Source organism: Spermophilus citellus, assembly GCF_964194105.1.
Source record: "Spermophilus citellus genome assembly, chromosome: 2".
In the NCBI taxonomy this organism is placed as follows: domain Eukaryota; kingdom Metazoa; phylum Chordata; class Mammalia; order Rodentia; family Sciuridae; genus Spermophilus; species Spermophilus citellus.
The window spans coordinates 139,819,236-139,963,414 of record NC_138183.1 but is presented as its reverse complement, the minus strand read 5'-3'; the positions used below and the strand labels follow the sequence as shown (position 1 = coordinate 139,963,414).

Below are 144,179 nucleotides of genomic sequence, written 5' to 3'. Positions count from 1 at the left end.
CAGTAAAGTGTGGTCATCTGGGAGGGCATTAGTGTCTATTCATTTATCTGACCAATTAGTTTACACTTTAGAAACTGATTGTGCACAGCAAAGGTGATTTCATTAGGAGAAAGTTTTGTAGCCATGTGTCTGAGTCCTGGGGAAAAGGGTGAATGAAGGAAAGACTGTAATAGCAGTAAGAAAAGGATGGCAATGTGGCACTTTGGACAGAAACCTAGTAGACAGCAGTACCAGGAGGCTAGAGAAAGCAAAAAAGGGAAAGTAATTTTATCTGCTTCGAAGTATGAAGTGGAGCTATTCCTGGGTGTTTCTCAGACATGGTTTCTGTTGTAGTAGCCTCAGATTTCTATTTAGGAAAGAAAGCATAGCAATGAGGGGCTAGTACAAACTAAGCAGTTTCTATTGAAGCTATACCTGCATGACAAAATGCAGACTCTATTTATTTGGTGTTGGGGTAGGAGTTGTTGGTAAACACTGAACAAAGTCAAGAATATTTTCCAAGGAAACCCTGGACTCTGCCTCCTGTAATCTCTGCTTTGTATTTCCTCTTAAAGATAATGTCAAGTCTTCATTGATGTATATTTTTTTTCAAGTGAATCAAACAAGCTTCTGTCTGACTCCATTTCTCATTTTGTCTTGTATGTATTATTCTTTTTCTAAAATGAAAAATAAATTCAACATTGGTTGTCAAACATCTTCATTAATCATCAACCTCTCATTGCAATGCAGTATAGAAAGCATGGTTATCTATTTTCAAAAGCAAACTCAACTTTCAAGATTTTTTAAACAAAAGTTTGATGGACATTCTTTGATTTATTGCCTTATCTGGGTAAATTTAATTTAAAATTTAGGTATAATAAACACTGAAAATCTTTTTTAATATACAGCTCTTCATCATGAAGATGAAGTTTAATCAGATTACATGTTCGTCCTATTAGCGGAAGACAATGGAGATAAATAAATCAAGCCAACAAAACTCTAGAACACATAACATAAATATCATCTTACTTTGATGGATGAATAGAATCGGGAAGAGAGCTTCTTGCCAGGTTAGCACAGCAATTGAGAAACCGAAAAACTTTCTCCTTCAAAAACACCCTGTAGCCAGATGGGGTGGTGCACTCCTGTAATCCCAGTGACTCAGGAGGCTGAGACAGGAGGATCCTGAATTCAAAGCCAGTCTCAGCAAAAACGAGGTATTAAGCAATCAGTGAGACCCTGTCTCAGGGAACCCTAAGAACCTCATTAGGGCACAAGGATAATTATTCTAGCACATTTTCTCAGTGTGATTCTTTTTCTAATCCTCTTCTTCTTATTATTATTATTAGGCATTTATTTCCTATGGTACTGATTTTTCTCTATGTCTCATTTATTTGTCAAAATTGTTCCTTCCTAAGCTTTTAATATCTGTAATGTTCTGGTAAACACGGCTTTCTCACATTGTTTTAGCTTATGTAATTTCAAATTGTATCATTTTTTGTACTAATTCATAGACAAGAATCAATCCATACACATGCATTTTCTCTCCAGGCCACTTGGAACACTAGCCAGGCTATGGATTGCCTACTCTTGAATTAGGTATCCATCCATGATCAAATCAGTTATGGTCAGAAACTGTGTCCCAAAATGATGTGGAAATCATCCATGGACACCTGGTTTCACAGCAGCTTCAGTGGTAGCTCAAGGGGCGGGGTAGTGGTGGTATGACACAACAGTGTGGTTTCTCAACATAAACAGAATTTTCTCTGAGCCCTCGATCATCTCACATTCAGTCATAGAACAAAAGAGAAATGGTTTCCTGTTTCCAAAATTTCAGTGGCATATATTTTCAGTAAATAAAAACATCTCACATTTTGCAAAGAAAAGTAAGGGCCAGAGAGGATAAGTGACGCATTTATTTTTATGTAACTACTTAGCATAGTTGAGACTAATATCTAAGAGTTCTGTTTTTTTTGTAGCATAATAAGATATTTTCTTTACTTGAGACTGAACAAAAACAGGTTTTTTTTTGTTTGTTTGTTTGTTTTTTTTTTTTTTTGCTTATGAATGAGCAATCTCTGCACTAAGCCTGCTTACCCTAATTCTGTAGATTGTGGCTGAGGGCAGTTCTGGAAAAGGTATTCATGGATAGACTTAATGCTTCTGAATAGCCTGTAACTCGTTTGGTTTTCAAGATATTGACATTTCCATAACAGATTTCTTGCTAATGTCTTTCCCCCCGCCCTTCTAAATGTGGCCTTTGAAAACAAAAATAGAAAATTTATCTGGAGCCAAATACTAGCCACTTTCATTACCTGAGATATGTTATATGCAGGATCCTATTTATAAACTATAGTTACCAAATACACTACTATTTAGAAAGTAATTCATAGTATTCAAGTAAGAGAATAAGAACATCTTTCTGTAAGTAAAGTCCTTGGATTTGAGAAAGTAATTAGAATAAGTACTAAGGGAGAACAGCTTGATTAGAGATGACGATCATGATGATGATGATGCACAGAGGAAGTAAGGAACAATGGAATGAAACCCCAGACTGAGTCCTAATGTCCTTCCTTGCTCCTTCATACACTACCTAAGGGCAGGATGTTCAAATGTATACACGTGAGACGTCATTTTGTATGTACTAGGGTGGTTTCTGGAAGAAGAAATCGAGTCAGAAGTGGAGAGCAGGGCTTTTAAGGATTGACTAAATATAGAAGAAAGATAAGGGAGAAAAATATCTTATGGCAGAAGTGAAAAGTAAGGGAGGGGAAGAGGAGTGGAGGAAGGGAGGCAAAAGTTTGTTTTAGACAGTTTCAATAAATAAAATTAATACAAGATTTGTACACTTCTTAGTACTTAACAGAAGAGTTTCTGCTTAAATTTGTTATTTTTAGAAATAGCTATCTTCTCAATTATCATTGAGTGTCAGAAGATGTAAGACAAAAATATTATTGCAATACATTTCAAAAGAAATAGTAACTACCTAACTTATGTTTGTACTGATCACTATGTACAATGTCGTGTTAAAGCACCACAGAGTAGACCTTCCCATGGAGAACAAGCCAGAAAAATCATGTTGTGATCCTGGGTACTAGCGCTATAGGACAAGGCCCAACACTTAAAAGCTGTATAGTTACTTCTTACATTAAAACTGGAATGAAAACTCTGCAGCTAAAAAACCCAAATTATAGCTTCAAGTGATTTAAAAATTCAGAATGTGAAGACCTTAATAATACTCCACACAGGGACTCAAAAACAAGGCATGAACTGAAGAGTAGTTTACCTTTAAGCTAAATTTAGAACCTGATGCAAATACTGAAAATATTTACTTAAAACAAAAGTTAAAGGATCCGTTGATTCTGACTATTACCTGGCTCCCGCTGACCTGTCTCATAGCATCATTTCAAGATTTTCCCTATACATCATGGGAAGGAGTTAAAGCCTTAGAGTCACTTGTTCAACATTTAAAATGGGTGCAATATTCCCTCAGGACAATCAAACAGTATAAAAAAGCATGGATCATGCAATCCAATGCTAATGACAGACAACTTGCTGTTATTTAAAACAGTATATCCAAATATATTTAACTATCTCATTTAGCTTCTATATGTATAATGTCATGTTAAAGCACGACAGGGTAGACCTTCTGTTACTAATATAATAAAATTAATTTTCTTTGTCATTGCTTTTAATAGAAGTAAAACGAGTGTAAACAATTTGTTAGAAATAACAGTGAGTAGAAATAAGAATAGTGAGATAATTTGCCGTGCATTGCAGCTTCATCCTTGTTATTATGTAAACATGCTTCATAATCAGCTATATAAATTTATATACAGTGCCACAAAATTCACTTATGTAACTTGGCTATATTCCCTTTTCCATGTCTGATTTCATTTTTTCCATCCTCCTCTACCCTGTATTATTTCCCTTCCCTTTTCCTTTCATCTTGCTCCTCTTCCTCCTCTTCTTCTTTCAAATTTAGATACTGGTGGCATTGGACTTATAAAGTACCCATGGAAAACATTTATTAATAGCTTATCATTACCCTATCTCATACTAGATATTTATACTTTTGTATTATTAATATAATAAGAGAAAATAATATTATTACAAAATAGAATTTTCAATCAACAAATTTCCTTCATTCTATTGATTGATAGATGTAGGCTAAAATTAAAATTCCGTCTTTCAGAAGAATTTTTGAATCAGAGCATAATATTTCATTCATGAATGAACAATTCACTTATAAATTATTGAAAAGTGAATCAAGAGTTAAAGTTGCAAATGTAGAACATCTCAGTCATCTATAATTACTTTTCAATGTTTTCAGAGTGAAACTGTATGGCTTTCAAAACTTAGAAAGCCTAGATGGAAATAATTTAAAATTCAGTTTTCATTATCTCAGGTTGCCGAATGAACAAGATGGTTTGATGAATTAAAAGGTTAAGAATTCTGTATAAGTCTTGTGTGTGTTTTGAATTTTTGTTTCTTTCCTGTAAATTATCAAACTCTCCTTTTCAAATGGACCATGATGTTTGCCCTTTTGAATTTATGATGGATGCTATACAATTAAAATTATCATGACAACTGAAATGTGAAAGTAATGGGCCTACAAAAAGTAATTGCAATAAAATAATCCTGGCATTTCTCAGGTTCAGAAGTATAAAGCACTTTATCTCAGTATCTAATCTTTGTTTTTAAACTTCACTTACATTTACCTTTACTATTAAACAAGTTTCTTTTTTCTTTTTTTTTTATTCAAAATCTATACAACTGCATTACTCTGGATGAATTTTTGTTTCTTTCCTCTGTGAGATCAAGTTAAAATAACTTCATAAAATTAAGGTCAGCAAATATTAATTTACTTGTTATATTTCATTTACACTAATTCATGATTTTTTTGTTGTTTTCTTTTTAGTTGTAGATGGACCCAATACCTTTATTTTATTTATTTATTGTTATGTATTGCTGAGGATTAAACCCAGTGCCTCACACATACTCAGCAAAGGTGCTACCACTGAGCCACAACTCTAACCCCAATTGTTTTTTTCCTTTAAATTAAATGTTTCATCCGGTTATCAAATGGGAGCAACAGTTAAATATTTAGAATTATTCATATTATCTCTATATACTTGGGGAGACACTCAAAATAGATTGTATGAAGTATTCTTTTGTATTTATATGTGCATATATCTTATTGAGCATACAGACATTTTTCAGTTAAGTTTTAGTTCTCCTAAATAATTTTTGGAATTTTCTTTTCCCTGTAAAGTCTAATAGTTACTCATACTATCAGTTATACTTTGAAGGAAGAGAGTAGAATAACCTTAGATATTTTTTTCTGTTTTTAAAATAACAATAGTAAAATTCATGTTCAAAGTTTTAGAAGTTAATTTGTTTTGAATAACAATTTTCATATTGTCTAATTTAATCCATGTTTTGATCATTTAGATCATTGAGAAGATTCAATAAGATAAATATGATCTAGCTTTATTCAGTAAAATTATCTGACATATCATAAATGAGTGAAAAAGGAATTTGAGGCATGCTTTGGAATTAAGCAATAATGAAAATATGGAAAAATCTCCAAGTGTGGTTAGACTTTCAGGGTTCCAACTCTAACTTTGTTACTATCCATTATCTAGCTTGTAAATGTGATCCACTGTGCAGCTAATTTGAATATAACTTCTCATCCTATATATTTTAAATAATTCATGTTATTATGATTTCAGTGAATGTTTAAAATAAAGCTTTGTTCAATCAAAAGAACTCTGCTGATATGTAGTTATCTTATTGTTATAATTTGCATTGGTAAACAATATGCAAAAAGTAAAGAAAACTAGATATAAAAATAGAAAAATATGTTCAACCAATACATTTCCAAAGAGAACACTCCGGGAATAAAAATGGGTCACTTGTTATTATCACTAAGAGGTACTCTTGATATTATGAGGATTCACATTAGATTCCTATTCATTAAATACTGATGAAGAATTTGAGTTAATTTTAGCTTGCATATAGAGTAGTAAGATAAGAGTATCTTTTTTCTACTGTTAAATAACTAATATTTCTGGTAATCTCATATTTACACACATGCACAAAAACATGATGTTTTAGATGTTTTACTTCATGGATAAGTCTTTCCAGGAACAAAATAAAGACAAATTTCTAAAAACTCTAGTGATTCTAGTAAGTTAAGAACATGAATTTGATTTTTCCACATCTGTCAATGATGACTATATGTTACCATTTATCAGATGGTGAAGTTTAACCATGCCTTCATATTTTTTGAAAATTTTCAAAATAATAGTTGATACAATTAATTTCAAATAGGTTTGAAAGTAGAATTCACAAAGTTTTCTTTCTTTTCTATGTGGACAAATATGCAGATTTTAGTTAAGAGTAAAAATCTTGTGCTTATTACTCTACAGAAATTCCCATACTCGTAAAACTTGTCCAGACCATAAGGTTTCGATTGCTCTTGTAGGAGCCTCCAATCAAAGCATGTTCTATATTTACACCTTAACTTGTGTTTTAAAATTTAACAAAGGGAGAACCTAAACTTCCAAGGAGGGGAGACACATGGGATTAATAGGTAAAACAGAACTTTCAAGAATATCCAGCTGGAAGCCTAGGTAATAGCACTGGCAGTCTGTGTAAGGAAATTTTTTCTGCACTGCTGAGTAGCTGCCATTTCATGGGTAGAATATCCATAATAAGCTTGGGGACCTAAGGGGGGATAGTAACACTGATTAATTCACTCATTCTTATTCTCTGCATGCTAGAAGCTACTTTCCTATACTTCATTCCAGTAAACACTTAATATTAAGACTTGGAGTGCTTCATTGTTGAAATAAGGGGAAACTGGCCTTGGGCCACATTTGTAAATCTACATTCAAGTACACCATCAATCAAATCTTACCCAAATGCCAGTGTGCAGCTGGGTATTACAGATGTTCACTAGACTCATTCCTTTACTTTCCACAAAAACAGATCTAGGGGACAAATTGAAAAACAGGAGAATTAAATTTTATATTAGGAGTCCTTTTTCTACCTTCTAAACATTCTTACTGTTAATTGGCATCTGAGTCTGCATTACTTACAAATTGATTATTTTGTATGTATTTAAGTGTATTCAGAGTTTGCTTCTTTACATTTTTATTTCATTACTTTTTCATTTATTCTAAATATTCACATGACTAACCCTAGGGTAGTTGTTACTTTGGAGCTACTCTGCTGCAGTGCAACTACATTGCCTTTTATTTCGGTGACTGTTTCTTGCTTAAATGGGCTAGAATATTTGGAGCACTGGTTTTAATGTATTGGTATGACATGAAGCGACACTGAAATGATATCCCCAAGGCCTTATGTTCATTCAACCAAGTTAAATAAGTTTCTTGTTCTTAAAAGGAAGAAAATGTAGATATCTGCAATATTCTCTGGAGCTTATTCAGAACCATTAAGGCACTTTAGGTAGTACATATGTTCTTTGAATTTTATTCTATATTTTCCTACTAATTGACATATATAAATATTTTTAAATTGCCATCTTTCAGTCCAGGACAGAATGGCAAGTACTTTCATTTTTCTTTTCAAAGTATTTTCCCATCTATTACATTTTTCATATTAGTTGAGCTATAATATACTTTACAATACTATAGATCTTTCAAAAATTATTATAGAGTAAATAGTGGAATTGGCTGAAAGTACATATATTTTCACTCTTACATGCCTGAATACAAAAATAAACAAAAGATAAAAGTATTTACAAATAGTTGAGCCACAGTATTAAATCACATATAGCCATGCTTATTTTAAAAGAAAATACAGATTACTTAGATTAAGAAGAGAGATTTTAAAAAGTGGTTGAGGTAATCAAAGAAAAGTTTTAATTTTGAAATATTTTGTAAAGATATTTATTATTCTAGCTTCCTGCCATTTTTGTTCAATTACCAATCTCCTTACCTGTCAATTCATAACAGGGTCAAGGATACATCACTTCTTACAAATTAACCTACTAATTTGCATAGACATTTTAGAAACTAGAAACATGAATGGAAGAATAAAGGAAGGAAGGAGAGAGGGAGAAAGGGGGAGAGAAAAAAGAAAGAAAGAAAGAGAGAAAAAGAAAGAAAGAAAGAAAGAAAGAAAGAAAGAAAGAAAGAAAGAAAGAAAGAGTCATTCTTAGGAGTATTTTTAAAGTTAATGCCCTTTGCTATGAGTATTTTTTAAACTTAGAGACCAGAGAATTTTCGAGGTAATAGAAACACAATGAATGCATTCCTGTTTGCTTTAAAGTGGTGACTACCTAGACAATGTCTTCTATCCACTTGGGTCTACCCAAATTTCACATATAATTATTTGTTTTTCACATTTTGTTTTAAGTGAAGCATTATTGTTAGCAATGTCCTGTGTTTCATTTTCTAAGAGTTCAAAAGCCAGCTGTTTGAATGGCAGATTCACCAGTCAGAAGCTGGCTCCGAACATTTCAGATAAACTGGCACAAGCAGACTTTAGGTGCTGCCAGACTTCCAGGCCAGCAAGCTAGAAGCCAGCTGAGAGCTGGAGCCAGAGCCAGGAGTCACAGGGGAACCATCAAGCATCAGGAGCACTCATCTCAACAGGCAGCGTTGGGGTCAGACCGGGAGGCACCATCAATGCTCAGTCACAGGCACACACCATAGGCAATGAGAAACATAAAGCAAGGGGTCAAATGTGAGCTCTGAGTGGTTTCTTTTCTCCATAAACACCAATCAATTATAGAAAACAAGATGTGGAGTTTGTGAACAATGCCTATAATTAATCAAGTGACATTCAATAACAATTGCTTTCAGATTTAGGAACACTAAAAATTCTTAGTGTCACACAGACTCATGTCTATGTGATTTAAAAATTGGGTATTGTTGTGCATATTTAAGCATATGAAGAATTGTTTCTGTACACGTTTCCATTTCATTACTTTTTACAATTAAAAGACATTTTTGTAATTCCATAGTTTATTTTTCACTTTTATTCTAGTCATATTCTCTGATTTTATACTATTTTATTGAATAAGTTTAAAATTAAAGTTTACACTTTAATTTTCTACTTGAATTTGGATTTCTTTCCTGTCTTGGTACTTTATACCCTATTTTAATTTCACTCACAGTTCTTGCATTATTATATTGTGTATGTTCTGAATATGGATTAAAGACCCACTCTAATATGCAGATTGGCTCTTTTTATTGCTCACTTTAATTTCAGAATATCTAACGTATTAATTTAAATATGGTTTATTATAAATTTATTGTATTTTATTTTATTTATACTTTTATTTTGCTTATTTATTTTTATGTGATGCTGAGAATCGAACCCAGTGCCTCACACATGTAAGGCAAGCACTCTACTGCTAAACCTCAGCCCCAGCCCCTAAATTTATTTTTAACTGATACATAGAATAAAAACAATAATTATTGGCATGTATCAATTTAACACCCCTTCACATTGTGGAAGATTTAAATCAAGTTAACCTTGTCTATCTCCTCAAACATTTATTATTCTGTATAATGAAAACTTTTAAAATCCTTTCTGTTGGGCTTTTGAAACATACTATATATCATCACTGTTATCTGTCGTCACCCTACTATGCAATAGGGTCACAACTTCTTGCTCCTGTTTAACTGTATCTTAGTACAGTACATCAACTTTTCCCAGACCCTCCCAGTTCACTACCTTCCTCACCCCTGGTAACAACCATTCTGCTCTCAACTTCTATGACATCAACTTTTTTAGATTCCACAGGAGTGAGATCATGTGGTACTTGTCTCCCTGTGCCCATCTTACATCACTTAATGTAATCATCTCTAGTTCTATCAGGTTGTTGCAAATGACAGACTTTCATTTTTAATTTTTTTTTAATGGATGAATAATATCGTACTACATTTTCTTCATCCATTCATCAGTTGGTGTTTTTTTTTTTTTTTTCTATTTCTTGGCTATTACGAATAGAACTGCAGTCATAGAGGCCCAAACTCCCTGATGAGGGGGACAGCCTAAAGGCTCCCTCTGCACATCAGGACTTCAGTTCCTGTGGGATGCTAGGTCTCACAGCAATAGGCCTGGCACTGTGCTCCCACAAAAAGCTCTGTGCTAGCCTTCAGGCACTTCTCCCCAGCAGGTGAAGTTCATTCTGCACTCTGCAAATGGGAGTTGTTAGCTGCCTATTCTAATCCCTGTTCTAGCAGCTCAGACCTTCAGACATTAAGCTGGTAGTAGGGATAGTGGAGCTTTGCTCAGCAGTGACTTCCAATAATGTGGGCCTGGAGCTGGGTTTCAAGTATACGGCCTAGACTTAAGGGTTGCCCCCTCACCTAAGCAGGAGGCAGCTCTCTCCAAGCTGGTCTGCTTGGGGTTGGGGGAGGGATCATGTAGGCAACTTTTTCTTTCCTGTGTTCTTCAACACATCTTCTCATTTTATGATATGAAAAGCAGGCATTGTGGCCTTTTGCCTGATTTCCCCTGACTTCCATGGCTCCTGTGAATGAAGTTTTGCATGTGAACAGCTATTTAGCTTGCCATGTCTATGGAGAGATGATCTCTTGAGCTTCTTAGCCACCCTCTTGTTCTACCCTGCTCAAAAGACCAAGATGCTTTATTTTAACTTTGGGAAGTTTAAACTACATTAAATAATTAAAAGGTAAAGTGGGGCATGGTGGTATGCACTTGTAGTCCTGGATACACAGGGGGCTGAGGCAGGATTCCTTGAGCCCCAGGCCAGTCTGAGAAACATGGTGTATTAGGGTTCTCTAAAGGAACAGAATCAACAGGAAGTAAAATTATAAAAAGGGGGTTTATTAGGTTGCTTCACATGACCAGAAGCTGGATATTCAACAATGGCCATCTGCAGGCTGGAGAGATGGAAGAACCAGTAGCTGCCCGGGTCAAGAGGCTGAAGCCGCGGGACAAGAGGCCGAAGCCGCGGGACAAGAGGCCGAAGCCGCGGAACAAGAGGGATCAAGGGTGCTACCCAAGTCAAAGACCAAAGCCTTCTGGAGAATCACTGGCAGAGTCTGCTTTGGAAAAGTGAAGAAGTAAGAGTCCAATATCCTCAGAGGATTTCAGTAGCAAACAAGAAGCCCTTCAAGAATCAAGCTTGCATCTGCTGCTGTTTCCCTGTTCTTCCAACTTTCATTCCATCCAAGCCAATATCCTATTGGATGATGTGGCCCATACTTGATGGGGGTGGGGGGGTGTCTCCATTTCAGTTACCTATCCCACATGTCAATCATCAGTAGGCATACCCTCATTGACACACCCATAAGCCTCTTAATAATTGGCACCTCTTAATCAAATCAAGTTGACAATTCAGATTGACCACTACATATGATAAGATCCTGCCTAAAGCAACAACAACAAAAGAGTAAAAAGGTAATTCCAGATCCAGAAGTGTATCAGTACCTGAAGTGTTTTATATTCAATCATATCAGATGATTATTTTTTAAAGTCTCCATTTTATTAAGTATATACTAGAAATTCATCATAATAATAGAGAATTCAATTTTATAGCACAATTTTAGAAGTGGAAACTGTCTTCAGAAGAATATCTTTTTTTTGTTGTCAGTAATGAAATTCACTTGAAAAGCATTTAAGATCATTTCACTGCACCTAAAATTTTATTTTTTTAGGGTTTGATTTTATTGAAGTTCAAGTTTCTTGCTATAAAATTATTTAGTTTTTAAGTCTGAACTGTCTGTGTACAGTGGTTTTCTTCTTTTTGGTGTTTTTTTGACATAATTCTCTATGTTAATCATTAAATTTCTGAAATATAGAGAAAAGAACATCACCTACATAAAGAATGTCATGTCCTAAAAAGTATAATAAAGTCATTCCAAGCCAAGCAATTTCTAAGTTCCAAATGTAAAAACTAACTAGCAAGACAGTAGAAATCAACTTATAGAAATAAAATACATGTGTTCAGAAAATTATCTATGTTCTTATATATCCTATTTCATATTAAAATACATATGTGTGCCTTAGCAAATAAGGGTAGAATTACATTTAAGTTTATGTTATAATTTTCTAATAAATTACATGTCCGGTGAACAATACTCAATAGTTACTAAAGACGTCTAGGTTTATTTGAATACTTGCTTTAAAAGTAGCCTAAAGGGAAAATAAGAACTGTTAAATAAAAGAAAAGAAGTATCAAAATTCCTTTCTTGAAAGGGTACAATTGAATTTTTTTAATATTCTGTTTGTTCCCTAGCACTGTGTGAAACTACTGATTTTTTTTTAATAGAAATGTAAAGGAGATTTAGACAAACTGGTATTGAGAAAAGAGATTTAAAATGTCATCAGGTCAACTAGTTGAGGCAAATAAAAAGAAATTTATGCATGTACTTTTCTCAGGAGCTCTGCTAGACAATTTTCAGGTTTTTAAAACTGTTGGCTATTATGAACAGTACTGCAATCATAGAGGCTCAACCTCACTGATGACAGGGACAGCCTAAAGGCTCCCTCTGCACATCAGGACTTCAGTTGCTACAGGATGCTGGGTCTCACATTATTCCCATTTTTCAGACTTCTGAGTTCTAGGAAGAGTAAAAAAAAAAAAAAAAAAAACAAACAGTTTAATAATATAATTTATAATAAAGATTTGTCTTTTCTCTCCTTCTACCTCAAAATGTCCCAGGATAGTAAATTTTATCATGTCGAGTTTGATCAATCAATAGTATTTATGCCTCTGGTTTCCTATCTTGTGGTTGATTTCATTTATTCCTTATCAATAGTACAAGCTGCTGAACCTGAAATTAATAATCTGGCCATGCACATACTAATGGGTTGAAGTAGATAAGGGGATCTGTCTTATCGAGTGCTGACTTAACTAAGATTTATGTCATATTGTACCAGTGCTAATATACCAATAAGAAGCCGATGGTTATTAATATACCTTTTTCCCTTTGAGGTTGCTGTAAGACTTTCCTGTCAAATTACAAGTGAAACAAGTGGGGAAAGGTGTGATGATATCAATTTCTCTCACACAACAGAGGTTACTCTCAACCCTGATTTCCATTCAGTAGGAGGTTCCAGTTGACAAATAGAATAACTATTACAAAAACTGTATTACAAATTACTGGTTCCAATGTATTTTAACTTATTCCATATGGATACTCCTTTTCTTTTTTTTCCTTTTTAGTTACACATGACAGTATAATGTATTTTGACATATCAAATGCATATGGGTATAATTTCTCATTCTTGTAGTTGTACATGATGTGGAGTTTCACTGATCATGTATTCATACATGAACATAGGAAAGTTATGTCCATTTCATTCTACTGTCTTTCTGATTCCAATCCCCTCATTTGCCTTCGTCCCAATACAGTTAACCTCCATTCCCCACACCTGCTGCCCTGCCTTTTCAGAGTCAGCATCCACATAGTAGAGAGAACATTCAGCCTTTGGTGTTTGGGGATTGGCTTATTTCACTTAGCATGATAGTCTTCAGTTTCATCCATTTACCAGTAAATTCCATAATTTCATTCTTCTTTATGACTGAGTAATACCCCATTGTGTATATGTACATTTTCTTTCTCCATTCATATATTGAAGGGCACCTAGGTTAGTTCCATAGATTAGCCATTGTGAATTGAGCTGCTATAAATACTGATGTGGCTGCATTACTATAGTATGCTGATTTTAAGTCCTTTGGGTATAGGATATACTCAAAGAAGTAGGATAACTGGGTCAAATAGTGGTTCCATTCCAAGCTTTCCGAGAAATCCCTGCATCTTCACCAACAGTTAAAGTTACTTATATTCTTGAGAGTTGCCATTCTGACAGGAGTGAGATGAAATCTTAGAGTGGTTTTGATTGGAATTTCTCTAATTGCTAAAAATGCTTATTTTTTGAATATTTGTTGATAGATTGCATTTATTTTTCTGTGAAGTGTTTGTTCAGTTCATTTGCCCATTTATTGATTGGATTATTTGTTTCTTGGTGTTAAGTTTTGTTTTGTTTTTGAGTTCTTTATATATCCTGGAGATTAATGCTCTATATGAGGTTCAGGTGGCAAAGATTTTCTCCCATTTTGTACACTCTCTCTTCATGATCTTGATTGGTTCCTTTATTATGAAGAAGCTTTTTAATTTGATATAATCCCATTTACTGATTCTTGATTTTACTTCTTTAGCTTTAGGAGTCTTGTTGAGGAATTTGGTTCCTAAGCCAACATGATACAGATTTGGGCCTACATTTACTTCTGTTAGGCACATGGTCTATGGTCTAATGTATAAGTCTTTGATCCACATTGAGTTGAGTTTTGTGCAGGGTGAGAGATGGGGGTTAAATTTTATGTTGCTACATATATATTTCCAGTTTTCTGACTCTTTTGTTTCTCCAGTGTAGATTTATGGCAACTTTGTTTAGAGTGAGATTTATGTGGGTTTATCTCTGAATTTTCTATTCTGTCCCATTGATGTGTGTTTTTGGTAACTATGCCTTTTTTTGTTGTTACTGTAGCTCTATAATATAATATAAGGTCTGGTATTGTGATGCCTCCTACTTTACTTTTATTGCTGAGGATTGCTTTGGCTATACTGGGTCTCTTATTTTTCAAATGAATTTCATGACCACCTTTTCTAATTCTGTGAAGAATGTCATTGGAATTTTACTAACATTTGCATTGAATTTGTATAATGCTTTTGGTAATATAGCCATTTTGACAATATTAATTTGGCCTATCCAAGAACGTGGGAAATCTTTCTATGTTCTAAATTTTTCTTCTATGTCTTTCTTTAGTGTTATGTAGTTTTAATTGTAGAAGTCTTTCACCTCTTTTGTTAGATTGATTGTCAAATATTTTATTTTCTTTGAGGCTATTGTGAATGGGATACTTTTCCTAATTTCTCTTTCAGTGGATTCATTACTGATATATAGGAATGCAATTGATTTACAGATATTAATTTTATATCCTGCTACTTTGCTGAATTCATTTATGAGTTCTAGAAGTTGTCTGGTGGATATTTTGGGGTCTCCTAAATATAGAATCATGTCAACAACAAATAAGGATATTTTGAGTTCTTCTTTTCCTATTTGTATTTCTTTAATGTCTTTCTTCAATCTGATTTGCTCTGGCTAGATTTTACAGGACTATGTTGAATAGAAGTGGTAAAAGAGGGAATCCTGGTCTTGTTCCAGTTTGTAGAGGAAATGCTTTCAATGTTTCTCCATTTAGAATGATGTTGGCCTTGGATAGTTGGCCTACTATCTGTAGTTTTTCTGGTGTTTTGAACTGAAAGAGGTATTGTATTTTGTCAAATACTTTTTCTGCATCTATTGAGGTAATCATGTGATTCTTATCTTTAAGTCTATTGATGTGCTGAATCATGTTTATTGATTTCCATATTTTGAGCCAACCTTGCATCTCTGGAATGAGCCACACTTGACCATGGTGCACCATCTTTTAAATGTGATTTTGTATATGATTTTCCAGTATTTTGTTAAGAATTTAATAAATGGCATCTATGTACATCAGGGATATTGGTCTGAAGTTTTCTTTCTTTGATTTGTCTGTCTGGTTTTGGTATTAGAATGATGCTAGCTTCATAGAATGAGTTTGTAAGGATTCCCTCCTTTTCTATTTCATGGAATAATTTGAGGATAATTGGTGTTAGTTCTTTTTTGAAGGTCTGGTAGAACTCAGCTGAGAATCAATCTGGTCATGGGTTTTTATTTCTTGGTAGGTTTTTGATAGTGTTTTTATTTTCATTGCTTAAAATTGATCTGTTTAAATTTTCCATATCCTTCTGATTCAATTTGGTCATTTGTCTTCAGAAATTTGTTGATGTCTTCAAGACTTTCTATTTTATTGGAATTACATTTTCAAAATAGGTTCTGATTATGGTCTATTTCAGTAGTGTCCATTGTGATATTTTGTTTTTCATCATGCATTTTGGTAATTTGAGTTTTCTCTCTATTTCTCTGTTTACTTGGCTAAGTGTTTATCAATTTTATTTAATTTTTTTAAAGACTCAACTTTTTTATTTTGTCAATTTATTGAATTGTCTCTTTTGTTTCAAGTTTATTTATTTCAGCTTTGATTTTAATTATTTCTTGTCTTTTTCTTTTCATTTTTTAAAGAGAGAGAAGAGAGAAAGAGAGAGAAATAAATTTTTTAATATTTATTTTTCAGTTTTTGGTGGACACAACATCTTTTTATTTTATTTTTATGTGGTGCTGAGGATTGAACCCAGTACCCCACGCATGCCAGGCAAGCGCATTACTGCTTGAGCCACATCCCCAGCCCTTGTCTTTTGCTTTTCTTGTTGGTTGGTTTTTCTATTTCTACAGCTTTATAATGTAATATTAGATTATTTATTTGTTGAATTTCTATTAATTTAATAAATGAGCTCAATGCAATGAATTTTCCTCTTAGCACTGCCTTCATAGTATCCCTGATATTTTCATATGTTGTATTGTTATTTTCATTTTCTTCTAAATATTTTTTTTTAATTTCATCCCTGATTTTGTCTTCTATCCAGTGGTCATTCAATAGCATATTTAGTCTCCAGGTGTTAAAGTAGGTTCTATTTTTTTATTTTATCATTTATTTCTAATTGTATTTACTAAGAATTGCTTTGTGGCTTAAGATGTGGCCAGTTTTAGAAAAGAATCCATGTGCTACTGAAAAGAAATTGTATTTAGTTGTTGATGGCAGAAATATTCTATATATGTCTAGTAAGTCTAAATTATTAATTGTATTTTTTAGTCTATAGCTTATTTATTTAGTTTTTGTTTGGAGGAACTATGTAGTCATGCAATAGGTGTGTTAAAGTCATCCAGTATTACTGTGTTGTAGTCTATTTGATTCTTGAAATTGAAAAGGGTTTGATGTATGTAGATGCTCCATTGTTTGGGGCATAAATATTTATGAATGCTGTGTCTCATTGATGTATAATTCCTCTAAGAAGTATGAAATGTCCTTTTTTGTTCCTTCTGATTAACTTTGAAGTCCACTTTATCTGATATGAACACAGAAACCCCTGCTTGTTTATAAGTTTGATGTGAAGGATATATTTATTTCACATCCTTTTACACTCAGTCCGTGGATTTCTATGCCCGTGAGGTGAGTCTATTGGAGACAGCATATTGTTGGGTCTTCTTTTCTAATTGAATGTGTCAGTCTATGTCTTTTGATTGATGAGTTTCAGCCATTTACATTCAATGTTATTATTGAGATATGATTTGTATTTCCTATCATTTTGGTTTATTTATGGTTTTTAATTTGAATTAGTTTCTCCATTGATTCACTGTTTTTATAGTGTAGTTTCTTCCTGATTTGTTTTCACTTTTATTTCTTCTTCATGAAATATATTATTGAGTATTGCAGGCTTTTTATTTGCAAATTCTTTTAACTATTGTTTATTATGGAAGGTGTTTATTTCATCATCAATTCTAAAACCTAATTTTGTTCAGTATAGTATTCTTGGCTGGCATACATTTTCTTTCAGAGCCTGGTGTATATTATTCCAAGACTTACTACCTTGATGATCTGGGTTGAGAGATCAGCTAAGATCTGGATTTGATTCCCTCTAAATGTTACCTGTCATTTTTCTCTGGAAGCCTTTAAAAATCTGTTGTTATTCTATATGTTCAGCATTTTCATAATATTGTGCCTTCATGTATGTCTGTTTTAATTTTGTATATTTGGGGTCTTGTAAGCCTCCTGTATTTGATTTTCAACTTCATATTTTAGGTTTGGGAAATTTTCTGATATGATTTCATTGAAAACTTTGTGTATTTCTTTTGTTTTTATCTCAGAGATTTTATCTATTCCAATAAATCTTAATTGGGTCTATTTATATTTTCTCATTTTCCTTGCAATTTCTGCACATGGTCTGTTAACATTTTTTCTCCACTGTCAACTTTGTTTTGAAGATTATATATATTGTCCTCATTGCATGAAACTGTCTTCCAACTGATCTAGTCTGTTAGTGATGCTTTCAATTGAATTTTTAATTTGGTGTTGATTCCTTCATTTCTTGAATTTCTGGTTGTTGTTTTTGTAGTTTCCCAGAATCTCTATCTCTATTGAAGTTATCTTCCTGTTTCTCTGATTTCATTCCTTTAATAGTCCTTTATTTTACAGATCAGTTTACCTATGTGCATTCTAAACTCTATCAATGACATTTTTTCCATTGTGTTGTCAATGGAATCTGTTACTGGGGTGTCTTGATTTGGTTGGGGTGATTTGTTCCTTTTATTTTTCATGTATGTGTGTTTACTGATCTAACAGTATGGATCTGAGGCAGTGGAGTTTCCACCTGTGGAATTATAGTGTCCTGGAAGGCTTCTAGTGCCTCAGTGCTTAGGAGGAGACAAATAATAACAAGAACCAATGCAAACAATATACAGCATTAAACCAAATAGTTCCTACTATGAGATTTACAATGTTAATTACTACAGTAAGCATAAACAATATAATCAATTATTGTCTACAATAAAAACAGCAAGTTTACAAAAGGTTTTACAGTTTCAAATGGTGGACGGGCAGAGAACAGAAGTGATATAGAATGAGATGAGTATAAGAGAAGAGAAAAAATAGAATTAAAAAGTTAAAGGAAGAGTGAAAGAAAAATAGAGATTGGTTCTTAGCAGAAGAAAAGAGAAAAAGAGAATCTTGGTAAACAAGTAAGAGAAAAAATATAATTTAAAAAAAAACTTAAAAAGTAAAAAGAAAACAAAAGAATACAAAATAAAGTCCACTAACAAAAAATCTAGATCCTCAAAAAACTGATCCATGAAAAATAACTGTCTTAAAAAATGCTAGAAATTAGGAAAAAAAATATGAGTATTTATAAATATTTATAAATATTCATATATCATTAAGGTAACAAACAGTAAGATAAAAAAATCTCAATGAAAAGTTAAAGAAAACTTTTTGCTGGAGTTCAAAATATTCTCAGCAGTTTTAGGTGGTGTTGTCTGAAGCATGATGCTCTTCCATCCAAATTGCTGGTGTGAGAGATGTAATTCCTGAGGCAGAATTACTACCGGCAAGGTTTAGTCTTAGGCTCCAGGCTCTTTGCTGAATGCCAATTGGTCTTGAGATTTTAAATCAGAGCACCCCCAGGCCCCAGTAATTGCTATTCTGAAAGACTGTATCCCAGGAGTCTTCTCTGGGTTCCACTCATGTGATGGAGGAGCCAGTTCTTAGTCCCGTATGTCACTTGCAGACCCCATGTTTCCAAGTCTTGGATTCAGTTTCCAAACTCAATCTCTCCCACCCATGCCCTCCTGAATTTTCAGCAAAATTTGTCTCTCCCAGCTGCTCCTGTAAGCCACTATATTGGAGGGGGAAGGGTAGTGCTGGATGTGTTTCCATGACCAGTTGTCCCCTGTGTAAACCTCTCTCCCATGTTTGATTGGTCACTTAAGTTCTTTCAGCTTTCTACTCTAGGCTCCTCCATTGTATGTTTACTATCCCTCCACATCCCCTGTGCACCACTTCTTTCCCACTCCACGTGCCATAGTACTAATCTTCTGAGTCCAGTTCAGGTCCCCACCTCCTATTCCAGGAAGCTCCTCTATCTTCTTCCATACACAGATCTCTGGCCTTCACACAACTCACTGCCTAGATCACATAACTCCATATAAGGGTGTTATTTTCTTTCACATGTGCACTGCTAATCTCCCTAGTCTGTAAATTTCTTGAGTATAGACTTATTTCCTTTAGGAAGGGAAAAGATACAATACATTCTCTAGAAAAACCTCACAAAATTAATGTGGATGCAGGCAAAAGCCCACTTGGGAACTTGCACTTCTCATAAACTGCAGGTTACAATATTCCACTATCCCCTTCTAGCTAAAGAAAGTTCAGCCAAAGATAGAAACACCAGAGTTGTTTCATTAAGTGAAGTAGCAGGCATGCTTTTTTGATTTGTGTGACTTCAGTGCCTTTGGTCCTTTGACATTGCTAAGAGAATTTTCCACAATCATGCAAGGCTGTGGAGATTCCATCTGTCTTTTCTCTTAGGTTGGACTTATTAGCAAGACTGATTACTGACCTTTACTAAATAAAGAGATTTAAAAAAAATAGTGGTAAAATACTAAGGATATAAAATTTACCATTTTAACCATTTTTAAGTGTATAGTTCAGTGGTACTAAGTTCATTCACAATGTTCTGCCACCACCACAATCATCATAGCCAGAACTTTCATCTTGCAAAACTGAAACTCTGTACCCACTGGACAATAGTTCCCCACTGCCCCTTATCCTCAGTCCCTAATAATCCCCATTCTAACGTCTGTTTCTATGAATTAGACTACTCTAGATGTCTCAGAAGAGTGGAAACATACACTAGTTGTCCTTTTGTGAACTGGCTTATTTTTACTTAGCATAATATCATCAAGGTTTATGTTGTAGCATGTCCATATACCAATGTTTTCTTCATCCTTTTCTTTGGAAGTACCAGGGATTGAACCCAGATATGCTCTATTACTGAGCTACATATCCAACCCTTTATTTTTTATTTTGAGTGCCATAGCCCCAGTTGGCCTTAAACTTATAATCTTCCTGCCTCAGTCCTCTGAGTAGCTAGGATTACAGGGGTGTGCCACCAAGCCTGGTGACAATTTCTTTTCTTTAAAGGCTGAATAATATTCTATTGCATGTAAATATCACATTTTGTTTATACATTCATCTACTGGTGAATATGTGGGTTGCTTTTCAAATGAGATTACAGGATACTGGGTATTGAACCCAGGGGCACTTATCCATTCCCAACATCCTCTTTTTTTTTTTTTTTTTTTTTTTTTTTTTTTTTTTTTAATTTTGAGGCAGGGTCCCAGTGAGGCTAGCCTCAAATTTGCCATCCTCCTATCTCAGCCTCCCATGTTTCTGGGATTACAGGAGTCCGTGCACAGCTCAAATGAAGAGTTATGATCAAATGTTAGTCACAAAAAGCTCAGGAGAATGGCACAGGGTTAAAGTAATCTCTTTAACGTGTGAACACAATCAAGGAGTCAGTCCAGAGATTAGGACCACAGAACAGAAAGCTGCTAAAAGAAATTTCCATTTGTTTATCTGTACCAGGAATTGATACCAGATGGTCTACAAACAACTTCAAACACACTCTGGTTTCTGAAGACCTCCCTCTGACTCTCTTATCAATCCGGGTGTTCTTACCAGCTTTAGAGCCCACTCCTCCTGTCAACCTGCTGATGGCCCAGTCAACTCCAAATGGTTTTTATAGGGACCTCTTTTATAAAGGCACTAATTTCATCTGTGAGAACTCTAACCTCATGACCTAGTCACTTCCCAAAGGCCCAATGCCCTCACATCATAACTTTGAGATTAGGATAACAACATCTGAATTTGGGGGAGGGAGGTAGACAAAAAACCTTAATCCATTGCAATCAGGTTACTCATTAAAATTTCTAAAACTTAGAAAAATTAGTAAATTTTAAAAGTCTGCTCATCATAAGAAAATCTGGACATTATAAAGGTATAAATAAAAATTACCTATAATTCCATTATAGGTAATTAATTAACATTGAATGTTAATTTAATGGAGAATGTGAAGATAAAAATATAATTTAGTTCAATAATTTATCAAATAATCATGTATCTAGTACCCAAGTTCTGGGACTACAAGAAAGAAAAATAAAACACGTAATGGAAAGGTGGCCTCTGACTAAAAAGAAATAAGCCAAAAGAGGAAGGCTTTCCAGGCAAAGGAAGCATTAAGTGGAGGCTAGGTGGCAAGGACCTATACAGTGTGTGCAGAGACATTAAAAATGGTTTGTAAGCCAGGTATGTGGTGCATGCCTGTAATCCCAGTGACTTGGGAGACCAAGGTAGGAGGATTACAAGTTTGAGGCCAGCAACTTAGTGAGATCCTGCCTCAAAATAAAAAATAAAAAGGGCTGGAGGGGATATAGCTCAGTGGTAAAGTATTTCTGGGTTTAAATCAAAAAAAAAAAGAAGAAGAGGAAGAGGAGGAGGAGGAGGAGGTAGAAGAGGAAGAAGAAGAAGAGGAGGAGGAAGAAGAGGAGGAGGAGGAGAAAGAAGAGGAGGAAGAAGACAATGACAAAGAAATCCATAGGATAATATCATGACTAGAGATACAAAAATCTTAAATAATAGAAAAAAATGTTAACAAAATATTAGCAAAAAATTCAGCAATGTATAAAAATAACTATACACTACAAACAACTAGAGCTCATTCCAGATATTTAATTGTTTGAATATTTCAAACTCTATCAGTGCATATCACCATATTAACAGACATAAATATTGCATGATCCTATCAATTGATAGAAAACAAGTACTTGACAAAATTCTACACCTACTGATGACAAAGACTCTCAGAAAAATAGAGGGGTAACTTCTGCAACTGATAAACAGCATTTACAAAAACCCTACAGCTAATGTTGTACTTAATGGTAAAAGACTAAATGATTTCCTCCTGAGACTGGGATTGAGGCAAGGATTCCTACTCTCAACAGTTACTCAACATTGTAATGGAAGATCTAGCCAGTACAATAGACAAGAAAACAAAAGTTATAAAAACTGGAAAGACAGATAGACTGCCCTCATTTGCAAATGAAAGATTATCTAGGCTATAGTTTGGATCTCAAAGGTTCCCTAATAGTCCAGGTATTAAAGGCTTAGTCCCCAGGTTGGCATGATTGGGAGACGCTGGAAATTTTTAGAACAGGGGGCCTACTGGGAAGTCTGGTCATTGTGGGTATGTGTCCTTGAAGGGAATACTGAGACTTCAGATCTTTCCTCTTACTTTTTTCATTCCAGGCCATGAAGTGAATGGGATTCCTCCATCGCGTGCTCTGGACATGATGTGCTGCATCACCACAGGCCCAAAGCAATGAGGCCAACTAACAACACACTGAATTAAGACAAAACTTTTCTCTTTATAAAGTGATTATCTCAGGTATTTGTTATAATAATAGAAAGCTGATTTAATTCAATCTATACAGAACAATCCCAATGAATCCCCCTGAAACAAAAATCCTAGAATAATTCAGATCATAAGATAGAAAATGAAGACCCCCAAATCAATTATAGTTCCATATCTTAGCATGGACATATAAACAATAAAATTAAAAATACAAAGGAAAAATTCCTTTATGGCTGCTTTAAAAAAGAGAAATACAGTGGTGCATGCCCTTAATCCTAGAAGCTCAGCAGGGTGAGACAAGAGGATTGGGAGTTCAAAGGTAGCCTCAGCAAAAGAAAGGTGCTAAGCAACTCAGTGAGACCCTGTCTCTAAATAAAATGCAAAATAGGGCTGGGATGTGGCTCATTTGTCCAGTACCCCTGAGTTCAATCCCCAGTTCTGAAGAGACAGAGAAATTCTTAGATGGAAATATAGCAAAATATGAAAACATATATAGGATTTATATGTTTTAACTCATACAAGACTGATGAAGAAGTCAAGGAAGATATAAATGTAAATTCTTGAATTAGAAATCTTAACATAGTAAGGATGTCATTTCCTACAAAACTGATAGTTTTAGTGCAATTCCTATCAAAATCCCAGAAAGACTTTCTTTTAGACATAAACAAGATTATTTAAAATGTATATTAAAGACAAAAGGTGCAGAATAGTAAAAATACTTTGAAAAAAATTAAGTGTTCTGGGCTGGGGATGTGTCTCAAGTGGTAGCGTGTTCACCTGGCATGTGTGCGGCCCGGGTTCGATCCTTAGCACCACATACAAAGATGTTGTGTCTGCCGAAAACTGAAAAATAAATATAAAATTCTCTCTCTCTCTCTCTCTCAAAAAAAAAAAATTAAGTGTTCTATTGCACAGTAGTATGACTATAGGTAATGATAATGTACTGTATACTTTTAAAAAGCTAGAAGAAAGGATTGTGAATGTTTTAATCAAAAAGAAATGGTAATTAGCCAGGTACAGTGGCACTGCCTCTAATCCCAGTGGCTCAGGAGGCTGAGGCAAGAGGACTGCAAATTCAAATCCAGCTCAGCAAGAGCAAGGCACTAAGGAACTGAGTGAGGCCCATTCTCTAAATAAAATTTAAAAATAGGGCTGGGGATGTGGCTCAGAAGTTGAGTGCCCACTTTTGAGTTCAAAGTACCCAGATTGAGTTCAATCCCCAGTATACCCCTAAAAAAAGAAATGATAATTATTTGAGGATTTAGATATGTTTATTTACCCTGACTTGAATATTATACAATGTATACATGAATTTAAAAAAACACATGGTACTCCATATATGTATGTGATTTCTATGTGTCAATTAAAAAACATTAGGGAGCCAGGCATTATGGTACACACCTGTAATTACAGTGATTTGAGAGGTTGAGGCAGGTGTATAGCAAATTTGGGGCCAGTCTGGGCAATATAGCAAGACTCTATGTCAAAATAAAATTTTAAATGGCTAGGGATGTAGCTCAATAGAGCACTTGACTAGCATATGTGAGGTCCTGAGTTCAATCCCCAGCACTGGGGGGAAAAACAAGAGAGAGAGAAAGAGAGACAGACAGAGAGAATAAAGTACATCTAGTCCAGTAGATTCCAAGACCTAGCATATAGCTAAGTTAGAAAAAACAGACCCACACAAACATGGCCAACTGATTTTTGACAAAGGTGAAAAACCAATCCAATGGAAGAAGAATGACCTTTGTCAACAAATGGTGCTAGAATGTTTGGGCATCCATTAGCCAATAAAACAAAACACCTCTATTCCAAATCTCACATCTTATATAAGAATTAACTCAAAGCAGATCATGGGTTTAAAGGAAAAGTATAAAACGTTCAGGAAAAAAACAGAAGAGCTGGGCATGGTGGCACACACTCAGATACTTGGGAGGCTGAAGTAGAAGGAGTGCAAGCTCAAAGCCCTTTGTCAAAAGAGAAAAAGAGATTTAAAAAAAAATTTTTGAGAGAGAGAGAGAGAATTTTAATTTTTTTTTTTTTTAAAGTTTTCGGCAGACACAACATCTTTGTTGGTATGTGGTGCTGAGGATCGAACCTGGGCCACATGCATGCCAGGCGAATGCACTACCGCTTGAGCCACATCCCCAGCCCAATTTTAAAAAATTTTAAAGGGCGGGGATGTAGCTCAGTGATAAGAGTGCTTGCATAGCATGGACAAGGCCCTGGACTCCATCCCTGGTAAAATGTATGTGTGAACACACACAGAAAAAATTGATAAGCCAGACTTCATTCAAATAAAAAACTTCAAAAGATCCTAATGATTAGATACAAAGACAGCTATAGACTGGGAGAAACTATATGCACCATGTATTCAAAAAAGGACTAGTATTTTGAACATAAAAATAACTCAAAACTCATGGTCGTGCACACCTGTAATCCCAGTGGCTTGGGAGATTGAGGCGGGAGGATCGTGAGGCACTAAGACTAAGACCCTGTCTCTAAATAAAACACAAAATAGGGCTGGGGATGTGGCTCAGTGGTTAAGTGCCCCTGAGTTCAATCCCTGGTACCACCAGGAAAAAAAACAAAACTCAATAGTATTAAAAAACAATCTATATAAAAATAATGGACAAAAGAAGAGCAATTTTTACCAAAGAAGATACACAGATGGCAAATAATCATACGAAAAGATGTTCAACATCATTGCCTATAAGGGAAATATAGATTAAAACTAATGAAAAAGTAGTTAAATAAACTGTGATATATCTATTCCATGGAATACTACTTAGCAATAAAAAATTGTTGATATATGCAACAACTTGGATGAATCTCCAAAGAATTATAATGAAATTTTTTAAAAAAGCCAATTCCCAAATGTTATATACTGCATGGATCTGTTTACCTATATGTTACTCACAAATGATAAAATTATAAAAATGGAAAGCAGACCAGTGGTTGTCATGGCCTAAGAATGTGGTGGGAAGGGGATAATAATGGATGTGACTATAAAAAGTACAACATAAGGATGCTGGACACTGTGGCCATGACAGCAATCCCAGTGACTTGGGAGGCTAAGGCAGGAGGACCGAAAGTTTGAGGCCAACCTCAGCAACTTAGCAAAACCCTTAGCATCTTATGAAAACACTGTCTCGAAATAAAAAGGACTGGTGATGTAGCCCAGTGGTAAAGCACCCCTGGTTCAATCATCAGTATCAAAAAACAAAAAACAAAAAAAAACAAAGAACAGAAGTGCAAGGGATCCTACAATGATAGATATGTTCTATATTTCAACTGAATCATTGTCAATATCCTGATTGTGATATTCTCTAAGATTTTTGTAAGATATTACCATTAGGAAAAACTAGGTAAAAGGTATATGGATCTTTCTTTACTATTTCTTATAACCAGATGTTTATCTATAATTACCTAAAAATAAAATGTTTCTTAAAAAACCTTAGTCTTTGAGACAAAGTTGGACAACTTTGGGCAAGTCACTTCCCTTCTCATAGGGCTAAAAGAATTAAATTAAGAAATCAATGGTCTAGGCTGGGGCACTGTAATCCCAGCTACTTGGGAGGCCAAGGCAGGAAGATCACAAGTTCAAGGCCAGCATCAGCAACTTAGCAAGAACCTATCTCTAAATTAAAAAAAAATTAAAAAAAGAAATAATGGTCTAGATATAGTGCATGGCACAGAATATGGTCCAACAAATAGCTAATAAAATGCTTATCTTAAGAGTCTTGACAATGGGGATGGAGAAGTATAAAGCAAAATATATTTAGATGATAGCACTAATAGATTTTGGTGAAGGATTAGATGTGGAACAGTGGGTTGACAGAGAATCAAGGATGATTCTTAAGTTTCTCATTTGAGCAAGCATCATCAGTGGCACCATTTACTAAGCAGAAGTGAAGTAAAGTGAAGAAGAGGGAAACAGAGTTTTGGGTGTGGTGAACTTGCATTAACTGGGAGATACTCGGATAGAAAAGCCCAGTTAACTGTTGGATATTCAAGTCTGGAGTTCAGAACAAAACTCTGGGATGGAAATTTAACTTGATAATGACCAGAATGCAAATGATAGTGGAAGGCAGAACAATGGACAAGATTGACAAGGGCATAAACCACAAAGCTACTGTTACTGTAAAGGAGTTCCAACCTGGCTAAAGGAGATCAGTCTAGCATAGGAGATGGAGAACAGCCAGAAAAGGAGAAAAATCAGACAAAAATGGTGTTGCTCAAGACCAGAGGAAGATGTTTCAAGAGTGAGTGGTCAACTGCAACCAAGCACTGAAGAGATTAATTAGAATGAGCAATGAATCATCATCCTCTGAATATAGTGACCTGGTGTTTTCACTGGTGCCTTTTTGAGAATAGCTTTGGTGAAATGACAAATAGGTTTGGATTAGAGCTGGCTGAGAGGGAGGTGGGAGAAATGAAGACAGTTTAAACAACCATTAACAAGTTTAGCCCTGAAACAGAAAGCAAGCTGAGTAGGAAGGGGTGGAATGCAAAGAGAGAATTCTGTTAAAAGAAGTTAAGCTTAAATGATAATGTAAATGAATAGGTGAAGGGGAGAAGTTAGATTCATGACAGAAAGTGTGAGAATTATTTAAGTAGGGAGGAGGAGCGAATATGATTCCAAGTACAGGTAGCAGGATTAGCTAAGAGAGAAGGGGCATCTAATCTGCTCTAAGAAGAGGGGAAAAGGAAAGGAACCATGTAGACACGGGTAATTTTGGAAATTTAGTTATAAGGTGGTGTGGGCTATTTCTTGATTACCTCAGCTCTTTATGTAGGATAAGGAAAGTATTAGCTAATTCTAAATGAATGGGTTAATATTTATTCCTAGAACCTAATATAGTCCCTGGGACAGGCATATTTAATAAATTCATTCAATAAATTTTTAAAAATTAGTGTTAACCTCATGCAGGTGTTCATCAGGATACAAAAATTTTAATTTCGCCACTAGGGGGCAGTGCTGACACAAATCTCACCCCCCCCACCAAGATAGTGAAAATTAACAGAAAACTATACTGCAGTGTATGTTGTTTTCCTGCTAAGAAAATCCTGTTTAAGCTTTACATACATGTACATGTTTGTGCCTATTCACACATGTGAGCCCCCCCCCCACACACACACACACACATTGAGGCACACTGAGAGGGTTGTTTTGTCTACCAGCCTTCTGGTGCAACCAAATCATGATGCCCCAAGGGCTGTACTCGGCATTTTCCAGTCTTTTTTTATTTTTTGGTAATTCCCCTAGGGAATACAGCAAATACCTCAAAGACCTTTACACTTTCTTATGTTTGGTTAATTAGAAAAGGATGATGAGGAAATAAAATTCCTAAAAACCAATCTCTAATACACCATAGCTTCTTCCACGTTGTCTTTCCCCTTCTACCCCTACCTCCTCCCCAAATTAAATGCAGTAGGGTTTCAAAAATAATTTAAATGTACTTCATAAATCTTCCTAATCTCATGTATCTGAGGTATTCTTATAATGGACTTATTTATCAGTTTATAATACCACATGTCTATTATGCACATCAGAAACAGAAGCAATGGAGCTGGGAAATAATTCTTTCCAAGTTTGTGTCTAATGAATTTGGGCCTCTAACAAACTGAGGAAACTGGCAGAGTTCTAACTTACAATAGAGTGCATAAATTATTATTGTTATTATTATTATTATTAAAGGTAAATGTAAAGGCAGGCTGCTCCCCAGAAGTTTAGGGTTAAACAGACTGGCTGTTCCAACAAGAGGAACTGAACTCCTTAGTGAAAGAGGCTTCTGATTGTACTAGTGGAACATATCACATCCCAGTTTAAGAAAGGCTATCACTAGTTTGGTCAGATGCTTTATGGGTGGGAGCCACAGGAAAGAGGGGAAAGAGAGAGGCTGAGGTCATCATATGACGCCAGCTGTCAGGTAATTCCAATGGGTGAAAAGATGCTTAACACAAAAGCCTTTAAACTTGGTTATTTTAAGTTAAAGTTGTTTTTGAGCAAAAATAAATACCCAAGAAATGGGTCATTGAGTCTGGGTAATAGAGTTGAAACAGTCATCATTATAGATACAGAGTCAACTTGTTTGCAAGTTGTTTCAAAACCAAAGTTTCAAGGTTCTTTAGGATAGTGTTCTAATTTGAGAATTAAGGATGGCTTTTTTTTTTTTTAAACTGGACACTCTATTCCTCTAGCTAGTATGGAATCTACTTTTACAGATACTTTTTGGAAGTTCTTTTTTTTTTTTTTAAAGAGAGAGGAGAGGAGAGAGAGAGAGAGAGAGAGAGAGAGAGAGAGAGAGAGAGAGAGAGAGAGAGAGAGAGAGAAAATTTATTTATTTATTTTAGTTATCGGCGGCGGACACAACATCTTTGTTTTTGTATGTGGTGCTGAGGATCGAACCCGGGCCGCACGCATGCCAGGCGAGCGCGCTACCGCTTGAGCCACATCCCCAGCCCTTTTTGGAAGTTCTTTAGAACGAAGTTTTTTTTAAAAAAAAATTATAAAAATGTTAATACCAAATTACTCCTTCTTACCCCTAATTTAAAAAATTAAATTTGCCTAATAATCTGATCCACCTCTAAACAAGAAAAAAAAAAGTTTCTTAGGAATTATAATACTTGGGCTACATCAGCACCCCAGAAAATCAGCTTTAAAACTGAAGAAAACACCGCCTCACCCTACTATGTTAAATCTATGCCTCCTTTCAAAAGTCACGTGCTAAATCCTTATTTTTTTTTCCCAGCAAATGATCTAAGCAACAGCCTGATTTCATTGACACAAGCACTCCCAACAACAACACTTCCTTTGAAAAACAGAATGTCACTTCCTCAGACCAGAGGCCAGAAGTCCCTTGATTCTGATCTAAGGAGCAAAGACAGGAAACTGGTGAGCTTCTCCCCCAGGGTCAGCCTCTGGTGCAGGGACAAGAGGACAGGGTGTATTCAGAGCTCCCTTGATGCACTGCAGCTGGAAAGCAAAAGCTCACTTCCAGGCTGTGGGGGTGATCCCCAGAGTACAGCCCCACAAGTCAGTGTAGCAAGGGCATTCACGGAAGCGAGGAGGGAGAAGATGGAAGACCTTGCACTTTTTAGCGACCTTCTTCCATTTCGAAATTCCTCAGAGTACTCCAGGACCGATTTCAGCCTAAGTAACTGGCACCCTCTTGTACTTTGACCTCACTAGGCGAGACATCCTCTGGGTTATGCCGAGCCAGAACTCTACACCGCTCAGCTCCAGTCTGTACCACCTTCCCCAGATGCTGCCAGTTTCTCACCTAGAGGGGAGAGGCTGTCCCAGCAATTTCAGTAAACACTGTCGGTTAGCACCACCTGGCAACTGAAAACCTTGATCTCTCCCGACCCTAGAAGCCAAGGGCTGCACAACACAAAACCCTGGCCAGTTAGCACAGACCAAACTGCAGTGTCACCATCGTGGGGCGGGGTGGGGGGGGACGGCGTATGTGAGAGACATACAGAATAAAGAAGGGGGACAAACAAATGAGTCACTTAATACAAGGGCTGCACATGCCGCTGACGCTGCCCGTGATGCGGCGGCTGTGGACTGGAAGGAAGCAGGCGGCCGCCCGGGAGGGGCGGGCGGAGAAAGGCAAGGGGAGAGGGCGTGAGGCGCCTAGCCCTTTGTGGGGCTGGGCGGCGCGGCCCCACAGCCTACGCCCCCCTTTCCCGCCCACTCCCCCAATCCTGCAGGCTGAATCCGCTGGGGGCTACCATGGTCCCCGATTCCGGGAGTCAACTCTCTCGTTCTCCAAAAACAATCAATACAAACTTCGATACAGTATTGAGTTCACAGGGAGGCTGGCTGGGGAGGTGCCGCCAACACACCCGCCTAGCCCAAGAGGAGCTGCCGCCCCAACCTGCCGCCCCGCCCCTCGGTGGCGCACCTGTGACAGGTGTGCAGGTGCCCCACAAGCCCCAGAGCCGCGGGGCGCGCCGGCCGCCCCTCGCCCCCCAGAGGCCCCAGGTCCGCCCTGTCCGCGGCGTGCCGCGTCTCCGGGAGCCCCCAGTCCCTTGGCAGGCCGCGGGACGCCCCCCGCCCGCCCCAAGGCGGCCGCGCCCGGTCGCCGCCCGCACTCACATAGCGCCTCAACTTCTTCTCAGGGGGCGATTTCCTCAGCCAGCCGGTGCACACCACGTCGCCGCCGCCGCTCCTGTTGACCGCCGACTGGAGCCCGCCGCCGGGTCGCACGGACGAGGGCGCGGGCGCAGGCTGCTGGGTCAGCCCGCCGGCGGTGCGCAGTTCGCGGGGGAGGGGAGGGGCCGGGCGGCCCGCGGCCCCGGGCGAGGACGAGGCGGCGCGGCGCGGGCCCGACTGCCCCGCGCGCGCCCGCTCTGCCCCCCCGCGCGCGCGATCCGAACTCCCAGGCAGCCCGGCGGGGGCGCCCCAGCAGGAAGGCCGGCGCGCTCGCCACGCCCACAGCCCGCCGCGCCCCCAGGAGAGAGGCCTTCAAACGCAAACCACCCGGCGGGACCCGGGAGGCCGGAGTGCCGGGAGGGGCGGGAATCCGGTCAGCACGCCCCCTGGGTCTTGTTTTTTTCCTGAAGCCTCAAAGCGGCAGCCTCAAGCGCCTCGCCCCTGATCATGGTGGTGGGGTGTGTGAAGGCTGTGCACCCTACCTCGCACGTCGATTTTACAGGGAGGGTCTTCAAGGAAAGGCTCGGAGCGCTGCTTGTGTTACTTATCCCTTCCTATAGTTTCAGGTTTCAGCAAGGTCAGGTTCTGGCTGAAATTAGTGACCTGCTTCCCAGAGAGTTTATTAACTCTTTTTTTTTTTTAATCCCATTCATATATTTATTTTTAATAATATTTGGATAGTAATGTGTTGCACCCACCAAGGTGGTTCGAGAAGGAACGGAAGCCGACCTACTAAGTATGGGGAGTATTTACATCCCTTGTTTACTTTATTGTCTTCACACCTCTACAAATTGGGCAGGTAGTATTATTCCCATTTTACAGATAGCCTAAGGTCTCAGAGATAATACAATGCAAAGTTTCTAATTCAGGTGGGGGAAGGGAGGAGGGTCCTGCTCACCTGCTTTTCAAAGTGAAGAACTGCTTTACTGTCTACGGATAACTTGGGAGCCTTTTATAGCCAGGAAACAAAGTCCAGCTGGCTCTGTCCCCATTGCCTCTGGGAAAGCAGGATTCAAAATAAAATTCGTATGATTTGCAGAGCCAAAGCAAAAATTAGTCAATGTATTTCATAGAGAAGTCATAGGCAAGTCGGTGTAGAACAAGAAATTGAAGTAAAAATTCCCAGAGTTTCAATTCCTGGACACAAGCTACCTATGAGACTTCTCATATGTAAATTGAGATATAATGATACCTTTCTCACTGCTTTGTGGTGAGGTTTAACTCAAAAGTGTGTGAAAGTGAACACCTAATAACATTAGTACTTCAGGGGAAGGGTTAAAAATATTTTTCCCCTAGGAGCTTTTTTTTTTTTTTTTTTTTTTTTTTTTTTTTTTTTGGTGCTGCTGGAGATCTTTTTGTTTTGGGCTGCTGGAGATGAACCTAGGGCCTCAGGCATAGCTAGGCAAGCGCTCTACCACTGAGCTACATTTTCAGTCCCAGGAGCCATTTTTAATTCAGAGTGCCTTTTCAAGCAGCATTAAAAGGTAGGTCCTACAGAGTGTGGTGGCACAGGCTTGTAATCCCAGTGACCCTGGAGGCTGAGGCAGGAGGATCACAAATTCAAGGCCAACCTGAGCATCTTAGTAAGACCCTGTCTCAAAATAAAAAGGATTAGGGATGTAGCTCGGAGAGAGCTTCTGGGTTCAATCCCCAGTACCACAAATAATACATTAAAATAAAGGTTGATCCTCCTCTAACTTCTTATACTTGGACAGTAACACATATTATCAATAGGGAATTGTGTTGCAGACAGATCAGTTGGAGAACCAGCATCTTGCACTGCCCCATGGCAGTCGAGGTGTGACTGGAATAAGAGCTCCCTTAACCTTTTAATTTAGGTATCCTTAAACCAAACACAAAGGACCACCATCAGAACACAGACACGTCTAACTTCTGGCTTTAAGGACCTTCAACATCAAAATACTTTGTCTTCCAAATTAATGAGGAGGCAGTGACTCCCAACCAAAATAAAGCAATCCTGACTTCATTCACATCTGAGTCATGGTGCCAAGTCTCCAGAATTGCAGTCTGAGAAATCTGCATGGTTTGGCTGCAGCTAAGGTTTGTGATGGAAGTCAGACAGACATATGCCCTGTGTTTCCCTGGGAGAGTAGTCTTCTTTTCATATCCTCTGAGAGTTATATGATTCAGAACACAAACTGGGAAACTGTTCAGCAACAGTTAGCTGGGGTTAGGTTGCATTCTGCCAGAAACTCTTTAGGGTCTGATTTTGTTTGGTAAAAGACCCTATGTTGTTATTCCCAATTCTGTATGGAAAGAGAAAAGTTTAATGTTTTTGGAATGCAACAGTTACAGAGTATGTTCTCCCCCATCTTTTCCCAAGGGTCAGAGAAAGGGACTCTTCTGGGTGTTCTTCTGCCCCCCACTCCACCTGCCCTTCCTCATCACTATGCTGCCTTGCTCCGGCTGCACAGAGAGCAAAGACTGTGGCTGAGGTTCCTGGCTGTAGGCTGAGGTCCCTGGCTATAGGCTGGAGTGGCTCAGTCTCCTAAGCTGGAGAGGCGTGTCAGGCCTGGAAACAGCCCTTGAACAGAACGTTCCTGTCTGGACCTTTAGTAAGTCCTCTCCATTCCCTGCTGTTTTTTTTTTTTTTTTTCCCCTCCCTGGAAAAATGGAAAACAAATTATGTGAATGATTTATTTACATGAGAGTGGGCGCCATCTATTGGAAACATCTGGGGTGACAGCCCCCCACAATCTGTAAGGACATGTATCGCCAGCCTATAATGTAGGCAATTTTTGATTAAAGACCACTGGTATTTCGTGGGGGAATTAGTGACCAGCTCCAAGAGTGTTTTGGGCCATTTATTCTATATTCTCATTAAATTCCCAGGAAATGACCATCTTACAGGGAAGAGCATTGAGGAGATTAGAGAAAATGCACTCCTGGGAGGAAAGCATGGGTACCACTTTTGCCCTGCTCCTAGTCACTCCTCTCTCCCCCTTCTCCACAAAGCCTAGGTTCTAAAGAGTGCAGTGTGGCTTTGAATGTCGTCAGCAACAACCCGCATCCGTGCCTGTCTCAGAGTTGAGGGTTTGTGGTGAGTGTCAGGTGCATGGCTGGTGGACTGCTCCAGAAATGGGCTGGGAGGGCTGGAAAGAGAGCTGTCCTCAACTGCACACCAGGCTGGAGTGATTAACACCATTTACTCCAGGCCTGACGTCAGTGATTGGACTGGGGGTGGGGATGGATGTTTCTGTCTTAGCCCTTCTTTCTTTTCTCCCTTTCAGTCTAGTTGACAGGTCAATTTCAGAGCTGAGGGCTGCTTGCCAAAGTCAGTGTGACCTGCTGATCCATTTCATTTGGTGACTTTCAGGACACTCACCTCTCAGGCATATTGTGTGTGCCTCCTGGTTGCTGTGAGACCACTTGTTCCCTCCATCAAAGTACCTTGGGACTTACTCAAGTTAACTCTTGGCACCAGGCTGAAGATGAGATGTGGAAGTGGGCTTGAGGTGTGGTTAAAAACTTAACTGGTGTTCCTCCTTGTGTGTCGCTGCAAATAGTCTACTTGAACTACTTGAAACTACACTGAGTGGGAAATATTTTGGAAATAAACTTCCTTAAAAAGTTTGAGTAAGTCCACTTTCCCAATTTCTCTTTGTGAAAACCAGAACCAGTGCTAATTGCTTTGTGGCAATTAGGCTCCCAGGACATTGCTGCTGACACTGGAGAGGGCAAGAACATCACTGTTGCACAGAACCTGCTGCAAACTCAGTTGTTATATTCTTCCAAGAACAGACTATCAAAGCCCCTGGAAAAGTGCCTCCGTGCTCCAAACTACACTGTGCATTCTGGCCTCTCGCTTGTAGAAAGAACTCCTAGCTTAAATTGGACTAGAAACGTAGGTCAATGCCCTTTTCCCTAAAACTTACCATTCCTACTTAATTATTCAGTTTTCTTGTCTAGAAACTATGGGTTCCTTGAGGGCAGGACTGTGTTCTCTTTGTTTTTGTATCCATAGAGCCTCGAGCAAGGGAGCCAAGCACACCATAAAGGATCATTAATTGTCTGTGAGAACAAAGGAATCAACCCTTAAAGGATAATAGATGAGGGCTGTGGCCCACTGGAGTGTCCAGAACCCTAAGTCATCCATACCAGAGAACAGTATCTGTGATGGTACTTATAAACAATTGGCGTGTTTAGAACATAGTTACTGGCCCAACTAAAAGGCTGAGCAGGTGGAGGGAATCCTATGTAGTACCACTTTTAAAGATGGCTGTAACACTCAGGAAGTTCCAAAACAGTGGCTCTTGCAGGGCTTGGAGGCTCATGCCTATAACTCCAGCAACTTTGGAGGTTGAGGCAGGAGGATCACAAGTTTGGCACCAGCCTCAGTAAACTTAAGGAGATGCTAAGTGATTTACTGAGACCTTGTCTCAAAACAAAAAATAAAAAAGGCTGGGGATGTGGCTCAGTGGTTAAGTGGCCCTGGGTTCAGTCTCTAGTACCAAAACAACAACAACAACAAAAACAAAAACAAAAAAAAAAAAAAAAAAACCTGGTTCTTTTGACCTTTTGACTTTTATCCTAAGGCTCCAGAGAGCTAACTCTGTTGACCTTTGATTTCCAAACCCTACACTGATACTCTCTTCTTTGGGAACAAGAATAGAACCTTTGTGGTTTTTCTAACATCAGGCTTCACTGTGACAGTTGAATGGCAGCTCTAGCACTGAATCCCTCATATCTAGCAAAGCTGGAGAAATTATGTCCCCAATTCAAAGTGATCTCATCTGACAGATGCCCTTTCCTCCTGCATCAATTGCTTATAACATGGCTGTGCAGACTTGCTGGTCTTTTTTTTTTTTTTTTTTTGCAGGGGATCCAAAGGCCTCAGGTGATCATCTCATTTGACTGTGTTTCTATCACAGGTACCCCTTATGGAAGATAATTTCCTGACCCACAGCCAGGGTCAGGTGTTGTTAAATGGTTAAAAACTGGCTCTCTGGTGGTGGTGGTAGCTTGACTTATAGTATAGGCCAGTTTTTGTGGTATACACACCCCACTGCACTCCCCAATGGACAGTTTCAAGCTGTCAACTTAATGTCACTGAATACAGTCAGGAGATGCACAGCAGCACACCATTGTTTAGTATTTCCAACATAAAGATACAGCAGAAGTAAATAATGTCTATGGAAGAGAAAATGGTTAAGTGAAAAATAATTAGTAAGTGATGAAATTGGTGTATTTATTCCACTTATTTATTTATTTGGGGGTGGGGTGGGGGTAACTGGGAATTGAACTCAGGGGCACTTGACAACTGTGTCACACCCCCAGCCCTATTTTGTATTTTATTTAGAGACAGGACCTCACTGAGTTGTGCTTTTGCTGAGGCTGGATTTGAACTCGAGATTCTCCTTCCTCAGCCTCTTGAGCTGCTGGGATTACAGGCGTGTGCCACCATGCTTGGCTTATTCCTTTTATTTTTAATATAACCTACTTAATTGCAAGTTTATGTGCCTTAATTTTTGAGCTATCACTGACCTACCATATAAGGAATCATGTTAAATGGTTCCTATCTAACTCCAGAATATTTGTATCACCTGCAAAAGAAAAGAAACTCTGTACCTATGACCACTCACTCCCCACTCCCCTAATCCCCTCCTCAGACAACTAATCTATTTTTTTTTTTTTTGTACTGGAGATGAATCAGGGACACTTAACCACTGAGCCACATTCCCCAGCCCTAATCTACTTTTTGTCTCTATAATTTTCCAATTCTGTACATGGAACATAATCAGAATCAAACAACATGTGGCCTCTTGTGTCTGATTTCTTTCACTTTGTATGTTTTCATCCACATTGCAGCACTTCTCAGTTCTTCATTCATTTTTATGACTGAATAATATTCCATTAAATGGATATGGCACATTTTGCTTATCCATTTGTCAGTTGATGGAGATTTCAGTTGTTTGTACTATTTGAATATTAAGAATGCTCTTGTGAGCATTTGGTTCAAGTTTTCGTGTGAATACATGTTATTAGTTTTCTTCAGGTACATACCCAGGAGTGGAACTTCTGGGTCATAAGAGTGACTATGCTGAACTTTTTAAGAGACTGCTGAATAACTTTCCATAGTGGCAGCACCATTTTACATTCCTGCCAGCAATATCTGAGAGTTCAAATCTGTCCACATCTTCCCCAATACTTATTTTTCATTTTAATTATAATTTAATTTTAATAATGTCATTTTAAACAACAAGATTACAAAATACCTCCAATGAACCCTCCATTCTCACAGACTGGGCTGAGCCAGCTTAAGCCCTCCACTGAGGAAAATCCAACTGTCTTATTTCTAGTCAGTTCCCTTTTTTTCTAACAAGGGCAATACTCAACAGATTTGAAACTCCTTCTTTTTATACACTTTTCATAGAAAACTGTACAAAAGGTCTTGGATTCCCTCTTTTTGGGAATAAAGGTGATTTTTTCCGTCTCCACCAAGCATTCCAGGCAGGACAGGGTGTTTCCCTTCTACATCTGTGTTGAGAAAGAAAAATAAACCTAAAATGTATCTTCCTGACACTCAGATGTATCTCCGGGAGGAGCTCCCAAGCAGTTGCGTCAACAGGGCAAGCAGCTGTGGTCTGTTTCAACATAATTTGATGTAATCAGGGTTAATTTTGATGATGTAGTAACTCTGAAGGCTGTTTTTTAACTGGATTACTGTTGGGTCAACAATCACGTGGCATTACATTTAGTGACTGAAACAAAAGCCAGAATTAAAACAGCTTCCCCTCTGCCCCTTTCTAAATGACAGCTCCACTGGGACTAGAAGTTATGAGGCACATTTAACACAATTAACTAAAAAAGGAAAGTGGTTGCTGTCAAATTGTATGCTAGCATCTTCAGGGGTCAGGGGTCAGGGTTGACTCATGAGAGCTGGAAATGTATTTGTTGTTGTTATTGTTGTTTTCTTTTCCTAGAGTGGTAAGAAATAGGTTGGCAGCAATCATTATAATTTAATATTTTCATAACATTCTAGAAAAGGCCTGAAGATTTTTCTCTGAAAATTTCCTGATCCAGATGAGTTGTCAACAGTTCCTCTGTTTTCCATGCTTGTTTCCAAAAATAATTATGTTGAGTACTAAACTGGTGGAGTGGCATACCAGGGTTGAAAGAATGTGGTCCACAAAGCCCTCCACACTTTTGGAACCGTTTCTGAAGAGCAAGGTCTTTATCCTGCTTGCATGGGTTTGGCCATCACTGTTTACACCAGGCCAATAGCAAGGTCTGGGCTGCTCTTGGGACACACTTGTTTATTTAGTCTCTTCCAGTTTTTAGTTTTGGCTGGTCTGAGACACTGCTAAGACCTGTGACAAAGGCCATTCTTAATATAGTTCTGAAAAGCAGAATCTTCAAAAGTAGATGTTTTGGGAAACTGCCAATGTGTCAGTTTTTCAAAACCTCTCTAATCCGGCTGTATCATTCCAAAAAGTTCTGATACGTACACATTCCCTGCTGTAAATAAAGCCTTCATTCTTGTGTTGTGTGTGTGTGTGTGTCTTAAGGTGTTAAAAAAAAAAAAGCAAAGAAGTCACCCTCTTACTGCACCTTAGTTTATCAGCAATTCCCCATCTAAATAATTTCCTGATTAACATGTCCCAGGATAACTTGAGGGTATGACAAAAAGGTTAGAAGACTAAAAAGAAAAAAAAAAAAAGTAATGAAATTCTTTTTGTAAGTCAGTGTACTAATTCATATTTTTTTTAGTTGCAAAAGCAGATAACCCATTTCAAACTCACTTAAGCCCAAGTGGGGACTTTTTTGGTAAGAAAGTGAGGTATGTCCCATGAAGCCCATGAATAAGTTGATAGCCTCAGGAAGGATAGTAACCAGGAGACAGCCATGGGTAAAAGGTAGGCGATGAGTTTGCTTGTAGTGTCTGTGTGTGTCTCAGGCCATATGGTTTTTCATCTCTGAGCATTTTGCCTTCATTTCTGTCTCCCCTCTCTCTTGTAGAATACTTTCTTTGTCTCTTGAAGTACATGGTTGCGCAAAAGTTCTTGTGTGTTCCAACTAAGTTTTCCAGGTGTCCATCCAAGTCGACTCAGCAAAGAAAGCTCAGGTCCCCAGTATGTCTGCTGGGATCCACTGGCTATGATAAGAGTTGGGGAAGTCCCAGAGGAAGCTCAGTTTGATATCAAGTAGACAGCTTGAAACATTTTTAATAGGCATTAACAACAACAACAACAACAACAACAACAACAACAACAAAACCCATCTTCCTTTGTTTTGGACATTTTGAGTATTTATTACTCAAAACTTCAAAAAGACTTAAAAGCTGCAAGTATCTTTTCAAATAAAAATGTTTATATTAAAACATGTTTTTAGGAATGCTTATTTATGTACACATTATTCAATTCTCAATAAAGAATTGCTGAGAACCTACTAGCTCAAACGCAGCACAGAAATGCCAAGATGAATAAGACCAGTTTCTTAAGAATTTCAGGATCTTTCTGGGAAGACAAGTAGGTAGGTGTGTGTCCCAGTTGTATGTGGGTAATGCTATAATAGAGGTATGATCAAGGGAGATCAGAAAAATTATCCAACTCTGTGGGGACTGAAATTATATAAGTTTTTAATTTTAAAATTATTATTATTATTATTATTATTGCTGAGCAGTGGATTTAACCCAAGAACATTCTACCTCCGAGAAGATGGCAGCATAAGACTACTAGGAATAGCCCAAGGTGCCAAGAAAGTAAGAGAGGAGCGAGTCTGGAAGGCATTGTCTAATCCTTGGCTTCCCCGAGTCCAAATCACATAAACATTAACGTGAAAATATAGATGTCCTAGCTGCATTTTGGAGTGTCACCACTCTTGAAATAAAGTCCTGTAGCCTCAGACAGTGCGATTAGAGCTGTTAACATTTTAATTCTGGATGACTAAGAGGTGACAGGTGTGCAGCCTGAGAAAGTCACTCAAGACCATTCACAGCATGTGGAGACAAGCAGTACTGAGCCAGGGTGCAGGACACACCCCAACTCTACAGGCAGGACAGAAATCTATGCGGGGGAATTTATAAAATTTTCTGTTGAGGCTGCTAACCCACTGGAAAAACGTCAGTGGTAGTGAAACATAAATACACAAAAGTTTCCACATGGGATTTTTTTGGTGATTGTTGATCAACCAACAGCCCACTCCTATTCTTTGAGACACATTACCCAGCCTGAGATAGTATGTAGAAAATGAAAGGTTGTTGTTGTTTTCATTAAAATAGACTTGTCTGGGGGAGGGTGGAGAAAGGAAGGAAGCACCTGGACCTTTGCAGAGGAGGAACCAGAGGGGGAGAGAAACATGCAGAGAGAGGGAAACATGGGCACTGCAGTGGAGAGTGAGGAAAGGGAATAAAGAGAAGTGTGGTAGGCTCTGCATACTACCAGTTCCCAAGGGAATCCCTCTGCATGCTGGCTTTCCCAACCCTATCCCTAACCTGCTCAGCAGTACAGACAGCAATCAAATACAGTATCTTGTTCAAGGATCACGATGTTTGTGTAACTATTACCTGTACTTTACCATAAAAAATATCCAAACCTCACTGTAGGTTTCTCAGTGCCGAATTAAACTGCCTACACCAGAGTTACTTGGGGTGATTGTTTACTTAAAAAATGCAAATTATGGGCTGTTCCATCCCAGATCTACTGAATCAGACCTTCTAGGACGAGAACAGGGTAATTGGAAAATTTAATAAGCTCCCCAGTGATTTTTGTTGTTGCAGTGCTAGGGATCAAATCCAGGGCCTCCCATAGGCTGGGTATAAAAGTATAGAGCCACACCTCCACCCAGATTCTTATACACAGTAAACTCTTGCCAACGTTTGTATGAAATGAGAGTGCCTAAGATGAGGAGGCAAGTCCTACTTCTCTGTATTCCTAGAATCTGGGTGTGACATAGTGAGGTGTCCAATTAAAGTTCACTGATCTGAATAGAGCTAAGAGATTTAATGAGAAAGTCACTTGTGCCATTGCACAAGTAACAGCTGATTTCATTTTTCCATATTCAAATCTATGATACAGATTTTATACTGTTATATTTGCAATTTAAATTTCTGTTAAACTTTTCAACTTTTTTAATGGTAGTGGGGATTGTACTCAGGGGCACTCTATCACTAAGCTACATTCCCAGCCCTTTTTTGTTTTGTTTTGAAGCCGTGTTCTGTAAAGTTGCCCAAGCTGGCTTGGAACTTGTGTGCCGTAGTCCGGCTGGGCTAAATAACTGAGAGGTGACAAGCAACTTGAAGGTTGAAGCGGGAACTACTTTATTGAGAGTGAACTGGGCAGGAACTGAGCGAGAACTCAAAGTAGCGGGCACCCGAAGTAGCAGGAGCCGCTTCTCTGCCAGACAGCAGAGGTATATATACTTAACTAATTACACACCGCTTAACTTAATTAACATCATCTAGATACAGCAATCAGCCAATAAGGAATCCTCATCATCTTAATGGTTCACTGGTGTTGCTTCACAAACCACTCCTCCTGGCAAAGTGCCAGGCGCCATCTTGACTTGATTTGCATCCCCAACACTTGGGACCCTCCTGCCTCAGCCTCCTGAGTTGCTTGTATTAAAAGCATGTGCCACTGCACCTAATAGCTCTCTTATTTTTAGTACCTGTAAACTATTTCATTCAACATGCATAAATATTTTCGTTCACACAGATTTTTTTTTTTTTAATTTTTAGTTTTGAAAGGGTCTCCCTTAGGAGAACTTATACCTGTGCGGTGCTTTTTGGTTTATGAAACCCTTTCACACAATCTTTGTTGCTTCTCACAACACTCTGTAGGAGAAGCTCTATCATCATTTTGCAAATTGATATACAGATTGAGAATAAATAACTTGCCTAGGGTAATACAGCTAGGAAGTGGAATGTCTGACTTAAGCTAGGGTCTTCTATGTCTAGTACCATTTCCAAGACACCAAATACTCACCACGTTTTCTGGCAGGAATATGACCTCACAACTTCCTGATGTAAAATCCTGAAATGCAGAATGCAGCAGACGAAATTTACATTTAAAAAGATGATTGGCCAGCCATATCCTAACACAACAGGAGTCAGCTCTTGCCATTTGGGATACTGCAAAGAAGATGTAGGTATTAATGGCAATTTTCAGTGTAAAGAACTTACTATGGTTTAATAATATCTTATGTTGTCTGTATATGACCCAAGCCTGTTTCTGTAATCCTCAAGTGAAGGAGTGTTTTAGTCAGCATTTTCCACCACTATGACCAAAAGGCCAGACAAGAACAATTAGAGGAGGAAAATTTTATTTTGTGGTTCATGGTTTCAGAGGTCTCAGTCCATAGATGGCCAACTCCATTGCTCTGGACCCAAGGTGAGGCAGACATTATGGTGGAAGGGTGCAGTGGAGAAAAGCAGCTCAGGACTTGGTACAAGGAAGCAGAAAGAGAGCTTCCCTTAAGGAGGACAAAATATAAGCCCCAAAGCATGCCCCCAGTGACCTACCTCCTGAAGCCAAACCTCACCTGCCTATAGTTACCATCAATCCTATTTAAATAGATTGATGCATCAGTTCTCATAACCCAGTTATTTCACCTCCGCATGTCTCACACATGAGCTTTTTGGGGGACAACTCATTTAAATCCTAACAAGGGTATTGGGATTGTTCTGGAACACTCTGAAACTGTAATTAACTTTCTTTAGCAGTATTTATAGGAAGTGGAACAATCACCACAGGTGGTAAGGCAGATAGGAAGGAGGCACTGGAGACTTCAAAGCTCTTCTAACATCAAAACAATTACCACAGGACATTTGAGCAGCAGCTGAGTGAACAGGGGAGGAAGGCTTCACCTGCCAAAAGAAAGGACTGTTTTAAGTTTCTGTTCTCTTTTTGAGATGGGGTCTTGCTGTATTGCCTGAGATGGCCTTGAACTTTTCTCCTCCTGCCTCAGCCTCTCGAGTAGAAGGCACTACAAGTGTGGGCCTGTCTAATAGGGGCATTTTAAGGACACACTGCCCAAGGAGTAACCTGAAGGGTGCAGCCTTTCAAATCAAGGACAAACTGTCCAACTAAGCAGCTGCAGAGGTTCTCTACTAGAGAAGGCTGGAAAGAAAAAAGTGCTGTTTCAACTTGCTACTTTTGTATGCTACAGAGGGTAGGTCTAGTCATTTTCAGTAAAAGTTCCCAACCACTAGAGCTCTCCGAGGATGGAGAAGTTCCCTCTAAAGATGGCAAGTTCCTACTCACAAGCTCTGGGGGAAATAGAGGGGAACTGTTTATATATTATAAGTAGAGGAAGTAAAATTATTATTATTATTATTATTATTGGTGGTGCTGGGGATCGAACCCAGGGCAGTGTGCATGCAAGGCAAGCACTCTATCAACTGAGCTGTATCCCCAGCCTGAAAATTATCTCTTTTAAGAGATAATTTCAAAACTAGAATTCTAAGAAAATAGCAAACCAGCAATTCTTGTTGAGATATCATGCAGAAAAGGTAGAGTTATGGCTGTGATTGGCTCAGGCTCTGCCAAATACTGTTCTAGGTACTTGTAACATAAAAACTTTTACTATTTGGGTCCGTCAAGTTTCTTTCTTGGAGTATTATCTTGAAAATGAAAGGTCCATCACTGTGGTAAGTATGTTAATAAGTCCCATTCAAGTTCTATGTATATTTGGGTGATCCTTTAGAGAAAGGTAATTAAAAAACTGAGGCCAAAAAAATAAGACATAATGATTAAATTCACTGCTATCTTTATTCCTAGTGTTTCACATTACTAGAATGTATTTGGGCTCAATCAACATCTGTCTTCACATTCTTAAGTCCCTTTTCCCTACAAAGAATGAGGAACTTAGAGGCCAAAGTGTTATGTAATATGTCCAGTAAATGCTAGGACTTAGGATGCGAGATTCTTTGTTTATGAGAAAGTTCAATTTTCATTTTCTCTGGAGGCTGAGGGAAGGTGAATTTTACTTGTAGTCTACTTCCTCTCAATATCAGGGATTTCCATTCTTTACAAAACCTAGTCTTTATTAAACCAAATGAATTTCAACCCCACTAAAATACAAAAGAGGCCGGGAGCTGTGGCTCACTCCTGTAATCCCAGTGGCTTGGGAGGCTGAGGCAAGAGGATCATCAAGTTCAAAGCCAGCCTTAGCAACTTAATGAGGTCCTAAGCAACTCAGTGAGAGAGACCCTGTCTCTCTCTCTCTCTCTCTCTCTCTCTCTCTCTCTCTATATATATATATATATATATATATATATATATATATATATATGGGCTGGGGATATAATTCAGTGGTTGAGTGCTCCTGGGTTCAACCCCCAGTACCAAAAAATAAAATAAAATACAAAAGAGCAAGGTCCACAATACATTGTCCTGTGAATTAAGAAAATATGTGAAAAACATTTATAAACTGAAAAGCAATGTCCAAGTGATAGTCACATTACTAATAACAATTACAAAACAGTAAAGGTGAAGCAAAAGTTATTGAAGAGTCATGAACTACGTTAATTCAATGAGTTGCTCTGTGAATGAGTTTAGGAACCACCTAAACTTCTGGCAGCTTCTTTCCAAAGGTCATCTGGAAACTACCCACCATGCTAATAATGGCTGTAGATTCACTGGACTCCAAACCAAGCTGTGTTAAGAGCTAAATGGAGCCTTTGTTGGTTAGATGGGAAATACAGGGCTCCTGGCAATGCTAGAATGAGCTGGTTCCAGGAGGGGTGTTGACCTGATCTAAAAGGACTTGGAGGGGGTACTGGGAATTGAACCCAGAAGTACTTTACCACTGAGTTACATCCCTAGTCTTTTTTTTTTTTTTTTAATTTGAGATGCTTATCCAATGTGCCTCAGTTCCTAGGCAAGACAGTTTTATTGAAGTTCTATTGAATCATTTTAGTAGAGAGTAATCAAGTTTGCATAGCACTATTTTCTTGAATGTCCTTCCTATTTTAAAATTTGGACTATAAAATGGGAAGAAATTAAAATTGGATATTACTCTTACCTATTTTCCTTTTATTATACATACTTTAGATTTCAGACTGAATACAAATATTGATCAGAAGCCAAAATACCTCACACATTTCTTATCATTTCAATCCAAGCCAATCTTTCAACTCTGCATTTTTTTGTTCATGTCTCACCAATTACTTAAATAAATACATGAATAAATAGCAATCTACACAAATATGCATCTTTCATTTATAATTATCTGAAGCAAGAGATTTAAAGATGGGTAGTTAATCCATCTCACGAAATGCATCTTCCATGCCTGTTCAGTCAGGCTTGAATATTCAGATTCAATTTTTAGAGAATAGGAATACATAACATTGTTAGAGGGAGGCTTCTGGCAGATCCTGTCTGAGAGGGACAAAAGGTCAAACAGTTCTTTTGCCGACCTGTGGCGAAGGCTCTGGGTTTGGTCAGAGGGTAAGAGTTGTCTAGATCTGGAATGGATCATTCATGACAAGTAGGTTCTTGTCAGACCAAAAAACATGACAACGCAACTTCCCGCTAGGCAAGAGACCAGATGGAAAGTTAGGACAAAATGTGAAATGGGGATGGGAATTAATGGCGGAGAAAACATTTCTAAGATTTGAAATGTAATCTTACCTGGATTGCTGGGGTTACCATCTTGGGGTAATGCCTGGAAATCTTGGGAAAACAGAATGCTATTGGAAACTGGTCACCCAAGTGAAAAACTAATTTACCTTCAAATAACCATGAAGCACTAATATAAACAGTCCTTGATTAAACCCATAGTTTATATGAAGACTTATGCAGAGCTCTTTACATTTAGAACTTAGATATTCATAATTAGCTGATGAGTGGACACTTGAAAGTTTTCCTATTATATTGCCTGCAACAGTTTCATTTTGATCATCTTTGTCTGACATCAGTTCTGCCCCCCCACCCTCGAAATTATTGGTGAAATAGAAGTACTGAGGCTTGCTATAGGTGGCAAGTTTTAGCTTTAACTAGATAACTTTAAGTTGATCACTGTGTGATCAACTGTCAAGGCAAAGAATGAATGAATACACATGAAGTTTTTGGAAATACTGAAGGCTTCATTAGGGGTAAGCCACAATATATTGATGTCTTGAGAAGGATCTTTTCCCATCCCACATACATTGAACAAGTTTAAGTCTATTGTTCAATTTTCATTGATTTAACTTAATTATACATTTTCAGAGACTGTGCATGTACTACTATGTGGGATTGTATGTGGTCTAAAGGTTAGACTCTAAATCAATTATTTTTAGGGACTATGTACAGCATAGATTCATAGAACGTTAAGAAATAGAAGGGTCCTTAGAGATTATATACTTCAAAATTATAGTGAAAATGAAAGAATTGGAGGTCACGAGGATTATTTCACTTGGCTAAGGCTTCACTACTAAACTAATGGTGGTGCAAAGACTAGAACCTAGGGGTTTGTCTAACTCAGCATTCTTCCCACCACTTTATTTTAGATGCTCAGAAGTTTACAATTCTGTCTGGATTCTCAAAAGTCATGGAAGGTGACTCCTAATGGCCTTAGAAACTATAGTGCCTCCAGCTGCCTAGTCCATGAATGCTGTGAACCTTGCTCCATAAAATTAACAGTATCAAGTAAGAATTAAATCTCAAATCAATATTGGCTGATGTTGCAAATGTTTTAAAATGTTTTCTGCATTTTATCCTCTAGGCTTAAAGCTAAATACTGCTTTTTTTTTCAGAGATGTCTTCTCTGGCACTTATCTATGCTTTTCCTTTTTTTTTTAATATAACTTTCTAGCATACATTTTGAAATAATACATTTATTTACTTATTATGTATCTTCTCCAATACATTCTAAATTCAATGAAGACAGGTCATTTCTGTTTTGTTAATAACTGTTTATCTGGTACCTAGTACAGTCTTGGCATATAAAATAAGCTCAAATATATTTTTTGAATAAACAAATGAATTTCTCTCTATAATTATGGTTAAGGCAAGCCTTAGGGAAACCCTAATTATCCCTTTTATTCTTTCCTTAACTTGGTATGTGAGCCCAGGGAATTAAAGTTCCAGGGAAGTTGATTTTGCTGAGACTTTTAGCTCAGCAAAATCTACCAATTAGATTCAGAAATGGAATGAACAATTTTGTAGGATGCTGAGTTCTGACAAGAAGATGCAGAAACCACCAGTTGCCTAGGTACATATAGGTACCTGCATTAGGCAGGTCAATCTCGACAATCTCAAGTGTCTTCGCACCCTAATGTTTTGAAATTTGTTTCTTTTCAACTGTTTGATTTTGAATTGGGTTAAGAAAAATTACATACACAAACTCATTAAGAAATAATCTAAGTTATCTAATGAGATTTAGAAAATTCATTATTCAGGCACACATGCCCTTTTACAATTACTTAGTACATAAACATTCTACTGAACATACAGTTTGCTATAGGTCCATAAAAATGCAACTCAAAGAAGACTAAAAGACTAACGCTAGAGTCTTAAAAATGTCTGTGCAGCTTTTTCTTTCGTGTGTATGTGTGTGTGTAGCCCAGGGTCTCCCACATGCTAGGCAAGTGCTCTCTACTAGTGAGCTACACCCCCAGTTCTCAAATCAGTTTTAAACACACACACCACACAAACACACACAAACACACACACACACACACACACACACACACTTTCATGTGATTACTCTATCAACTCTGTGAAGAAAATTATGCCTGAGCATATACAGAGTAAGTGGCTTATTTAAAGAACTAGAATTGTCAGGTTTCAAACTCCCAAATTAATGCTTGTCTCATATAGGCCAGGCCAGTTTTTTGACTCCAAGAATTTCCTATCCTTTAGGTTTAGCAAAATTTCTATTCCAATCCTGAATATAAGAGATCTTTCTTCCAAACTTCACTGGGAAAGGATCAAGAGGAATTTAAGAATAAAATTTTTGATAGGGTATTAACTATCAGAAAGTTATAAACATCTAATCAGAATGGTGATAAAATATTTTAATACAATATCAAAATAATTTAATGCAATATCTCTTTAAAGATTAAGTTAATAAACAATTAATTAATAACAAGGGATTGAAGCCAGGGGTACTTACCCACTGAGACATATCACTAGCCCTTTTTTAAAATTTTGAGACAGGGTCTCATTAAGTTGCTTAAGGCCTTACTAAATTGCTGAGGCTGTTTTGAACTTGTAATCCTCCTGCCTCACTCTCCTGAACAGCTGGGATTACAGGCATGGACCACCATACCTGGCAAGATCAAATTTATTAGATGTGATTTTTTTCTACCCAACCCAATGAAAGAAAATTTTAATTCAGAATAGCAAGTTTGTTAAATAAGTGAATCCCCCGAAAAGCACAGAGAACAATATAGGCATTTATCACAGATTAAACAGCAAGGGAGAAAAGATCCAACATTTTATTTTTAGCTGCTAGTTGTTTCTCAAAAGTCACACAGGGAAGTAATCTACTGATTAAAGTTAAAGTAAAATATGCTCTCATCTTAGAGTTTGAAAATAACTTTGAGACCATCTAGTTCAATTTCTTCCCCCTTTTTTTTTTGCGGGGGGGGGGGGGGGCGGTACTAGGGATTGAACTCAGGGGCATTCAACCACTGAGCCACATCCCCAGCCCATTTTGTATTTTATTTAGAGACAGGGTCTCACTTGAGTTGTTTAGTGCCTCGCCCTTGCTGAAACTGGCTTTGTGATCTGCCAGCCTCCTGAGGTGCTGGGATTACAGGCTTGTGCCACCACTCCTGGCTTCTTCCTTTCTTCTTTTATTTATTTTTAAGACAGGGTCTCACTGTATTGATCAGTCTGGCTTCAAGTGATCTTCCTGACTCAGCATCCAGGTGACTTGCTTTTTTTCTTAATTGAGGTAATGGATTTGAAAGTTCACTTGCTGTAATTAACCCTTCTTGGGTGTGCTTGTGTTTCCAGGAAATGCTCTCAGCTTTCTAAGAAAATCATGACCATTTCTGTTTTTTTACGTTTTGTACCTTATGGCAGAATAATTATATATTTATTTTTCCAGTACTGAGGATTAAATCTGAGGGTGCTCTACTACTGAGCTACATTTCCAGCCCCCTCCCCATCTTTTAAAAATTTGAGACAGGGTCTCACAAAGTTGCCAAGACTGGACTCAAACTTGTGGTCCTCCTGCCTCTGTCTCCCAAGTAGCTGGGATTACAGGAGTGTGGCACTGTGCCAACCCAGAATAAATATATATTGAAATCCACATTTCTAAAGTTCAAACATGTATTCTCTGCTTGCATATTTGTTCAAGTATTGTGCCTCTGCCCTAGGGTACTTTTCCTTAACTAAATTTTCAGCTATAAAAGACATGAATGAGTAAATCTTGGAAAAGGGATAACATCTTTGATATTTTCAACTCCTAAGATGCACTGTAGGTAGCGTTCAAATCCCATCCCAAATCCTCCATGTGGCTCAGATCCAAACTGACGAAGGTCCAAATACCTGTTTTTAAAAACAAAGAATTTTTACCTATAAACACTATATGAAATCAAATGTTATGATTACAATTTTGTTTCAAAAGTATTTTGCAACCATTTGTTATTGTCCACATCATTGTGGTAGACCAGACCAGTCTTTCCCCTCCACAGAGATAACAGAAACAGAGAAGTTAAAATGATCTATCTATGCAAGTTTACCCAGACAGGCAGCAGTAGTTCCTGTTGTGTAGTTGTGGATTTTGGTCACCTGTTTTCCTTTTTCTTGTTAAATTACTTATGTACTTATATACAAAATACTTGCCTCATGAGGCTGCAGGAAATTTATAATAGCTTTACTAGTTTTCTTAAAAATATATTTCTCTTCCATATCTTGTTAGATTGCTAATGATCTTTGTTCCTCCCTGTCATCCAAATCATATTGTTCAATACATGCAGGGGAATGAAGAGTTTTACCTGACATATAACAGAAAGATATGCCCTTGATTAGACTGTATGCTATATCAGAGGCAGGCTCTAGTCTTAATCAGCCTTTTATCTTCAGAGAATGTTCTAGAGTAAATGCTTACTACATGAAGATTGTTTAAAGGAACAAAAGTATATTCTTGAGGGCTTCAGTAAGAAGAAACTTCTAAGCTGGGTGCAGTGGTGCCTGCCTGTAATCCCTGTGACTTGTGAGGTTTAAGGCAGGAAGACTGCAAATTCAAGACTAGCCATGGCAAATTAGTGAGGCCCTATGAAATTTAGCAAGACCCTGTCTCAAAATAAAAAATACAAAGAACTAGGGATGTGGCTCAATGGTTAAGTGTCCCTGGGTTCAATCCCCAGTAAGCCCCCCCCCCCAAAAAAAAAAAAGAAAGAAAAAGAAACTTCTAGTTCTTTGCTTCAGGCCCAGCGAAGACACCCAAAATCATTTTTCTGGTTGGCTAGACAGCCTCAGATAGCCATACGTTAGCATGTTCTATTCCCACTTACAACCGCATGGCTAAAAAATGGTACAAATATGACTGAAATGCAGATTTCAATATACCAGTATGGAAAAAGTTATTTTATGAAGAGAAGAAAAGAAAGACTACAAATATTATTATTATTGGTGGGAAAACTGAGCTATATAATATGAATTAAACTAAGTTTATTGTTTCCTGAATGATCTGTAAAATCAATTCCACAATAAAACTTAAGCAGCACAGCTGATAGCCATTTGTCTCCTTAAGAATAAAGACTATCATCTATTTTCCACTATCAATAATAATGGCTGGATGTATTGATATTTTAAGAAGTTAAGATTAAAACTTATATCTCTAAAATAAAAGATGAATTGTAACTAGATGAGTTTAATCAGGTGAAAGAACAATATGCCAGAGGTTATTTAGCATAAACTCCAGATTGGTAAGAACTATAAGGAATAAAGGAAAGAAACACAGTCTGAGTAATTAAAATGTTTGATAGCTGAATTCATTTTAAGTTTACAAGGCACAGAGACAGGGTATACTCTGATTTATGAAAAAAAAATGAGATGAAAAGCATACCAAACTTTGTCATGAATACCTTTAGGACCTGATGGCTCTTAGAAGTCTAGTAATAGTTTCAGATGTCTCTAAATTTCTCATACATTGATATCTAACCACTGACATGAATGTCTGCAAACTGCAATCAGCAGAGAGATTCAGTTTATTACATTTTTCTTGCTTTTGCATTAATAGATAAAAAATTCAATTCTATGAAAAAAAGTTTGCCAGTGTATATATGTATATATGTCTGATTATTATTATATTGATTCTAGGGTAACCAGATATAGAAGAGATGCTACAAAATTTGAGGGATTAGTTACAGATTTTATTTGCACAAGGCACATAAAATAGGAAATGACTACACTCTGAGTTCCCTGTTCAGGGTCATGGGAATACAAATAAAAACTCTTCTATGTAATGCTCAGCTCAGTGGCTAGAGTAAGAATCATTAAGGGTCTCATTCTTACCATTGGTAGGCTTCTGTGAGTCCTGATCTATAAAAGGAAAATAACAGAATTGTTTTAGGCAATGGGAGTAAATATACATAAATGTATTATTGTCAAATATTTATTCTGAGTTGTATATAAAGAGCTCTTTGTAAAAAAGTAAACAACAAAGCCTGTGCTCTCTATACAACAGAGTCAAGAAGCTGAAACTTTATAGTAAGTTAATCAATAGCCCAAGGTATTATTCAATAAGCGGTACAGACAACAGGTGCTACAGAATGAAAATAGAACCCCAAAGAAGGGATTCATCTGAGATGAACTTCTTATTCCGTGTAATAATTAGGCCAGTTCTGGTGGCACATGCCTGTAATCCCAGAGACTGAGACAGGAGGATCTTAAGTTTGAGGCCAACATGGGCAACTTAGCAAGACCCTGTCTCAGAATAAAAAAATAAAAAGGGCTGGGGATGTGACTCAGTGGTAGAGTGCCCCTGTGTTCAATTCTGCTTACTGTAAACAAAACAAAATGACATGACACTATTATAACTAGTTAAGGTGTCCGGAAGACCTGAATGAACAAAGAACACATGGACAAAAGCTTCATTCTCATTATTAAAGCAATAACAATAATTCTGAGGCTGCCTTCATAATATTGTTTCAATTTGTTTCTTGTTTAACTTGAGAAAAATGGATAACATTTTAAGTTCTTTGTGCTCATTAAAGTTGATCTTAGATCATTAAAAAGGTGTTTGGGACCCAGGTTATCTGAGTGATGAGAATGCTGAAAAATTTAATATACAAAAGTATAGAAAATAAGAACAGCAGCCACAGACAGATCCCTGATATAGGGAAACATATCTCTACTTCATTAGGAAGGGTAAATTTGGACAGTATCAAATATTAGGTAAACATTTAATGTTATGAGGAAAGGTTTCCTGAAGGAAGGAAGCAAGCAAAAAAAACCAGACCAATTAATCTTTCAACAGATGAGGTTTCTTGCCACGTGAGTTTTATTGTGCTTTAAAAAAATAACTCATGAGATTGGGGTTGTGGCTCAGTGGCAAGACCCTGGGTTCAATCCTCAGCGCCTCATAAAAATAAATAAAATAAAGGTATTGTGTCCAACTACAACTAAAAAATAAATATTAAAAAAAACCTCAGTGAACATTCAAATACTTTCCATCTAAAAATATGACCTTCACTTCAATTCTACAACTTTCCCAGGACTTTCTAATGCTTTAGTAGGACTAAGGAGGGCACAGGTAATAAAGGGTCTTCTCAGAACCTATTTACCCCACTTCTGTTGGAACCTAACATAGCAGAGCAGTTCAGAAGACAGGAATCAGAGAACTGCACTGCCCAAGAGATTTACAGGTTGGGATCTTGGAAAAGCATCAACTTTTAAAGCATTTCTCCATTTGGAAAAGAGGTCGTAGAGGTCGCAAAAATGGCTAATTCAATAGGATATTTTCAAACAATTAAGGCTTTCCCAGGTTGTGAAGAAACCTAGTAGTATCTGGAAAGAAGGATTTAGCATACAGACATGGGAAAGTCTTTCCTTTCTTTCTTTCTTTCTTTCTTTTTTTTTTTTTAAGGTTACCAGAGCAAAGTAGAAATCATGGAAAACGGAGGTTTATAACCATGGTTAGTTTAGGAAGTCACTGTGGTTTGTTGGCAGACCATGCATATACAGGAGTGGTAGTTCAATTAGAAATATGATTCCCTACTTCCCATCTCTAAAACATTTTCTATGTGTTTATGGAGCCCTTTCCCAGGTCTCCAATAGCAGTTTAAAATAAAGTTATTCAAATAGCTAAATCAAGATCCATATAGAGGAGACAACCTGAGGAGGGAAATCTGCTTATTCCAAGTGCTAGCTTTGCAGATATTTTTAGTAATTTTCTTTTTCCATCTTTATCCTTTTCCTGGATTGATCTGTCTTTATGTTCCCGTGGGAGTCTGCCATTCATAAATAAAAATACATAAAAAGGGAAAAGAAAAATGTAGGAAAAGCTTTGAGGGGGAAACATCCCTCTTCCTTTCATTAATTTTTAAAAAGGCTACTTTCCACACCTATGTACAGGCAAACACTGCTGTGGGCTTGTTTGGTCTTTAAGACAGTGAAGCTCAGAAAGGTTAGAAACACCTTACTTAAGGCAATAGAATCTGAGATCCAGGTCTGTAGGTCCCATGTGTGTTTCTGGTACTTTCTGTAACTATCTTTGGGTAACTCTATCCCAGTTTCTGACATGTGCTTCTTTTAGGTCAGAATAATACCTGGCCAGCTGTTGCTTTAAGAAGTGATACCGTTCCTCCCTGAGGCTGCCTCCAAAGAGCTCTCCAACTCCAGGAACAAGAAGATCAACAGCAGCTACCTAAACAGGAAAAATAGTCATAATCAGCATTACATTTTCAGATGGTTCCAGTAACAGCTACTCAAGCAAGTGGAATGTGTTTTTAGATAACCTTATAACTGGCTATTTTACTGCTTACCAGTGTCTTATTTACATCTGTCCACATTTCTGTCATAAATATAAAATGTTTAATATTATCTTTAGAATAATACTATAGAAGAGCCAGGCATTCATGCCTGTAATCCCTGTGGCTTGGGAGGCAAAGACAGGAGGACCCTTAGTTCAAAGCCAGGCTCAGCAAAAAGCGAGGTGCTAAGCAACTTCGTGAGACCCTGTCTCTAAATAAAATACAAAATAGGTCTGGGATGTAACTCAGAGGTTAATGCCTCTGAGTTCAACCCCCAGTTCTCCCAAAATAAAATAAAATAAAATAGGGCTGGGATTTGGCTCAGGCTCAGTGGTTAAGTACCCCTGGTTTGAAACCCCTGTACCACAAAACAAAACAATGCTACACAAGTTGCAGGTGGTCAGTTTTTCTTCTCCCCTCCTGTCAAGAGTGTATTTTCGGGCTGGGGATGTGGCTCAAGCGGTAGCGCGCCTGCCTGGCATGCGTGCGGCCCGGGTTCGAACCTCAGCACCACATACAAACAAAGATGTTGTGTCTGGCAAAAACTAAAAAATAAATATTAAAAAAAAAAGAGTGTATTTTCTTCACAAATGTGCTGTTCACTATAAAAATTAAAGTTTTAAAGTTATAAATTATTAAAAAAATCAGTTATCAGGCTGGGGATATAGCTCAATAGGTACAGTGCTTGCCTAGCATGCACAAGGCCCTAGGTTCAATCCCCAGCACCACCATCACCAAAAAAAAAAAAAAAAAAAAAAAAAAAAAAAAGCTGTTCTATTGCATTAGGCTGGGGCTGTAGCTCAGTGGCAGAGCGATTGCCTAATATGTGTGAGGAGGCACTGGGTTCAATCCTTAGCACCAAATAAAGGCATGCTGTCTATCTACAAGTATTAAAAAAAAAAAAAAAAGCTTTGGGCTAGGGTTGTAGCTCAGTGGTAGAGCACTCCCCGAGCGCATGTGAGACCCTGGGTTTGATCCTCAGCACCACATAAAAATAAATAAATAAAAACAAAGTTATTGTGTGCAACTAAAAGAAGTAAATATTAAAACAAAATCAGTTATCACTATGAAGAAGCAATTGCATTTTGGCTACTTCCTTTCAGGATTTTTTTCTTTATACATTTAAGAAGAGTAAGTTAGAGACCAAATTACATTTAAAAACTCACCATTCTAATTGCTTTGCCAATATTATAAAATGAATATTTTCTCTGTCAAGAAAAATATATTTAATGTTACATAGCTATATAGTTTAATGGTTTAGAAATATCACAGTTTACTTAAACTGCTATGTACGTGTGTGTACATATTTGTTTTCTCATAAATAGTGTGTCAATAAAGAATTTTCTTCTTTTTTTTTTCTTTTTTTGGTGCTGGGGACTAAAATCAAGGCCAAGTACACACACTCCACCACTGAGATATATACCTCTAGTCCCTACAATGAAGACATTTCTTTTATTTTGTGGTACTGACGATTAAACCAAGGAGTATTTCACTCATGAATCCAGCCCTGTTTTTCTTACACTTTATTTTAAGACTGGATCTCATTAAGTTGCCCATAAATCTTGCAATCTTCCTGCCTCAGCCTCCCAAGTCACTGGGAATATAGGTATGTGCCACCATGCCTGGTTAAGAGATTTCTTTAATTTGTAGTATTTCATTAGGTCATAGTAAGTTTTCATTATTAATCAAAGGAGTACAAATTAAAATAATGATATACTATTTTGGAGTGTCTTAGCAAAGATAAAACAATATAAATTATATAGATAAGAGAATGGATGAATCAGTACCCTCATGCACTTGATATAACCTTTTCTGGTTAGCAACTTGGCAACAGATAATCAAAAGCCTTAAAAATGTAATATGCTTTGAGTCAGCAATAGCAATTCTAGGAACTGGTCTTAATAAAATAATCAGAGATGAATAAAAAGATTTCTGCACAGGGTGTTTATTACAGCATTACTTATAATAATAAAAAATTAATGTGTACACCAACAGGAGACTATTAGATAAATTTTAGGCATGGATACAAAAAAAGACCGATATGTACATAATATGATTTAATTGTGTTGCCCCTGTGATACAGTGGGATTGTAGTATTGTGGGATTTCGGGCTGGGATTTGGCTCAGCAGTAGAGTACTCACCTATCATGTTCGAGGCCCTGGGTTCAATCCTCAGCACCACATAAAAATAAATAAGTAAAATAAAGGTATTGTGCCCAACTACAACTAAAAAATAAATATTAAAAAAAAGTTTCTTTCCTTCCTTTTTTTGGTATTAGGGAATAAACCCAGGGGTATTTAACTACTGTGCCATATCTCCAGCCCTTTTAAATATTTTATTTAGAAACAGGGTCTTGCTAAGTTGTTTAGGGCCTCACTAAATTGCTGACCTAGCTTTGAACTTGCAATCATTCTGCCTCAGCCTCCTGAGTACATTACAGGTGTGCACCATTGTGCCCAACTTCAAAACAAACTTTTTTTTTTCTTTTTAATTTTTTTTTTAGTTGTAGATAGACAAATACCTTTACTTTATTTATTTATCTTATGTGTGCTGAGGATTGAACCCAGTGCCTCACATGTGTGAAGCAAGTGCTCCACTTCTGATCCACAACCCCAGCCCCTCAAAAAAACTTTTGGTAAAGAAAAACAACTTGATATTTTAGTTTGTATTTCCTTAGTTATGTTATTACTTAGTTATGTTATTACTTAGTTATGTGTATTACTTTGTGACTTATCAATTCTTCGGGGGCTTTTGAGAGTCCAAGAATCTGAAGGTGTAACATTAAGGTTTAGTACAACAAATGAGATTAGGAATCCATAAAATATTCCATTCTTTAAATGTCACAGATACTGTAATTTATTTTTTTAAACTTTTTCACACTTTACCATTAGACCACACCCCACTTTGATTTCAGAACTGTTGACTGAGATTCTTTACAGACATTTGAGATTAATAAAGAATCATTCTAGAATATGCTCCCAATGATGTATATCTCATCCTCATTACTATCATTAAAGAGAAAACATCAGGTATGATTCTCATTGTGAGGCTGAATTGCAGGGAGAGAGAACAAAGATTCACCAATGGTTCCTACTCTTACTAAATCTCTTGCCTCTCAATGAGGTGTTGAGGACTAAGAGTATAAAAAGGTCCTTGCTCTGCCACAGCACTGCCTGTTGATATTGGGCGATAATTCCATTAACCTGGGTATCTACATGATCATCCAGGTTGTTAAAATTTGGTTTTAGTGACTGAGACATGATAAACATGTAATTAAATCGAACCAACACTGTGGATAGGTAGACAAGAGAGCATGACTAATGTGATACAATTCTCATGGGCTGCACACTTAATATGATTAGTCTCTACTAGGACCCTCCAATTTTTCGAAAAAAGGAGAAAGTCCAAAGGTTTTTTTTGTTTTTTGTTTTTTTTTTTTTTTTGGTACTAGGGATTGAACTCAGGGGCACTTGACCACTGAGCCACAACCATAGTCAAATTTTGTATTTTATTTAGAGACAGGGTCTGAGTTGGTTAGCACCTCGATTTTGTTGAGGCTGGCTTTGAACTGGTGATCTTCCTGCAGCTGCTGGGATTATAGGCATGTACCACTGCACCAGGCCAAAGGGAGTTTTTATGAACACAGAAAGACTGGCATCTTTATTTCCTAATATTTTGCTTTGAGACATGGATAAATAAAAGGCCAATGGCTACATAGCTAAATAAGAGGCCAACGACCACTGATGAAGTGACGAATGACAGTTGTTCTGCTTTTTCTATGTAGTCCTTCAGCATCAAACAAGAGAACCCTTTCTTGCTTGGTCTTGCTGAGAATATAACTAAGACAAACAAAAACTCCTCTGGGATCTTAGTACTTCTGGCAGAAAATTAGGCTATTCTGGACCTTAGTTTTTTAAATGCTATTTTTAAAGAAGTTTAAAAGACATCTATTATTCTTTGATTACAAATCTCTTTTAACATTTGGGTTTATGGGATAATTCACTGTGTAACTATACTGGTTTTATAGCTTTCTGTCTGGTTTTTATTTATCTGGAATATTTGCAACTAGAGTAGAACTGGAAACTTCTGAAACAATTTTGAGTTAGTACCAAAATCTTATGCCCTGGTATGATTGATACTCATAAATATTTTTTAAAAATTTTTAAATTAAGTTGTAGACAGACACAATATCATTATTTTTATTTGTTTATTTTTATGTGGTGCTGAGGATTGAACCCAGGGCCTAATGCATGCAAGGCAAGTACTCTACCACTGAGCTACAACCCCAGCCTGACCTATACATAATTTAAAAAAAAAATTTCTTCCTATCATGCCTTCCTGATTACTAGGGTACATAACTAGTTATATCCAACTATTTCTGCTTTGGCTATTTTAAAATTAAGGTGACAGTTGCTGTATTAGTCAGCATAGCCTAGGTTATACTGTCATCATACAAAATCTCCAAAGTGCCAGGTGCAGTGGCACATGCCTATAATCCCTGTGACTTGGAAGGATCACAAGTTTCAGGCTAACCTCAGCAACTTAGTCAGATCCCATCTCAAAAAATAAAAAAGGACTGGGGATATAGCTCAGTGGTAAAGTGCCCCTGGGTTCAATTACCTATTCCAAAACAAACAAAATAAAACACAAACCAAAAAACAAAACAACTCCCTCCTCACTAAAAAACAAAACAAAACAAATAACAAAAACCACTCTAAAGCTTACATGAGTTTCTCAGTCTCAGCATTAATAACATTTTTGGCTACACACTCCTTTGTTGTGAAGACCTGAACCATGCACTGTGAGATTCTATCCCCCACCCCCAGTACTGGGGATTGAACCCAGGGGTACCCTATCACTGAGCTACATTCTCAACCCTTATTATTTATTTGGCTACCAGGAATTGAAATCAGGGACACTTAACCATTGAGCCACATCCCCAGACCTATTTTGTATTTTATTTAGAGACAAGGTCTCACTGAGTTGCTTAGCCCGTCTTTTTTGCTAAGGCTGGCTTTGAACTCCTGATCCTCCTGCCTCAATCTCCAGAGCTGCTGGAATTACAGGTGGGCACCACTGCACCCAGCTAGCCCTTTTATTTTTTGAGTCAAGGTCTAAGTTGCCCAAGCTGACCTCAAACTTGTGATCCTCCTGCCTTGGCCTCCTGAGTAGCTGGGATTGCAGGTATGTGTCTGGCCCACTGTGGGATACTTAAAAATATAACTGGTCTCTATTTATAAGATGCCAGTTGCACTATTCTAGTTATGAGAACTAAAGTGTCTCCAGGCATTGCTAAATGTCCTCTGAGGCTGGGAAGAGGAAGACTTAATAATTCCTGATTAAGAATCACTAGTTTTGGGGGCTGGGGATGTGGCTCAAGCGGTAGCGCGCTCGCCTGGCATGCGTGCGGCCCGGGTTCGATCCTCAGCACCACATACAAATAAAGATGTCGTGTCTGCCAAAAACTAAAAAATAAATATTAACATTCTCTCTCTCTCTCTCTCTCTCTCTAAAAAAAAAAAAATCAATAGTTTACAACAATGAACTTTTTTTTTTTTTTTAACCTTTCCATCCTGGCCTGAAGCTGACAAAATAGCCTCTTTCTGAAGTCTTGTGGCAGACATAAAAAAAAGCAGGGAAGACTTTATGCTATAAGCATTCATCTAGAAGTAATGTACAATTGTCACTTTGGCTCATCATGCAGCAGGGCAAACGCATGTCAACAGGGCACGGAAGTATAATCTCTGAGGCACAAGTAGAAACTATTTGTGTACAGCAAAAGAGTTTGCCATGTTTCTCTTTCCTCATTTACTTGGATCCTTTTACTTCTACTGTCCCAGCAAATTCTTCTTTATCCCTTAGAATTAAGACCAGGATGTCAGTTTATCTATTTTCTTTCACATCATCTTGGAGATACTTATTAGTTTGAAGTAACTTATCAAAGTGAATATTTAAGTTGGATAAAAATTTTAGAAGACAAAAGTTCCATATCACTATTGTAGCTTTACTTGACACTAATTTTGTGCTATGTAAGAGAAACACATTTATCATCTATGTCCTTCTTCTAGATGGTCGGAAAATTCTGAAGTGGGTAAAAAAAAATTTTGGGGGGGGATCAGGGATTGAATCCAGGGGCACTTAACCACTGAGCCACATCTCCAGCCCCTTTTGTTTTTTATTTTGAGACAGTCTCACTAAGTTGCTTAGGCTGGCTTTGAACTTGTGGTTCTCCTGCCTAAGCTTTCTAAATTACCTGGACTATAGCCATGCACCATCATGCCTAACTCAAGTGGAGGAAATTCTATGTTTCCATGACTTAGTGAAGTTGCTTCCTCTTTATACATACATTTGTACCTTTTAATTAAGGCATTCCTTTATAGTGCCTCAAAAGTTCTATGACCAAACACTAATATTTCTCTTTGAGCAAGTAGAGATTTACTTGTGGGGCAAAAAAAAAAAAAAAATGCACAAAGGCCTTGTTCTCCTCTCTTCTTCTAATATATGATTCTTCTTTCCTCATTTACTTAAGTTTACTTTCCCTCAACCATATTCTAATACTTTTTGCTCTTCCAATCTATCTAGAAGCCTCCACTTTCTGAGACCTTTTATATATTTCTCAACTACAAATAAAGACACAGTTTGTATATACAGAGATTCATTTTCTTCTGGTATGATATAAAAAAATACTTCTTTCTCTAAAGATTATTAGAATGATCCCCTCAGATTTCCATATCTTTCAGTTAGGACTGAGATTCCAAGTAGGATTCTTCTGCCTGTATCTCCTCCTGATATCTACTACCTGTTTCTCCAAGGGCTTGAGCAGAGATAAAAGGCACATACAGATACAATACAACACAAGATACAAGTATACACAAAATGCAAAATGTGGAGGGAGTCATACAAATTTCTTGGAGAAGTAATAAGAAAAACCTGGATGTGGTTTGCCAAGTGTTTGGGAGGCTGGATGAATACAAAATGGTTGGCAATAAGCAAGCTGGCTTGGCTACTTGCTGGGGATTACAATTTGCCTTTATGGGCTGGCAGTTCTGAGATTTAAGTGAGGCTGATACTGACCAGGCAGTGCAGATGGGAGGAATTAATTCTGATGAGGTAAAGTAGGAAAGGTTCATGGATGAATAAAAGTGTTGCAGTAGACATTAGATTTTATCATAACTAACCAGAAAGCATGATTCATAGTTATGCTATTAAGTGCCACTAGAAATGTACAGATAAAGTATGATGAATAATCATACAGATCATAGCCACTATCAAAAAATACTGATACTGATTGACTACTCATGATTCTTCTAGGCAATTTTAGTGTGCTTAGAGAATCAGCCACCTGCAAAGGTGACTCTAAAACTGGACTACTTTTAGCATTCCTTTTCTGCCCAGTCGGTTGTTGTATACCACTCTTAGGGCAAGTCTTAAGCCAGTCATAGAGCCATCTTTCCTCTGGGGCATGAAGCTGCAAGTGTCCGAAACTTCCTTTAGGAAATATACATATATAAGCATATGTCTACATTCCTGTTTAAAAGCAAAGTAACTCAATCTTCCTATGTTAGTCTTTAATGAGGTTTCTGGAACTTTATTACATAACACCCCCAAATCAGCCACAACCTTGAATTTTTAAATGTTCTTCTGAATTAAAGACCATCCATACTTTATGAAAAACTATAGGATTCCTTCAGTGGTAAAGCACTTTATGAAACCCCTGGGTTCAACCCCCAGTACCAAAAAAGAAAGAAAAATATAGGATTCGAAGGGAACAGAAGGTAGAATCAGAAAATATGAATAGTATAGCTGTGGGTCTGGTGGTTACTGGGAATAATAAGCTATAAGGAACAGGAACCAGAGCAAGCTCTGTCATCAGAGAATTCACCAGCTGCATAGTGAAATGCCTTCTTAATTTAAAGATGACCAAATCTGAGCACTTTTGCAACTAAAAATCTCTAATGTTTTTCTATGCTCCTTGGGAGACTTGAAATAAATGGAAGGACATTGGCTCTGCTACCCTTTCACTCTCCCCGGGTAGTAAAACGTTCCCCTAATTTCCCCTACCTTAAACAAAACCTGTTTCACTTTGGCTACATCTTTCAGGCCCAGGATGCTTCTTGGCACATCCTCCCCCTTGGGTGTGAGTTTTGATTCTGCTTAAGTCACACAGCTGCAGTGACATGCTGTCTAGAAATAGTTTCTGTTGGTATTCAATCTGAACAAACCCTGGTTTCTATTTATGATACTCCCTTCTGACTCTGACTCTTTGAATCCAATCAATGTACCAAAAATAAAACTCAGATCTTGAATTAAAACAATAATAACAACAAATAGGCTATATAGAAACAAGACCTTTTTGATACATAACCTCTTTTATGCTAAGTCAAAGGCAGGAAAAAGTGTCATGTACTTTCCACTGCTATTTCTCTTTCCACCAACCTGAGCACTTACAAATATTGATGAAAACACAACTGGATGCCTCCTTATTCAGTTTCCCATAGGCTACTACTCAAAATGGAATAACATTACATTCAATTATCAAAAGAAAAAGAATGTTAAATAAACCAAAGGAAACACATTTGTGGTCTCAGACTCTATGAACTTTTCTCTACCTTCTGATATAGACATTATTTTCCCTCTGAAAACAACTGGGTACAATGAGGAAAGAGCCTTCTAGATGCCACAGTGAGAAGATGAAGATGGGCTGTAGGTAGCAATGACTGAAGATGGACTTGGGCAGGCATAATGGAGAGTCAATTGTATTACTTCTGTGGCCTGAAAGAGGCAAACATTTTATAATGTGCAAAACTGCAAAGAATTAATGGCTTCAAAGGAACAGAATTCTCACCTTGCCCCTAGACACATACTCCCTTCTCCTCAGGGCCAAGGTAATTGCACATTTCCTTCTTCCTTAGAGAGTTCTAAATTCCAAGTGAGCCAGCAGAAAAAAATTAGCTGGGGCCACAAACGCACAGGAGTTCTTCCCCTTGAGAGAACAAACATTGCTGTAAATAGCACCACTCTTAGAATCAAGTCTGACCTCTGGGAGTCACCTATGATTCCTTCCTGTAGTACTTTTTTTTCTACTTCCAGTTTATTTCAGAGTCCACTGATTCACTGATTACTTCTTGAAAATATCTTTATTTATTTATTTTTAAAAGCTTTCTTTTTTAAAAAAATATTTTTGCAGTTGTAGATGGACACAATACCTTTACATTGTTTGTTATTGTATTTTGGTGCCAGGGAGCAAACTCAGTGCATCACACGTGCTAGGCAAGTGCTTTACCACTGAGTCACAATCCAGGCCCGAAATATCTTTTTTTAGTTTCACTTCTTTCTTCATTTTCATTGTCATCACCATCTTAGTCTAAGATTTTATCTTTCCTTTTCCATATTCTAAGAGTCCCCTCCTTCCTCAATCTCTCCTGTGTACCACTTGTTAGCTTCATCTTATCATCTTGCCATCAAGAAAAAGGAAATACAATGCCTTTCTACTGTGCTGGATGGATCCTAGGCTATATGAAACATTCCAACCCCTCCATAATTCGTTCCCTCTTGTCTAGACATCTTTATCAAAAAATTTCACTCTCTAATATTTTTATAGTTTTAATTTGCAAAACAATTTTATAAGCATTGTTCATCTTACCTCCACAACAAGCCTGTGATGAGAAAAGGATAGTAGTCCCTTCCAAAGTAAATGTCTTTACTTAAGTTATTTACACGTACATTATAAAAATAAAGTGTACAAAGCATAAAAATAACAAATATATATTCTATAGACTTTTATGAAATGAACACACTATGAATCATCACCTACATCAAGAAAGAACACGATGACTATCACGCTAAGGGAATAAAGCCAGTCCCAAAAAGCCAAAGGTCGAATATTTTTGCCGATATGTGGAAGCTAACCCACAATAAGGGGGGAAGGGGAAGAACAGATATTTTGTAGATTAGACAAAGGGGAATGAAGAGAAGGGAGAGGAGGATAGGAAAAGGAAAGGCAATGGAATGAATCTGAAACAATTTTCCTATGTACATACATGAATACACCACTGTGAATCCCACCATCGTGTACATTGATTAGAATGGGTTTCTAATCAGTACAAGATACATTCCATGCTTGTATAGTAATATCAAAATGAACTTTATTGTCATGTATAATTAAAAAGAACAATAATTTTTTTAACCAATTAAAGCAATTTAAAAAAAAGAAAAAAAGATGAGCTTCCAAAAAAGTCTTTCTCATGCTCTTTCAGTTACTGCATCTACCAAAAGTAACTTCTTTCCTGTCTAATATCATCATAGGGTAATGTTGCTGATTTTTCAACTTTCTGTAAATAGTATCATACAGTGTATACTGTTTGTTTAGCTTCTTTTACCGAAAGTTGTATTTGTGACATTTGTCATGTGGATACATGTAGCAATAATTTATTGACAAGGGTCTTCCTCACTGCATCTGTTGGTTTGAGACTTAGCTATTTTGATGCAGATCAGCCTCAACCCAGGGAAATTCATTAGGTACCTGGTGGTTGAGTGTTTGCTCTCACTGTTGTATTCCATCATATAAATATGCCATAAGTGAGTTATTTATTCTACTGCTGATAGTACACACTCCTTGGAGTGGGGCTATAAAACTGTATGTATTTTGGTGAACAAAGGTGTACCAAAACTAAAACTCAGATCCTTTGAATTAAACAACAACAACAACAACAACAAATAGGCTAGATAGGAACAAGATCTTTTTGATACATTTGGAAGGGAATACTATCCTTTTCTCATCACATAACCTCTTTTATGCTAAGTCAAAGGCAGGAAAACATGTCATGTCCTTTCCCCCAACCTGAGCATTTACAAATATTGTTGAAAACACAACTGGATGCCTTCTTACTCAGTTTCTCACAGGTTACTACTCACAGTGGAACAATTATAGGTCCACATTTCAACAGGAGAGAAACTGCTGAATCATAGAATATGCAAATATTCAGCTTTAATAGTTCTGTGATTTGGGGCTGGGGTTGTGGCTCAGAAGAAAAGTGCTGGCCTAGGGGCTGGGGATGTGGCTCAAGCGGTAGCGTGCTCGCTTGGCATGCGTGCGACCCAGGTTCAATCCTCAGCACCACATACCAACAAAGATGTTGTGTCCGCCGAGAACTGAAAAATAAATATTAAAAATTCTCTCTCTCTCCTCTCTCTCTTTAAAAAAAAAAAAAGTGCTGGCCTAGCATGCGTGAGACACTGAGTTCGATCCCCAGCACCACATAAAAATTAGATAAAGGTATTGTGTCCACCTACAACTAAAGAATAAATGTTTTTTTAAAAAAATAGTTCTATGATTTCAACATGGTTTGTGTCCTCCAAGGGTCCACTGAGATTAAAGGCTTGGTCCCCTGATGCTTCTGAAAGGTGGTGGAACCTTTGAGAGGTGGGGCTCAGTGGGAGGTCCTAAGGTTATTAAGGGAATGAGGTATTCCTTGCGAGATCTCTTTGGTAATCCTTGTGAGAGTTTAGTGTAAAGCCTGGCCCCACCTGTGCTTTCTGTTTATGTTCAAGATGTGACCACTTACTAGTTCATATATGTGCTCCCACCATGATGTGCCACACCATGTAGCCTACAGGTCAAACCAATGAGGCTACCTGATCTTGGACTCTAAACCTTCAAAATTGTAAGTTAAATAAACATTTTCTCTTTATAAGAGAGCTACCTCATGCATTTCATTGCAGTAATACAAAACTGATTAATAATGGCTACTGCCAAAGAGTTTCCAAAGTGATTGGACCAATTTATACTTCTACCAGCAGTGTATGAAAGTTTTATCTTCTAACACTGTTACAAACAATTGGAACCATAGGCTATTTTATTTTAGCCATTCTAACTGGTAAGTAGTGGCACCTTTCTATGGTTTTAATTTGCACTTCCTTGTCAACAAATGAGACTAGGAATACGATCCCTTGAGAATACTGCAACTAAGAAAGATTAAGTGGTGGACAAATGAGCAAAACCTAAATTTCCTGGCTGTAACCTACTGCTTTTCTTGCTCCTCCAAATAATATTCCAAAAATATCAGTGTTCTGGCAAGGCCATCAAACATGTCACATCCTGCCTCTCCATCTCAGCTCCAACAGTTACTAGCTCTGTGACTGTGCACAAGTGACTACAGCACAGTGCTAAGAAGTAAAGGCCTCTTCTGTAAGAAAAGGATTAAAGGCACATGGTATACGCTCAACAAATGTTAAATTTTCCTCTTTCAAATGCTTCAATACTATACTTGTCAGATAATAAGTACTCTCTAACATGCCGATTTGGAATCTCAAGTTTAATCTACTTTGCTCATCTTTTCTTTTATTTTCTTCTTATAACCATAAACACATTTTCTCTCTAATCTTGCAAAGTTAGTTTCTCTTTAGGTAAATAAGATGATACAAATAATTTCAACTTGTCTGAATTCCTTTTCTTTGCTCTTCTTCATATATTGCAGCTTCCTCAATACTCTTATTTAACGAGAAAGCTTAGAAGACATCTATGTTCACTTTTATCTTGATTGCTTCAACTAAACAGTTGTTTGGCTGAAGCAATGAAAAGACTGAAATGGAGACAAATATCAGTAGATTAGCAAGAAATGTAAAAGTCTATTACACATAAATATACTTCTCCTCCTTATATTCCTTACCTTTATAATTCAAAGTATATTTCTTTTTATTATTTATTGGTACTGGAAATTGAACCCAGGGGTGCTTTATCATTGAGCTACATCCCAGCCCTATTTACTTATTTAAAAGAATTTCTTTCTTAGTTGTAGATGGACACAATACCTTTATTTTATTTGTTTGTTTGTTTATTTATTTTTTATGCAGTGCTGAGGATCGAACCCAGTGCTTCACACATGCCAGGCGAGCACTCTACCACTGAGCCAGAACCCCAGCCCCTATTTTTTATTTTTATTTATTTATTTTTTAATTTTGAGACAGGATCTTGCTAAGTTTTGGAGGCTGGACTTGAACTTGTGATCCTTCTGCCTCAGCCTCCCAAGTCACTGGGACTACAGGAGTGCACCTCTGTGCCTGGCCTGATCTGTCTTTTTCAAATGATCAAATATGCTTGGTAATTTAAAAGATATCCTTATATATGCCAGTGAAGAAAAACTTAAGACTACATGATTTCAGAGAATCTTAAAGATGGTTAGTACCTTACAGGAAATCAAACCAAATCCTCTGATTCTACAGAAGGAGAAACAGATGGACCATTGGAGAGACTCATCTATGGTAATACATTTGAGTAATAACAGCTGGATTTCAAACCTAAAACTAGCAGCTCTCAATCTGGGGTAGTTTTCATTACCCCACAGTGCATATCTTCTTTTTTTTTCTTTTTTCTTGGAAGGGTTGGAGGAAAGGAAGAAGAAAGACTATAACTGTAGAAATATACAATTTTACTACATATTACCTCTTAGCCCAGAGTTCCATGTGTAGGTTAAATATTTTCCTAGCTTTCTCTTTTGATTTCCTAGAGAAAACACTGATGAAACACACCTTTCTTATTTTTTAAGACTGCATTGCATCTCTTGCAGAAACCCTTGTAACCCTATCTGCAATCTATAATTAGAGCCTTACTAAGAGAAATCCAGAATTTAGTCATCTGCCTAAAAGTCTACATATTCATTGCTGAAAAAAAAACATGGAATACATGGGGTAGAAGCAGGCACTTTACACCAGTAGAATGATAAGAAATCTAGGTGGCTAATATGTTATAATCTAAGGTTAATATAAACAGTTTAACTAAATGATATTTGAATAATTTAGCAATGATAAGCTGTATGCCATAGTACTATATGAATTGTGGAAGCACACGAAAGTTCACTGTGATGCTTTCATAGTTTCAGACCACATTACCAGAAAGATTGTGCTATAATGAAGGCCTGACAGTATTTCCTGAGCTAAGAAGTGTGTGTGAGTGCAGACTCTGAGAGAACTGCCTTTTAAGAACTCTCATTATATAGCAACATGTTATATGGCAACACATGCAAACATTATGATGCTAATATTCCAATAAAGCTTTTAGCACAATTTAGAAGGTAATGACAGACAACTTCACACTCACTGATTACTTACCATCCAAACACTGGGCTACGTGTACTTTTCATATATTACCTAATTTAATCCTTTGGACTCCAGAAAATATTTTTATCATTTCATTTTTACAGGCCAGGAAACTAAAATTCAAAGAGATTAGGTAGTTTATCTAAGATCAAATAGTTGGAATTGAACCTAAGAGTGTCTGAGTCTAGGGCCATTAGACTTTTCCTTTATACTGTGTTGTCATCACTAACAATATTTAGAGTAGAAGCTTTTTTTTTTTTTTTTTTAGCTTCCTACCAATTTCCTTAGCACTATGTGTCTAAAACTGTGTTTGGTTCTATTTATCCATCCATCTACCAATACATCCATCCATCTACCAAATAGATATTATTATCTGTTATGTCCCAGGCATTATACTAGGTCCTAAGGATACATTGGTGAGTGAAAAAGAAAACCTCAAGACAGAGAAAAGAGTGATTAAACATTTATGCACATAGACACAAACTTACAATTGTATTAACGGATATGATGGATTAAAAGTTAGTAGCTCTGGCTGGGCGCAGTGGCTTATGCCTATTATCCCAGCAACTTGGGAGGCTGAGGCAGGAGGATCAGAGTTCAAAGTCAGCCTCAGCAATTTAGCAAGGCCCTAGGCAACTCAGTGACACCCTGTCTCAAAATAAAATACAAAAAGGTCTAGGGATATGGCACGTGGCTTAGTGCCCCTAGGGTTCAATTCTGGTACCAAAAAAAAAAAAAGGCTGTGGATTTAACAGGGGATCATTTCTGATCTTAACAAGGGCCACTTTAGTGGCATGATAGAGGCAGAAACCATATTGGAGGAAATGAGTAGTGAGCAGTAGATAGTGTAGTTTTATAAAAAATAAAACCCTGAAGGAGAGTTTAGTTTGAGAGAGAAAAACTTATAAGGAGACTATGAAAAATACATTGCTACAAAGTTTTATTTATTCTTTAAGCACTGCAGAAATCTAGAAAAGGAACATTCCAAGTGGCTGGGTAACCCAGGAAAGTGTTTAAAGAGAAGGAAAGTCTTAAGCAGAGAACCTAAAGGGATGCAGAACTGAGTTTTAAAGTACTCCATTTAGGGATATTACATGAGGGGGAGGGGGAGAGGAGGGAGGGAGAGGTCGGGGAGAGGGTGTTGGTACAGGGTAGAGGGCGGAACTGCAATCAGTCTCTCTGTGCTGTAGTTTTTCTTTTATAAAATGGAGGAAACTAAGTTTCTTGGCAAAGTTGTTAGTTGTTTCAGGATTTTGAGATGAGATGATAGTACGTGACTCACAGCAATCTAGGAAATTATAGCTAGAACTGTTTTATTAATACTATATGAGAAACAGGAAATATACTCAAACAGATAACCTTGTATACTAAAGATGGGGCATCTTATTTACTAGTGGGGCTTAACCTTCATTTCCCACAAGTATTTGACAGGCACAGAAAAAGTATCAGCAAACTTTAGTTTTGGGGCCTAATTTGAAATAAATATATTTGTCTCACAGACCTTTATAATTAATGGTATTAAATATAACCTATTGAATAAATATTTTAAAAGTCAAAATATATTCTTATTTTATATTATAGCTAATTTTGTAAAGGAGAGAAAAGAGACAGAATAAGGGATGGGGATGTGGCTCAAGTGGTAGCACGCTCGCCTGGCATGTGTACGGCCCGGGTTCGATCCTCAGCACCACATACAAACAAAGATGTTGTGTCCGCCGAAGTCTAAAAAATAAATACTAAAAAAAATAGAGACAGAATAAGAGAAATAAGGGGAAAGTAAACCAGAAAAATAAAAAGCAACTAAAATTAAGAGTGAAAAGAACAGAGGATAAGAAAGGGTAGAGATCAGAGACAAGAGGAACTACAGGCAGATGGAGAAGACACAGATGAGATGTGTGAGATCTGGACAAGGAGGACCTGCCTAGAACTCCTTGATTCCTCCACAGTCCCCCCTCACTATTTCTTCTTATAGCCCAGACCAAAGTACTCCAATGAAGCTGCCTGCTCCTCTGCCTGATCACACCAAAGCTATATCATCTGTTGCCCAGCCTGTTTCTCTTCCCAGGAGTCTTTTAATCAGTACCACACTCCGCAGCAGACCTGGCATGACTACACAGTGTTCTAAGCCCACTTCTCAGTCACTTAAACAAAAACAAAACAAAACAAACCTCCCCCTACAATTGCATCTGCTAAACTAAGGACACCTTGAGATAGAAACAAGTTTTTTTATTTTTTTATTTTTATTTAATAGAACACTAAAATATTTGGGAATGCTTGTCAGAAGGTGCCTTTATAAAACAAAAACGGGCTGCGGCTGGGGCTAGAGCGCTTGCCCAGCATGTGTGGGGCCCTGGGTTCGATCCTCAGCACCACATAAAAATAAATAAATAAATAAATAAATACAACTAAAAATAAATAAATATTAAAAAACAAAAACAAAACCAAAAAATTTTGGCAGTATTGGGGATTGGACCCAGGGTTGCTTTACCACTGAGGTATACTCCTAGTCCTTTTTATTTTTTATACTGAGACAGGGTCTAAATTGCTGACTTGAACCTCCTGCCCCCGGCCTTCCAAATCACTAGGATATAGGCACACGCTGTGGCCCCAGTCTGAAAAGCTATCATTTTTGAGAGATTGAAAGAGTGATTTTTAAAAATATGCTAAAAGCTAAATGAAATTAAATAAGGGGAAAACCCAAACTCTGAGATGATGCACCCCAATTTATTTAGTATCTCTTCTTACTGTGTGCTGAGGGCCATCTTCATTATCCCTCATGTAGAAAGGCTTGAGTGCTAATGGATACTTTATGACGAAGACTGGTATGTCGCCACAGTGCTTCACCAGGTACTTCTCATGTTCAGTTTGTAGATCAACACCCCACTGTAATGAGAAAAAAGGAATGATAATGGGAGAAGGCAGAGCTAAAATACTCAATAAAGCCCCCGAAAATAACCTGTGTCAGTTCCAAGGGCTTCTTTTCCTTGAGGCGTGGTGATGCGTAGAGCTGTCTGCTGAGGTTACACAGCTGACTAAACTAAAGAAAGATACTTGTTAAAAAGAACAGCCAAAGGCTTGGAGGGATGAAAGCTGAACCCACAGAAAAACACAAAGCTTTCTGTGTGTCTCAGGGAGCCGCATTCAGCAGGTGAATAGCACAGGCAAGAAAACAAAGTACACTTTGTAGACGAATAAAACTGACTTCAGAATTTTAGTTTTTATTAATATTGCCTTGAGCTTCTCCCATAGTCACTGTTCTTAAGTCTCAGGAAATTAAATGACGGAAGATAAAATTCCTAATATTGAGCCCAGCTTTGGCTAGATGGTCTCTCTTGGGATTTTTTTTTTTAATAAAAGAGTCAACTCATATCAGATGCTCTTTGATAAATATTTAATAGCATGTTCAATCTATTTACTCAGCAAATACTAATGTGCTTATTAAAATCTAGATATTAGATATGGTGGTAAGAAAATACTTACAATTCCTGACTTTGTGAAACTTCTAGGGTGTGAGATAAACTTTAAACTAAAATTGTACAAAGAATTAATTGATTATAAATCAAACTAGCACAGTTATGTTAAAACTTACAAAGGCATCTGACAATGGGAGGGAACTGGAGTAAGGGATATTTGAGGACAAAGGCATTACATTCTTAACATTACCTTATGATTCCCACTTGTCTGGCAGTAACTTTTCTTTTATTCTTTATTCACTTTAAACAAGAAATTTATTTAAACAATAACATGCTTGACTTCAAAGTAAAACTACCTAGGCTTTTTTTTTTTCAATTGCAATTTACTACTAAAGACAAATTGTACTACATGTTAACAGCTACATATTAAAAATACATATTAAAAAGTTATAAAAGGGGCTGGGGATGTGGCTCAAGCGGTATCGCGCTCGCCTGGCATGCGTGCGGACCGGGTTCGATCCTCAGCACCACATACAAAGATGTTGTGTCCGCCGAGAACTAAAAAAATAAAAAATATTAAAAATTCTCTCTCTCTCTCACTCTCTCTTTAAAAAAAAAGTTATAAAAATCTTCTTGATTTTAAGATGACAAATGAAAAAACACTAAAATTCTAACAATTAAACAAGGCATGTAAAAAAAATTTTTTTCCCCTTTTGGTATTGCAGATAAAATCCAGCATCAACTCTACGACTGAGCTGCATACCCAGACCTATTTATTTTTTTATTTTGAGACTGTGTCTCACTAAATTAATGAGGCTGACCTTCAACTTGTGATTCTCCTGTCTCAGGCTCCAGATTTGCTGGGATTACATGTGTGTACCACTATACCCAGCTAAGTATACAAAGATTTTTATGTTGTTGTTGTGAAAACAGTGAGAGCAAAATAACTTACTCAAATATAAAGAGTTGAATTAGTATACCAGTAATGGAGAAAGCAGGTATTTTCACAGAACCAATACAGAATCAATATTTTTCCCTATCATATTTCCATTTGATGCCAACCAAAACATACTATTGTCCAGTTAGTTTAAAAAAAAAAAAGGAACGTATTCCTTCAAGGACACCAGTACTTTATGTACAATAAAGGAATGGAAAGGGGAAAAAATAGAATAGAGAAAACAATACTGTAGTAGTCAGGACATGCTGGAATCAAATTGCAATTTTCTGATTGAGAATGTATTCTTGGTCTGTAAGAACAGAGTTCCGGAATAAAGTAGCAGGTTCCCTTCTTATAGACTACCTGTGCTTGCTGCTGCAGCACATCAGTTGTATCTCCATCCTCTATTTCCAGCTGTGTAGGTGTGTTTCACTAATTGCTACTCATGTAACTGGAAATTGATCTACCTCATTAAAAACCCTGTCCACAATAGGCTTTTACCAGTTCTCTAAATGGTTTGTGCCTCTTAATCTTAAACTGCACACCATGGAACCCATCCTTCTCCTGCCACCTTCAAACTGACATGATTGTTAAAGTCTTGAGTTCATTCTTGGGCTTTTTGTCAGCCATAGCAAGTTCCAGAGTTTCTTCAGTTGTTGTTTTAACGAAAGAGGAACCAGGTCCACACCAAAGGTGCACAAGAACAGTGCAAGGAGCAGTAGAAGGCGGCAGCAGTGGTAGATGAAGAAGAGGCATATGCACCTGCCTGGTAATATTTAAAGTACAGGAATAAAGGACTGGAATAGAAACAAAGACACTGCCTCTAACACTGGGGCTCTCTGGGCCTATATTTTTGCCAGTAGAATAAAGGAGATCCTGTACAGAAATGAAGAATAGAATAGGGGTTGCCAGGGTTTGGGGCTGAGGGAAATGAACAGTTGTCATTCAAAGGGTATAAACTTTCAGTTATAAGATGGACAAATTCTGGGGATCTAAATTACAGTGTGGGTGATGATGGATATCTTCATTAACTTGATTGTGATCATTACATCATGCATACATGTCAAATCATCACCTAGTGTACCTTGAATATATACAACATGAAGCAATTAAGTATTAAAAATGAAGGAGTTCTTAAAAAGGAGCTATTTGGCCTGTAATCCCAGTGTCTTGGGAGGCAGGAAGATTGTAAGTTCAAAGCCAGCCTCAGCAAGGTGCTAAGCAACTCAAGGAGACCATGTCTCTAAATAAAATACAAAATAGGGCTGGGGATGTAGTTCAGTGATTGAGTACCCCTCAATCCAATCCCTGGTATCCCCCAGTCCTCCCCCAAAAGAGCTATTTGAGAGGCTCAAAATTAAGTCTATAAAGTTCAACTGAAAAAGAAACTTGGTTAATATGTTGACTAACCTTATTTCATCATATAACCTCTTTTATCTGTTACCTTTTAAAATCATTCAGAATAAATTTTGGGAAATAATTAACCATTTGATTTCCACAGTAATATTATATGACTATTATTCTTTTTTTAGGATTTTCTTATTTCTCAACTTGGTATACTCCTTTGTAATCCTTCAGGCACTGCTATTTCAAATGCTACCATTTTATTTCAATTTATAATTTTATATTTTTTTCATCTTAAGTATTTTAACAAGGTCCAGCAAAGGTATAGAAGAACGAATACTATATGTTGCTAGTAAGAGAAATAGTTTATTTTGAAGAAATTTTTTTTTTCTTTTATGTGCCAGAGATTTAACCCAGGGGCACTTTACCTTCAAATCACATCCCATATCCCTTTTTATTTTTTGTTTTTGAGATATGGTTGCATTAAATTGCTTAGGGTCCTGATAAGTTGATGAGGCTGGCCTTGAACTTGCGACCCTCCTGCCTCAGGCTCCTGAGCCACTGGGATTACAGGCATGTATTACTACACAATAAGAGGGAAATATATTACACACATTCACACATTACAATACTACCTCTGGAGTGAAGGTAAAGTTCTGTGATGCTCGCTGTAAGATCTCTATGGCCTCCGTGTAAGAAATGCTGTAGGAAAACAAATAAAAGCAGAGAAAGGTTAACACTCAAGCTAGAGGATGTGGGTCACTGGGGGTGTGCCCTAGAAGGGCTCAACTTCCCAGTGGCCCCTTCCCCCCTTTCCCTCTGTTTTCTGGCTGTCATAAATGGATTTGCACTCCTCCATCATGCCCTTCTGCCATCATGTTCTGTATCTCCTTGGGCCTAAAGCAATGGACTTGGCTGACCATGGACTCAATCTCTGGAACCATGAACCAAAATACACTTTTCCTCTTCTAAGTTGGTTTTGTTAAGTATTTTGGTCACAGTAACACAAAGGTAATATAATAACTGGAAAGAGTTTCATTTTATAGTATAAATAAAATCCCCAAAGCTATGTTTTGAGTAATAGGTTTTATTTTTAAGATGAAAATTCTATTCAAATTAAAACTTAATATTAAATAATAGGTAATATCTAAGGTAATAATGGTGATGGCAGTGGTGGTGTTTAGTAGAATTTAAAAATTAGTACTTTATAGAAAAGAAAATGAAGCTTAGAGAGGATCAGTACCTTGCCAAACATCAGTCATAAAAAGTAAGTAATATACAGTGATCTCCTAACTCCAAAATCTAAGTTTTCAACTGCTAAGATACTTGGAGTTTCATATGTTTGATCAACACATTGAGTTCTTCCCCTGATTCTACCACTTACTAGCTATGTAAATCACCTCAACTCAGTGAAAGCATGTTATTAATTTTTGTAATATGCTATACAAACATTAAAAATTAAGTATTCATACTTGTAAAAGGAGATTGGACTACCTTGTCTGGAGTTCTTTCCTGCTTAGACATTCTATTGTTCTATTTCATCAATTACTTTATATGACCTACCAATTACACTGAGAAATATTAAAAGCAGTCAAAATGGGAAGCAGTAAGATTTTATAACATTGTTACTATTCCATTATCAAGTCAAAATGACTCTAAATATTGCTGTTTTATTTCTCCAACACCTTAATTTAGGGCAAAGATTCAAGTTCAAATTATAGTCTGACAATGGATTTCCTTAGTGGCCTTCAACTCTCTCTACTATTTTTTAAAAAAAATATATTTGTTTTTAGTTGTAGGTGGACACAATATCTTTTATTTTATGTGGTGCTGAGAATCGAACTCAGTGCCTCACGCGTGCTAGGCGAGCATGCTACCACTTGAGCCACATCCCCAGCCCTCTTTTTCTTTTTTTTTTTTTTAAAGAGAGAGTGAGAGAGGAGAGAGGGAGAGAGAGAGAGAGAATTTTTTTTTAATATTTATTTTTTAGTTCTTGGCGGACACAACATCTTTGTTGGTATGTGGTGCTGAGGATCGAACCCGGGCCGCACGCACACCAGGCTTGAGCCACATCCCCAGCCCCCTCTTTTCCTTTTTTAAAAAAAAATATTTTTAGTGATGAACACAACATCTTTATTTATTTATTTTTACATGGGGCTGAGGATGGAACTCAGTGCCTCACATGTGCAAGGCAGGTGTTCTACCACTGAACCACAACCCCAGCCCCCTATTTTACTTTCTTTCTTTTTTTAAGTTGTATGGACACAATACCTTTATTTTATTTGTTTATTTCTATGTGGTGCCAGGGATTGGATCCAGTGCCTCATGCATGCTAGGCAAGTGCTCTACCATTGAGCCACAATCCTGGCTCCCCTATTTTTAAATATTTCTTCTTTCTAGAGACCATTTCCAATGTGCTTTCTAATGAAGAAAGGAGAAAGAGACATTTTGACACAGCATGACACAGCATCAAACTATCTTCATATTTCAAATTTTTCATTGTTGAATGAAGACAAGACACTATTCTAAAATTGTTAGAGGAAAACTGCCAAGGTAAAGAGATTAAAATTGACATTCTGTAGTTGTGCATCCTTATAATCCCAGCAGCTCGGGAGAGTGAGGCAGGAGGATCCCAAGTTCAAGGCTAGTCTCAGCAAAACTAAGGTGCTAAGCAACTCAGTGAGACCCTGTCTCTAAATAAAATACAAGATAGGGCTGGGGATGTAGCTCAGTGATTGAGTGCCCCTGAGTTCAATCCCCAATAACCCCCCATCCTCACTGACATTTCTTTGCCTTAAATTCACAAAGACAAATAAATTGAGAGCAAATAAAGAAGATAAGTACTCTATATATTTTCAAAATCTTTTAATAGTATAAAGGAAATGTAAAAGAACTGAATCCTACCTGAACTTCTATTGCATAGGGGATAAATTCACTGTACAGGTCCCTTGATACATTTTGATATAGAACAGTTTTAACAGACACTGAAGGATACACTGAATTCTATTTATTCAAAATGATACAGGCCATGTGGAGTCTGCATGGATTAGACAATTAATGGTATAGATCACGTAAAAGACAAGTTTCTTTGTTTTGCCAACTCCCCCTTTTTTCCCTCACATTAAAGGATTAGTCACAGGTAGATTCAGTTATACCTAAAATGTACAGGAACTTCAGAATCCATGCCTTGGGGAGCATGAAGCAGCCAGAGTGATGACGGCAGTAGGGAGGGTACCGCCATACAGACCACTTCCCATCTCATCGCTCATTACATTAATGGAATATTCACTGCCAACACACTGCCACCACCCCATTACGCTTTCTGTGCCCACTCTTAACACTGTGAAAGTATTGTCTGACTTAAGAAGTCTATGTTAATCAGTATCTTTCCCTTCCTTCCAAATAATACAAGGACTAACACACTTCAACTAGGACACTAACACTAACACTTCAACTAACACACTTCAACTTCACTATATGGTGTCACATGATATTAAGGTCCAGGATTTTAGTTCTAAGATGAAGGATCCTCTCCCCAACCAACGATGTGAAAATATTATTTTATCATCCTATTGTCACTATTGTTATTAGAATTTCTTGGGGATCTAATCATTCTATATGTTATTTCTGTGGTGGTTGCTTATGGTAGAGTATCCCCCCTGCCTCCATAGTAGGCATTATAAGTAATCTAGAGGTAATCTAAAGTATACAGGAGGATGTGCATAGGTTTTATGTAAATTCTATGCCGTTTTACGTAAGGAACTTGAGATCTATGGGTTTTTTTATCCATAGGGGGTCCTGGATTGAGACTCCAATGAAATCCTTGACAGGTACTAAAGAATGACTACTTAAGTTGAATTGTAGTAACACAGCTCATTAATTACTATGTTCATTTATCTTGGCATGACTTATTAATTTATTTATTCATGACACACTGATTATCAACTATAAATAAACCAGACATAAGAGCTATAAACATAACTAGAACTTGAGTCTTGCCACAAATTTGGGGAGTGTGAGAAAAAAATACATAAACAAAAAAATTATAACTCAATGTGATAAATTCAATGATAAAGTACAAATAGAGTTCAGAAAAAGAATAATGTCTACTTACATTAAAAAGTTGTTTTTTAGCATATGTTCTAATCTGTCCTTGGTAAGAAAAGACAAAAATGAAAAAAATTTCAAAATGTAATTATATTCATTATGTGTAATTTAAGATACTTAGAGAGCAGCTTTATCAGGCTTTATCTACAAAACTAGTTACCTTGTATCCAGGAGCTATGAATTTGTGACAGAGCTCAACATCTTCAGGACAATTTGAAAGAACCGTCATTGTTGTGGTCTTGAAGAGTCCTTCCATAATCTAATGAAAACGACACAGAATTGCCTGAAGTGAACAACTTATACAAAATACCTCTGAAGACCGCTCTCCAGGTTTCAGTGACTATAAATCCATTAATCTTCTTAATCCCTGAAAATACTGTGGCAAAGTTGTTCAGTTTTCCAGGCAGCTCAATTTCTTCTCACAGAGGAAGAAAAAAGGAAAGGAAGTTTGAATTTTGTGCTAACAGTTTCAATACTGGTACTGAAGTGAGATATGAAATGAACAGTTTTAACTGACTGATGTCTCAACTGAATATCTATAAGCCCACTTGTAGAATCAGGACAACAGTAGTGCCTACTTTACAGGACTGTTGTGAGAATTAAAATGAGATAATCCATGTAGCAGGCTTGGCTTAGTACCTGGCTCACAGAAGCACAGAAGTATTAACTGTTGTGAAGTATAAGAACATTTTGAAAAGGGGTTCTGTCAGTCATTGGTAAATGAAGTAAACTTTAAAATCCGAGAGACAATGAGACATATCTAAACATCAATGTTTAATTTTTGTTTGGTATAAAGCATAAAGTAAAAATAATATGAATCAGCATATAATTTAGGATTAAATTTACCAGGGTATCCATAGAAGCCTCATGGGAGAAACTTTTTCTGAGAAGAAAATAGTAACTGGAATGGAAGATATTTCTTTTTATTTATTTTTTATTTTAAAATTTATTCTAATTAGTTCTACATGACAGTAGAATGCATTTCGAAATCTTTTACACAAATGAAGCACAACTTCTTCCTCTGGCTGAACATAGTGCAGAGTCATCCCAGTAATGTAATCATTACATGTATATAGGGTAATAATGTCTATCTCATTTCACCATCTTTCCCACCCCCACACCACCTCCCCTTCCCTCATTCCCCTCGGCACAATTCAAAGTTCCTTCACCCCCACATATGGATTATCATCTGCTTATCAGAGAAAACATTTGGCCTTTGGTTTTTTGGGTTTGGCTTATTTTGCTTAGTGACTTTCTCCAGCTCCATCCATTTATCTGCAAATGCCATAATCTCATTCTTCTTTAAGGCTGAGTAATGTTCCATTGTGTATATGTACTACATTTTCTTTATCCATTCATCTGTTGAAGGGCATCTAGGTTGGTTCCATAGTTTAGCTATTGTGAATTGAGCTGCTATAACCATTGATGTGGCTGCGTCACTGTAAAACACTGATTTTAAGTCCTTTGGTTATAAACTAAGGAGTTGGATAACTGGGTCAAATGATGGTTCCATTCCAAGTTTTCTGAGGACTTTACATACTGCTTTCCATAGTGGTTGTACCAATTTGCAGTCCCACCAGCAATGTATGAGTGCACATTTTCCCCCACATCCTTGCCAACACTGTTGCTTATATTCTTGATAATTGTGGAATGGAAGATATGTCTAAAATCTTTTTAATCAAAGTGGTAGAGCACATGCTTAGCATTATGGTTCAATGCCCTATACCAAAAAATAAAAATCCAAAGCTAAAAACTAAAAGTTTTGGTTTGAAATCAGTGAGATCCCATGAGGCCCTCCAGATGTTTAACTCATAAAAACACACACATTTATAAAGTATAGGCTGCCTCAAATGGAGGGGTGTTTCTTTTCTTCTGTTGCAATACTGACATGCCTTACCCAGACTGGAAACAAAGTGGGGCACAACTGTATATGATCAGATATAGGAAAACATTTAAATACCAAGTGGCTACATTAATGCCATTTATTATTAATCCCTTGCTAAGCTATACCACATTACTGGTTTATTCTCTAAATGTCTGTTATTATTGTCATTTATCCATCCAAACAACATGTATATCTAATACATGGTGAGCATGTATTAGATATGTTTCTAAGGTACTGACAGTGTAAGATAGCAACAACAACTAATATGAAAGGTGGGAAGAAAAGTTAGAATCCAAGACAATAATAAAGACAAAATTGAAGGGAACAAGCAAAACTTCCTGAGGGCCTTGTAATCTAAGGAGAGAAGAGTTGTTTAACTGTAGACTTGATGTAAAAAAAGTAAAATAAACTATTTATTACAATAACAGAAATAGAATGTATAGAATTTAAACCAGTGGAAGAAAATAAAGAAAATCAGATGAAATCAACAGAGAGGAGAATAGCAGTAAGAAATAACTTGATGAAAAGGCTAGTCAGATGCTAAAGGTTCTTTACCTTGAGCTATGTCACCTACCAGTCCAGAAGTGAGATAAAGAAATTTATGATGGGTTATATTCCTCAGTTACTAAACAAAGCAGCACATACTGGAAGGGAAAAAAGAAGCTGGATTGGACAGTACGCCTGGACTGTCAAGGGACTGTTATGGTTTGGATGTTAGGTGTCCCCCAAAAGCTCATGTGTAAGTAAGTGCAAGACAGTTTAGAGGAGAAATGAACAGATTATGAGAGACTTTACCCAATCAGTGGATTGATCCCCTGATGAGATTAACCGAGTGGTAACTGAAGGCAGGTAGGATGTGGCTGGAGGAGGTGGATTATTGGTGTGCCTTGGGGTATATAGTTGGCAAGTGGTGAGTGGAGTTTCTCTCTGCTTTCAGATCACCATGTGAGCTGCTCCCCTCTGCCACACTCTTCTGCCATGATGTTCAGTCTCACCCCAATCCCCAAGGAAAGGAGCCTGCTGTATATGGATGGGACCTCTGAAACTGCGAGCCCCCAAATAAACTTTTCTTCCTTTAAATTTGCTCGTCAGTTCTTTTAGTCACAGCAGTGAAAAAGCTGACTAAAACACAATACACCTGTTTATAAAATGAAGACTCTGATCACTGAGGTTGTTAAATTTGTGTATTTGTGAGCAGTAAGTAAATATCCATTTGAAAATGAGTATAACTGACTTCCCTAACCTTGACTTTTAGACTACACTCTGTAAATGTAGTTGACGAAAACAGAAACTCAACTGAAGAGTTAACATAACTTTAAGATGTTTTAAAAATGTATTGCTCAATGGCACTAAACGGTATTTATTAGTTGCTTTGTAACTCATGAGGGGAAATGACTCTGAGTTACAACATTCTGATTTAATATTTATGAGACTACTCTTCACTAAGATGATAATTTCCACAGAATACAATTTATAAAGAAAAAGAGAAGTGGGACATTACTTTTGGGGGCAGTATACCTTTTCCTTCTCTCTTTAGGGGAAAAGTTTGTATTCTATCTAAATCATCAAACAGTGTATGCTTTAAATACCAACAGTAGAGTACAATGATTCAAGCAGCAAATCAGTGACACCAAAACTTGAATATTCTTCTGATTTAAATGCCTAGTTATTAGATTCAAGGAGATCAGCATTAAAATTCACAAAATCAAAGAACTTTTTGTGTAATTATGTAACAAATTATCCAAACTGGGGTACTTCTGAGAATGAAAAGTAGAAATATTTTATTATAAAAAAACCCATAAAAATTGAATATGACAATGCTAGGTGATTGTCCAATATGTTTATATATTGTGTAATGTTTGTATCAGGTTAAACATACCTATTTTCTCAATCATCAATAATTTTAGAATTATTTTTTCTAATTCTGTGAAGAATGTCATTTGTTCATGGTGAAGATATTCAATATCCAGTTTTCTAAGACATATACTACATAATTTATATTGTCTTTAGTTACCATTAATATGCAATTCCATACCAAACTTCTATTCCTATTTCACTGTAACTTAGTATCCATTGGTCAACCTTTCCCCATCCCTCCTTATCCCTAACTATTCTTACTGGGATGAGGCAATATCTGGTTTTCATTTGCATTTCCCTGATGATTTTTTCATACATCTGTTGGACATCATATGTCTTCTTTTGAGAAATCTCTATCCAGGTCTATTGCCCATTTTTAAATTGAGTTTTTTGCTTTTTTCTTACTAAGCTTTTGGAGTTCCTTATATATTTTGGATATTAACCCCTTGTCATATGTATATAGTTTGCAAATATTTTCTTCCATTCTGTAGTCTGTCTCTTCATTATGTTGCTTGGTTCCTTTGCTGTGCAGAGACTTTTCAGTTTGATAAAATCCTATTTTTGTTTTTATTTCCTATATTTTTGGAGTTTAGTCCACAAAATCCTTACCCATCCTGATGTTCTGAAGGTTTTTTCCCAGTTTTCTTCCAGTAGGATTCAATTTGCTAGTTTCAGTTTTTATAGTTAAGTTTGGAGATTGAACCCAGGGCCTCATATATGTTAGGCAAGTATTCCACACTGAGCAACACCTCAGCCCACACATTTAAGTGTTTAATTAATTTGAGTTAATTTTTTCTTTTGATACCGGGGATTGAACTGAGCCACATCCCCAGCCCTATTTTGTATTTTTTAATTTAGAGACTGGGTCTCACTGAGTTGCTTAGCACCTTGCATTGCTGAGGCTGGCTCTGTACTCGTGATCCTCCTGTCTTAGCCTCTAGAGCTGCTGGGATGTCAAGCATATGACACCATACCAGGCATGGGTTGATTTTTGTTAGTGATAAGATGTAGGAGGTCTAGTTTTATTCTTCCGCATGTGGATACCCAATTTTCTCAGCATGATTTACTGAAGATACTGTCTTTTCTCCAATGAGTGTTCTTAGCACCTCTACTGAAAATCAACTGGCTGTAGATGCATGGGGTTATTTCTCTATGCTCAATTCTGTTTTGGTCTGTATGTCTGTTTTTATGTCAACATCATGTTTTTATTACTATTGTTTTGAGATATAGTCTAAAATCAAGAATTGTGATACCTCCAGATTTGTTCTTTTTGCTCAAAACTGCTTTGCCTGTTTGGAGTCTTTGGGGCTTCCATGAATTTTAGAATTATTTTTTCTAATTCTGTGAAGAATGTCATTGGTATTCTGATGAAGATTGTATTGAATATATAAATACTTTGGGAATTATAGACCTTTTAATAATATTAATTCTTCCACTGTGAACATGGAAAGAACATAAACATTTTTTGTGTCATTTTTTTCCATAGGAGTTTTGCAAATTTTTTTTTTTTTTTGGTATAAGTCCTTTTCCTTCTTGGTTAAATTTATTCCTAGGTATTTTATTTTTTATAGCTATTGTGAACAGGATTCCTTTCATAATCTTATTAGCAATCTCATCACTGGCATATAAAATGCTTATGTTAACATTAATTTTCTATGCTGCAACTTCATTGATTATTTTATCAGTTCTTGTAGTTTTTTAGAGTCTTTAGGTTTTTCTATATAGAATCATAGCATTTGTGAACAGGGATACCTTGATTTTTTCCCTTTCTATTTGTATGCCTTTTATTTCTCTCTCTTGACTAATTGCTCTGGCTAAAACTTCCAATATTATGTCAAATAAGAGTGATAAGAGTAGTCACCTTGTCTTGTTCCAGACCTTAGGAAAAATGCTTCCAGCCTTTGCCTGCTCAGTGGTATGGGTTTGTCATATACAGCTTTTATAATATTTATTTTGTACCTAATTTGTCCAAAGTTTTTTGCATTGAAGCAATGTTGAATTTATCAAATGCTTTTTCTGTATCTACTGAGATGAACATATGATTTTTATCTTTCATTCTGTTGATGTGATGTATTATATTTATTGATTTGCATATGTTGAACCATTTTTGCATCCTGGAATTGATTCCACTTGATTATGGTCAGTATTCTTTTTATATGGTTTGGGATTCAATTTGCTAACTTTTTATTCAGAATTAGGTATTTTAAAAAAATATTTTATTTTTAGTTGTAGATGGTCACAGTACCTTTATTTTATTTATTTATGTGGTGTCGAGGATTGAACTCAGTACCTCACACATGCTAGACAAGAGCTCTACCTCTGAGCTACAGCCCCAGCCCATGAATTAGTTATTTTTATTTAGACTTTTTGCATTCAAGTTTATTAGGGATAATGGTTTACAGTTGTCGGGTGTGTGTGTGTGTGTGTTTGTGTGTGTGTGTGTATGTGTATATATGTGAATGAGTGACTGGTTTCAGGGTTAGGGTGTTGCTGGCCCCATAGCAAGAGTTTAGAAAAAGTCATCTCAATTTTTTTAATTTGTAAAGAACTAGTATTAGTTCTTCCTTAAAAGTTTGATATAATTCAGCAATGAAGTCACCTGATTCTGGACTTTTCTTTGTTGGTAGACTTTTTATTATCAACTCAATCTCATTGCTAGTAAGTACTCTCAGTTTTCTATGTCTTCATGGTTCAATTTTGATAGGGTGAATGTGTTCAGAAACTTAGCCAATTTGTTTTCTAATTTGTTGTTCCAAACAGTATCTAATGACTGTTTGTATTTCTGTGGTATCAGTTGTAATGTCTTCTTTTCATCTCCAATTTTATTTACTTGGTTCTTTTATTCTTAGTATGGCTAAAGATCTGTTGATTTTGTTTACCTTTTCAAAAAAACCAACTCTTTATTTGTTGATTTTTGTATTTGTAAAGTCTCTATTTCATTTATTTCTGCTCCAATCTTTGCATTTCTTTCCTTCTATTAATTTTGAGATTGGTTTGTGCTCATTTTCTTCTAGATCCTTAATACATATCACTGTTTACTTGAAATCTTTCTATTTTTTGATGTAGGCATCTATTGCTATGAACTTCCCTCTCAGTACTGTTCTTACGTTTTGGCATATCATGTTTACATTTCATTTGTTTCTCAAGAATTTGAAGATTTTTATTTCTTCAATGACTCACTGTTCAGTAGCATGTGATAAGGCTCTATGAATTTTGTATAGTTTCTGACATTTCTTTTGTTAATTAGTTTTATTCCATTTGGATCAGAGAAGATATAATAGGATTTCAATTTTTTGATGATGTTGAGAGTTGTTAATTGTAGACAATGTTTCATGTGCTGAAGAAAAGAATGTTGATTCTGCAGACATTGAACAAAATGTTTTACAATTCTTTGTTAAGTTCATTTGATTTATAGTATAGCTTAACTCTGGTTTTTGTTGATTTTTTTGACTGGCTATCCATTGATAAAAGAGGGATGTACTCTCCTACTATTATTGTGCTGGACACTATCTCTCCTTTTAGATCTAATATTTGTTTTATAAAATTGGATGTTCTGGTTTAGGTAAACATGTGTTTACCATTGTTATATGTTCTTGTTGAATTGATCCCTTGACCATTATGTAGTGACTCTGTCTCTTTGTGGTACTAGGGACTGAATCCAAGGCCTCATGCTTGTTAGGGAAGGGCTCTACCACCAATGAGCCACATCCCCAGCCCCTCAGCTTTTGTCTTTAAGATTATTTTGTCTGAAATAAAAATAGCTACTGTGACTTGTTTTTGGTTTCTGTTTGCATGGAATATAAAAAAGGGGAATTATTAATAATTAAGCCATTTTTTTCTCAATCTGGCTGTTTCTCTAGCTATACTATAGTAAGCTGACTACACCCTATCTTTCTAACCCATTATAACTTAAAAATCCAGTTAGAATACAAAGAGCAAATGACTCAGGATTCAAAAAAGTAAACAGTGATAGGTAGCCTTGTGATGGGCTGACTTAAATAATAATCTGTAGTGAAGGTGATTTTTCCCAATTCCACTCTTCCTTCTTCTGGCTTTCATTTGGGAGTGAAATATTGAACTGTTTGCAGGCATGGGAAGCAAAACTTTTGAGAGAAGGTTGCTACTTCCCACAGAACTGGGAAAAGGTCCCCGTGTTTTAGTGTTTACAGGGAAATCTTATGTTGGTATTCTACTCTTCTTTGTTTTCTCTTCTGGTTCTTTCTTGAAGGCAGCCCCAGTTGTGGAATACCTGGAACTCCCAAAGACCCATTTCTCTAATCATAGGACCTGAGAGAGGAGGACCCTGCTGTTTGGAGAATGTGTATGTGGGAATCTCCATTAATTTAAGTACCTTTACTCTTGTTACTTCTAACTAATTAATTATGGATGACCACAGTCACCTGGAAATAAATAACATGGTGAAGGATAAAAATGTGAAAGAAATCTGTCTTTCTGGCTAGAGGAACCAGAGCTAGGGGGTCTCAAGAAGCCAGAAATTATGAAGGAAATTCTGAACAGCAGGAAAAGGTGACCCCTAATTTTGTGTATGAACTTCCATAAAGCCAGGGTTCACCCTGAAGCATGGCACATGTGCAACCAACCCAAAGAAGCACAGGGTGGCTTTCCAACAAGGAACTACAGTATAAAGCACTGTGCAATTTCCAGAGTAACTGCTGAGTGGCACATGCAATAGACAGACTCAAATAGCATAGCAAAGACTTTGAAAACTGACATAGAAACCAATGCCAACAGAGAGTGAGACAGAACTTACAGATCTTATTGGTTACTGATCCTAGGTTTAATGACTGATAAAACAACACTACAAAATGATATCACTTCCACAGGATTTTAGCAGGACCAGAGCCCCAGAATATGACATTCAAAATATCTAGGATAGAGTCTAAAATTACCAGACAGAAAAAGAACCAGAGAAGTTCGATGAATTCTAAGAGGAAAAGACAATCCACTGATGTAAGCACACAGAAGACCCAGATTTTGGAAAATATTTGATGCAGATCTTAAAGCAGGTATAATAACCACCTTCCACAAAATAAAGGTAAACAACATTCTTTAGATGAACAGAGATAGGACTTCTCAGGAGATAAAAAAGAAATGAGAAAATATGCATCTGAAATAAAAATTTCACTGAAGGTGCAAAGTAGCAGAAAGAAGACAACAAAGGAAAGGATTAGTGCATTTGAAGACAGATTAGTTGAATTCCCCAGTCTGAATTATGGAAAGAAAAATGATGGATTAAATAACGAACAAAGAACTGAAGAATTGCGGGACAATATCCAAAGGCCTCATATGTGTGTTATTGGTGTATCAGAAGATGAAAACAGACACAGAAAAAATGTGAAGAAGTAATGGTTGAAAATTCTTCCCAAATGGCTAAAGACACATTCAAGGAGTTCACTAAATTAAAAATAGGATAAACTCAAAGAAAATCATACCTAGACATACAGTGACCCACCTGTTAAAAAACAAAGATAAAGAGCTCACCAAAATTAAAAGAATGAAAAGGCAAGTTACTTACTAGGAGAACATATCTGGAAGCCACACATCCAACAAAGAACTAGTACCTACAATATATAAAGAACCCTCAAAACTCAACAGTGAAAACAAAACAGTCCATAAAAGACATGAATAGTCATTTCACTGAAGAGGACTTATAGATGGCAAATAAGTATATGAAAAGATGTTCAGTATCATCAGCCAGTAGGAAAATGCAAATCAAAAACACAATGTGGTACTACTAGATACCTAGAAAAGAACAGTGAGCACATCAATGCTGGTAAGGATGTAGAAAAACTAGATCATTCATACATTGCTGGTACAATAAATTGCTGAAAATAACATAATTTCTTATGAAATTAAACATATGACCTAACAATTGCACTCTTGAAAATTTATTGCAAAGACAGAAAGACTTGTATTTATGCACACACAAAAACTATACATAAATGTACATGAACTGTACACAGGTGTTTTATTATAATATCCCCAAACTGAAAATTATATATGTATAAATATATAATGTATAAATATATAAATTAAGCAAACTGTGGTAAAAACATATTATCCTACTCAGCAATGAATAGAAATGAACTACTGATGCATACAACAATGTGGATGATACCACTTTCAGAAGAAATCATGAGAATCTTGAGTGACCTTGAGTTGTTTTTTTTCTTTTCTTCCAGGTTGGCTTCCAATTCACAATTCTCCACTTCAGCCTCCAGAGTGGCTGGGATTATAGGCACACATCCCTGCACCTGGCTTCAAATCATTCTTAATGCCGTTAACAGCAAGAGAACTGGTAAATTAGTATTCATAAAAATTAAAGCCTTTTTCTCTATATATGACACTGTTAAAAAAAAATGCAAAGACAAGCCACCAGTTGGGCGAAAATATTTGCAAATCAGATATCTGAAAAAGGACTTTTATTTGGAATAAAGAATTTTCAAAATCCAATAAGAAAACAAAAATCCAATAAAACATTTTGATCAAACACTTCACCAAAGACTATAAACTGACGGCTAATAAGCATATGAAAAGATGCTCAACATCAACGAGCATGAGGAAAATGCAAAGTAAAACCACAATGAGATACTTATACATTGCCATCAGAATGTCTTAACACACACACACACCTGAAAAAATTAAATGCTGGTGAGGAAGTAAAAATGCAAAACTTTTGTGTACTGCAAGAGAGAATGCAAAATGGTTCAGTCATTTTGGAAAATAGATTGGTTTCCTATGAAAATTAAACACCAAACACTTTTCTAGCAATCTCACCCCTGGAACTTATCCGAGAAGTATGAAAACTTTATATTTATACAAAACTTGCATATGAATGTTTACAGCAACTGTGTTCATTATTTTAAGAAACTAGAACTGAATCAAATGTTCTCCAACTGGTGAAAGGATAAATGAGCTGAGATGCATCTGTCCTATTAATACCTAGCAGGAAAAAGAAGCAACAACTGATAAACATGGATGAATCTCATATAATTATGTTACGTGACAGAAGACAAAGTAAAAAATCTGTAATTATTCCTTTTATATGACATTTTGGAAGGGCAAGATTATTTAGAGGAACAACAGATCAGTGGTTGCCAGAAGGAGGAGGGTTGGAATATAAAATGACAGCAAGAGGGAGTCATTTTGTAATGACCAAATTGTTTGGCACATGTCTGTACTCTCAGCTACTGGGGAGGCTAAGGCAGGAGGATCACAAGTTTAAGGCCAGCCTCAGCAACTTAGTGAGACCCTATCTCAAAAATAAAGAAAAAAAAAGGGGGTATGTGTGTGTGTGTTTCTGAGGATGTAATTAAGTGGTACAGTGCCCCTGAGTTCAATCCCCAATATTGAAAAAAATTTTTGTTTTGTATCTTGATTGAACTTCTCTAAATAGAGAAGTGTACAGTGTTCCTCAAAACATGAATTTTTATGTATGTAAATTTAGAAATAAATTTAAAAGAATATAAGACAAGGGGCTGGGACTCAGTTGCAGAGCACTCGGCTAGCATGCATGAGTCACTGAGTTCAATTCTCAGCACCACATAAATGTAAAATAAAGATATTGTGTCCACCTAAAACTAAAAAATAAATATTAATATATATATATAAGACAAGCATAACAGCAAGATCCATAAAACAGAAAACTGGTAAATTAATACAGTGGGTATAAATTAGAACTGTTTTAGGTAGCTGTTATACAACCCTCAGGGAACAATGGCACTGAATCTACCTCCTCTCTCATGTCCATCCCATCTAAAGCTGCTGAACTGTCCATCTTTCTGGGGTTGACCATCCTTATTTATGAGTCCTAGACTTACGTTGGAATATATCTGAAACAATACCGGCAAATGTAGTACAGGAAAATGCTCCAAATAAAATGACTCTGTGCTTTCTGCTTCACGATATTTCTGAATATTAATCACCAATGATTAAAAAACTAGATTAAAAATCAATTTGTTTGTTTGTTTTGGTACTAGCAATTAAACCCAGGGGTACTATACCACTGTGTTACATCCCCAGCCCATTTTATTTTTTATTTTGAGACAGAGTCTCACTAAGTTGCTTAGGGCTTCACTGAAGTGCTAAGGCTGGCCTCAAACTTACCATCCTTCTGCCTCAGCCTCCTGAGTTGCTGGGATTACAGGCTTGCGTTATCACACTCAGTGCCCTTTTTATTTTTGAGACAGGGTCTCACTAAGTTTCTGAGGCTGGCCTTAAACTTGTGACCCTACTGCCTCAGCCTCCTGAGCTGCTAGGATTACATGTGTGTGCCACTGCATCTGGCTTGGAGAGATTTATATAAAATATAACTCTGATCATGCCTTTTCCAACTAGAACATTTTCTCCTTACTTTTGGACAAAGTTCAAACTCCTTAGCATGGCTTTAAATACAAGGTCTTTCATGAACTGATTCCTGACTCTCTCCAACCTTGTGCCTTGCCCCTTCAAATGAACCCTGACAGTTCCTACAGATCTTTTCTAAAATAACTTTATAGATGTTTATTGAAATATTACAGATGTCTTAAATTTATTTTCCTACCAAATAAGAGCTACTATTTATTGAGCATATTTATTTCCTAGATATCATGCTAGGTGCTTTATATTATATACATTCTTTCACCTTTTAAAATAAGTACAATTATTCTCCTTTTACAGTAGAGAAAGCTAAAGATTATGAAGGTTAGGTAACTTCATAGCATAGCAAGTGGAAGAGCAGAGATAGGAACTTAAACCTGACTCTCATATGTTCAGCTATTACAGTAAAGGCAGTCAGTAAATGTTTATTAAATTAATAATAGCTCTCCATCTTCTTTATCTTATAGTTATCTGTAATTCACAGAAATCCAGGATAAAAAATACATAGAACCATATAATGTCACAGACATCTGAAATTTTAAAACTGTGTACCTGCATGAGATCTTGAAGACTCTCAACAAAAGAAATCTCTGCTTCTACCATATAAAATTCTGCCAGGTGTCTCCGGCTCTGAGAATTCTCAGCTCGGAATGTTGGACCAAAGGTAAACACTTGAGTAAAAGCTCTGCAATTCAAGATGAAGATTATGAAAATAGGGTTCACATGATTAATTTAAAATATTTAAAGTACTCTGTGAGCTCTTAAAAAAAAACTGTACCTTTGTCATATTCATAAGCCCACACATATTAGCTCTCTACTTCTCTAATGGGTGATAATAATAGTTTCATTAAAAATGTTACATTTATAGAAACCATTTTATCCCAAAGGAATTTGCAACTGCTTTACAAACCCTACGGTTTTCTAAATATAGATACACAACCACTTCTGGGTGCATCCTACTGCAGCTGCCTTAAACAGCAGGCAACTACATTTCACAGCAATCATGATCAAAGTAAAGGAAAAATACCACCACCCAAGAAACCACACAGAGAATTCTAGATAGAAACACAAAAAATTAGAATTTCATGTGAATAAGGTGTGCAAATTTATTTTTTAAATACATGAAAAAAGAAATGTCAGATATGTGCAGTAATTTACCTTATCCCAAGTCTATCTGAGCCCTTCATAACCACCCACATATTCCAATAGGTGCTGAAATCCGACCCTTGAAATTTGGGGGTGAGGGCAGATTTTGAAGAAATGTTTATCCCCTGGATTTAAAAAAAGACTACAGCTCAACCATCCAAATGAAAACACAACAAAAACCCAAACAAACCTTATTTTAAATTCCCCCAAAGAAGTGGACACACATCTCCATTCTTGAACATTTTAGCGTTCTTCATATTTGACAGGGCAAAAAAATGGAGATCAGATCAAGCATATACAAAGTAAGGAATATTTCTTAGGACTTAATTATAAATTTTGTTTTTGTAGAAACAAAGCAAGAAATTTGGGATCCTCAGCTATTATCTGGAATACTCTTTATATGTTCATTATTAGGCAAGTAAAACTAAGATCAGTAAGCAGTGTAGAAAACAAATGTTTTATATAAAAAAGAAACATACCAGTTTTGTTTCATTTTAAGATACTCTGGGAAATGAAACAGTAAAACAATTATAGTAATAACTAAGAGATTTTTTTTTCTTTCAAAAGTTCATTTCAGTTGGTAAGGGGCTTAGTAATTATATTTTGGTTCTACAGCCACCTTCATGAGATCATAATCAGTTAACCTCAGAGAACTTTAGCTTTTAAGGGAAAAATAAACAGTAGGAACTCAGAAATATTACTATGGTTAACTTTTTCCCCAAGATTCAGACACAGACTTGCTTATTAGAATGTTCCTGAAAAGACAACTTATCTTGTACAAAATAAAAACGTCTGTCCCATTTCCAAAAACAAAATAATGAATAATTCTGCTTTTCTTTTTACCTTTCTTCCAGTGCTGTTAATCTCAGTTAATCTATTTAGTCATCCAGGCCAGATCTTACAACTCCCACTGCCCACATGTCCCACATATTGATTACAAAACTCAATTGTTTACGCTTTGAAAATTCTCTCAAAGCTAGTCACTCTTATCTCCACAGCTGCTGTTGGCGGTAAACCCTTGTATTTTGCTTAAAAAATAAACAGCTTTTGACTGATGTTTGCCACCTGTCTTTCTCTTGGCCCAAAATACTGTCAGTTTTCAGGCTCAAATCTGATTATATCATCCCTAATTTAAAAATCTTCAATGATTACCAACTGCCAAAAGGATAAAATTCAAACTCTTGATTTCAACTCAGGATTCCCCTCATGTAGCCTTTCCTCCCTCACCTAGCATGCTCCTTCACCTTTGGGGTCTGCAAAGGCCATTTTCCATCCAGTACTCCCTGTCCCCTGATTCTCTCTCTATATTTTATTTTTTAGGTACCTGATGTTGAATCCAAGGGCACTGAGCCACATCTCTAGTCCTTTTTATTTTTTATTTTGAGACAGTTGCTTAGGGTCTTGCTAAATTGCTGAGGCTGGCTTTAACTTTTGATCCTCCTGCCTTACCTAGCCTCCTGAACTGCTGGGATTACAGGTGTGCACACATGCCAGGGTCCTCTCATTCTAAATGGCAAATTTCCATCCAACCTTCAGGACTGGGCTTTTATGTCATTACTTCTTTGAAACCTGACCATGTATCCCAAATTCATTATTTCCTCTTGTATATAATACTTTGTTCATATATTTATCATATATGAAATGTAATTATATTTTAAAATATCTCCCTTCCTCCATTAACTATGAAATTTTCCAGAATAAGCATCATGTTTTATTCATGTTTGCATCTCCAGTGTCTAGATAAAACAGGTGCTCATGCTGAATGAATGAGTAACTAATGATGATGACGGGCTTCCTCAGTTGTCAAGTGGAAAAGCACAACATCCTCATAAACAACAATATTACAAATATAGAAAAACACTCAAATACACCTTACTAGGGCTGTCACTCAGTACCTAAGATGGGAAACTAAAATGGATACCTAAAAATGGGTCAATCAATTCAGACTGTCCCAAACAGTAAAATCAAAAGTTACATGGCCTTTGGTTTCCAATCTGTGACTATGACATCTATAAGTAGGCTAGCAATAGGTATATCAAAATTTAAAACATGGCATTTATTATTGGTACTACGTTGTAAGAAACTGTATATATAAATGTTAACATTAAAGTGTTGAATTTTTTAGGGCATAAATACATATGTGGTATAGCTGAAATTTACTTTGGAGGCTCTGAAATACAAGGAAGGCTAATGGGAATGCTATTCAAGAGTGATATTTGTATTAAGGTACTAGGCACAAAGACATAGTGGTTTCATACAAGAACTCCAAATTCAAAGCATAAGGGCATTTGCTTCAACATGGCAATTCTATATATGTTGCTCCAGAATGAGTAGCAATAGGGATTTTAAAATTTAACAATGGTTCCCTAGATATGCTTGGCAAGTTCTCCAGTATAAAATGTAGAAGAGTATTATGAATTTTTACTTTAATTATAGTAAATAGCAGGCTCTGACTGAGGTACTCAAGAGCTCAGTAACACTTTTTTTTTTCAGTTAATTTCTTTTTATTTTATTTATTTATTTTGGTACCAGGGATTGAAACCAAGGGCATTTAACCACTGAGCCATATTCCCATTTCTTTTCACATTTTATTTAGAGACAGGTTCTCACTAAATTGTTTAGGGCCTCAGTGAATACTGAAGCTGGCTTTGAGCCTGTGATCCTCCTGCCTCAGCCTCCGCAGCCGCTGGGATTACAGGTATGTGCCACCTGGCCTCTTTTTATTGTTGAAGTAAGTAAGTAACATTGTAATCGAGTAAGAACTGATGACCACAGTGCTTCTTTTGAATTAACAGAAAGAAAAAATAGTCTGGAAGGTGTGTTGGAAAATTGCCTACTTTAGCATCCAGTCTTTAAGCAGAACAATGTTTAACCCATTCAATAATTATCACCCTACATCAGCATCAAGTGTACTATTATAAAGTAGTAATTACTGCAGGGTGCGGTGGCGAATGCCTGTAATCCCAGCAGCTGGGGAGGCTGAGGCAGGAGGATCAAGAGTTCAAAGCCAGCCTCAGCAATGGCAAGGTACTAAGCAACTCAGTGAGACCCTGTCTCTAAATAAAATACAAAACAGGGCTGGGGATGTGGCTCAATGGATTGAGTGCCTATGAGTAAAGTGGTGATCACCAGTAGAGAGCCATCCTTGTAAGCCAGCCATTAAATGTCAAAACCTTACAGCTAACCCCTTCATAGTTGATTCCTTAAAGTATTATTACTATTTCTGTTTTCCAAAGTAAGAAACTTTTGATTCACAGAGGTTAAGAAGCTTTCTCAAAAGTCACAGAGCCACAGTTAAGTTAAAGGGTGGAGGCAGACTCAAATGCAGATCTACTCCAATGCTTACAGCCTTGATTAGATACTGACAAAAATGATGCTCATAACTAAACATTTAAAAGCTCAGAAAATTAGGGGCTAGGGTTGCAGCTCAGTGGTAGAGCACTTGCCTTGCATGTGAGTGGCACTGGGTTCAATCCTCAGCACCACATAAAAAAAACAAATAAAATAAAGTTATAAAAAAATAAAAATTTAAAAAAAACTGCAGTAAACAAACTAACAAATAAACAACAACAAACCTTAGAAAATTAGAAGGAAAAATTCATACTACACTCTCCCTTCTTAAAGATAACTAAGATAAGTAGTCTGGTATATTTCCCTGCCTTATGAATAGTTTGCTTTATGTGTTAAAATCATAGCTCTCTAGGATGTGTTGTCTTCATAAAAATAATGAGAATGATAAATTCTCATCACTATTTTGTAACTTTTAGCAAGTCTTTAGTCTTTGTAGTCTTCAGATTTTTATAGGCATGGGGGATGGAGAGGCTTGGCATTGACTCTAGTATCTTTTGCAATAATTTTGTTTCTAGGTCCATAGAAAAACCACTCTTTTAAAAAAATATTTATTTTTTAGTTTTAGGTGAATACAATATCTTTATTTTGTTTTTATGTAGTGCTGAGAATCGAACCCAGTGCCTCACGCATGCTAGGTGAGTGCGCTACCACTTGAGCCACAACTCCAGCCCCTCCTGTGTTTTTTTTTTTTTTTAATATTTTTAGTGTAGATGGACACAAGGCCTTTATTTTATTTATTTTTATGTGGTGCTGAGAATCGAATCCCCAGTGCCTCATGTGTGTTAGGCAAGCGCTACCACTGAGCCACAACCCGGGCCCCACTTCTGTTTTAATATATGCAGATTTCTTTTGTTCTGTCTTCTACAGACATGAGAACCATTTGTAGCAAGGCTTATAGCAACATTTAAAATAAAATCTGAGAACAAGCCTATTTCTAAAACAAGATACGAAGCCAGGTGGAAGGCCAGTACTGCTGTGAGAAGAGACCAGCAGAAAAAGAAAACACTCAGCACTGAAAACCATTCTTCTGCCAAATTAGAAAGGAAAGCTATAAAAGGAAAGACCATGAGCTTGGCGTCAATGATGAAGATAACAAAACTACATTCAATACACATCAATCAAGAAAGCTACAAAAATGGCTTTTTGGAAAATAAAAAATAAAATGACAAAGTGTTCTATATAAAAGTCACCTTCTTACATGTGTGGAGTTTTATGAAGCCCTTGAGTTGGCCAGTCAATTATTTTAAAATGGTCACCGGTTGCTTGGCCACTTATTCTTTCTGGACCTGATATTTAAGAGCTAGGCTTCATATTTTGAAAGAATAGAGGAACTGCTATTCTTTAGCTGGGAAAGAACTTACTTGGTATAAGACTGATCAAAAACTTTTTCCATACCCCAACCTCTATATTACTTCTCTACTGTCATGTCAGTAAGACGTTCAATGAATTGAAGAGAACTCATGGCTTTAGTTAACAGTCTTTGTGGAGTGATTTTCCCATCATCCAGAAAATGATCATCTATTTTACTATTGTCTTGTGTCCACTGGATTATCAGTATCAATACCATAACATACTTGTCATGTGTTATTATTACACGCCTTAGAGTGGATTTAATTTAGGTATGTGTACCATTTTTTTGTATACATTTTTAAAATTTGTTTTAATTAGTTAGACAGTTGAATGCACTTTGATACATTATATAAAATGGAGTATAATTTATCCTTCTTCTGATTATACAATGTAGAATCTCTCCAGTCACCTAGTTATATATGTACATAGGGTAATAATGTCTGATTCATTGTACTATCCTTTCTACCCCTATGGCTCCTCCCCTCCCTTCACTGCCCTCTACCTAATCTAAAGTAACTCTATTCTTCCTTAGCCCCTGAACCCAACAGACTGTGAATTAGCATCTGCATATCAGAGAAAACATTAGGCCTTTGGTTTTTTGGGATTGGCTTATTTCATTTAGCATGATAGTCTCTGGGTCCATCTTTTCATCTGCAAATGCCATAATTTCATTCTTCTTTAAGGCTGAGTAATATTCCATATGTGTGCTGTGTATCACTTTTTTTAATCCATTCATCTGTTGAAGGGCACCTAGGTTAGCTATTGTGAATTGAGCTGCTATAAACATTGATGTGTATTAGAAGTTTACAAAGATTTTAAGGATTTATCTTTTATGAGGCATGAGACTAGAGAAGTAGATAGGTGACTGACTATGGCCATGAACTATCAACAGTTGTGGGGCTCAAGTCTCACACACAGGACTTTAAACTTAAAAAAAAAAAATTTTTAGTTGTAGTTGGACACAATATCATTTATTTATTTATTTATTTTTATGTGGTACTGAGGATTGAACCGAGCACGTTGCATGTGCTAGGTGAGCGCTCTACTGCTGAGCCACAACCTCAGCCCCAGGACTCTTTAAGTTTTTAAGGTTAGGGTAGTGATGAAGAGTGGGTATTAAAGATCTAAGTTGAATTCCTGGTTCCTCAACTTAAGCAAGTCTTTAATGTCTCTGAATTTCTCCATGCAAACATGGGTTTAAGTACACATCTATCAAGGGTTATTATAAAGATGAAATAAAATAAAATGTCAAAAGCTTAACCTAATATCAACTATATAAATAGTTCAACAAATGGATAATAGTTATTAGGGCTGGGGAGTTGCTCAGTAGTAAAGCACTCCTGGTTCAATCCCTAGTACCCTCTCTCCCCAAAACAAAGGAAAAAGAAAAAAAAAGCAAACTCCTGGGACATTCTAATGCCCAGAGTTGAGAAACAATGATCTAGATATTCTAACTGCCAATTATAATTAAAAGACACAAATAATCAATACAAAGGTGTTATTTTATACCAGTGGTACCATCTGCATAGAATGAAAATTATCTAACATTCTCGACAGACTCCAAATCCAACAGCTTGGTTTACGAACACAAAAGCATAAAGGCACTAAGGCAGTCTAGAAATAGGCAAACTGCTTTTAACGTACTTAGACCACAGAAATAAAACATGAAAAGCCCCTATTCATTTTCCTTGAATTGGAGGAGGAAGAAAAGGAAGAAGAAAGAAAGGAGGAAGAGAGGAAGAGAAAGGAGGAGGCAGAAAAGGGAAGAAGGAGGGTAAAGGAAGGGGGTGAAAAGAAGACAACTAGGACACTGGTTATGAAGCATAGCAGAGAGATGATCCTTTGGAGCCTGCACTAACTCTTGTTCTGTGTACCAAGTGACACGCACAGGGATTTCAGAGCTGTACTGTGTATATACTATCAAGACATCCACCAGTATTAAAATAGCTAAATAATCTGTGGCATATTCACACAAAGAAATATTTATTCTACATTAGTGAAAATGATAGGTTATACAACATGGATATAATTTAGAACATAATGAAATGACGAGCATGTTGTGAGGACTATAATGTTAAATGAATAAAATAAGTTACCAAAGAAAACAGTGATTCTATTTATGTAAAATCAAAAAACTTTCAAACTAAATGTACTGGTCATAGATGTAAACACCCGTGACAAAACTCCAGAAAAAAATTAAAGTAATGATTCAATGCAACATGAGGATAGGGACAAGTTGTCAGGGGAAGGAAAAGGATTGGATTAGGAAAATACATACAAGGCACCAAGGAAATGAAACATTTTGAGGGGCTCTGATGTTGAACATTAATATCTTACCTCTGTATTTTAAAAGTTTTAATTTTGTGTTCACATAATATGTAGACACCAAAAACAATTCAGAAAGAACAAGCCAACAGAATGAAAAAAAAGTAAAATGACAAAATTATAATAAAAGTAAAGGGCAGGCATTGGTATCAGTGTCCAAAGTATTTACCAGGCTACTACTCAAGTTTTTCAAGCTTCCTAACTTTTTTTTTATTAGTGTCTGTCCATTTGATTTAATTCAACAAATATTAACACATATTAGGAACTTAGGTCTAACAAACATGGTTACTATGATAAGGGCAACAGAAACCTCCAAAATGCATGTGACATGGATGCCTTAAATACCTGACCAAGGCCAACCAGATCTGCATTGTTTGATATGGCAGCTCCTAGCCGTATATGGCTTTCCAAATTTATTTAGAATTGAATCATTTAATTAAAATTCCTTGAAATATGACAGTCACACTGTCCATTCTTCAAGTGTTCAACTGTCAGTCAGTGGCTTCCATATAGAGCAGTTTCATCATGTGTTTAAGTTCTACTGCCCAGCACTGAAGTAGAGTGTTGAAATCTCAACAATGCAGAAGATAACCAACTAAAAGAAAATGAGTGTTCAGATACTGGGTCAGAAGGAAAGAGATTAATGGAGTAGAGAGTTGATGGGAAGAGCTTCTGAATTTGCTCCAGGACCTAGTCATATACATCTGATTTTCCTCATAGCCACTACTATGCCAGACCTCTTTGCCCTTGCACCCCGCCATCTGTGCTTTACAGAACCCATGTCCTACTTTTGTGTGTGTGTTTATAAGTACAGCTTCTCTCTTCTGATAAAATGGCTGTCTTTCAGAAAGGTACTGATGCATACCTAAGGAATATTCAGTAAATGACATTTTGCAGCTTTCATTAACTTTCCATCAATATGCATAAAAATTCTCAGAATCAGGCTTTTCCGAGCTCTTAACTCATCCACAGGCAAACTAACAACCATCTCATTTATTATCTCTAAAGATGATAATGAACCTACCATTCTCCAGTGATCCTGGTTCCCCTGAGAAGAAACATTCAGGATGCATGTATAATAAAATGGCTAGTGCCTCTGTCTTCTGATTTGGTTTTACTTATAAATATGGCTTCAAATGATACAAAGAAATAGTAAATGCTGTATGAATACTTTAAAAAATACTCTTAATGATATGGATCATGGTATGACCTATACAAAGGGTCAAGAGACTCTGGGTTGAGCTATTATTCTGGATGTATCCCAAGTTACACTTAACCCTCCACAGCTATATATAAAATATCAATGTTATCAAATCAAATACATATTTTGGCTAAGAGAAGCATGAAAGAAAATTTCTGAGAAAACTCTTTGTACAGTAGTCCCTAAAGTACTTCTGCCTAGAATTCAATTTTTTTCATTGAACTTTATTTCACACTATCCCATGGTAGAATCAGGAGAAAATCCAAGAATAATTACCCAGTTGAAGAAACTAAGTAAATGTCACTAATAAATGTTCCTGAAACAAACAAAAACCAGGGTTCTGTCATAATTCTTTTTTTTTAAAGAGAGAGTGAGAGAGAGAGAGAGAGAGAGAGAGAGAGAGAGAGAGAGAGAGAGAATTTTTAATATTTATTTTTTAGTACTTGGCGGACACAACATCTTTGTTGGTATGTGGTGCTGAGGATCGAACCCGGGCCGCACGCATGCCAGGCGAGCGCGCTACCACTTGAGCCACATCCCCAGCCCCCTGTCATAATTCACATACTAAATCTCTCTCTTATACCTGAAATAAGGTTTGCTAGAGTTCTGCACATTCTCCAAATTGTAAAGATTTATGTGACACACATCTCTTTATCTGTACCATGTACCTGTTTCATGTGACAAAACATTAGTTTTATTTTTTGGGGGGTATAATATATCATGGGAGATATAGTGTGTGGGGTGACCTCAAAAGAAATAAAGGATAATGTTAATAGCAACCAATATAGGTGACTAAACTTATATGTTATCAGCTTTTACTGGTGAGAGAGAGTCAAAAGAACCATGAATAAGTTCCTTCATTAGCAATTTCTTCTAAAGAAGCAAAGATGAAGTTTCCTTTTATTTTACATTAAAAAATCTAGTTTTTGCAATATTTCTTATAGTATGTCTACTAGATCCTACAAGGCATTTCTATTAAGTGTCTTACTAAAACAACACTGGTGAAGGCAGAAATTTAATTTATTCCTACTTATCACCTTTGGGGGGCCATAGGTTCTGGTTTGCCCAGGACAAACCCACTTTATGACAAATGCCCCAGAATAATTGTTATCAGTGCTGCCTTTCACTCTAAAATCTTCCATTGCTGATGGGCATGAAAGAATATAATTACTTTAGAAAACGGGCAGCTGCTTATGAAGTTAAGCATAAATTTACCATACAACTCAGCAATGTTTATGTTTAGGTGTTTATCTGGGGGAATATAAAAAAATATGTGCTCACAAAGAATTGTACCTGAATATTCAATTTTAATTATAATTTACCAAACTAGAAACAATCAAATATTATCAAAGGATGAGGAAGAGAAAGAATTCTGGAAAGATTGTGGAATAAAAAGCACCAGGATCTGTTTACCTACTTAGATAATAGCAATGGCAGAATCAGTCTGCAGTTACTGTTTAGGAATTCTGGTATCTATTGAAGGTGAAAGGCTAGGATAGTAAACTGGTTAATCCCCATCATTTTTAGCTTTTAGCACAGTAGCAGCTATCCATTCCCCACTCCCAACCCTGAGGCAGGGAGTTGTGCAAGTGTTCCTGCAACAGAGGCTTGTGGGAGCCACAGTAGGCAAAAAGAATTCTGTCCTCCAAATATTGGGAATCTGGGCTTGGATACCGGACTGCTGGTTTGGATCACAGAGATACAAAGAGGCAGGCAGCTACTTTGTTGCACCTTCTTGAAATGCTGCAAGTCTCTCTTCTGATATGACTTTCAGGGGATTTAAAGGACCATTTCCCTTTCTCTTCCTTTCATTTTTTTCTCTTTAAGCATTTTGGGAGTTAGATATTTAAAAACCTGGGCTTTCAAAAACAACTACACTTGTAGGGAAATTTAGAAAGTGTTCATGCCTGTCCATAGGAAGGTCCAGGCCTGGGAAGACTAAGTTCACTGACCCTTGGCACAGAGACAGTCTATAACAATAACAACAACAAAAAAAAAGAGCAAACTGTGCTGAGTTTTGTGGCACATGACTATATTCCCAGCCACTCAGGAGGCTGAGGCAGGAGGACTTCAAGTCTGAAACCAACCTTAGCAATTAAGTGTGACTGTCTCAAAATAAAAAAATTAAAAAGGCTGGGGATCTAGCTCAATTGAAGATTGCTTACCTAGCCTGTGTGAGGTCTTGGGTTTAACCCCTAGTACAGGGGAAAAGGAAAGTAAATCACATTACAGATCTACTTTAAAAAGACTTAACTAAGAGAATTTGTGACAACTATTAAGGAGATAGGAAACCTAAAAAGAAAACAAAAGGAAATTCTGGAAATAAAGAGTATAACAGCTGAAATGAAAAAACTTTCTTATTGGGTTCAATGGCCAGATTTGAGGAGGCAAAAGAATAAGTCAGCAAAATTGAAGATAAGATACTGAAAATGATGGAGTCTGAATAATGGAAAGAAAAAAAGCAAAAGAGAACAAAACCTCCATCATGATGTGTGAGTGGGACTCAGAAGGAGTGGGGGGACAGAAGGAAATAATGGCTGAAAGTTCCCAAATTTGATTAAAGATTTGACTGTAAACATTCAAGAAGCCTAACATTCCAACTAAGATGATTTTAGAAAAACCCACAGTGAGATACATAATTAAACTTTCAAAGATAAAGAGAGAATGCTGAAAGTAGCAAGAGAGAAACAACCCACTGCATACAAGGATTGGTCATTAAGATTAGCTGCAAGAAACGAATATATGCCATTTAGAATTCAGTTACATTACCAATAAAATGAGATGGCTGAATAGCTACTTTAGGCTGCTAAAAAGAATTCTAAAATAGAAAGAACTGTAAATAAGGTTTGTAGTTACATAATAATTCTAACTTTACTAATTGGTGAAAGTCCAGAGAAGATTTAATGAACTAGCAATATTTACTTTGATTGCACAAATGGTGAGAATCTACATCGTGTACAACCAGAGAAATGAAAAGTTGTGCTCCACTTGTATACAATGAAAAAATGCATTCTGCTGTCATGTTTAACTAATTAGAACAAATTAAAAAAGAAGAAATATGTGGAATAGAAACTCAGCAATGGTCTTTGTTTTGTAAAAACGAGAAGATACTGTCACAAGTTGAATTATTAAAATGCTATCTCTTGGGGAAAAAAAAGATTAGCTGCAAGGCTGGGGTTGTGGCTCAGTGGTATTGTGCTTGCCTCACATGCAAGGGGCACTGGGTTCGATTCCTCAGCACCACATAAATAAATAAATAAAAGTACTTTGTCCATCTACAACTAAAAAATAAAATAATTATATATAAAAAAGATTATCTGTAGATTTCTCATCAGAAGATCTGGAAGCTAGAAATGAGTGGGCCAATGTGTTTGAAGAAAGAAAACTGTCAAACAAGAATTTTGTATCTGGCAGAAACTTCAAAGAATGAGAAGAATTTAAAACATTCCCAGACCAACAAAAGGTAGAAGTTTGTTACCATTAGATCTGCCCTGTAAGAAATGCTGAAGGCAGTCCCTCAGTGGAATGCAAGTAGACAGGAATCTGAAGTAGTCTGAAGGAATAAAGATCTCAATGAGGATGAACATGGGTAGTGACAGTTTATAATTGCATTTTTTGTTTTCTACATGATTTAAGAGACTAGCACATTAAAACGAAATCATTAGTTAAAAGCTAGTATTATTGCAATTGGTTTATAAATTTACATAAATTTTCTACATAATTTAAGAGGCTAATGTGTCTCAAGTAACTACGACTTTATGGTTTGAGGACTCAATGTTTAAGATATGATAACAACCAAAAAAGGTGGGGTCAGAGCTGTTACAGAAGCAAAGTCTCTGTTACTAAAATTAGATTGATACACATTGTTTAGGATATTAAATGTAATCCCCATGGTAACAACAAAGAAAATATTCATAGAAAATATGCAAAAGCAAACAAGAAAAGAACTTAAATATTTCACTATTAAAAAACTTTAAATACAAAACAAGACAGTAATGCAGAAAATAAGGGACAAAGATTCTCTAAGGCATGTAGAAAACAATAGTACAATGATAGAAGTGCCTATTTATCAGCAATTACTTTAAATATAAATGGATTAAACTATTTAATCAAGTCAGAAATTAACAGAATGGATTTTTAAATTTTTCCAATTAGTTACAGGCAGAATAGATTTTTAAAAAGTATGACAGATGCTCTTCAACTTACAATGATCAGGTTAGTACATCCCAATAAAATCGCGATAAGTTGAAAATATCATATGTGGAAAATGCATTTACTATATCTAACCTACTGAACATCATGGTTTGGCCTATCCTACCTTAAATATGCTCAGAATACTTATATTAGCCTACAACTGGGTACAATCATCTAGCACAAAGTCTATTTTATAACAATGTGATGAATATCTCATAATTTATTGAATGCCTATATCCAGAAAATGCTGGCAACACAAAACACTGTAGAGTACCAGTTATTTACCCTTTGATCACATGGCTGATTGGGAGCTACAACTCATTGGTATTGCCTAGCACCTCGAGAGAGCAATGACTCCTAGTCCAAGAGAAGACCAGAATTCAACATTCCAAGTACAGTTTCTACCGAATGTGTGTTATTTTTGCACCATTGTCAAGGTGAAAAAACATAAGCAAACAAGTCAGGGACTATCTGTGTATGCTGTCTACAAGAAACTCACTTTAGCTGCAAAGATACCAACAGACCGAAAGTGAAAGAATGGAAAAATATTCCATACAAATAGTACCCCAAGCATAGCCGGGGGTAGCTATGCTAATTTCAAACAAAATACACTTTAAATCCAAAAAGATTACAAGAGTGTTGGGTCATGTATATATGTATCTTTTGAGGACATTATTATATTAATAAAAGGTCCAATACAACAAGGAGATATAACTATTATAAACATTTACACACCTAATGATAGCCCATCAAAATTATTTAAAGTATACTGACAGAACTGAAGGGAGACTAACCATAATAGCTGGAGACTTCAATTCCCTCTCTTAATAATGTATAGATGAGCTAGACAGAAGAAACAGGATTTAATACAACTAACCAACCAGATGTAACAGACACACAAGGAACACTCTTGAAATGCTTGAGATGTTTTTATATGTGTATGTGTTACCTACTCAAACAAATACACATTCATTAGCTTTTGTGTGTGTGTGGTGGTAAATGGCATAACACTGTGTATGTACCTGATGTTACTGAATTGTACACTTATAATGTTTAAAATGGTGAATGTTTACTATGAAAATGCAGAAAATAAAAGTCAACAGATTATTATTATCCCATTCAATGGGATAATATTCAGCAAAAAAGGGGAACAACCTGCTGGATAAATATATTTATAAGTAAGTATGAATAAGTATAAATAAGTATAAAAGTATTATACTGAGTGAAAGAATCCAGATACAAAAAGAATAAATACTGTATGATTACATTTATATGAAATTCTAGAAAAGGGAAATCTAATCTAGGCTGAGAGAGAACACAGACAAGGGTTTGTTTAGAGCCAAGGGTGTAGGAGGAAGAATAACTTCAAAGGAGAAGAAAAGAATTTGGGGTGATAGAAATAATTCTGTATCTTGATCATGGCAATGGTTACAAAGGTTTATAAATTTGTAAAAACTTAATTATATATTTAAAATGGGTTCATTTTTATTGTATATAAAGTATACCTCAATAAAGCTGATTAATAATATATAACAAGAACAGCTTATTCATACACTGTTTTTCCTGTTATTTAATCATACAAATCCTAATTTTGTTCCAATTATAATATAAAAGATGATGTGTCAGACCCTAGGAGCCCTAGAGGGGGAACAACAATGATCTCCTTTGAAAAAAAAAATCCAGAATACAGTGACACCTAACATATCTGACTAGCTCTTATAAGGAGCCACTGGAGCTCCTCTGACTTGCTCTTATAAAAGACCGTGCCCTTGGGGATATAGTTCAGCTGGGAGAGTGCTTGCCTAGCATGCACCCCTGGGTTTGATCCCCAGCACCACCAAAAACATAAGTTAAAAAAATAAAAAGTGCTGGGGATGTGGCTCAATGGTTAAGCACCCCTGGCACCAAAACAAATAAATAAATGAATTAAAAAAAAAAAAAAACGATTATGCCCTAATCTGCTTTTAGTTCTTAGTTTAATTCTGACTTAGTCTTCAAACTCTCACAGGTATCTGATTTCTGTGTCCTCACCCCTTCCTTCATTCCAGGCTCTGGTTTGGTTAAACCTTCTAATGAGTCCTGAATCCTGGCTGGCTTAACCTTTGCTTCATGTCAACTCCAATTCTGTTAACTGATGTAAAACAACTTGAGCCTCACCTGTCAGCTATTTCCACCTAGTCACACCACCTTAGCTTCTCTCTTTAGCTGGTTCTTTGTACTCACCCTGGTTTTCCAGGTTCCAGGATTCATCACTACCATCATCACTGTGTCAACCAACATGCCACTGCACCTAAAATCACTGCCCACACTGTGATAAAACACTTTACTTGGTGTCCAATTTTCACAATAGCTCTCTATAATTTATTTTAATCGATTAGAAAGGGTAGGCTCAGACAGTAAGCTTATAAAACTAGGAGATAAAGCAGCCAGAATTCCAATTTAAGTTTCCCTGACTGCATTCACTTCAATTAACAACCATTTTGGGGGGACAAGATCGGTACTTTTTGACAGGGATAACATTATCTTAATAGCTACCTAACTGTCACAACAGCACGAGTAACCCTCCCCATCCCCATCAATGGGAACATTCAACATTTTTAATGTCCTTCTTAGTGTCCAACACAGTTATACACCATTTAGCTGAAGACCCAAATTACTGCTGAGTAAATGAGTAACCATAGTTATTTTTAGCAGAAGAAAACAGGCGAGAAAAAAAAAACTCAAAATGACAAAAATTCTTTTCTCAATCTGACCTAAATTCTGCAAACAGGCAACAAACAGATTCTTTTTTCTTTCTCCTAAAAAGTAACTAAAACTATCAGAGCAAAACAGAACTTGGACAAGGTTAAGCAGTAATTGAAAGAAGTAACAACATTAGCTTTGCTTTTTATAGCTCCAATCACTGTCCATATTGATCTGATTGCTAAAGATTAATTTCATGTCTCACTATAGTAACCTGCATCTGCTTCTAGACAGCACCAATGGGTATTGCATTTCATGCACAATGAGTTCTAAGAGTTTTGTTTCTACCACTACTCAAAGGACTGGCTGGGAAGTAAAAACAAACACATACAAACCTCACATAAAACTTGCTTATTTTAAAATGCACTCACTCCTTTAGATATATATATTTTTTTCTGCTTAACCTAACCTCAGTGTGCTGAATAACAGAAAAACGGAGCTATTATCCCAGGCATTTGAAGCAGAGAAAAGGCAGGTTAGTATTCCCATTCACAAAGGAATTCCATAGTAGAAATGGGTACAGCACTCTGTGTCTGGACTTCCAAAGCCAGTATGCAGACACTTTAGAGTTAACACAGTATTCAGAGACACTAAATCATCATGCAAATAGTGTGTAAGCTAACCAGTAACAAGAAGAAAATTAATACCATTCAAGATAGTAAAAATTAAGTTAAAATAAGGAATTAAGCATAGATACTTATAATCATTCCTTTCTGAGACAGCCTTAAATAATGATAATTTAAAAAGCATTTAAAAGGAAGAAACAGTATACAAGGGATCTAAATAAATTTTTGAAGGACAGCAAACAGATGGCTGAATGATGAGCAATGTAGCAAAGCATGGAAGCTGTTATCTGGAATACAGAGAGAGTATGCTGCAACTGAAGGGAAGTGACCTGCACACAGAACCCTGGTGACACTGGGGTGGGGGAACTGGAGATTCAGTGAACAGTTTCCACATAAAACAATCAAGTCTCCTTCACTCTTCCCACCAGAATGGCTGTAAGCCAGATGTTACCAGCAACCAGGGACCAGTCTTTCTCTAAAGCAGCAGTTCTCATAATTAGTATCGAACCTAGAGGGATTGTTAAGACACAGATTGCTGGGTCCCATTCCCAGTGTTTGTGATTCACTAGTGTTTGCCAGGGCCTGGGGGCATGAGGGAATGGAAAGTGACAACTAATGGGTATAGGATTTCTTTTCTTTTCTTTTCTTTTTTTTTTTTTGGATAAATGGTCACTTTATTAGCAACTGCAAAAGGACAGAAATTGAACCCTCACTACAGTGGGGAGAAACATGTAGATAAACTCCACATTCAGTGGAGTCATGAAGATGTTGTAAAGTTAGATGACTATGATATTACACAACTTTGTGAACACAGCAAATACTACTGAACTGTATACTTTTAAAGAGTGAATTTTATGGTATGTGAATTATATCTCAATAAAATTGTTCTTAAAGAAATCATTTACTTGTCTGCATACAAGGCTCTCTCAGAAGCCTACCAAATACACTCTAACACCTATCAAGTTATGTCTCCCCTCTGTCTTCCCTATGATAAACATGCCTAGAATCTTAAATTATTTCCTTAGGTCATGATATTCAGATCCTTCTTTATCCTGGCAGTTTTCCTAAAGTCAGACAGGATACAAAGTCACAAGTTTTTCATATAAAGTTTAATGAAAGAGTCTATGTATTCTGAAGTTGATAAGGAAAACAGGACAGAAAAGTTACACAGTTTTCTAGCTTTTGATGACTTGGCTAAATATAATTTATTAAAAGATAATGGGCCTCACATGATCAAAGTACCAAAAGACATTTCCAGAGCCAAAACAAATAACTTACACTAGGATAACAGATTTTATTTCATGAAATGCTCTATAATAATGGGAAGAGAATTAACTGAACTTCTTTTGTGTTAAGCATACAAAAGCAACAGAATCCACCTCAAATTTAATAGCCAGTGGTAATAAAATGCAAGTGACATTTAACAATGCACTTAGATAAAATCATTCTACTGATAATGTTGCCTTTCAATTCAATTCAACCTAGACAAGGTGAAGTTCCCTGCCACGTGCTCTTGCCCTTAGGACAACCTTCTTTATAATGACTACCTCACTTCTAATTTCTTATTTAATGTCCATCTTCCTCATATGGTCATGAAGGCTAGGATAACATCTATCTTATTCATCTCTATACCCCAGCATCTAGCCTAGTGCTTAGCACACAGTTGGTTTTCAATAAATGCTAAATTGAACTGAGATTGATTTGAGTCCTGAACCAGGCAATGTGGTACTAATAAAACAGAGACAAAGAAGAACAAGATAGAGTTAGCAGAATTTACAGGCTAATGGGAAGATAATCTTATTATGAAAATTTTGGGGGTAAGAGAAGAATAATACAAGTGGAAGAAATGATTTACAGTAGAGGGGGTAGAGAGAGAAAAGGGGAGGGGAGGGGAGGGGAGGAGAAGGGAGATAGTAGAGAATAGGATAGACAGCAGAATACATCAGACACTAGAATGGCAATATGTAAATCAATGGAAGTGTAACTGATGTGATTCTGCAATCTGCATATGGGGTAAAAATGGGAGTTCATAACCCACTTGAATCAAACTGTGAAATATGATATATTAAGAACTATGTAATGTTTTGAATGACCAACAATAAAAAAAAATTAAAAAAAATTTTACTTAAAAAAAAGAAAATTTTGATATTTTTGATAGTTGATAGAAATCCTTTTCCAATAGGTAGCTTTTATTCTGTATTAAGTAATAGTTATAAAATCAAATAAGACTCAGTCCTTATATTCAAAAGCCCAAAGTCCAAGCTAGAGAAATAAGTTAATGATTTCACTGAAATAAAATAGGTAACCATTTAAACAAGAAAGAGGGCATTTAAACAAGAAAGAGGAGATGGTGGTGATGGAGTATTGAATGTAATCATTTTTAGGTTGAGTTTGCACTGATGAGTGGGAGTAGTTAAGCTAGACAAAAGCATGGGGAAAGGACAGCCAAGGCAGCAGATGAATTTACGAAAAGGAGCACACACACGTGAAACAGGGTGATGTGCTTAGAATATTACATGCAGTTTAAGACAGCTGGAGCAAAGGGAAGTAGAAGTGATTTAATAAAAGGAAGCAAAAGCTATGGGAATAGAACAATTTGGAATGATTTCCATATAATCTGGTTTGACAAAACTGGAAGGTTAGTAATGCCATTTCCTGAGACAAATAATTCAGAAGGAAAAACAGGTGTATGACTATGATAATGAATTAAAGGAGTTGAATTTGAGAAGCTTGTACAACCATCAATTGAAAAAAAAAAACAACAAAAAAGAGTAATTTCAATTTATAGTTTGATAGTTTGGCAAAGAGTCCATGTTAGAGATACGAACTTCACAATACTGTTCTTTGACCAACACCTTATAGTTGTCCAGGTTTTCACTTTAGCCCTTCCACACCAACAATTCAAGAAGACCACCAATTCTTTAAGTGCACCTTTGTTCCTGCATCACCCTGCATTCCTCTACCACTTCCTCACCATTATCATAACCTTCAGAACTTACCTACTTCCATTAAATTTACTTAGCAACATTCAACCCGTTTAACCCAAACCTCTGCATTCTCTGTACCTGAACTCAAGAAAGCTAACAATGCCTACTAAAAAGCCTCTGCCCTTGCTAATCAATCTCCCTGAAATGCTCATCCTCTGGTTATATTATACAAAAATATAATATTGGCAAGGTAATGATGAATTAATTTCAGGGTCACTTATACCAACATCTTCTAATTCATGTATCTATCTAAATTGGGTGCATTTTTAACATAAATAATACATTAAAAGAAGAAATCTCTGTGTCTCAAGGTCCCAATATCAGGAGATCAGCATAAAGAAGCTTCAGGATTATTCATATACAATCAGGAAAGGAAGCAAAAGCTATGGGAATAGAAAAATTTGGAATAGGGTAATTAAAGATCTCAGTCTCATGGCAATAGCATCTCCATGAAAAGAGGAAAAGGAATGATTAACTTATTCTGAACTATTACAGTTAGTTCAACCTTATAGTAGAAACAGAGAAAAGTATTAAGAATGAGAATTCATGTTTCATGAATCCAATTTAACAGTAATTAAACTGAGTATCTACTATTTAACTATGAATTATGAAGATAGAGAACTAAGAAAAATGTTGTCAAGGGATTTATAATCTATGAGAAAATCATATATGAAAAAACCTCCAAATTGGCTAAACACTAAAAACAAGAGGAAGGTTTTTTTTTTGTTTGTTTGTTTTTAAAGACATGAAATAGGGGGGCACATTAAAAGAGCAGGAAAAAAATAGTTTTTTTTGGAGGGGGTACCACGAATTGAACTCAGGGGCACTGGATCAGTGGGCCACATCCCCAGCTCTATTTTGTATTTCAATTCGAGACAGGGTCTTCCTGAGTTACTTAGCACCTTACTTTTGCTGAGGCTGGCTTTGAACTTGCAATCCTCCTGCCTTAGTCTCCCAAGCTGCTGGGATTACAGGCATGTACCACCACGCCTGGCTAAGAAAAATAATTTCCATTAGAAAAAAAACAGAGGGTGTCAAGAAGGCATATTTCATTTGAGCCTTTAGGAATGTGCAGATATGGAAAAAGAAGTTTAATGCTGTAGAGCATAAGAAGAGAGATATGCATGAAAATGTAGGCATGAATCACAACAAAAAGGTACTGATAATCAAATAAGTATAAATGAACAAAGTACCAAGTGGATGAAGAATGAGAAAGAGACATGAACAGATGGGAAGGCAGCTGGGTACCCTTATAAGAGTAACTCAGATTAACTCAGGTACACATGTTGATATTCTCACCAAAGCCATCTAATAGAGCATACTAGATATGAATGTTTCATGGCTTCTGAGCTCAGTATATCTGAATTAATGAACAAACCCAAGGGAATGAGTTGAGGATTGCTCATACCAATCACAAACCTACTAATTAATCAAAATTGAGTGAAATCAGCCCAAATCCCAAGCTAATTTACTCCTTTCCAATAGAAACAGTTTTATTTTTATTTTATTTTATTTTTTTGTTCTTTCTTCTGATTAGAAAGTGACAAATGCTAATTTTCCAAATCTGGAAAAGACAAATTCAAGGAAGGAAACAAAAATTTAGCATATAAAGCCACTTTTTACAAGTTGAATATCGGTGTACATTCATTCTACCTTTTTCCTCTACACATATGCACAATTTTAAAAATTGGAACCATGATGACTTTTTAAAATACATGCTATAAAGCTTTATCAAACACAATTTTTTTCTTTTTTTTTTTGGTATCAGGGATTGAACCCAGGGGTGTTCAACCCCTGAGCCATATTCCTAGCTCCCTTTATACATTTTTTAAATTTTGAGACAGGGTCTCATTAAGTTGCTAGGACCTCGCTAAGTGGCTGAGACTGGTTTTGAACTCTTCCTGCCTTGGTCTCCAGAGCCATTGGGATTACAGACATGTGCCATCAGTCAGACTTTCTCACCAATGTTAAAGGCTGTACAGTAATCCAACATACAGATTAATCATAATTTAACCCTAAGCATTTTGCCAGATTCCATTATACCCAATTCTAAAGTTTTGAGTTTCTTTATTGAGCACTTCAAATTATTTATAAAAAATAAAATTTCATGATTCACATACTCTTAGAGATTGCATTAGTTTCCTGAGGCTGCCATGACAAATTGGGTGGCTTAAAACAACAGAAATTTATATCCTCAGCTGTGTAGGACAGAAGTCTGAAATTAGGATGTTGGCAGAGTCATATTCCCTCTGAAGGTTCCAGGAAAGAATTCTTTCCGGCCTCTTCCTAATTTCAGGTGGCATCAATCCAACCTCTGTTTATACATTCATGTGGTCTTCTCCCCTCTGTGTCTCTGTATCCAAATCTTTCTTTTCTTTCTCTTATATAAACACTAGCCTTCTTTTCTCTGGGCACTGCCCATGGTACCTCCAATCCCATCTCTGAGGTGGCTACTGCTGACGGTTGGTGGTCTCTTCTCCAATCAGTTGCTGCCTGCACAGCTACTACCATTGCTGCTGCCTCCCCAAGGTCACCTGAAGGACTTCTTTCTGGATGCTGCTGCCCATGCAGCTGCACACACTGCTGCCCAGAAGCATATTGATGCTGCCCCCTAGAGATCGCCTTGGTAACACTTCCCTCACAGCTTCAGTTGCAGCCACCACTGCAGCCATTGCTGCAGACACTGTTTCAGCACCACTGTTGCTGACCCACCACCTGCTGCCACCAACCACCACCACTACCGCTGCTACCACTGCCTAGAGGACTGCTACTTGGGCAGTCTCCAGGTTTGGTTGCACAGGGCTGCAACCATCTTGGGGCGCTGACCAGGGCCTGGGGCCAGAGTACCAGCAGGTTTACCACCACAACAGCATGTGTCTGGGGACTCCAGCAGGGACCTGCAAGTCCAGTGCAGGGATGCCTATAGATTGGGAGGTGCCTGGGGTCTTCCTGCAGGAGCGCTGGTGGCCCCTGGCTTGCTGCTGAATCTCAGGCTTGCTCCTTTGCATGAGTGTATCCCTTGTGGTCTCTCTGCAAATAAGAGTAGCATTGAGGCTGGGGATGTGGCTCAAGCGGTAGTGCGCTCGCCTGGCATGCGTGCGGCCCGGGTTCGATCCTCAGCACCACATACAAAACAAAGATGTTGTGTCCGCCGATAACTAAAAAATAAATATTAAAATTCTCTCTCTCTCTCTTAAAAAAAAAAAAAAGAGTAGCATTGAGATCTTGGGACTGCACTGTATCTGAGCCTGAGGTATTGAAGCCCAGATTGGTGGGATAGTGACTGGATCTCTGAGGGCAGATCTGGGCCTGGTGATCCCATGAGATGTCAGAGACAGGGCTGACAAACTTTTGAATGCTGACAGAGACAGTTCGACTTTCCATCAAGATTTATTATATTTTACTTTCCTATTCACTAACATCTCTACCGTATTTGTATCTACCTATTGGGTGTTTTTTATGCATCAGTATATGGAGGACAAGGATATATGAATGGTGTTTTGCATTTTTGTTTTTATTTTTATATCTTTATTTTTTTTCTCTTAGTTTGTATTCTTCCTATCACTTATCTGTTTTCTTGGATTCTCTTTCCAACTTTTCTCCAACCAACAGCCAATCTCTGTTGGCTCCTCTTCCACTCATCCTGTGAATCTTTGCTTCTAGCTTCTCTCTTCCTCCCTTGCAAAATTGCGTACTATGCTACTTCTGTTCTCTTGTCCACCATTTGAAATTGTAAACTGTTTTAGCAAATTTTCTGTTTATACTATAGATAGTTAATTGAACTCATCATTTTGGCTTAATGTGAGAAAGCAGTAGACGCCTTAGTGGGAGCTATTAGGTTTAAGGCTATATATTGTTATACTGGGTACTGTTGTTATTGGTCTCACCATTAAAGGCAAGGAACTGGAAACCTTCAGGGACACTATAGATCTACCAGGTAGAATTTGTGCTGCCTTAGATCCATACTGCTAGATGGGAAAACACATGAACAACATGAAAAAACAAGGGAATAAAACGACCCAAACAAACCAAGATGCTCCAATGACAGAAGCCACTGATAACACAGTAGAAGAAATGTCCAAGAAGGAGTTCAGAATGCATATAAACTGATCTATGAATTAAAGGATAGTATAAGGAGTGAAATAAAAGAAAAAATACTGGAAGTGAGGGGCTGGGGCTGTAGCTCAGTGGTACAGAGCTTGCCTAGCATGTAAGAGGTGCTGGGTTTGATCCTTAGCACAACATAAAAATAAAAAAAATAAAGGCATTCTATCCATCTACAACTACAAAACATAAATAAATAAATAAAAATACAGGAAGTGAAAGATCACTTCAATAAAGAGTTAGAGATTGTGAAAAAAAACCAAGCAGAAATCCTCGAAATGAAGGAACTAATAAACCAAATTATAAATTGAATAGAAAACATCACCAACAGACTAGATCACGTGGAAGACAAAACCTCAGACAATGAAGATAAAATATATAATCTTGAAAGTAGAGTTGTCTATGCAGAGAGGATGAAAAGAAACCATGAACAGAACATGAGATAACATGAAAAGACCAAGAGTTATCAGAATTGATGAAAGAGCAGAGATACAAACCAAAGGAACAATCTTTTCAATGATATAATAGCAGAAAATTTCCCAAACCTTAAAAAATGGAATGGAAAAATCAAATATAAGAGGCTTACAGGACCCTAAATATATAAAATTACAGCAGACCCACACCAAGATACATTGTAATGAGAATGACTAATAAACAGAATAAAGATAAAATCTTAAAGGCTGTAAGAGAAAAAAATCAAATTATGTTTAGGGGGAAACCAATTTGGATCTCAACAGATTTCTTAATCCAGACCCTCAAAGCTAGGAGGCCCAGCATCATTCTAAATAGAGAGCAATTGAAAGCATTCCTTCCAAAAACTGGAACAAGGCAAGGATGTCCTCTTTTACCACTTCTATTCAACCTAATCCTTGAAACTCTAACCAGAGCCATTAGACAGAAGAAAGAAATTAAAGGAATACAAATAGGTTAAGAAGAACTGAAACTATCATTATTTGCTAATGACATGATTCTATATTTAGAAGATCCAAAAAATTCCACTAGAAAACTTCTAGAACTAATGAATGAATTTGGCAAAATAGCAGGATATAAAATCAACACCAATAAATTAAATGCATTCCTATACATCAGTGATGAATCCACTGAAAGAGAAATTAGGAAACTACCCCATTCACAATAGCCTCAAATAAAATAAAATACCTGGGAATCAATCTAACAAAAGAGGTGAGAGATCTCTAAAATGAAAACTAGAGAACTCTAAAGAAAGAAATTGAAGAAAACCTCAGAAGATGGAAAGATCTCCTATGCTTCTGGATAGGCAGAATTAATATTGTCAAAATGGCCATACTACCAAAAGCGTAATACAGATTTAATGCAATTCCTATTAAAATCCCAATGACATTCTTCATAGAAATAGAAAAAGCAATCATGAAATTTATTTGGAAAAATAAGAGACCCAGAATAGCCAAAGCAATCCTTAGCAAGAAAAGTGAAGTAGGAGGCATCACAATACCAGACCTTAAACTATACTGCAAAGCTACAGTAACAAAAATGACATGGTATTAGCACCAAACTAGACTTGTAGACCAATGGTACAGAATACAGGACTCAGAGACAAACCCACATAAATATGGTTATCTCATACTTGACAAAGGTGCCAAAAACATTCACTGGAGAAAAGATAGCCTATTTAACAAATGGTGATGGCAAAACTGGAAATCCATATGTAGTAAAATGAAATTAAACCTCTCACCCTACTCAAAAATCAACTCAAAGTGGGTCAGGCACTAGACCAGAGACCCTGTGCCTAATAGAAGAAAAAGTAGGCCCAATTCTTCACCATGTTGGCCAAGGATCTGACTTCCTTAACAAGACCCCTAAAGCATAAGAAGTAAAATCAGGAATCAATAAATGGGATGTATTCAAATTATAAAAGCTTCTTCTCAGAAAAGGAAATAATCAATAATGTGAGAAGAGAGCTTACAGAATTTGAGAAAATCTTTATCACATGTACCTCTGAAAAAGCATTAATCTCTAGGATATATAAAGAACTCAAAATAAATATATGAAAAAGTATTCAACATCTCTAGCAATCAGAGAAATGCAAATCAAAACTAATCTAAGATTTCATCTCACACTAATCAAATAATGGCAATCATCAAGAATATAGGCAACAATAAATGTTGGCGAGGATGTGGGAAAAAGGTGCACTCATACATTGCTGGTGGGACTGCAAATTGGTACAACCACCATGGAAAGAAGTATAGAGATTGCTCCGAAAACTTGGAATGGAACCTCTGTTTAACCTAACTCAGCTATCCCACTCCTCGGTTTATACGCAAAGGACTTAAAATCAGTATATATAGTAATGCAGCCATGTCAATCTTTAGAGCAGCTCAATTCACAATAGCTAAACTATAGAACTAATCTAGGTGTCCTTCAATAGATGAATGAATAAATAAAATGTGGTATATATATTCAATGGAATATTACTCAGCTTTAAAGAAGAATGAAATTATGGCATTTGCCAATAAATGGATGGAATTGGAGAATATCATGCTAAGTGAAATAAGCCAATCCCCAAAAGTCAAAGGCCAAATGTTTTCTCCAATATGTGGCTGCTAATTCACAATTAAGGGGGTGGGAAACTAGGGAAGAACAGAGTTACCTTAGATTAGGTGATTAGGTAGAGGGAAGGGAGGGGAGTGGAGGGGGGAAGGAAACATACAGATAGATATATATATATATATATATATATATATATATATATATATATATGCGACTGCATGACCAATGTGATTTTGTAACATGTACACTCAGAAAAATGAGAAATTATATCCCATCTATGTATATCAAAGTACATAAATGCATTCTACTGTCATGTATAACTAATTAAAACAAATAAAAAAATTTAAAAAAAGATACTAGCCTTAATTTAGGGCCCACCCTAATCCTATATAATCTCATCTTCATTTACAAAAACTCTATCCCTAATAAGACTGCATTCACAGGTTAGGACTTATCCTTTTATGGGACACAATCCAAGCCACTAAAGAGGTCATCTAGAAAATACAGAAATCTCTAGGATTTTAAAAGTAGAATAAATCCCACTGAATCCTTTCATAGATCTAAGGTACATAAGGGATTTTAGAAATGTTATTTTTCTTATATCTTGAAACATCTCACTAGTTCATGATTTTAGGAATGACTTCATCATTACTCATTAATTGCTCCTAGTATGTTAAAATAATTAAAATAAAAGTAAATAAAATAATTTACTAATTATAGAAGAATGATGGATGCTTAAGAAGATGTAATAGTGAGATAAACTATTACCACTTTATTGTCTTCAGTTTCCTTACACAAAATATTATGTCATATTTCAAGAAAGTTTAAGAAAAACCTGAATATACAATAACTAGACTTTTTGTAGCTTTCACAGAACACAATTGGAAATTCAGATATTTTATTTTTCATTAATAATACCAAAGAGAAAAAATGATAAAGAATAACACCCCAGTTATTAGACAAATCAGCAAGTGAATGCAAATAGACAGCAACAATCTATTCACTAATAAAGATGTTAAAATTAATTATGTAAGTGAAAACTCATATATGATGAGGCTTTGGATAATGGTTACCTAAATGAATTTTCTCAAGAACTGTTAAATGAACACCACTTTTCAAAGGACAAAAAAGTATTTTTCACCCAATTAGTTATTTGGCATCATGCAATAATTTTCAACAAGAACTTGGACCATACCATTTTAATAATGTGAATGCAAGTACCAGAAGTAATAAGGAAATAGAACTATTGAATATGTTTTGAAATATAAAGTCAAAATATTAAGCACAGGCTAGGTGCAGTGGTGCACACCTGAAATCCCAGCAATTTGGGTAGCTGAGGTAGGAGGACTGTAAATTGAGACTAGTAACTTAGTAACTTAGCCAGGCCCTAAGAAACTTAAAGAGAACCTGTCTCAAAATAAAAAATAAAATGACTGGGGATGTAGCTCAGGGTAAATCCATGGTTAAAAGAAAAAAAAAAAAAAGAAAGAAAGAAAGCTAGTATATTTTCCAGGTTCAGAATGGAAGTGATGAATAGTAAGTTGTATTGGCTGGGCTCACAGAGTCACTGGGGTGCTTTTAAAACCCAGAAATGTGAGGATGAAAATTTGAGCTTGTCAACATCAAGAAGTAAAATCACAACCCACAGAATGGGGAAAAATATTTCCAAATAACTTATCTGATAAGGGACTTGTATTCAGAATATGTAAAAAATTTTCATAACTCAATAACAAAAGACAACCATATTTTTTTAAAGAGAGAGTGAGAGAGGAGAGAGAGTGAGAGAGAGAATTTTTAATATTTATTTTTTAGTTCTCGGCAGACACAACATCTTTGTTGGTATGTGGTGCTGAGGATCGAACCCGGGCCGCACGCATGCCAGGCGAGCGCGCTACCACTTGAGCCACATCCCCAGCCCGACAACCATATTTTTAAAATGAGCCAAGAATTTATACAGACATTTCTCCAAAGAAGAAACAGATGGCCAATAAGCACATGAAAAGATGCTCAACATCATTAGGGAAATGCAAATCCAATCCACAGTGAAATATTATTTCATACCTCCTAGAATAGATATAATAAAAAAAGACATATGTGGGGAATGGTGGCACATGCTTGTAATCTCAGCTACTTGGAAAGCTGAGGCAGGAGGATCTCAAGTTTGAGGCTAGCCTGGGCAACTTAGAAAGCTCTGTCTAAAAATAAGAAGTGTGGGGATTTAGCTCAGTGGTAGAATGCCCTGAGTTAAATCCTTTGTAACGGGGTAGAAATAAAAGACAGACAATAATTATGTATTGGCAAGGATGTAGAGAAACTGGAAGTTTTATATATTGTAGGTGGGACTGTAAAATGGAGCAGCTACTGGGAAAATAGTCTAGGAGTTGCTCATAGTTACAAATCAAGTTAACATATAACCCAGAAATTCCCCTCCTAGCTATGTATCCAAGAGGAGTAAAAACATGTCCTCACAAAATATTCTACTTCAATGTTCACAGCAGTATTACTCATCATAGCTCAAAAGGAGAAAGAATCCAAATGCTCATTATCTGGTAAGTGGAATAAACAAAATATGATACACTCATGTAATGGAATGTTATTTGTCAATAAAAAGGAATGAAGTACTGACTCATGCTACAACATGGATGAATTTTGAAAAAATTACCTAACAAATTATGAGATTGTGTTACTCCATCTATATCAAATATCCAGAATAGGCAAATTTGTAAAGAAAATTGATTAGTGACTCCTACTAAGCATAGGATAGGGAGTGGTTGCTAATGGGAATAAGTTTCTTTTGAGGGTGGTAAAAATATTCTAAAATTATTATAGTGATTTTTTTAACAACTGCAAAAATGAGAAAACCCACTGAATTGTACAATTTAGATTTGTGAATTCTATATTATGTAAATTATTTCTCCATAAAGCAGTATAAAAATTACTACTAGATTTACTATCTTTAAGTTCTTACAAAATTCCTAATAAAGTTGATTTTTACTACCCCTTTAGTTTTACTTCTCTATTTATTCATGTGATGACTTTAAAATATTTGTTAAATAAGATCATAAGCTGCAGATGGTAAATGTCAATGACTATTTTTCTTGGTTTACTGTGGGTTAACCATTTTTTTTTGAAAGAACATTTAGATTATTAGAAATTTTTTACTATTATAAATAAAACTGCTTTCAACATTTTTATTTATAAATCTCTGTACAGTTATCAGATAATCATGTTAAGAAAAAAAAATCCCAGAAATGAAATTCTGTGAAAAAAAGTATTCCTCCAGAAAGACTGTACCAATTTATACTTTGAACAACAATGTTCAAGAATATTAGTTTTAACTTGAAATATTCCTGTTTATGGCTTAGTACAAAACAAAAACCAAATCATCACTGCTGAAAAGAAAGAGAAAAAGAGGAAAAAAAGAAACAATAAATAATTCTTTCAAATACATGAGGCTGATACTCTCATTCTGTTTTTAATTGATAAAAATAGGATATTTTATTACATTTATTAAAAGGATTTGCAATTTAGAGCATTACTGACTCTCAGAATGAGCTTTCCACTTATAAGAATTCAAAGAAAACATAAGTTTTCCATTTAAAAAAAAAAAAGCTGGGTGTGGTGGCATACACCTGTAATCTGAGTGACTTGGGAGGCTGAGGTAAGAGGATCACAAATTTGAGGTGAGCCTCAGCAACTCAATGAGGCCCTAAGCAACTTACTTAGACCCTGTCTCAAAATAAAAAAATAAAAAGGGCTGGAAATGTGGCTCAGTGGTTAGGAGCTCCTGGATTCAATCCCTGAAACAAGCAAACAAACAAAACTGTGTGTGTGTGTGCGTAGCTAAATCTACTGAGAGGTAATCAAAAGCAGTAACTGCCCTTGACCAACCCCAGTAGTAGAAAGTATATCCAGTGATCAAATCTTGGTTTCCAATAAAAGAAACCATGGTCCTTAGAGAAATGGCTGATTTTAGGGCCAGGGTAGGTAAAACAAACCTGGAAAAACTGCCCAAACTTGGAAATAACAAAGATGTCCTTTAACTGGTAAATGGATAAACTGTGTTACCTATGGATAACAGAATATTATTTGGTGCTAAAAAAAATGTACTATCAAGCAATTAAAAGACAGGGAAGAACTTTAAATTAATATTACTTCCCTAAGAAAACAATGCTAACCTGAAAAGGCTAGATACTAAATTTCCAACTACATAACAGAACAGAAAAGGCAAAGCTACTGAGACACTGAAAAGATCAATGGTCCTAGGGATTAGGAAGGAGGGATGACTAGGTAGAGGAGAGAGAATTTTTAGAGTAGTGAAATTATTATGTACAATACTATAGAGGCAGATACATGCCATTACAGATTTGTCAAAATGCACAGAATTTACAACTCCAAGAGTAAACTCTAATGTGAACTTACAGACTTAGGGTGATAATGATGTGTTAGTGTATATATGACAACTCTTGAAAGAAAAGAGAGAAGCAGTTGAGGATGGAGCAAAGCGAAAGAAAGGAAAGAAAACAATGCTTAAAGGTAAGCAAACCTAAGAAACAATAACAAAACAACAACAAACTGGGGCATCCTGTGACATCAGAGAATAAGGAAGTATTGACAGGATAGACGAATGCCAAAGGGACACAAGAGTCAATCTGCATGAGTTTTCAATAATTAAAAGTGAAAATGGCTTAAGCAACAAAGTAAATAACACAGTACTGAATGATAACCCAACTATAAAATAAATATACATGAGTCCATTCTGATGTAAATGAACTTAATAAACAAAAGTGAGAAGATAACCAGTCTTCCATACAGAATTTCAAATATTCCCCCTCTACAAATTGGCAGTTAATTCCATCTCCCACCCTCCAATTCCCATCCCCAGTGAGAGGAGATAAGACCTAGAGACTTATTTCCACAGAATAAAGTATTTTCAGGGGAGAAACAAAACAAACACTACTGCAAGTAAGTAAGGTATCACCATATGTATATCACATATTCCTTGAGACGATGAGAAGAACACTTTGTCTTTGTGGCATTCTTTCCAAAAACCAAAATAACTTCAGTCTAATCATGAGAAAAATAAAGAAACCCAAATTAGGGTACATTCAACAAACAGGTCATAAAGAAGAAGATTGAGAAACTGTCACAGATTGGAAGAGACTTGGGCAACAAGAGAGCTAAGCTTTATATGGTTCCCTGAACTGAATCCTGGAAAAGAGAAGGATGATATTAATAGAAAGACTGGTGAAATCTAAATAAAGTCTGGCATTTAGTTACTAGTTACTAGTAATGTACTAATAATGGGTTCTCAGTTTTGACAGATGCACCATGGTAATGGGGGAAAGTGGGTAGGGGGTACTATATAAAATGTGTACTACCTCTACAACTTTTGAATGTTATCTAAAATTATTCTGAAACAGAATGCTTACTTTAAAAACTTTTTAAAAATTAACTTCAAAATGGAGCCTTAAACCCACCAAACTAACATAGATGACCTTTTGGAAAATGCTAACCTTCTAAATTTAACTACCATTTATACCATTTTAAAAGTCTTTTAAAATAAAATTAAACAAAAAACAAAGCTGAGGGGAAAAGGACCAACAATCTCTTACTACATATTAAATCATGCATTATTCAGAAACATGATATACTTTATATTAATAGTCCCAGAACTATGTTTATTAAACTAGGAACATATGACTGACATTATCAGAAAAACCTCATAACACATTATAAAAATAAGACCTAATAATTCACCAGTTTAATACTCTGTTAAGTTTCACTGTACCCTCTTTTGTAGTTCAGGTCACTTTGCTGGAAAAGAGGCATGTTTAATATATTCAAATATCACACTAAAGAAATAAGTATTTGGTAAATTTACATCTTCCCCTGTTATAATATTTCTGGTTATCAACAGGGTACCTTATAAAGAAATGAATACTGAAAGGTGGTTAAAAAAAGTTATCCAAACACTGGACATAAAGCAAAAAGGTAGACAGCTTTTAAAAAGTGATTTCTGGGACTAGAGTTGTGGCTCAGTGGTATAGTGCTCTCCTGGCATATGCGAGGCGCTGAGTTTGATCCTCAGTACCACATAAAAATAAATAAACAAAATAAAGGTATAAAAAGTGACGTCTTTCAAATTAAAGAGCTTTTGCACAGAAAAGGAAGCAAATAGGAATGTGAAGAGAGAACCTACAGAAAGGGGGAAAACCTTTGCTAATTACTGTTCTTACAGAGGATTAATATCTAGAATATATAAGGAACTCAAAAAACTTTACACCAAAAAATTAAATAACCCAATTAATAAATGAGTAAGTGAATTAAACAGACACCTCTGCAAAGATACAAATGACCACAAATATATGAAAAAATGTTCAATATCATTAGTAATTAGGGAAATGCAAATCAAAACTACACTGAGCTGGACAAAGTGGCACACGCCTATAATTCCAGCAGCTCCAGAGGCTAAGTCAGGAGGATCTAGAGTTCAAAGTCAGCCTCAGCAATAGCATAGTGCTAAGCAACTCAGTGGGACCCTGTCTCTAAATAAAATACAAAATAGAGCTGGAGATATAGTTCAGTGGTCTAGTGGCCCTGAGCTCAATCCCCAGTGCTTAAAAAAAACAAACAAAACCTACACTGAGATTTCATCTCACACCAATCAGAATTGCAGTAATCAAGAATACAAATAATGATGAATGCTGGAGAGGATGTGGAAAAAAAGAACATTCTTACACTGTTGGTTAGATTGTAAATTAATACAAGCGCTATGAAAATCAGTATGGAGGTTCCTCAAAAGATTAGGCATAGAACCACCATATGAACCAGCTATACCACTCTTTGATATTTAATCTGAAGAATTAAAGTCAGTGATACAGTGATACATGCATACCCATGTTTACAGCAGCAAACAGCCAAACTAAGCAACCAGCCTAGATGTCGATCAACTAATAAATGAATAAAGAAAATGCAGTGAATATATATACACAATGGAATTTATCCAGTCCTAAAGTAAAATGAAATTGTTATTTGTAAGAAAATGGATGGAATTAAAAACCATTATGTTAAGCAAAATAAATTAAACTCAGAAGGTTAAAGGTTGTATGTTTTTTCTCATCTGCAGCAGCTAGAGAGAAAAAGGTGAAGAAAGGTAGGGGTGGATCTCATGAAAATCCAAGGGATCAGAAGAGGAAAGGGAGCTGGGGAAGGAGGTGTGGAGGGAGAGGGGAAGTACTGGTGGTGATACTGGTCAAATTATATTGTTATACTGTGTATTGTGTGCACAAAGGAATATGTAACAACAAATCCCATTGTTAATTGATACAACTAATGCACCAATTAAAAAATGTGGAGGCAAAACAGCAATGTCCTTTCAATATGATGTGGGGATTCACACCCATTCAAAGGTTATTTAATCACTTAGGGGAATGTACATGCTCTATTCTTCTACTTATTACTAATTAAATATTCTAGATTAAGTGAAGCTACTTGTTAACTTAAAGTTTTATCCTTTAGAGTTGAAAGCCATTTCTTTCAGGGAGAAGAGATGATCCCCATGGCTAGGATCTACTGGTCTGTAGGACATCAACCAGTTTGTAACTAATTTAGAAATCTTATTCCACCAGATGTTAAATTGCCTATGAATATGGAGTTCCTTAGGTGCTATTTGGAACAGCCTACTTCATTGTTCCCTAAGCAATTAACTAATTAAATAAAGTCTTTGATACATGTTCACTTATATTTGTATCAGTGATGGTTTTAATTTTTAAAAATTATACTTTCACAGGCATAAGAAGCTTTCTAAGATATGACTGACATCACCTTACCGACTATCAGCCAGCCCTGCAAATCCTAGTCTTGTAGAGCTATTATGATAACAATTTTTCTGGATAGTAATCTGGTAAAACTACATGGAATTATCAAATAACTTCTGTCTCAAAGATAAAGTAAAAAACAATTTAAGTATATGTTATTTTCTCTTTTTTTTCAATATGAAGTTTTTTTTTTTTTGGTTGTTCACAACTTTACAAAGCTCTTGACATATCATACTTCATACATTAGATTGAAGTGGGTTATGAACCCCCAATTTTACCCCAAATGCAGATTGCAGAATCACGTCGGTTACATATCCACAATTTTACATAATGCCCTATTAGTAATTGTTGTATTCTGCTACCTTTCCTATCCCCTACTATCCCCCCTCCCCTCCCCTCCCTTCTTCTCTCTCTACCCCATCTACTGTAATTCATTTCTCTCGTTGTTTATTTTCCCATTCCCCTCCCAACCTCTTATATGTAATTTTGTATAGCAATGAGGGTCTCCCTTCATTTCCATGCAATTTTCCTCATCTCTCCCTTTCCCTCCCATCTCATGTCACTGATGGATGTTACTCTTTTCTTCCTACTCTTCCTCCCTGCTCTGTTCATATTTGCTCTCATTATATCAAAGAAGACATTTGGCATTTGTTTTTTAGGGATTGGCTAGCTTCACTAAGCATAATCTGCTCTAGTGCCGTCCATTTCCCTGCAAATTCTATGATTTTGTCATTTTTTATTGCTGCATAGTACTCCATTGTGTATAGATGCCACATTTTTTTTATCCATTCATCTACTGAGGGGCATCTGGGTTGGTTCCACAGTCTAGCAATTGTGAATTGTGCTGCTATGAACATCGATGTGGCAGTATCCCTGTAGCATGCTCTTTTAAGGTCTTCAGGGAATAGTCCAAGAAGGGCAATAGCAGGGTCAAATGGTGGTTCCATTCCCATCTTTCCCAGGAATCTCCAAACTGCTTTCCAAATTGGCCGCACCAATTTGCAGTCCCACCAGCAATGTACAAGTGTACCCTTTTCTCCACAACCTCTCCAGCACTTGTTGTTGTTTGACTTCATAGTGGCTGCCAATCTTACTGGAGTGAAATGGTATCTTAGGGTGGTTTTGATTTGCATTTCTCTGACTGCTAGAGATGGTGAGCATTTTTTCATGTACTTGTTGATTGATTGTATATCCTACTCTGAGAAGTGTCTGTTCAGGTCCTTGGCCCATTTGTTGATTGGGTTATTTGTTATCTTATTGTCTAATTTTTTAAGTTCTTTGTAAACTCTGGATATTAGGGCTCTATCTGAAGTGTGAGGGGTAAAGATTTGTTCCCAGGATGTAGGCTCCCTATTTACCTCTCTTATTGTTTCTCTTGCTGAGAAAAAACTTTTAAGTTTAATTAAGTCCCATTTGTTGATTCTTGTTGTTAACTCTTGTGACTTAAGAAATTTATCGATGTCTTCACTATCTTCTATTTTGTTGGAATATAGGTTTTCAAAATAATTTCTAATTGTCTTCTGTATTTCTGTAGCATCTGTTGTGATGTTGCCTTTTTCGTCCCATATGTTAGTAATTTGAGTTCTCTCTCTTCTTCTCTTCGTTAGCATGGCTAAAGGTCTGTCGATCTTATTTATTTTTTCGAAGAACCAACTTTTAGTTTTGTTAATTTTTTCAATAGTTTCTTTTGTTTCAATTTCATTGATTTCTGCTCTGATTTTAATTATTTCTAGCCTTCTGCTACATTTGCTGTTGTTTTGCTCTTCCTTTTCTAGGGCTTTGAGATGAAGTGTGAGCTCATTTATTTGTTGGTTTTTTCTTTTTTTGAGGAATGACCACCAGGCGATGAATTTTCCTCTTAAAACTGCTTTCATTGTGTCCCATAGATTCCGATATGTTGTGTCTGTATTTTCATTTATCTCTAAGAATTTTTTGATTTCCTCCTTTATGTCTTCTGTAACCCATTGATCATTCAGTAACATATTGTTCATTTTCCATGTGATGTAGGATTTTTCCTTCCTTCTTTTATCATTGATTTCCAGTTTCATTCCATTATGATCAGATAAAATGCATGGTATTATCTCCACCCCTTTATATTTACTGAGGGTTGCCCTATGGCATAATATATGGTCTATTTTTGAGAAGGATCCATGTGCTGCTGAGAAAAAAGTATATCTATTTGATGATGGTTGATATATTCTATATATGTCAGTTAAGTTTAGGTTATTGATTGTGATATTGAGTTCTATAGTTTCTTTATTCAATTTTTGTTTGGAAGATCTGTCCAATGGTGAAAGAGGTGTGTTGAAGTCACCCATAATTATTGTGTTGTGGTCTATTTGATTCTTGAACTTGAGGAGAATTTGTTTTATGAATGTTGCAGCACCATTATTTGGTCCATAAATATTGATAATTGTTGTCTTGTTGGTGAATGGTTCCTTTTAACAGTATATAATGACCTTCTTTATCCCTTTTGATTAACTTAGTCTTGAAGTTGATTTTATTCGATATGAGGATGGCCACTCCTGCTTGCTTACGAGAACTGTGTGCGTGGTATATTTTTTCCCATCCTTTCACTTTCAGCCTGTGTATGTCTTTTCCAATCAGATGTGTCTCCTGGGGGCAGCATATTGTTGGATTTGTTTTTTAATCCATGATACCAGCCTATGTTGCTTTATTGGAGAGTTTAGGCCATTAACATTCAGAGTTACTATTGATATATGGTTTGAACTTCCATCCATGTTTGATTGTTTATCCTTTTTTAAAAAAAAAAAATTAGTTTGTTTTTCCGTGATTATCTTTCCCCTCGCCCTCTATCTTTACTGAGGCACCTCCCACTGATGGTTTTGGTTATTGTTTTTCATTTCTTCCTCGTGTAGTGTTTTGCTCAAAATGCTTTGCAATGCTGGTTTTCTGGCTGCAAATTCTTTTAACTTTTGTTTATCCTGAAAGATCTTTATTTTTTTTTGTCATACCTGAAGCTTAATTTTGCTGGATACAGAATTCTTGGTTGGCATCCTTTGTCTTTCAGTGTTTGAAATACATTGTTCCATGACCTTCTTGCTTTCAGTGTCTGTGATGAAAAGTCCGTTGTTAACCATATTGGTTTACCCCTAAATGTAATCTGTCTCCTTTCTCTTGTAGCTTTTAATATTTTCTCTTTGTTCTGTATATTGGATATCTTCATAACAATGTGTCTTGGCGTTGGTCTACTGTGATTTTGTGTGCTCGGTGTCCTGTATGCATCTTCAATTTGTATATCTGTTTCCTTTTTTATTTCTGGAAAGTTTTCTGTAATTATTTCATTCAGCAGGTTTCTCATTCCCTTGGTTTGAATCTCTGTACCCTCTTCTATCCCGATGACTCGTAAGTTTGGTTTCTTCATGTTATCCCATAGCTCTTGGATGTTTTTCTCGTGTTTTTTTACCAGCCTTTCTGAGTTGGCTAGACTCTTTTCAAGATGGTATATTTTGTCTTCATTATCTGACGTTCTGGTTTCTACTTGCTCCACTCTGTTAGTGATACTCTCAATTGAGTTTTTAATTTGGTTTATCGTTTCCTTCATTTCTAGAATTATTGTTTGATTATTTTTTATAATCTCTATCTCCTGATAAAGATGCTTAACTTCTTCTTCTAGCTGTTTATGTAATTCATTCTCAATGTGTTCTCTCGCTGCTTGAATTTGCTGTCTTGTATCCTCTTTAAGATTCCATTCCATCTGTCTAAGGTGTCCCTTGAGGTCTTTATATGACCATTTTTCTGATGACTCTAGGTCCTCCTGAATATTTAGGCTGTCCTGCATTGTTTGTACTCCTTTTCTTCCTTGTTTCTTGAAGCTGCTCATGTTGCTTCTTGTTCTGTTTGACTGCTGAGTTACTGTTTATTCCTATAAATTTATTTGATGCTTGGGAGGAAAGGTATTAGAAGGGAAGGGAAGAAGTCACTAAGGAGAATGAGAGTAGGCAGGTAGAATTCAAGGGAGGGGGGATAAGAAAAATGAAAAGACAAAAGAAGAAAGAAATAGGAACTAAAAAAGAACAAAAATTTTAAAAAATAATAATAATAATTAAAAAATATTAAAATTAAAGCTAGAAGAGAAAGAAGAAGAAAAAAGAAAAAAAAACAAGATAGAAAAATGAAGATGAAAGAAAAACCCCAATCAAAAAAAAAAAAAAACTAATAAATGCCGTCTTAGAGTTTGATTAACTTCTCTTCCACTAGGTGGCGGGTCAAGTCTATCCAGTCAGTACGCGGGAACCAATCACTGTGCAGCAGCTCCTCCCAGACTGGGCGAGTCTCCAATCTTGAGTGCCTATGGCCTCCTCTTGTGTCCAATCACTTCCACTTTTCCTCTAGCCAGGCCCCTCTCACCACAATACTGGCTACAGGCCGGGTCTGCTGCTCCCGGGAGCCCTGTTTTCATGAACGACTGAGCTCACTCCTCCAGATTGCCATTCCCTCAGACCCTAAGTTTGTAGAGCTTGGGACTGAGAATCCTCAGCGAATTTTACTTGCGCTCTGGTAGCTACACCCCCGTAGCTGGTGCAAGAGACCTCAGCAGTCAGCCCTGGCGGGAGCGGCAGTCCCACACCACCTCTGCCTCCCTCGGGCTGGCTGTAGCACTCACGGGAGAGTTGGGAAGGGCCCTTAAGGTTTCCCTGATGCGTGGAGAGGGAAAGCCAGGGGTCCACACACCTGTAGCAGCAGGCTTCAATGAAGTTATCTCCTCCGCCGCAGCCCTGAGACACCAGCCCTCCGCCACAGTGGTGTCCCCCGCAAACGGCGACAGTTCGCCTCCCCCTGCCGGGCGACCAACGCCACGGGCGGGTCCCCCTGTCTTTCCCAAGCCCCGCCTGGACCCTGCGGCCACTACCCACGAAGGCCCAGCAGGCATCCACCTCCGTAGGATGAGAAGGGCTGACCAGCCGCCTCAGCCGGATGGCTTAATGCTGAGTCGCAGCTGTCTGTCTCAGCTTTTCAGACGCGGCGGGGTGCGGAGCAGGGAGAGGCTTACTCACATCCCGCCGCCATCTTCCTCTTCTCGCTGTTTCGGGATGATGGTGGGGTGCTGGCTCGCTCTCTTCGGTGTGTCTTAGCCTCGGGCTCCCGCGCTTCTCTCTGCCGCGGCCTCCACAGCCAGCGCTGCCCTAGTCGCTCTCTCCGCCCCCGGTGTTCCCCCAATATGAAGTTTTTAACACTAGGCTTCAAGAGTGCTTGCTTAGCATGTGTGAGGAAGCCCTGGGTTTGATCCCCAGCACTGTAATCCCAGCAACTCAGAAGGCTGAGGCAGGAGGACCACAAGTTCAAAGCCAACCTCAGCAACTTAGTGAGGCCCTAAGCAACTTAACAAGACCCTGTCTCTAAATAAAAATAAAAAGGGCAGAGTGTTGAGAGCCACAGCCGAAGGGGCCCCAGCAAACTTCCAGCTCAAGTATATGTTATTTTCAAGATCATCTTTGTTCTACCCTTGACTTTCCATCCTGCCCTAAAGTATGTATAGATATAAACATGCAGTCTATTTTATTACATTTCCCTTAAGTTTTTTCACTTGTGCATTTTTAAACAATGGGGAACACAAAGATTCTTTTCACTCAAGCTATTTTCTGAAAAGACTATTAAGGCCCAATCCCTATTTCAGAAAACAAAGATTCATATAGGAAAAGCAGTACTTATTGGTCAACATTAAGAAACTACTTACAACTGGGTATGGTAGCTAAATGCCTGTAATCCCAGCTACTCAAGAGGCTGAAGCTGGAGGATCCCAAGTTCAAGGGAAGCCTCAGTCATTTAGTGAGGCTATAAACAACTTGATGAGACCCTGTCTCAAAATAAAAAAATTTTAAAAGTTCAGTGGTAAAGTGCCCATGAGTTCAATTTCAATACCAACAAAACAAAATAACCTCCCTCCAAAAAAGGAAAGAAATAAACTATAATCACAGAACATAAGATTTAGACAGGATTTTAAAGATCTTCTTGCTTAATCCCTTGTTTTAAGAAAAGGAAGTTGAGCCCAAAGAAATACAATGATTTTCTAGAGGGCTGACAGTGACTAAAATTAATTTTTTTGATCTTATTTTAAAGACTTGTTAATTGGTCTCACAATGGATCCATGGGTAAATTCTCTTTATTTAAACCACTTGTTGAAAAAAAAAAAAATGCTTCCTTCTATCTGTTTCAGGTACCTTTCTTTTTCTAAGTCAAACAGCTTAATACCTGATTCAGGTATGAATTATGAACTGTTCTTATTTCCAATACATATTATTAATTTTACTTAAAGTCTGATTACATGGATTAGTAAAAAGAAAAAAATCCCAAATTCACATTTTCAGTGTTCTATATTTACTAAAAACAAAAGTCTAGACTAATGTGGATTTTTTTTTTAAACCAAGAACCCTGGATTTTGTCAAACTGTCAATCTAAATATACTTTTGGTAAATTCAAGTAGAGTATAAAGGCTAATTCCAATTTTTAGGTATGAGCACTGGGAAGGGAAGCACTATTTTCCCATCACCCAAACCACTATCAGCACAAGGAAAATAGAAAATAAAATTCTGTACCCTGACATCACTTCTAGATGAAGTTGTCCTGATACAGTTAAGAAAGCAGGAACATTGAAGAAATTCTCCTCAGGTAACTTTATTTTGCTTGAAGGCTGCAAAGGAAAAACATAAGCCACAGAAAGCTATTACATATTTTGCTTTACTTTTCACATTTACACACATGCCAGAACTAAAAATCAGTGCAATTTAACCTATGCAAGGACTGATCATTCTCAAGAAAATAAAGGTGGTTCTCAGCACGTATCTAAAAGAGAAAATGCCTATTTAGAAAATACGAAAGTCACGTAAATTTTGCCCCATATTTTTAAAACACAAAAACCAAGGGATGAGGTACCTTTGTTATAAAGTATACTTCTCCATAAAAAGTGATTCTGATTAAGGGGCAAACCAAGGCTAGAGTTTCTAAATTTATAATTTTAAATGCAAAGAATTACATAATTTCTCCAACTTCTAACCTACAGCTGAGGCTTAATTTTCTCAAGGGAATAGCCTTTGGAACACATTTTATTAAGACAGTGACAGTGCTTTTAACACAGATTTTTGTTAACACATTATAAAGTTATAAACAAATTACAATCAACCCTTTGTATCTACAAGTTCTGCATTTGCAGATACAGCCAACCTCAGATTGAAAATATTCAGAAAAAGAAAAACTTTCATCTGTTCTGAATGCATACAATTTTTCCTTGTCATCATCCCCCACACAGTACAGTTTAATAATTATTTACAGGGGCTGGGGATGTGGCTCAAGCGGTAGCGCGCTCGCCTGGCATGCTTGCGGCCCGGGTTCAATCCTCAGCACCACATACCAACAAAGATGCTGTGTCTGCCGAGAACTAAAAAATAAATATTAAAAATTCTCTCTCTCTCTCCTCTCTCACTCTCTCTTAAAAAATAACATTTACATAGCTTTTACATTACATTAGGTGTCATAAGTAATTAAGAAATGATTTAAAGTATATGGAGGACGTGCATGGGTAATAAGTGAATGTATGCTATATTTTTATATAAAGAACATGAGCATTTTCAGATTTTGGTATTCTGGGGTCTTGGAATCAATCAATGGCACACTGATACCTAGGGATTAAGCTCTATTAAATATTCATTGCAGTTAAGAAGCAGAAATAATGTAACCCAATCTTTAAAGGATACAATGAGCAATTAGGCATTTATAAACTTTTATGTAGAGAAAATGATTATTCCATTTGAAAAAGGTAATAAACAAGCCAGCCAACATTTATAAGAGGTATGCTTAGAAACAAAGCTATTTTGGGGTCCAAGTACAATTTAAACAATATAGTTAAGAAAACTTCTGAATCAAGTTTATTACTATCATACTACTTTTTTGGAAGAAAGCAAAATTTTCTAATCTCATATTTTAAACTGCACATTTATTTGAAAGTGTTTTAGTGTAACAGTGAAGTTATCATACAATAAAGTCAATTTTAAGTATGTAATAGAAAACGTAGGACTCCTTTGAATACACTTAACACCAAACATTAAATTATGGAAACACATGAAATAAAGGTATCATTTAATTTCATTGGCTATTCTAAAACTATTGCATATTAAGTGTAGATGTGTGAGTTTAAATAAGAAATGTACAGTTAAAATTACCAATTGAAAATTTTCATTTTATTTTTTCAAACTTACTTTGCTATTGACCCTAGAGATCCTATACATAAATTATTTTTTAAAAGTCCATCTTTGGGCTGGGGATGTAGCTCAGTGGCAGAGTGTTTGTCTAGCACATACTAGATTCTTGGGTTCAATCTGTAGAATTTCAAATAACAACAAAAAACTTTAGATCCCATTAATGATGAAAGAATATTGTTTTCAAGGACTTATATACTCAAGACTAATTGACCTCAAAATAAAAGCTATGTTCTGTGTTATTTCATAACTAATTATTCACTGAAGAACTGCTTTCCAAATAAGGTTCCAAAAACTTTGTAAGTCTATAATACCCTCTCCCCTTCACTTCTTTGGTCTATAATTTGCATAGGGTATTTATCCCAAATTTACTTAAAGCAATTTCTGTCATTCCTTGTACATTTAAAAAAGTCTGGTCTTTATTTCTAGATTTTAATCTTTTACTTATTAGCACTAGTACAAAATGGATTCTGATCTTATATATTTAACCATTTTAAATGGGTGCAAACAGGGCTGGGGTTGTGGCTCAGCAGTAGAGTACTTGCCTAGCATGTGCGGAGCACTGGCTTTGATCCTCAGCACCACATAAAAATAAAATAAAGGTATTGTGTCCAACCACAACTAAAACAAAATATTTTTTTAAAATGGGTACAAACATAATGCCACTTCATTATACCTCCCAAGATTATGTGCGACTGTTTATCATTGAAATAACTATGTTATTATAAATTATTTTTCTTATAATTATTAAATTGATTTTTTCTTCCATATTTTTATTGGTTTATTATAGTTGTAGTTAATGGTGGAATTTGTTGTTACATATTTGTATATGCTCACGATAAAACAACATAATTTGGCCAATATCATTCCCTAGTATTTTTCCTTTCACTTCTCTCCTCTCCTCCCTGGACTCAGTGTAGTTTTCTTTCTTTCTTTTTTTAATTAGAGCCTTATAGATGGTAATGGTGTTCACAAACTCATGAATGCATAAATTCGATTTTGGTTCACAATCACCCCTTTTCCCTCTGGCGCTCACTCTCCTCCCCTATTCTCTTTCCTCTACTCTGCTATATTTCTTTTCACTTGTCTATTTGTTCTTTTTACTTATACATAAGGGTGAAATTTCCTGTGGTATATTTGTATGTGCACATAACATGATTTTTTAAGAATTCATCCTGGCCGGCTTGGTGGTACAAGCCTGTAATTTCAGTGGCTTGGGAGGCTGAGGCAGGAGGATTGCAAGTTTAAGGTCCAGCTTCAGGAACTTAGCGAGGCCCTAAGCAACTCAGCAAGGCCCTGTCTCAAAATTTAAAAAAAAGGAAGTGGGGTGGGGATGCCACCCTGCTACGTTCAATCTCTAGTACAAAAAAAAAAAAAAAAAAAAAAAAAAGCATTCTGCATTGCCTCCCCTCTCCCATCTCTCCATTCTGCCTCTTGATCACCAGATTCTTCTTCACTACTGATCTTTCCTGTATCGTTTATATATCATCTCCTTCCCTCCTCCTTTCCTTTATTTCCTTTCTAGCTTCCACATAAGAGAGAAAAATTCAACCTTTGAATTTTTTTTTAATATTTATTTTTTAGGTGTAAAATGCCTTTATTTTTATGTGGTGCTGAGGATTGAACCCGGGTCCCGTCTGTGCTAGGCGAGCGCTCTACCACTGAGCCACAATCCCAGCCCCAACCTTTGAGTTTTTGAGTGTGGCTAGCAAATGCCTTAATTTCATTCTTCTTTATGGTTGTAGAATTCCTTTGTGTATATACCACAATTTCTTTACCCATTCATCTGTTGATGAGCACCCAGGTTGTTCCATGATTTAGCTATTGTGAACTGTGCTGCTATAAATACCGAGGTGGTTGTATTGCTACAGCATTCTGATTTTAGTTCTTTTGCCAAAATACCGAGGAGTGGAACAGCTATACTATGTTATACTTGGTTACATTCCTAGTTTTGTGAGGAGACTGCATAATGCTTTTCATAGTGGTTCTACTAGTCTGCAGTCCCCCCAACAGTGTACCTTTTCCCACACAACCTAGCCAGTATTTATTATTGTCTGTATACTTAATCTTTGCCATTCTGACTGGAGTATAGTTTTGATCTGCATTTCTCTAATTGCTAACCATATTGAACACTTTTCAAATATCTGTTGGCCATATATATTTCTTCTTTTCAGAAGTGTTTGTCTAGTTTATTTACCCATTTATTAACTGGGTTATTTGATTTTTTTTTTGTATAAACCACTGAGCTACATCCCTAGCCCTCATTATTTTTTGAGACAGGATCTTGCTAAGTTGCTCAGGACCTCTCTAAATTGCTGAGGTTGGCTCTGAACTTGCAGTTCTCCTGCCTCAGCTTCGTGTGCTGCTGAGATTACAGGCATGTGCCACCATGCTTATAATTTTTAATGTGAATTTTTTTGAATTCTATATATTCTATATTAATTCTGTCTCAGAATCGTAGTTAGCAAAGATATTCTTCCATTCTGTAGGTCCCCCCTTCACATTCTTAATTGTTTCCTTTGCTGTGCAGAAGTTTTTTTTTTTTTTATGCCATCCCATTTATTAACTCTAGGCATTATTTCCTGAGCTTTAAGAGTCCTACTGAGAAAGTTGTTGCCTATGCCTGTATATTGAAATGTTGACCCTATGATTTCTTCTAGGAGTTGCACAGTTTCTGATCTAATTAGTAGGCCTTTGATCCATTTTGAGTTGCTTTTGTGCAGGGTCAAAATTAAGGAAAATGATTCATTCTTCTACATAACCAGTTTTACCCTTATCATTTGTTAAAAAGGCTTTTCTCCAAAGTATGTTTTTGGCACCTTTGTCAAGGATCAGATGATTGATTCCTATGGTCTGTTTTTATGTCTTCTATTCTATACCACTGGTATATTTGTTTTTATGCCAGTTCCATGCAGTTGTTTCTATAGTGCTGTAGTATAATTTGAAGTCAGGTATTAGAGTTGCTGTGGCTATCCTGGGTCTTTTTTTCTAACAAACAAATTTTAGGACTGTTTTTTCTAGTTCTACAAAGAATGTCATCCGTATTTTGATGGGGATCACACTGAACCTACATATTGCTTTTGGAAATATGGACATTTTAACAATATTAATTCTGCCTATCCATGAACATGGGAAGTTTTTCCACCTTCTGAGGTCTTCTTTGATTTTTTTCTTCAATGTTCTATAGTTTTCATTGTAGAGGTCCTCCACATCCTTAGTTAGAGTTATTCCTAAGTATTTTATTTTTTTGAGGTTGTTGTGAATGGATTGTTTTCCTGATTTCTTTCTCAGCAAATTCATAATTGGTGCATAGGAAAGCTACTGATTTTTGTATGCTGACTTTGTTAATATGCTACTTTGTTGAATTTGTTTATTAGCTTTAGCATTCTTTTGGTGTAGCTTTCTGGATCTACTCTAAGATCATGCCATCTGTAAACAATGGTAATTTGACTTCTTCCTTTCCTATTTTTATCCCTTGTATTTCTTGTCTTGCCTAATTTCTCTGGCTAGAATTATTTCTAGTACTACACTGAATAAGTATGATGAGAATGGCTTGTCTTGTTCTAGATTTTAAAGGAAATGTTTTCAGTTTTTCCCCATTCACTATGATGTTGGCTTTGGATTTGTCATATATAGCCTTTATGATGTTAGGGTAGGTTTCTTCTATCCCTAGTTTCTTCAGAGCTTTTATCATGAATGGGTGCCAAATTCTGTCAAAGAATTTCTCTGCATTTATTGAGCTGACTTAAGTAATTTTTGTCCTTAATTCTATTTATGTGATGAATTACCTTATACTACAAATAAACTTAATTGCAAAATATTAAAAATATTTGTTTTCAAAAGTAATTACTGAGAGTGATCTCAGCAAAACTGGTCAAGTAAATAGCTCTAAAGACTTATCCCACTACAGAAAAGCACCCCCTCCAAAAAAAAAAAAAAAGAGCTGACATTGTGGGCACTCTAGAAAACAGTTAAAGGTTTAAAGCAACCAAGAACTTAAAAATGAAGAATTCACCTGCCAACAGCAGAATTCATGCTCATTTCAAATGCACCTGGACCATTTTCTAAGACAGATCATATTCAAGGCCATAAAAAGTCTCAAATTTTTTTTAAAAATTAAAATCATACAAAATATCTTCTTTGACTACAATGGAATAAAACTAGAAATGTAAAATAGTGTGTTTACCAGGGAAAAAAGTGGTGGTTTCTTAAAAAGTTGAAATATATTTACTGTGACCTAGTAATTCTACTACTAGGTATATATATAAAAAATATTTAAAATGAAGTTTTAAAATATTTATATACAAATATTTGTAATAACACTATTCTTAGTAGACAAAAGGTAGAAACAACTCAAATATCCATCAGTGGAAAATGGATAACCCAAATGTGGTATATACAATAACAGATACTATTCAGCCACAGAAGGAATTTTTGTACACTTATACATTATTTAAATTAAATATATATACTAACACATGGCTGAACCCTGAAAATATTATGTTAAGTGAAAGAAGATAGACATAAAAGACAAAAACGATATGATTTAATTTATATGAAACAGACAAACCCATAGAGAGTTACCATCTAAGGGGAGGGGAAAATAGGAGTGACTACTTATCGGCAAAGGGTTTTCTTTTGGGGTAATTAAAATGTTTCAGAACTTAACAGAGATGGTAATTATCAGTTATTATGAACGTACTAAATGCCACAAATGTACCCTTTAAAATGGTTAATTTTATGTTAACTGAGTTTTACCTCAACTTTGTGAAAAGTGTACATAAAAGAATAATTATTAACCAGGTGTGGTAGTGTAGGCCTATAGTCCCAGCTAGTGGAGGCAAAGGTGGGAAGATGGCTTGAAGCCAGGAGTTCAGGGCCAGCCTTAACAAAATAGCCAGAACCTGTCTAAAAAAAAAGTAACAGTTGAATCTGAGAAGTTAAAAAACTACTAACCTAGAATAGCAAATATACAATTTAGGACTACAATATTAAATTTGTGATCTTAAATACTTCACTAATAATGAAGAAATAATAAAACTAATGAATTAAGTACCCAAATTGTGACTGCCAGGGGAAAGGATTTCTTTAATGAGTTCCTAAAACCACATGTGATAAACCAAAATACTAACAAATCTGAATACATTAAAACTAAGGACTTTAATGAAGGAAGATACAGGCAAAGAATGATAGATTTAAGAGTAAAATATTTGTAACACCTAAAATTGGCAAGTGATTAAGAAGATATAGGAATACTACCTGTTTGCTTCCCAAATTGGGAAAATAGAGTTACAGAAAAGAATATTCAAATGATCAAGATGCATATGAATAATAACTCAAACTCTCCAGGAATCAGATAAATGCAAATTAAAAGAAAATATTTTGGTCTGGGGATGTGGCTCAAGTGGTAGCGCGCTCGCCTGGCATGCGAGCGGCCCGGGTTCGATCCTCAGCACCACATACCAACAAAGATGTTGTGTCCGCTGAGAACTAGAAAATAAATATTGAAAAAAAATCTCTCTCTCTCTCTCTCCCTCTCTCACTCTCTCTTAAAAAAAAGATATTTTAAGAAAACGTATACATCAGATAGATAAAAATGAGAAAGTTGTATAGTATCAACTGTAGGTGTAAATTCAATATGGTAGCAGAATTCTAAGATGTGCTCCCATGATTCCCACCTCCTGGCTATTTAATCAAATACCAATCCAATTACTGATATGAATTGATTTTGCAAATTTAATTGAAGTTCCAAATCAGATGACTTCAAGATCCAGAGGTTATCTGGATATACCAGAACTAGTCACACGAGCTCTTAACAGTACAAAGTTTTCTACTGCAACAGATTTGCAAGATAAGGATCTGATATGACTCTGCTGCTCAGATGGAAAGGAAGACATGAAGAGGTCCTGACAGCAGTCTCTAAGAGCTGAGATCAACTTGGCCAGCAGCCAGAAGAAAATAGGAGCTTCAGTTCAACAACTGCAAAGAACTGAATTCTGCTAGTAAAAGGAGTTAAGTCTGTCTGATAGAGAACTTCAAGATGCAGATGAGAATGCAGCCAGATGGCTTCAGCCTTGAAAGAGGAGAACCTAGGAGAACCCAGCCAGGCCAGTTTGGATTTCTGACCTACAGAACTAAGAACAAATAAATGGATGTTGTTTTGGGAAACTAACTTTGTAGTAATTTGTTACCAAGCAATAGAAAACGAATTCACAGGAAATAGGTGGCCTCCAGAAAATGCTGGTAGAGTATAAACTAGTATTAACTAGTACTACTATTCTTAAATAAAGTTAAGACTGCACACACCTTACAATATATACCCTTGATAAAATTTTCATACAGATCCATTAGGGAATATGTATAAGACTATCGCAGGATTTTTTTCTAGGTGTAAGTTAGAACTGGAAACAACTAAGAGTTCATTATTAAGAGAATGTGTAAATAAAATGTTGCAGAAACCTAACAATTCAATACTCTATAGCAATTAAAGGTGACAAATTTATCTACAACATAAACAGAATTTCAAAACAAGTTAAATGAAAAAAAAGGAAACAGAACAAGACACATAATACACTGTTATTTTTGTGAATTTAAAACATGTGGTTAGGAATACATTTGAGAAGATGGCGGCGGGAAGTGAGTAAGCAGCTCTGTGCTCTGCGCCGCCGCGTCTGAAAAGATGAGGTAAAGATCATTAAAGGAGATCTGTCGACAAAAATCCAGCACAGTGTCAAGAAAGGGGCCTAGGTGGAGTGAATCCGCCACTAATCCAGCCAAGGTGGAGGGACTCCATCACGACCTCAGCTCGAGCAGTAAGGCTGCAGCCCCAGCTGCACGGCTCTATCGGCCCCATCTCCTTCTCCTCTCCGCCTCTCCGCCTTGCTTCTCTCCAGCTGTCTCTCCTCCCAAGCTCAGTCTCTAAATCTAGATCTCAATTTCTTTCCCCCACCCCGCCCGCTCTCCCACGTGTCTGGTACCTGGCCAGCACGGCCCCGAGGCGCCACCTCCCATCCCCCAACCCACACCCCCTCTCTGGGGGTTCCGAAGGCCGCTGCTGCCACCGCCGCCTCCCGCGGAACAACATAGAGCAGACTCTTCACCACGCGAATGAGCTGCCGAATTAAATGAAACAGCTGATAAGATAAGTGACAATTTAAAATCCAAGTGATCCGAGAACACGCACTGAGCCCTGATCCGCTGAATTCAAACTCCCGGTCACCTGCTTCCCGCAGAAAAACAGCTATGACTCGGCATTAATTCATCCGGCTGAAACAACTGGTCAGCCCTTCTCATCATACGAAGGTAAATGCCGACCGAGCCTTCATAAGTACTGGCCACAGGTTTGAAACGGGGCTTGGGAGAGAAGGACCCACCCATTGAATTGGTCGCCTGGCAAAGGGAAACGACCTCATCAGACTGCTGCGGAGGAGATAACTTCGTTGAAACTGGCAGCTAAAGGTCTGTGATCCCATAGCCTTCCCTCTCCACAAATTGGGAAAACCTTAAGGACCCCTCCCAGCTCTCCCGTAAGGGCCCCTCCCAGCTCTCCCGTGAGTGCTACAGCCAGCCCGAGGGAATCAGAGGTGGTGCGGACCCACCTACCGCTCCCACCAGGGCTGACTGCTGAGGTCTCTTGCACCAGCTACGGGGAAGTGGATACCGGAGGGCAAGTAAAATCCGCTGAGGATTCTCAGCCCCAAGCTCTACAAACTTAAGGTCTGAGGGAATGGCAAACTGGAAGAGTGTGCCCAGTCGTTCATGAAAACAGGGCTCCCGGGAGCAGCAGACCTGGCGTGTAGCCAGTATTGTGGTGAGAGGGGCCTAGCTAAAGAAAAAGTGGGAAGTGACTAGACACAAGAGGAGGCCCTAGACACTCAGGATTGGAGACTCGCCCAGTCTGGGAGGAGCAGCTGCACAGTGATTGGTATTCACAAGAGAAACTTGACCCGGTGGGCACAGCGCCATCTACTGGAAGAGAAGTTAATCAAACTCTAAGAAGGCATTTATTAGGTTTTTTTTTTCTTTTTTCTTTTTTTTGATTTGGGTTTTTCATTCATTTTTATTTTTTTCTTTCTTGTTGTTTTATTAATTTTTTTTACAAAATATTTTTTTAAATTTTTTTTCTACTAATTTTAATTTAAATATTTTTTTAATTATTATTATTATTTTTTTTGTTAATTTTTTTTTCTTTTTTAGTTCCTATTTTTTTCTTCTTTAGTCTTTTCATTTTTCTTATCCCCCCTTTCCTTGAATTCTACCTGCCTACTCTCATTCTCTTTAGAGACTTCTTCCCTTCCCTTCAAATACCTTTCCTCCCAAACATCAAATTAATTTACAGGAGTAAACAGTAACTCAGCAGTCAAACAGAACAAGAAGTAACATGAGCAGCTTCAAAAAACAAGGAAGAAAAGGAGTACAAACAATGCAGGACAGCCTAAATATTCAGGAGGACCTAGAGTCATCAGAAAAATGGTCATATAAAGAACACCTTAGACAGATGGAATGGAACCTTAAAGAGTATACAAGACAGGAAATCCAAGCAGTGAAAGAACACATTGAGAATGAATTTCATAAACAGTTAAAAGAAGAAGTTAAGCATCTATATCAAGAGATAGAGATTATAAAAAATAATCAAACAATAATTCTAGAAATGAAGGAAACGATAAACCAAATTAAAAACTCAATTGAGAGTATCACTGCCAGAGTGAACCAAGTAGAAACCAGAACGTCAGATAATGAAGACAAAATATACCATCTTGAAAAGAGTCTAGCCAACTCAGAAAGGCTGGTAAAAAATCATGAGAAAAACATCCAAGAGTTATGGGATAACATGAAGAAACCAAACTTACAAGTCATCGGGATAGAAGAGGGTACAGAGATTCAAACCAAGGGAATGAGAAACCTGCTGAATGAAATAATTACAGAAAACTTTCCAGAAATAAAAAAGGAAACAGATATACAAATTGAAGATGCATACAGGACACCGAGCACACAAAATCACAGTAGACCAACGCCAAGACACATTGTTATGAAGATATCCAATATACAGAACAAAGAGAAAATATTAAAAGCTACAAGAGAAAGGAGACAGATTACATTTAGGGGTAAACCAATATGGTTAACAACGGACTTTTCATCACAGACACTGAAAGCAAGAAGGTCATGGAACAATGTATTTCAAACACTGAAAGACAATGGATGCCAACCAAGAATTCTGTATCCAGCAAAATTAAGCTTCAGGTATGACAATGAAATAAAAATCTTTTATGATAAACAAAAGTTAAAAGAATTTGCAGCCAGAAAACCAGCATTGCAAAGCATTTTGAGCAAAACACTACAAGAAGAAGAAATGAAAAACAATAACCAAAACCATCAGTGGGAAGTGCCTCAGTAAAGACAGAGGGCGAGGGGAAAGAAAATCATGGAGAAACAAACTAAAAATTTTTTTTAAAAGGATAAACAATCAAACATGGATGGATGTTCAAATCACATATCAATAGTAACTCTGAATGTTAATGGCTTAAACTCTCCAATAAAGCGACATAGGCTGGTATCATGGATTAAAAAAACAAATCCAACAATATGCTGCCTCCAGGAGACACATCTGATTGGAAAAGACATACACATGCTGAAGGTGAAAGGATGGGAAAAAATATACCACGCACACGGTCCTCGCAAGCAAGCAGGGGTGGCCATCCTCATATCGAATAAAATCGACTTCAAGACTAAGTTAATCAAAAGGGATAAAGAAGGTCATTATATACTGTTAAAAGGAACCATTCACCAACAAGACATAACAATTATCAATATTTATGGACCAAATAATGGTGCTGCGACATTCATAAAACAAATTCTCCTCAAGTTCAAGAATCAAATAGACCACAACACAATAATTATGGGAGACTTCAACACACCTCTCTCACCATTGGACAGATCCTCCAAACAAAAGTTGAATAAAGAAACTATAGAACTCAATACCACAATCAATAACCTAGACTTAACTGACTTATATAGAATATATCAACCATCATCAAATGGATATACTTTTTTCTCAGCAGCACATGGATCCTTCTCAAAAATAGACCATATATTATGCCATAGGGCAACCCTCAGTAAATATAAAGGGGTGGAGATAATACCATGCATTTTATCTGATCATAATGGAATGAAACTGGAAATCAATGATAAAAGAAGGAAGGAAAAATCTTACATCACATGGAAAATGAACAATATATTACTGAATGAACAATGGGTTACAGAAGACATAAAGGAGGAAATCAAAAAATTCTTAGAGATAAACGGAAATACAGACACAACATATCGGAATCTATGGGACACAATGAAAGCAGTTTTAAGAGGAAAATTCATCGCCTGGTGGTCATTCCTCAAAAAAAGAAGAAACCAACAAATAAATGAGCTCACACTCCAACTCAAAGCCCTAGAAAAGGAAGAGCAAAACAACAGCAAATGTAACAGAAGGCAAGAAATAATTAAAATCAGAGCGGAAATCAATGAAATTGAAACAAAAGAAACTATTGAAAAAATTAACAAAACTAAAAGTTGGTTCTTCAAAAAAATAAATAAGATCGACAGACCTTTAGCCATGCTAACGAAGAGAAGAAGAGAGAGAACTCAAATTACTAACATACGGGATGAAAAAGGCAATATCACAACAGATGCTACAGAAATATAGAAGACAATTAGAAATTATTTTGAAAACCTATATTCCAATAAAATAGAGGATAGTGAAGACATCGATAAATTTCTTAAGTCAATTGATTTGCCCAGACTGATTCAGGAGGATACACACAATCTGAACAGACCAATATCAATGGATGAAATTCAAGAAGCCATCAAAAGACTACCAACCTAGAAAAGCCCAGGACCGGATGGGTATACAGCGGAGTTTTACAAAACCTTTAAAGAAGAATTAATACCAATACTTTTCAAGTTATTTCAGGAAATAGAAAAAGAGGGAGCCCTTCCAAGTTCATTCTATGAGGCCAACATCACCCTGATCCCGAAACCAGACAAAGACACCTCAAAGAAAGAAAACTACAGACCAATATCTCTAATGAACCTAGATGCAAAAATCCTTAATAAAATTCTGGTGAATCGAATACAAAAACACATCAAAAAAATAGTGCACCATGATCAAGTAGGATTCATCCCTGGGATGCAAGGATGGTTCAACATACGGAAATCAATAAATGTTATCCACCACATCAATAGACTTAAAGATAAGAACCATATGATCATCTCGATAGATGCAGAGAAAGCATTCGACAAAGTACAGCATGCCTTTATATTCAAAACATTAGAAAAACTAGGGATAACAGGAACTTACTTTGACATTGTAAAAGCTATCTATGCTAAGCCTCAGCCTAGCATCATTCTGAATGGACAAAAGTTGAAGGCATTCCCTCTAAAATCCGGAACAAGACAGGGATGCCCTCTATCTCCACTTCTATTCAATATATTTCTCGAAACACTGGCCAGAGCAATTAGACAGACGAAAGAAATTAAAGGCATAAAAATTGGAAAAGAAGAACTTAAATTATCACTATTTGCAGATGACATGATTCTATACCTAGAAGACCCAAAAGGGTCTACAAAGAAACTACTAGAACTAATAAATGAATTCAGCAAAGTGGCAGGATATAAAATCAACACACATAAATCAAAGGCATTTCTGTATATCAGCGACAAAACTTCTG

The 144,179-nt window shown here is 36.6% G+C and overlaps 1 protein-coding gene across 5 annotated transcripts; it reads right to left on the bottom strand.

The window, feature by feature from the left end:
• Nucleotides 1–42,852: 42,852 nt before the first annotated feature.
• On the bottom strand, nt 42,853–130,897 carry LOC308642398 (asparaginyl-tRNA synthetase-like). 5 transcript variants are annotated; one of them, XM_081281275.1, is made up of 9 exons: nt 130,807–130,897; nt 90,490–90,622; nt 77,977–78,075; nt 77,824–77,861; nt 74,345–74,411; nt 70,761–70,898; nt 53,717–53,814; nt 51,462–51,488; nt 42,853–42,871 (listed from the first exon to the last, which is right to left on the bottom strand). In XM_081281275.1, exons 1-9 carry the CDS (start codon nt 130,812–130,814, stop codon nt 42,868–42,870), a joined length of 612 nt encoding a protein of 203 aa, XP_081137401.1. In that variant the 5' UTR covers nt 130,815–130,897; the 3' UTR covers nt 42,853–42,867. The 5 variants fall into 5 exon arrangements, with proteins under 5 accessions (XP_081137401.1, XP_081137403.1, XP_081137399.1 ...); XM_081281277.1 differs by lacking the exon at nt 42,853–42,871 and adding an exon at nt 45,662–45,680; XM_081281273.1 differs by lacking the exon at nt 42,853–42,871 and adding an exon at nt 49,331–49,490.
• Nucleotides 130,898–144,179: the final 13,282 nt, after the last annotated feature.

Coding starts and splice junctions, on each gene's coding strand:
- LOC308642398 (XM_081281273.1), bottom strand. Junction 77,862..77,976: donor TCATAGCTCCTGGATACAAG/GTAACTAGTTTT, acceptor TTTCTTACCAAG/GACAGATTAGAACATATGCT. Junction 51,489..53,716: donor TTAAAGCAACAGCTGGCCAG/GTATTATTCTGA, acceptor TTCCTTTTATAG/ATCAGGACTCACAGAAGCCT.